Source organism: Plodia interpunctella, chromosome 19, assembly GCF_027563975.2.
Source record: "Plodia interpunctella isolate USDA-ARS_2022_Savannah chromosome 19, ilPloInte3.2, whole genome shotgun sequence".
Lineage (NCBI taxonomy): Eukaryota > Metazoa > Arthropoda > Insecta > Lepidoptera > Pyralidae > Plodia > Plodia interpunctella.
In genome coordinates this window covers 7,946,324-8,090,502 of record NC_071312.1, presented here as the reverse complement: position 1 = coordinate 8,090,502, position 144,179 = coordinate 7,946,324, and the positions used below count along the sequence as shown (strand labels likewise).

The 144,179-nt window shown below is 33.0% G+C and overlaps 1 protein-coding gene across 1 annotated transcript; it reads left to right on the top strand.

Annotated features, from left to right (window-relative positions):
- Positions 1-25,107: 25,107 nt before the first annotated feature.
- Positions 25,108-139,889, top strand: LOC128678147 (uncharacterized). The gene is made up of 3 exons (XM_053759491.2): positions 25,108-26,005; positions 111,541-111,869; positions 137,304-139,889. The coding sequence occupies exons 1-3, from the start codon at positions 25,855-25,857 to the stop codon at positions 137,439-137,441; spliced, it is 618 nt and encodes a 205-aa protein (XP_053615466.1). The 5' UTR covers positions 25,108-25,854; the 3' UTR covers positions 137,442-139,889.
- The last annotated feature ends 4,290 nt before the right edge of the window (positions 139,890-144,179 follow it).

Below are 144,179 nucleotides of genomic sequence, written 5' to 3'. Positions count from 1 at the left end.
AAAGCATGAAAAAAAATATGTATATGTTAAAAAAAATATATGTATATCTAAAAAAGTGATAAAATATGATGTTACAAGTCAATCTTGCATAATAGTCATAATATTTGATTTTATTGTTATAAAATGTTGATTATAATGTCATTGTTAAACCCCAAAGTACAGCTACACGAACCGTACCTCAGTATCGTGGAATACGATTTGAGGTTATGTTTATGTTTGGTTATTTGTTTAAAAAGTAATAATTATTTTAAAAATCGAAATTTTTAAAATAATTATTACTTTTTAAACAAAGCAGGCTTGAAAAAACTTGTTAATCAGTTTTCTTTTTTCTACAAAATTTAAATATGAAAATATGTTATTAAATCTCTATCTCTCTATGTTATTAATCAGATTACAACTTGGACCAAATAATTCCAGGATTATCAAAGATTTACAAGGTATGATTGAAAATATTGTTATTGAGTCAGTTTTATGAGTATCCTTTGTTGAATATTGCCGAGTGGTCAGTCACCTTTATAGTGTAAACATATAACGATGAATCTCATAAACACTATAAAACAAATTTAGTGCTTTTAACATTTTCAGCTAAGAAAATAAAGTTTACAAGGATTACGTCTTGTATCGTTAATCAGAAAGTTAGCTTGAAATATACTGTTATAATTAATACTAGCTGCCCGTCCCGATGTCGCTCGTGAAACATAATAAATTATACCCCTAAACCTTTCTCAGGAATCACTCTATCTATTGGTGAACACCGCATGAAAAAACGTGCAGTAGTTTTTGAGTTTATATACTAAATAACAGGTATTAAGCGCGCACATAGCTTTTCTATTTCCCAGGCGTCTCGGAGCTTGTTGCAAAGGTCCGTGGTCATTGGTCACACGACTGACAACAGTTTGAAAAGTACTCTAAAAGTAAAAGTAATGCTATCAGGAAGGGAATAGTGGTCAAAGCGATTTCATGTAAATATCAACATTAAATTAAGATAACTATATAATATATTAGCATTATGTATATACGCTAATAATTAATACACAAACGTTCTTTATTACCACCTAAAGTGTTATTCCTTACCCAATGTTTAGAAAGAAAACACAAGACAGGACAAACCAAGCAAAATAAACACAGCATGTGTACACAGGACAGAAACACATGACCTCTCTCTGCGACGTTGGTTAATTGTCAATTTGAAGATGTTATTGTCCAATAGTTGTGGCGATTTGAAATAGCAGTGGCCATGTTTGGGATGTGATGGTGTATAAGCGGAAACAAAAATGTTTACGGGTTCCAATATATCCTCAAAAATTCACTCAATATATTTCTTTAATTATACCACGTGTCTATGTAGTAATTATTTAGAGTGAAATAAAAACAAATACGTATATTACTTATGTATATTATCTCAGCCAAAAAAAGTTCATGAAGATATGCCTCGTCCAAAAAACAGGAGAAAACATGATCTATTAGTGTTTGGGCGAGGTTTGTACCATGTAGTTCATATTTTTTGTAATTTTGTTGCAATAAGGTTTAATGTTCTGCATGAACTGTTTAAAAGTATGTAATATACATATTACATAATCAAGTCACACAAATTGTGAGCCTATCACTACTAATATACAAAAGAAGTAATTAAATTCATTAAAAAAAAAAACCACTGATCTAGTTCGATCTCTAAAAATACATCTAAATCGAAATGCAAATGAAACCTGTAATATTCAGAAAATGTGGTCTTCGGTTGCCCTACTGAAGTCACCTTACCAAATATTTTACACTTCTTAAACATCACCCACTTACACCGAAAACAATTAAGTAACACTTTTGTTCGTGACAGTCCCATCGCTCCGCTAAATCAATAGTAAAAACACCCCACTTTGCATATGCAAACATTTTGCCCGTGGCGTGACGTGTCACTTGAAATAATTAACCTTTAATTTTCCACCGAAATTAAACTAGTGCTTGTTCGTGGATAAAGTTGAAATTAAAATTATAAAAGCTTGTAATAAATTATTACAAGCTGTCAATTAGTCTTACATGTATGTTTGTCTATAATCACGTCTTGCAAGTTAAATTTCACGTCGCTTTAATTTCCGTGACAATGCATAATTATGATAAGCAGCAACCTGAAAGTGCACTCAAGATCTGCTCCTAACAAGGAAACACTTTAATGGTTTATTACACGGACATTTTTTTATCACGTGTTGAATGCAATACGATCTCTTTGACGACAAAATTTTATTTTTATAAAAAAAATCTAATAAGAACATATTATAATTAATGCAGTTTAAAAAAGTATTTATCTGATAAAATACTACTCATTACTAAATAATTAACTTAGAGGATAACTTAACTGGATATATTGAGTTAAGATTATTAAATATTTTTAATTAAAATATAAACGCACTTGAAAGGAGCTGAATTTTATATTTTGAACAGGTTTTTGTAGAATTATGGACCAAGCCTCTTATGAATTTGTGATCTAATTAAAATAACATGGCTCTGAAAAATGTGGAGCTGTATAATTAATATTTTAAATACAAAAAATAAAATTATGTAGTAAAAGTATTTTTGTTTTGTTATCCTTCTTGAATTTTGGATTAGTTTCTTAACACAATTTTTAAAGGTTTTTTATTATTGCTTATTCACGATCCATTGCATAATATGTAAGCTCATTGAATTATTAATTTACAATATAACAATATTAATTAAAACATATAAAAATTACTGCATATTTGATATAAACATAAATATATGAAATGGGCGACTCCATTCTTTTATCTGTTCTGAATCTACAAAGACGTCTGTTTTAGTTTGCGAAACTAATTGGCTATGCTAAACGAGTGGCCATCCAAGTCTCCTACAGGCGATGTACCGCCCGGAATAATTGGGATACCACTTTTGTTCACGAGTGTACTTTGTGAATTCATGTCATCTTAATATATATTTTACTTTATAATACTGATCTCGTATTATATAGGAAAATATATAAGTTTCTAGATATTGGTCTAATTAACGTGTTTCAAAATAGTAACAGTTAACATTCAAGTGTAAACCGCGTAAAAATATTACTATATGATAAAATAATGCCAGAATTTGTTTGTTTTTTTTTTCTAAAACAAAAAATTAAATTTAATTATTATAAGTTTTTCCGAAAAAGGTGCATTCATAGAAATGTGAATAATTCAAAACACTTCGGAATCACCGCATTTTATACAGCACAATAAAATAAAAATCACGGCCATCATAATGCTCGGGTCACCATGCGAAATTAAAAAAAATATAGCCGTCACATTTGAATTTAGAACGTCACGAGACATCAATTCTGGCCATCACTGTCCATTTTTACTTTTTTGTTAAAAAACCCATAGAGATATAAAAATAAATGAGGCTTCGCCAACATTGGGGTGGTGACAATAGTTCGGTCATTATATTCGGTCATTTGGATCTATGGTTTCGAAGGGGGATAAATAACCTGAGCATGAGGGTTGACTGGTAAAAATGATAAGGTTTACGGATATGACAATATATTTGTTGAAGTCATAGATATATTTGATGCGAGCCGTATTCCATTATACATAAATATAATTTACCATATTCTTTTTTCATCTGGCTGTGTGATATTATATAGTAGCTTCGCTTACGTTAACATGTATTTGACCTTGAGTCATTTTATATCTGTTCCAAATTTTATGAAATTCGGCCCAGTGGCTTAGCTATGAAATCGCTACAGAAAAGACTTTTAAATCGCATTTATAAAATTAGTACATATTTGATATAAAACTCATAAAAATTAATATATTATATCCGATAGTATTCAAATTGAATTTCACAAGTGTCGGATAGGACTAACTGGCAAATAACTTCAGACAGATTTTGCTAGCAGTCACTTTAATTATCAGATAATAATATTACACGAGCTGTGAATAAATTAATAAAAAGTGATGTTTGTCCATAGGAGATTGTGCAATTGACTTTAGATTGGTGAATGTACAAATAGATAAATGTAAAGTTGTAATAATTGTTGACAAACTTAATAAAAAAAAGAAAAAAAAAGGACATGAAAAATATAAGAAAGAAATATACTTACTTGATCCAAGGAATAACTCTCCGCCCCCTCGAAAAAATATATGACGTAGATATAAAAAACCCTACGTTTGAAATATCGGATAAGTCTAATAACCGTTAAATACATCAAAACATTCGACTTATTAAAAAAAACTCGCGGCCGCGTATCATAACATTAATTTTAACGAGAAAACCAAAATGGGGGTTGGAATGTGACGCTTTCGCAATGAAATTGTATGAAAAATTCTTTTTGACAATTGCAATGTTCATTTGAATTGTAATTTCGGTAATTTGATGTCGAAATGGGCTTGTTGGGGGCTTCTGTGAAATATGTTTCGATTTATTTTAGCATTTTCTAAATACAAATTAAATTAGGTACGTACTATAGGTACAGTCAACAGCACATCAAGTTACCCAGCATGAACCTCTATGGCGCGGCAATAGCGGCGAGTTTGCAATGGTTGATGTGCCGTTGACTGTACCTTAACAAAAATAGGGTATGTTGAAAGAATACAATAAGGGGGTATACAAACGTATGTCTAATTTTAATTTACGTATAATTTATTGAAGACAACATAAATAAGTATGTAAAAACTTTATTCCACCAACCAATACTTAGACAAAAACAAAGAGACTAAAATATACAAAATTAGTATAATAAGCGGCCTTATCGCTAGTGCAATCTCTTCTAGGTTACCTTAGTACATAACATATGGTTTTTAGTTAGATAAATTATAATTAATAGTAAAATTTCTTTTGTATATAATTTATAGTTTTTTTTTCTATACCTACTGTCTTTAAAATAAATAAATATATTGTGACAAATCACACAGATTGAGCTAGCCCCAAAGTAAGTTCAAGACTTGTGCTAGGATACTAACTCCAACTAATAGATAAACATCCAAGACCCGGCCAATCAGAAAAAGATCATTTTCGATCATGACCCGACCGGGGATCGAGTCCGGGACCTCTCGGTTCAGAGGCAAGCACTTTACCATTGCGCCACGGAGGTCGTCTTTTATTAATCAGGTTTAATTAGCGTGAATCACAAGTAATTTTTCAGTAATATCTCGGTATTAGGTATCTTTTTATGAACATTGTATAAAAGATATAGAGCGTTTAAGAAAGCAATTTGATGTTTCTAATTTCAGAATGGCGGTAAGTAATTCAGAAAATGTCCTGTTGAATGAAAATCGTGGGAAAAATAACTGTGTAAGTTGAGCAAAAAAATGCTTATTGTTTGCGGCTTATTGTACGTTGGTTTATTGGGCCGACGTAATAAGTATATAAGTACAGATTTTCAAAATAACACAAGGCAAAAAAAAATTACAATTATTTTAAATAACAAAATCGAATGAAACATATATAATATTGTCTGTTTCCCTAAAATTTTTCTCAAACAACGAATTTTTATTGGTTTATATTTGAGGTGTAACAAGATTGGAAATGCATATAATTATTATATTAATCAAACTTTATTTAAACTTTTTAGTTTTGTAAGAAGTATAGGATTACATACCTCCACTTCAATTTAAATATGTGAGTTTACGAAGTCTATATTTTTCTCATTTAAACGGCGTTGGTCCTTATAATGCCAGAAAGTCTTACTATTTTGTACGTATAATTTTTTCACTGTTTAGGCCGGCAATACTCCTGTGTTGTCCCTGTTATGACAGAACTTACCATCAGGGAACTGCTTGCTGCTCGTTTTTCACCATATTCCATATATATAAAAAAATATATTTAATGCTTTACTTTATAGCATTATCTAACAAAATTTAAAATTATACTTATATAATTTTTCATCGAAGAAGTCGTCGCGTGCGCATGATTATACCGTCACCTTAACACATAAGTTGCTTCTCTAGTATACAATTAAAATGAAACCATATAACAGAGATGTTAAGTATTAATTTTCTTTGGTTAATAGTCCGTGACCGGTTACAATAGATTTTTTTTTAATTTACCGTTGCTAGGTCAAGTTGAGACTTGTTGTATTCGCATTTCATATGGTGTTGTAGCGTAACGTAATTAATTGTTTTATCGAATTATGATGATCGCATGTACGTACATACATACAGAGGAAACCGCACAGTTTAACTTTGTTAAAATTTATTAGTAGACGCAAAAAAAACCATACTTTCTGTGGTTATTTTTATCATTGGTGACAAAAAAATTTAACATAATTACAATTTATATTGTATTAACGGGACTTCCACACGAATCTTTTTAACCGACTTCCAAAAAAAGAGGAGGTTATATGTTCAATTGCCATTTTGTCTAAATGTCAGCGACGCGCCGGTTAAAAAATCAACGTCAACTTTGACGGTACAACTTACCCTTAACGTAAACGTGATCAACAAATATATCAAACCAACTCATAACTAGTAATTACAACCAGCCATTGTGCGAACTAGCTAATCGTTAGTCAAAGTAAGTTTATTAGGGCTATTATCAATTGTCAATGATCTCTGGTATATCGGTCAAGGGAATTGAACTATATTGATATGGGAAAACAGTTCTTATTGTTTAAAAATATGTGTATTAAAAATTAAACTTATCTAAATACCTAACTTAAAAATTTAGCAGTGACTAGGCCCGGGTGATTTTACCTCTCTCTAAAACCACTCTGTGGTTTTAGAGAGAGGTAAAATCACCCGGTCTATCTATTTAAAAAATCGCATCAATATCCGTTGCGTACTTTTTAAGCATATATACGGACTGACGGACAGCAGGAAGCGACTTGTTTTTATAATATGTATCTTATAAAAGAAAACCTGAAAACCAAAACAGACAGAATTTCCAACAGAAAGTCGATAAATGGAGGCTTTTGCCCAACAGTGGGAGAGCCTGGACAAAAAAAAACTGAGTACAATATACTAAATCCTACAAATATTATAAATGCGAAAGTTTGTGAGGATGTACTGTGCGTGTTTCTTACTCTTTCACACATTATGAAATTTTGTACATGGATAGAATATAACCTGGAATAACACATAGGGTACTTTTTATCCCGAAATTCCCACGGGAGCGAAGCTCCGGAGCGCAGCTAGTTTTAGCTACATATACTAGTATCTATTAATACCTATCTAATTAATAAACAATGTCGTCTGAAAGACAAATGACAATTGTGTTTACAGAACCCCACTTCATAAACAAACAGCCAAACACATATTTACTATAGTCACTTCAATATCGTAAAATTCTTCACAACACCCATGGCTTAGTGGCTAGAACCGTAAATATTCGAGGTCTTAAAATCAATCACTACGACGAACATAAAGGCCGAGACATATTATTGCCCCTTTAAATTTTAATGGGCTACTGGAAAAGTGTTTAGTGGAATAAATAAACAGACGGATAGACAAACATAACAGCTCATTTGGCTTTACATTGTAATTTAATTTGTCAAAGTCATGAATTTATGAAGAAAATCGACACTTTTTCACGGTAAATAATAAATTAAATAGGTAGTGCAAGCTGCGCCCCGGGGCTGCGCTCCCGCGGGAATTTCGAGTAAAAGTACATCCTCACAAACATTCGCATTTTTAATATTAGTAATATTTCTCAAAAAGCTATAAACTACTGGCATTTCGGAACGACCAGTGCTGAAAAGAAATGCTGATAGAATTATAGTTTTAAAAATATTTTTTTAATCTACCAACTTTGCTCCAAAAGTACATAGGTACATTGATTGTAGAATACGAAACTAACATACATGTAATAATAATATTTCGACTAGTTATTATATAATTTTAACAAAGAATATACCAATTTTGTTTGACCCTACAAATCTGTAATGGAAAAAAAAATTCGACATAAAGTAAGTATTGATCTTTAAAAAACTACTATTATATTATTGTTTGGAAAACTAATAAATAAAATATCTCTAATTAAGTTGTAATAGCAATAGATTTAACTAAATCAATTGGCCACGTTAAATTTAACAATGATAGTGACAGGAAATATTATCGTGTATTAGATTACCTTATTTATAACGAGTTTCGGCCATTAGGTAAATAGTGAGCAATATCCTGTGTTTTGTTTAGGAATGAATCATAATGCGAAAGGTTGTATTAATTTTGACGTGTTTCAATTGTAACAGAATATTGTTTTACTTAATTGTCTGTAAGAACAAAATACATTATTTTTATTTAAATTAAAACACTAGCACCTGAATCATTTATTAGTAATCAGTAATTAAAAAATATATAAAAATTCCCGTCCAGCATGATACTGTTAATAAGTGTATTTTGTCAACAGTAATTCTGAAAACGTGCCTACCTACTGAGTTTTGAAAAACCACTAATTGAGACATCATTTGTGATTATGACAAAGCTGTTTCTCTCTTTATCTTAACAGTCATAATTATAAATATTTACAGAATTCGAAGTGAAAAGATGTCATTGAAGGTTTAATTTCTGAATAAACTTTTCACTACGTATGTACGGTTTTCGCTTCATTAAAGGTTAGACACCAGTGACAAAAAGTCAATGGATATCGCAAAATCATTTCTGTAATCTATATAATTATATAAAATAAGACACTGAATGACTGACTGACATAACAAACCACTGGGTCTAGAAACTTCAAATTTAGCACGTAGGTTCCTTATGCGATCTAAGGGTACTCTAAGAAAAGATTTTTCAAAATTCATCCTCTAAATGGGATGAAAAGGGGGTTCAAAGTTTGTATGAGGAAACCAGATTAGTTATGGATTTTAAATATTTCACTGAAGGGAAAATTAAGCGTGTAAAGCCGCAGGCGAAAGTTTGTCATATCTATTTGTGTAAATTATAATTCCATCTCTTCCGTGGTCTTGTTATAATCACCCAACCTTATTTTAACAATTGAATCGCATGGGACACTCTATTAGTGGGACATCGTTAATCTAATGGCCCGTGGTACAGGGTTCGATGCCGGATTTTCCCATGCAGGTACCTAATGATATTTTGAATTTTTTTGATTAATATTTGGCAGTCTACACAACTGTGACGAATCGAGACCAACTGCTTTTGTATTACTGTGCGGAGAAAGACATAGCTATTCAATTCAAATTATTTATTGCTTTTTACAATGTACAGTAAGGTAATTCTCTAACTTAGTCACCTCAGTCACTATAATCTAAAATCATTAATTTAATTAAATCTAAAACATGAAAACTTTTGGTTTATTTGCCAAATCTATCAAAAAAAAAAATACTTTCTGATGAAAGAGCTGTAAGCATAGCTCTTTTATCAGGAAGTAACTTTGTAGATTGAACTGTTGATTATGTGGAAAAACATACGGAAGTTACTTACTGATAATATAATTTAGTATTAACATTTCTACACCTCATACTCCAACTGAAAGAGCTAAGTAAAGCCGAGCCGAATCTAACTGAAGTGTAGTGTTCGTGGTCCATTAGATAAGATGGCCCGATTTTGAACGAGAGGTCCCAGGTGCCAATGCTACCGAGTCACGTAATTTTTTTGACGAATCTGAATTTTCATAGACTGATGTTCTATGAAAACTCAGATTGATACAGAAAGACAGATTTCCTCAGAATGTTTTACTTTCTCAGGAAGCAAATGGTAGAAATTAATCAGATTAGAAAGAAGTAAACACTTATTTCTCTTCAAAACGGTTCTAAGGTAAAAAGTCATTGATCTATGCCACCCTAATGATTTCGTCTATTACTGTAATCTCAAGACGGATAATAAACTGACTTTAACTACCAATAAAATGTTTAACACCGAACATCCCTCAGGATCATTGTAGATTTATACTTTGTTTTTTTTAGGTTTTGAAAAACCAAATTCACTTGGCCTCTTAAAGTCGCTTCAAATCATTGAAGTAGAGATTTTGCGCGCGACTAACGTACGCGCGTAAAAATACAATTCTTCCCATTCGTGTGAAATTTTTGGGAAATTATCCTTCTCTTCTACAATTCCCTAGAAACCTATTTACCAACGAAAAAAATATTTTTCAAGTTACAGTAGTTATTTATGGATCTGTGTTGTCCGTCAGCTAGAATATTTTATATATTAAATCGCAATCATGTTCTCGAAATCGGCTTTTTAGAATTTTTGTTTAAAATTAAATTTCATAAATTAAACAAAACTTAACGACCAAAAATATTAATATTCTGGATATGTCAGTAACAATATATGTATAAAAGACAGATTCTTATATTTTTTTATTGTATACAATTGTCTGAAAATCTACTTTGTCTCAATAACATTTTATCCACATAATATAGCTCAACATTTTTTGGTGTCTCCCTCGTTTTACAGTACTATTTTAAATATGGCGTCTTGCACGACGCCTCACACTTTACGATGTCCATAATTTTTGGTCTCCAAGACAATGGTTTAATTATGTTGGTGATAACTGGCTTCTATAAAAGTTTAATGTCAGGGCTATTATTAGGTATTACTGTATTCAAATGACGTAAACGTTTCCCGTGAAATAATGACTTTTCAGTTTATGGCCGAATGTTTTTCAATTGTCATTAAAAATGTTAGGGTGTACTAATTTCAAAAGTCGGAAGTAGAAATGGTTTGAAAAATTTTGTCTCAAATCAGATAATTATGTAATTTTGAATACTAATAATGGACAAATAAAAGAAGTAAATCTTTTCTATGCAACACTCATAACCATAGATTAAATTAATGCTCACAACTCTGTGTCGAAAACGACACAGAGTTTAATTACATTAATTTGTTTTACAGACCGAATCTGAAACCAATGTGGCGACGAAAAAGTAGGAAAGGACACTAGGCTCTAACGCTCTACGGCTGAGAAGGAACAGAGAAGTGATCGCTTGGAAGTTGTGTTAAGACGTATGTATTGGTTAGTATTTTAAAAAGTTAGATCGAGTAGATTTTTGTTTCAAAATTATTCTTGTTTATTTATTTACTTATGTACACAATATAACATAAACTTACAAAACAAAAATACTTATTTATTATGTATTTAATTAGAAGAGTTTGTTTATTTTTTTTTATCCTAGACCAAAATGGCTAAACCGATAACTATAAATCAGTTTAAGGAAGAATTAACTGTGGTTACACATATAGGTTTATATACCTATCAACTAAACCGATGAAGGGTATTTCCCAACAGTACGTGGTTCAGTAAAACGTTATAAAAAACCATTAAACCGATAAAAACTTAAACGCATGGTGATTTTGATTCGTCGATAAATTAGGTTAAATAACCATCAGTTATTTTGGCACTGCATTAGACACGCGATGGGTGTATTAGTGATTGTACAGAGTAGGAACGAACAACGCAAATCCTCTTAATATTATAAATGCGAAAGTTTTTGAGGATGTGTATTTGTTACTCTTTCACGCGAAATCTACTGGACGGATTGTTATGAAATTTGGTACACGGGTAGAATATAAACTGAAATAACACATAGGGTACTTTTTATCCCGAAATTCCCATGGGAGCGAAGCCCCGAGGTACGGCTAGTACGGCATAAATCTAAAATGTATTCTGTTGTTCTTCGCTATGGTTGATCTATGGAACAACTCGTAAACTAAAGTAGAATAGAATAGACCGCGGAAGAAAGTCGTGTGGATCCACCCTCCATAAAGATAGGCCTTGACAGCTGACTTGAACAACCCCATTCCTAAAGAGGGTTGACATTAGGCAGGCGGCCGGTCATAAAATCATAGCAAAATCTTCAAAATATAAAGGTTTATGTTTTAAGCTGATTGCGGGCTTCGGGCATCTCAGCTGTGAATCCAACATTGTGGACAAGGAAACCATAAAATTGCTTATAAATTAGCAGTTTATATGAAAGCGCGGTGTAGTCAATTTGTCATATCTGTAAATTCGTCAAAAAATGGAGTGGATTTATGGAAAATATTAATGAAACAATTTAAGTTACAAATACGTGACAAATTAACATAAAACTAAAATACCTAGTAAACGAAATATGAACATATATCATGCCATGATTGTATATCATTTTGATGGTGCTAAAAGTGATTTTTACAAATTACAAAATGTTTGTCTTCAAACGATAATGATCGTTTTGATTGAATTATTTGTTTGCTCTTTTTTGGGCTGCTGTGTTTAATTTATTAAATGAATTTGGACGATTGTGGACAGGAGTGGACAGAGATAGTGGGTGTTGCTGAACTTTTCTGCTTCGTCAAGATTAAAAGTGTATGCAAAATTGACAGCCAAGCTTCGATAATTAGAGAGGCATCAAAAGAATCCAGAAATAGATTCAAATCATTAAAATAAACTAAACTATTTTTTAATTTACATCAAAAAAAATTTAGGATTTAACATAATGTAGTAAATATAATAATTATATATTAATTGTGTTTACGAATATTGTAGTTTTGTGATAAAATAAACTAGCAAGTTTCGCCCAACTTCGTTTGTTATTTGTTTTATTAGTTTTTTCGAAATTTATCAGTCGCCAGCAGGCAATATAAAATTAAATAAATAATCCATTCCAAAAATGCTTATTTTATAAAAACAGATTTTAACTAAGTTAAGTTAACGACAAGTTACTATTGAAATACACCCAATATTAGCTGCAAAAGTGTCCTATTTTATACAATTGAACAGGTAGAATTTCCTGCAAAATTAATCCATTTCAGCAACGACCGAATTACTTTTTTATCTCCGTGGAATACGGTTTAAATAAACTGCATTGTTATGTTTGTACATTTTTTACATCAGTTTGACCTACTATTTTGCGAAAGAGATCTTTTGTATTATATGCACGTGTTGCGTTTAGTTCGTACAGGTCCTATTGTCATTTTTTTTTCCAAAAGACCCGAGCGTATTCATATCCCATCTGGTTAATGCAAAAATTGGCTCTCCAGAACGATCGGTCTACATTCCCGTTTGGTCTATTGGGGAAGTAGGTAAATCGAAAAATCCCTGTTTCAATTCCCTTTTAACATTTGTGTATCCATTTATCGCGTAAGTAAAAAGAAAATATCTCATAAAGATTAAGTACTTATTGGAGGAATATATTTTATTTTATTATTCGTCTAATCGCATGTGGAAAATATAAACTATTAATAGTATAAGTAGTAATAAGTATTCAAGGACAAATCAAACAGATTAAGTTAGCCCCAAAGTGAGTTGTGTTATGGGATACGAACTCAGTTATACTATATTATATCATACATATATAAGTATAGATGAATATCTAAGACCCAGGTCAATTTGAATCTTTTTAAAAAGATTTCCATCTTGACCTGACCGGGGATCGAACTCGGGATCTCCTGTGCAGCGGTCCGGCATGACGACCATTAGACCACGGAGGTCGTTAAAACTTTTTACTGGTGTAATACACATGGAATACGTCCATAAAACAACTATTGGGAAAAATGATAATATATTTTTAAATTTAACATCTCTTATTATTTAATTCTATTGGATTTAACCGCAAAATCTAGTCTTAAAACCGGTTCGTTTCAATACGAGACTACTTCTAAACCGTAGATCACAACCTTAAGACGAATATGCAAATAAAGACACCATTGTGTTGAAAAATGGAGTCGGCTTCGAACCTGACTCCCACGCACGAAACTACATAAAAACGGCTAATCCCATACAGCTGTGTCAATAGTTCCTGCTATATGCGCCAATAAACAGACACGATTCTTGTATGTATTTGTTCCACTCAAATTCACTCGATGAGTGACTGAAGAGATTTAGCTTGTTTTTTAGTTTGCTGTTTCCCGATTTCAAGAACAATTATTCAAATATTAAATTTTTCACACAAGCCTTTATTTGTCAAATAAATCGGGCTTCATTCAACGCGTACAAGTTGCAAGCAAACAGTAGAAAAGTTACCTCAAACGGAGAACTTTTTTTTTTTACTCCACAGCCCACTCCAGTCAGAAAGCTGACGGGGGGAGCGTGCATCACCGACCACTGGTCCTGGAGGGACCAGCAATCGGAGCACATCTTGATTCAACATTGTGTTAGGCAAGTCTTGCTTATGGCAATAATATTGCGATTGGAACTAAAGCCACGTGTGAAATTTGATGACCGTGTCGCTGACGTCACGCGACCCTCCTCAGGAGCCTATTTTGAGTCCACCATCAGCTAATCCGTATCATAATAATGCATTATCATCTAAACTAAAGATGTATACAAAATTTCAGCTCAATCGATTGAAGATATCTGCGTCAAATATTAACTAACAATAACTATTTAAAAAAGGAACAATTATATACACACAAACTATGCTTCGGGGTTTCGCTCGTTGGAATTTCGGGATAAAAAGTACCCTATTTGTTATTCCAGGTTATATTCTACCCGTGTACCAAATATCATAATAATCCGTTCAGTAGATTTTGCGTGAAATAGTAACAAACACACATACATCCTCACAAACTTTCGCATGAATAATATTAGTAGGATATTTAAAGTTTATAAAATTAAATTGATATCTGGACAAATATAACGTTTGACGTTTGTTTATTTCTAAAATGTGTATGCGTCTGACCTAAATGCAGTCCGACCATAACATCGCCTGCATAATACTATATTCAAGGACGTTGCAGTTGCACAGTGCAGCCACTTCTATTTCGCAAGACATAATCGCTCCTCTATCCATCACGACTGATAAACTGGTTGGGGATTTTATGACTTTAGAACTTTGTATAAACATTATTTGGTGGTCAAGTGGTTAAGTGGCCTGTATATCGAAACGTCCCAGGTTCGATTCTCTCTCGTATCATTACTTTGTATGCTAGTAGTTTAAATAGGTCACATGTTTCAGGCGAAGAAAAATATTATAGAGAAATTTATATTTGATGTTTAACACATACGTTGACGTCACATACAATAACTTCCTCGTGTGTAAAATGTATTCTACATAAAGGCCATGATTATACAAAATTTGCTTGATATTTCTTAACATGACAAGTGTACATTTCACGTTTCAGGGAAACTTTTTCAGAAATCAGCCTAATTATATACAATAGTCTTACTTAACTGACATTTTGAAGATTAAGTAGTGATTTTACAAATGCCGCTGGCGTCACATCAACCCTATTTGAGAATATTTCAAATAAATTGCTTCTTCTGTGTAAACAAACTTATTTGTTTATCATAAAATTTTACTATACAACACACGCAATCGAATAGACTCCAATTAATAATATTCAAAGCAGTTGCAATATGCTAATTTGATATTAATTCAGTTATAGATAATAAATCAGTTTAAATACTAACTGATAATTGGGACGTAACATTGTTTTATAGTCACAACCCACACATATTGTCAATATTCAGAACAAAATTAGGGTATAAAATAGCCTATAAATGTTGTAATAGCCAGCTGTGGATGTAAACAGGAGTTAGGACCTTAGGACTGATCGTGGGATAACATGTTAAGGCTAGACTTTAACTGTTATAGTTATTCACAGATGCCCTAGGGCTCCGATGTCACGGTACTTAGTTAAGATAATAAAATTTATTCTCATTAATCTGAAGGCATAGACATTAGTGTTTGTCTATGGAAACGAGGATTATTTATAAACAAGGTTTTAGTCTACTTTAGTTAAATTATGTTTTGTTCGGTCCATGTCAAATGTTGTAATATTAACGGCTCGTCCCGGCATCGCTCGGGTAAAACCGTTATAAAAAGGTAGCCAAGATCTAGACGACATATCACTCGTCTAGATATCTCTGTACCTTTCATAAAAATCGGTCAAGTAGTTTTTGAGGTTATTCAAAAAATCAAAATACATCATCGTACACAATATTTTTTGATGAATTTTCACAAAATTGTGAACATTTAAAAAACGACTTGACTAATTTTGTAGCTCCACGAACTTAAAAATTCTATTGATAGATCCTACATACCTTTTAAATTTCATGAAAATCAGACCAAGAACGGTTCGAAAGTTATCGCGTTACAAACATAAATACATACAAAAAAAATATTTTTGCCCCAAGTTGATTTGAAGACGTCGCTCGCTTCGCTCGCTCTGTCAATTGCTGTGGTCATAATTGGTCATAGTTGACATCCATACTAATGTATGGATGTCAACAATGTGCACACGCCTTGTGTTCGCTCAATCAACCTAAATACAATTTAGCTGCAGATTCCTTTGTCTTCGACCGGTCTGTTATTATAGCAATCGATTCTAGATCCCTTCCAGCAGTAAATCCGAAGCTTATCTGGTTGAGCTATAAGCGAACAAAAGTTTCCCTTTGCATTGAAATATACGCCATTTTGAATATATTTATTGGCTATCTATTTATGCTCTTTTAAAAACAAACAACAATGTAAAGTAGAAATTTTCAATCTAATTTTCAAACACTCGAGCTGAAGTTTGATATATTTTCACATACTAGAATCGTTGAAGATATAGGAGTACCTCCCTAGCTACATATTATCGTTATAAGTATATTTTGAATGGAGAGTGGGCATGACATGTCAAGACATGATATTTATGTAAAATTAAGTGAAATCCCACCAAAAACATCGTGTTTTAAAACTTGCCTAGTCTCAATTAAGCGATTTGTTTCTCTATAAATTTTAATAAAATTATAGAATGAATATACGAATAGTTCCTGGTAGGTATGGCTTTACCCTTTACCGAGCGATGCCAGGATGGGTTACTAGTCATATGACTAGTTGTTCGCCGCGAACTTAGTCGCGAGATCTAAGTAATTTATAACACAATATTTTTTTACAAAATTGTGAATATTTCAAAAACCGACTTCACCGATTTTGTCGCCCGACGAACTTAAAAATTCTATTGACAGCTTCTACATACATTTTAAATTTCATCAAAATCAACATACATACATACTACGTACATAAATACATACAAAAAATGTAGTTTTTCCCCAAGTTGATTTGTAGACCTGGTTCACTTTACTTTTAATTAGCTTAAGAATTACTTTGAACATTCAAAAGTCTAGTGATAAGAGATTGTTTCTAGAAGATACAAAAATCGAAAGAACTTTACAAAAGCCACAATCATCAACAAATTAAGAGTTATCTATTGCAATACAATATCAAACTTTGTAAACACTTGCAATACCTACGTTTTTTTTATCTCTGTTCTAATGGGCAACCCTTATCAGTTAATGGCTTTAAGATAACAGGTTTTTTTTTTCAATTTTTTTCGATAACAGCCACTAGGTAGTATTTTTTTGTGAGATACATCTTTTGCGTAGTGGATTTTGAATATAGGGTATATGTGCCTTTGTATGCACTATCAATTTATGGCTGGTACCTGAAATATTTAACAAAGAGTATTTTATAAGACTTAAAAATATATTTTGTAATAGATTTAACTGATTCAAATTTTTTAAACCAAATTCCATCTTAATAATACTTTAACAAGTTTTAAATCAAGTAAGTTATACAAAATCTTACTAGATAGTTAAACTATTTATCCTACATGATGAATAATGCATAGCATTTTTAATATACGAATTTTTAATTTAAAATTTTATTTTAATAACTTTTTATGTTTCTAGTCTGAACAAAATAGGTAAACATGGAAAATTTATTTGCATTTGGAAAATAAATTAGCTATGTATTTTATCCATACCTACTCAAATGTATTAGGCCAGCAATAGGCACAATTACCCGACTCTCAGTTTATCTTTCTCCCCGAACGTGTCCGAAATTGTGACAAAAAAACAGTTTGTTTATATTTTTTGTCAAGCCCAGCTGTGGGCTGTGGACATCATTTTTTGCTCTTGCAGTAGGTAGTGCTTGCAAGGGTTGGGTTGCAGGTTCGATATTGGCTTTAGAATCGTGTTATAAATCAGTTTACAAAACTGTCGATAGATGTATGGTCTATGGAGTGTGTTTTTGTATATTTTTTGTTTAGAAAATTTGAAACGTCTCTTGGTGATTTGTGAAAGAAACAAGAAGGTACGAACAAACACAAACGATAGAGTACTCCATACACAATGCTACATTTGAACGGCTGAACCAATTTTGATCAAACATATATAACAACTACCGCATAAAAATTTGCTAACAATAAAAAAAAATCGAATCCAAATCACGCGCGTTGATGAGCTACGGTGCCACGTACACAGACAGACAGACACACTTAGCGGTCAAACTTATAACACCCCTCTTTTTGCGTCCGGGGTTAAAATACACTTTAAGAGAAAACGGAATTACTTAATCTTTATATCGACAAGATATAATTTAGTATTTGATAAGTAAAAAAAAAATATTACAAATATTAGGCCAAATATTCATTCTTCTTCTACGGGTGCCTCTCCAATTGTGAAGGTCAGCGATTAGCATGGTGAAGTCCTTCTTGTCCTTGGTACAGCGGAACAGCTCAGCTACGTTCTTCATTGCGTTTTATCAATTACCAAGCTATAATGTATTTTACGACCGGCCGCCTGCCTGACGTAAATTCTCTAAGCGAATGTTATCGTTGCCTATCATCGTATACGACATCCACAGAAAGATATCCACTTCTATTCTAGGTCAGAACGACGCGCCACAATAAGATATCTGGGGGGCTACCACGAAACATAAAACACGTAATTACGTCCACACGTTCTCACTTATTTCTACACGATGCGTACACGATTTGTGAAAAAGAGACAGCATGTGGACGTTAGGAATATACTATGTGTATGTTTCGTGGTACTACTTTTAGTTTTGTTGAATACATGACACACAATTTGAAGTTGTTTTATAGAAATTTGGCCCTGCCTAACCAATGCTTGAGTGAGTCAATTTAACGTTGATCACAATTCTTTTGGAATGTTCACTAAATCCCAAGCATAATTTCATAGAATTTCAAGAAGTGGGCACATGTTGATTTCAACCGACGCGCCGCTGACGTTTAAACAAAATGGTGTAATTTCCGTTTTTCTGCGTAGGTTGAAATTCAAATTTTACTGATCAAAGTTGACTGATGCAAGACATTTAATCAAATTAGTATGCACCAATTTGATTGAAACAATATTGTTTACTGATTTAACTTGATATTGGTATCAATAGATACACGAATCAATGGTATAAGAGATAAATGATATCCCAATGGTGTAATGAGTGTATCATCAGCCTAGTCTGCCATTATGTAGAAAAATGAAGTCATTGAACTACGGATATAAAATGCATATAATTTATATAGGTAATCAGACTCTCGCAGCGTCACAGTACGGTGCGTACGAAAGAGAAAGCATGGGAACAGACTGCAAGAAAAACTAACAATCCTACCAATATTATAAATGCGAAAGTTTGTGAGGATGTGTTTTACTCTGTCACGCAAAATTTACTGGACGGATTGTTATGAAATTTGGTACACGTGTAGAATAAAACCTGGAATATTTTACATATCTTCTGTCTCTTCTTTCATTCACTTTTTATCCCGACATTCCCACGGGAGCGAAGCTCCGGGGCGCAGCTACTAATTTACATTATTTTCGAATATGTTAATGCTAACACTTGAGTCAGATTTTTATTATTTTATTCAAGTCAAAATGTTGATTTTAAATAGTACAGTCATTACAGGTTCTATACCTCAAAAGAAAAATAAAATTCTTCTAGAATCTAGCGTAAAAGCAGAAAAAGGGGATTTTCAAATGCCGTTGTTTTCATGAAATTCATACGTAACACACAAATAAATTTATACTTAAATAAGTATGTACGATTTAGGTGACCACTCAATTATGGAAATCTCGTCCATTGGTCGAGTAAACCATTTTCTAAAAATGGCAGATGCGAGTCATTGGCCACTGGATGTGGATAGGAAGTCGTAAAAGTCATTTCAAATCATTTCACAAAGGTCCAGGGGGCTTCATCAGGGACCATCATCTCTTAACGCGATCCACTTTACCACCTAAACTGAACTGAACGACTTAATTCCGACGACTAAAATGAACTGAGTTGCATTGGAACCGTACTGTAAAAGTTGATGGTAGGCCTGCTGAAATCATAACACTTCTTTTTAGGCCGTCAGTCGTGTAAAACTAAAGGGCCCGTCTAGTTTGACGTAGGTTATATGGGTTTCATTTCAAAATGTAGGAGTAAGCTTAAACACTATTAAAACACAGCCATGGATTAAAATGTTTAAATAGCGGGGGAGGCAATCATGCTTTCAATGTGGGGGTAACTATTTTACCCCCACATTGAAAGCATTTCACGATGGACTAACGGTTATGTACGAGGGTGGACATTTTAATATATAAAATGACAGATTCGAATGAAATGTGTTTTTGTAAAAAAATATATCATTTTTGACACAAGCTTTTATCGTCGTCTAAGAGATCTTATTGCATTCATTACGTGACACGTGACAAAAATTCATGTCCGCGCAGTAAACCGTTGAGACATTCCCTAGTCGGGAGCCGATCCGGGACGCACAATCATTCAATTAAATAATATATGAATGTTAAAGTATTAATATCGAAAACAACATATGGAGTGATTATGAAAAAGGGAATATATTGAAACACATATATGGAGTGTTCGGTGATGAAAATAAGAAAGAAAGAAAGAAAGAAAGAAAACATTTATTTGCCAAAAACATGAGTACAAATAGTCAAAATGAATTAGACCTACACGTTTTACCGAATATAGGTATGCAAATATAATTAAATAAAGAGGAGCATGCTATCCACTACAAATCCAAAACAAAAAAAGAATTATAATGTACTTATACTAGCCCTAAATTCTATCCGAGTCTATCATTAAAGAAATAATTTAAAGTATAATAACATTTATCAGTTAATAAAGACTTGAGGTGCTTTTTAAATAGATTTAAGGTAGTTACAACTGAAAGCTAGTTGACATTAATTATGATAATACTGGCTTTTCATTATCGTTAAAACACAGTAAACTCACATTAATAATTGAAATGCATTTGCATGACTGACGTCAAGGCTTTTATTTCTCTCATCTCTCGCATGTTACCGTATAGCTTAAAATTTCGAAGATTCGGCTGTATTTTATCGGCCTGCCTGACGTCAACCCTCCTTGGGAATAATATTGTTGCCTATCAGCTCCCTAGGCTATGTGACATATGGCAAACTATATTATAAATAGTAATTGCCTCGAACGACATCCATTGGAAAATATGGAGTGGTCCTATTCTAGGGCGGAACCACACGCACGACCAAGAAAAAAAATCCTAAAAGCTTACAAACCAAATATTCCCTCATGTACCGTGTAATCAAGCAGGAGCTACCACGGTGCATTAAAAATACAGTTTTACTGTACTTTGACATTATCCTGTCGAGAAAGTGCATTAGTTCCAACCAAATTGATCAGTGTGCGGGTATTAAATATGTTTGTATGGATATAAATATATTACTTGTCCCTAGTAAACGTTATAAAAGTTCTAAAGCTGGAAGTTATTATCATTAATTTAAATTTTAATAAATGATAAAATAATAATCCTTGAATTTTCTTAATTTTAGTACACTACTAAAATATAAACATAAAATAATATACTTGACGACCTCGTTGGCGCAGTGGTAAAGTGCTTGCCTCTGAACCGAGAGGTCCCGGGTTCGATCCCCGGTCGGGTCATAATGGAAAATGATTTTCTGATCGGCCCGGGTATTGGATGCTTATCTATATATGTATTTGTTATAAAATATAGTATCGTTGAGTTAGTATCCCATAATACAAGTCTAGAACTTACTTTGGGACTAGCTCAATCTGTGTGATTTGTCCTAATATATTTATTTATATTTATATACATAATTTAGATTAAAATTATATTACACAATTATGACTAGTGAAATCTAAATATCAAAAAAGAAATTTAGATTAATGGAAATAATTTACTAAGAAATGTTGTAAGAAAATTATATATTCTGTAATTGTATATATAAAATTTTCTAAATAAAAAAGGAGAATTTAAAAAATTTTGACCGTTTTTAAACATATATTTAGACAAAAAATATTTTTTACAATGTGTATTTTTTGTATTTTTTATATTATATTGTGTATTTTTCTAAATCTTCAGTAGAAGTTGAAAACTCTTACTGTATTTTATTTATTAAAGTACGCAATTAGTGAATTTTAAATATTATGCAATCAAAACGCCAATATTTTTTCTTAAACTTCCATTATTTGACATCTGTTGCAAGGTAAATTTTTAGTAACTGTAATTACCAACATACTAATTATATTGACTTAAAATCGTATTAGCTAATTAAATAAACCAGTATTATAATTCGTTAATTAATTTTTACCAACTCTTTATTCAAAATGTTACGTAAATAATAATGGTTTACAAAATAATTACGTTATAATGATTTTTGAAAAACACACACAGTACGTTCGGTTGTAAGATGATAATCCTGAGAATATAAATGCTAGTAGCGCCACCTATTGGCATATGTCCTCTTTTGTGTTTCGTATTTGACGTAAATATTAAGGCAGATTTTTTTTTACCTATGGTTGGTATGGAGGGTATTTGACATATGGCAAACTACCTACATTAAAAAACTTTTTCGTGTAATAAGTAGGTACTTTCCATGGTACATTTCTCTTTATCGTTTCGTAATCTGGATTCTGGACATCTAATGCTTTTAGGACCCAGGTTCCGGTAGTTATTAAAATTAATAAATAATTTTTCGCACTTATTATATTGCTTTTATTGTAATATATTCTCCTGGTTTCAGAAGCCCGCTCAATCATCAATTAATTTAAGAACTTTGTTCTTGTCGGTGGAGCATTTTCCATCTGATTCTGTCCTCAGCCACCGATTTCACCTCCCCATATGACACGAGCTCCGCCTTCTCTTTTATTTCATCTTGAAATGTCCTTGGCTTCGCTAATGTTTTTTATTAATTTTTTTACATAAGTTAATATTTTTACAAAGCTAAGTACTCGAATTGAGGTCCATTTCACTCTACTCTTGGCATTCAACCGCGAGATCGTACATCGACCTACTTATTAATATAACACAAACTCGATCAGACGTGTTGTGTTGTGTTGATATTTGTGTGTGGTTATAATAATTATTATTCATTAACATCCATCTACCTACACTATAATGTTAAAAATGATAAAATATGTTTGTCCTTCAAAAATGTATAGATGTGATTTTTTGTGTAGATAGTTTTAATACTATAGGCATAATACTATAAATGCAAAAGTCTGTCTGTCTTTCTCATCACTCTTTCACGCGATTCATACCCGTGAAAGATATATAGTTAAATGACCCGACGGCAAATATTGACGATAGCGTACGAGGCTGCGGTCATTATTTAGTGGTAATATATAAATATCACTATAAGCAGATATCATTTGGTGCCGACATTTTTTCCGATAGTTATAGTTCGTCATAACATGATAATATTGTAATCGAATTGTTCTCTGATGTCTTGTGATGTCTCAGAAAATACTCTATTTTTACATAAGGTAATGAATCTGTTTTTACGTAGGTATTTAATGACCCAATCAATGTATTTGTTCAGAATGTAAGTATATTGTCTCGTTAAATTCGACAAATTTTATGTATTTCATGACATGATTTATTGATATGTAATTTTGACTAGCATGCGGATATTTTGTATGGATTTTCTATTGAATAAATAAATAACTATATAATATATTTTATATTATCCGTGCACGGTGTTCAATGATTCATTGTCAATCAAGATTATTTGTCAAATTAGTAAGCAATAAGTACCTATTGCTAAAATCGTCAAATATTTGCTGTAACTCTATAATTTTATTTATTTTATTTGATGGCTCAGGGGAATCCTTGAATTCAAGATTTTGCTCGTTTTTTTTTAGGATATGACTAATACCTACCAACGGTATACTGTAATTTTTTCACTTTTTACAATTGTAATCAAGATACTTGTTCCAAATGGATAACCATAGTGAAGAAATTAGTTTTGTTAAATACATTTTCCATTGCGGAATGATAAAATAAATATAGTGAAATTAAAATATAAAATATTTAATGTTAAGACGGGAAATGTGTAATACTTATCTGATATCATACACTGTGGGTCATTTGCTGAAAAACATGAAAAAATTCAATTTATTATAATATTTTTATTCATAAATGTTTTAAGAATCAAAAGTTTCAAATACAGAGGTATGATTACATTCGTTTATTTGTGATTATTCAATTTTGTGTTAATGTCATTTATGGTGCTCGAAGTAATTTTATTACATTAAGTGATTTTTTATTATATTCATTTTTTTAAAATTCTATTTATAAATTTACAAAATATTACAATATTGTAAAATTGTAGGTAATGTTTTGTTTGAGGTTTCTAGTTTTCACTTTTACGAAAAATAAAACAATACTTATTTTTGAAAATGATAATGAGATGAAAAATTTCTGGAATCGAGCGGGAATTGAACCCGCGCCTCTAAAAAGAAAACAATACTTAGTCACAAATAGAAATTATTTTGCACCATCAAAAAATACTGACTGAGCTGTCATGACACGGATTACAAAACTTTAGTGATTTTATTATACCCTTTTACGTTCGAAACCCAGTTATCAATTTTATTACCCGTATTGAGTACTAAACAAAGGTTTCCACTCGAACTAAATGCCAATAAACCCAAAAACACCTCGATTGCACAAACGGAACGCATGAGACTAAACCACGAACGCAAAGCCGTATATACGACAGTATTGTGATACCGAATCGAATAAAACACACGCACCGTACTGTCACAGTATCGTAAACTCGAGCCTAAGCTCGCGCTAAATACACGCTCGGTTGTGGACAAAGGAATGAAACCAAGAATTACGCGAACGAAATTTAGAAGATCGACGGCAGCACGTCAGAAGCCGATTGAACGCTCAGCGTTTAACAACCCCGAGACCCGAGACCCTCGGCTATTACGTCACCTCACCCCATACGATATAACCTGCCCCATTGGCCAATTCACTTTGGCGCCTTTTCTCGATCCCAAAATAAAATACGCAACAATACTCTCTTCTCTTCACACAAAAGCGTTACGACCGTAAGATGGAACGAGAAAGGATCGGTTTATCAACCGCTGTTGTCACATGATGTAACCAGTTTGAAAAGAAAAGGCGCTATAGCAGGACGAGCGCGAGTAAGTGAGAAGGGAGAGTGCGAAGGGAACGTGCTACTGTGCGTTCTACTATTTGTAATCAAATAGGTTGTGGTTGTGTGCGTGTGTGCTTACATTATGCACCGCACCAGCACACGCGGAGCCGTGTCGAGGCAATGATGTGCACGAAGCATTATCCCTTATTACACGATTTGCTTCCGCGGCGGCTGCACGTACAATAGTTGTCTGTCGACCTCTTTTGTCGATCGGCGTGCGATAGCAAGTTTGTTTACATCGAGTTGGAGCGATGCATAGCGCGTCCTACCGCGAGTGTGCCGGTCGCCGGTCACGCTAAACCACGAGTGAATCGGACAATGCTCGGAGTTTTTGCGTAGAAACTTTTTGTGAACTTTATCCGATCCGACTGGAAATAAGTGATCTCGGTGACGCCAATTTTTTTTATGAACTGTGCTTACAATTTCTACGATTAGAACTCACTGTGCCATTTTTCTACGAACTGTGAAAGTGATTGAAGTTTTCGACTCTACGAATGTTTCAAGATTTTTCGATGATATACACGAAGATTTTGGAGAGATTTTCTACGATTTTGAAAAAATTCGAAGTTGATTAGTGCCACTTGTAAAACTGAAGACTGTACATAAAAAATTAATTTAATAAAAAATTCTTGAGACTGGCAGTGTTAAACTAAGGGCAACCGAGTCCAAAAAAAAGCAGACAGCATTTATGCATAAAAAACAAACAGCGATCTGTCCACGCTTCTTCCGTAGGAAAAGACGCTGCGAGAGACAAAGATGGCTATAGCATTCAACTTGCCGAGCGAGAGAGAGGCAACAGAGGAGAACTTCTCGAGGTTGAACCGGCTCTTAGCCGAGCTGTACGAGGTTCTATGCCACATCCTGGTATCGCGGCAGCCTGGCCAAGAAGCCCAGGAGACCAGGCGAGGTGAGTGCCCTCGAGACATTAACCCACCACCGTACCAATTAAGATGCAATTCGACCTACATCGTGAACTTGGTGATGGTAGTGGCCATTATAAAAGTCTCACTCACTTCATCACTCTTCAACACCATCAGATAAAATGAGGATTCGTACACTTAAGTGATTGTTAAAGGTGATACTGCAAAGCAGATTCGGACTCTTGTTAAGTATGTTTAAGACGAAATTGTCTTTGTGGAATCATTTCCATGTCGAGATGTTGCGTCCAACTGCACTTAAATTACTAATGGTGGTATTACCCCAAAAGAAAACGTTAGGATGCCATATCCTGTCGTTTTTATTGGGTTTATGCAAATCTAACAATTCATGCTTTTTCGAAAATTTTTGCTTTTCTATGAACAATTTGAGTGAAGTTTGACCAAACGCATCGAAGTGTGTAACGCATATTTAAGTTCCAAAAATTATATTTTTTTACGCAAAAATATTCTTAGGTGTTTAGAAATATTTTTGGATGCATTGTTAAAAAAGAATTCATGTCCTAATAATCAAGCTGAAGAAATATATTAAAAACCAATGCTTACAGTTGCAGCAAAAGTAATATTACCAACTTATTAATTTGTGCTGTTAAGTTTTAAAATTTAGTTACATTTCCATTTGATCTCTTATTTTGTTTGTCAATTTTAAAAACAATTTTAATTAGTTTAATTTATTGCAATTATTTTTCGTAATCCACTATGGATTTAAGAATTTAGTTTAAACATTTTAATTATTATTTCATTTATACACATACGTTATGTGGATCTCAAATTATTTAGTTCCAAATAAAGACGATAGTCAAAATAATAGTATAGATTTTTCTAAGTGGTTTATTTGATTTCAATTGAATTAGACGCCAAATATTAGTTAAATATATATAAAATGAAGAAAATAAATAAATTCGTTTAAGACAGTTTAAAATGAATTGTCATTTTATATTTCATTTATTTGTATCTTTATAATTAAGGCCGATTGTAAATATATCTCATAATGACCAAGTAATTAGAATTTTGTTATAGTGCTTAGATTTTGTTTAAAAATGTTCTGTTTAAAAAAAAATGTGTAAAATTAACGAAAAAAAAATGTTTCCAGATTTTTATTAAGAAAAACGGATGTAGATTTATGATTTGAGATATGTAAATATTGCATTTAAAATGTATGTGATTTTTTTCTAATAAGTATTCTCAATTACATTTTTTTTAATTTACGCATACATGACATAAGTACGTGTAATCAACTTACCTATACATAACAATAATATTGTGTTTATTAATTTTATGTCCATTCTGATTAAATGGGAAACTTGTGAAATAAATATTATTTTGTAAAAAATATATTGAATTTTCTATTCCACATCTCTACCCTGGCAGTAGTTGAAATAATTTGATCATATTCAAAAGAATATGAAATTTGAAAATTTTGTCAATCTTTAGAAGTGATTTTTATCAAATATCTGGAGGATATCAAGACATAATGGAATCTCATTTGAAAGTTTAATGGTGAAAATAAAAACTAAAAAAAAATTAATGTAAAAAAAAAATATAGCAACGTTTATATAACACATGCACGGCGACTGTCAAACATCATACAGTGTCAATCTGGCTCGTTAATCAGGACGAAAATAACTTTTGTTTACACTTGACGTTGTCAAGAATCATGATTGGCTTAAAACGAACATGTTTCGACTAGTTCTTGCAAACAATAGACAAATTGTAAAAACTTTTTTTTACACGAAAAGTGTTCTTTGACTTAATGGCAATACAATACAAAATCATTTATTGCATATAACAAAATATAGGTACAGTTATAATCTTGAAACTTAAATTTATTATGCATTACCAATCATAACATTTTAGAAATGCGTACCTATTTGTCATAAAAAGTATAAATTATAACTTTTCATATTATATTGACAATTAAATAAAAAAAAAAAATATGCTGACAAAGAGAGGCTTAAGCTACTGTAGGCTGAATAAATAAAAATGAAATCATGTTTATTCAAATAATTAAAATCTAATACATTTGACATTGCCCCTATAAACGGTGCGAGGTTTTTGTGGTGCGATTTTATAATGTTGTTGAATTTTGTACTGAATAAAGAATTTAAATAAAATAGATACATTAACTAACAATAATGTGAAGTAAAAAAAAAATAATTTGTAACAAAATAAACGATTGTCAACACCGGCCAAACAGGTATGAACAGTAGCAAAATAGCTAAGATTTAAAGATAGCATAGAATGGGATACAATGGTAGAGTGAGGAAACGTGAACTAGTTCGGAGTAGGTTTGAACGACGTAAACTTGGCACGCTCTAGATCGTGGTTGTAGTCACGAAGTCTCCTGCCGCGAGTCAATGAATACTAGATGTTTTGCCATAATGTTAATTGGCATAGAAAAAAGAAGTAAAGTAGTATACTAACATTTTTTTGAACATAAATATGTTTCCATATCAATATGTTTTTCATGACATTAAAAAGAGGGGAAAATAAATTATTTTCAAATATTTTCAAATTTTCAAGAATAATTTAATGTTACTTCCAACGTTTGACCCACACTAATATGCCAACAGAGTAGGGTAAGTTGAATAAAATATTTTAATTACTAAGATAATATTACTTTAAATAAATTACTTTTTAGATTTCATTGGATTCAATAAATTTGTAAGACAAGAATATCTTATTAAAACTCGCAAATAATGTTTTTTTCAATCGGATAAATTAATCTACATAAAATTATTATAATTTCTTTCGAGGCAAAAATATTGTCCTCGATCTAGATGAAGTATTATTACAATTTTGACAAAAAAGTTTCAACATCCAATCGATGAAAATATCTTATGACTTGTACCACAGTAGCATTGGCAATGGACTCAAATCGAGCAATGCTTCGAAAGCGAAAATCGACCACTGCTCGTGTCCGAGAAATCGAAAACGACAATCGTAACCAATCGCAGATCTAGACAGATCTGCGATTTAGCGGGCCTCTAAATTATATAGTTCCAAATTCAATAAATTCATAGATAAATAATTTATTACAACGATCATTTCATAAATTAAAATGATTCTTGATTATTTTTAGCAGTACGTATTTTTTTTACAATTGAACAAAGCTAGATTTTGACAAAACAAATATTACTTATATGTAATTTATTTATTTATTGTACTTTTCACTAATTAAATTTTTAGTCGAAAATGTAAACAAACAAAAATTTATACCTTGTCATGTTGTATGAATAGTATACAAATATATATACAGATAGAATATAAAGTCTATACTTTACGAGTAAAACAAAACCATAGATCTTTTATCTATGGTTTTAAATATATTTTAGGTATCTATGAGTGAAACAGAATCAACATTTGCGAAAATCGAAACCTACATAACTTCAATCGAAATTTCATATTCGGCCTTCAAAAAATAGTGCTGAATTAAGATTAAAAGTAATTTACCTGATCAATTACTTTTACAGGTAAAGAAAAGACACATATTATCTAATAAGAATAGAGTTTTATTTATTTAGGTAAGGAATGGGAATTACTTACACATTTTTTCCAATTGGACAGAAATCAAACTTCACTTAATTTTTTTTTAGAAAAGAGAATAAAATTAATCTGTGTGGTCTATTGCATAAAAACTAGAATTAAGTTACAAAAGTGCAGCAGTATAATGCTACGATGGACGAAAAGACATGGTAAGTAAAAAAAGTAAGTCACGCTTTCAGTATATTCTGATTCTTACTGAACTGGAAAGAGACGGTCGAGCGATTCCAGAGATCTTAATGTTTTTTATCAATGGTCCAGATATATTGTCATTGTGTTGATTGCTTTTACCCATCTTTGTTTCTTTTTTGTCACAAACTATTGTCAGTTGCAACGATTTTCTTATTACGTACTGATATTCTACAAGTATTGATTAAGTTGCATTGAAGAAATACAATTCGGTGTCTTATTAGATGGGGTTAATGAGTTGATTCGCTTGCAATAAGAAAACGCACTATAAATATCCAGAGCTGCCTGGTAAAATATTATGTGAAAATAAAATTATTAATCTTTATTAACTTTGTAAAAATAAAGACAATAATAAAGGCAAAAATTTCTTTCGTAAATACACATGCATTTGTTTTTGTTACAATTTTTTAATCGATTCCCATTAATTCTACTATATTTTGTAATAAATTAGGTAATTTTTAGATACTTAAGTAATTATAGAAAATGACGATCTCGGTGGCGCAGTGGTAAAGTTCTTGCCACTGAACCGAGAGGTCCCCGGTCGGGTCACGATGGAAAATGATCTTTTCTGAGTGGATGTTTATCTATATACCTATGTATTTGATATGATATATTATATATTATCTTTGAGTTAGTATCCCATAACATAAGTCTCGAACTTACTTACTTAGCTCAATCTGTGTGATTTGTCCTAATATATTTATTTATTCTACAAACATTTTAAAAGCATCACTGAATGATTATCTCCTGTGTTTTGATATAGACAAAGATAAATTTATTTGAAAAGACATGGGGAGTTATGAGAAAACTGAATCTTTCATGTTTCACCAGACATCGGAAGGCAAATTTAAATAAAGCACACGCTATAATTCCAGGGCATCCCACAATAAAAAATGTGGTAGGTACTTGACTATCAAATGCACAACGCACCATCACAAAAGCACAGTGGTAAACTTCCTATTAAAAGGTATATTTAACACAACACACACACCAACGTTTACGTACATTGACACGCGCAAATACGTCGTCAGCGGCGTCAATATGACGCCGCGCCCTGGTTTTAATTATATTATATAATTCATTTTCACAGTTAGTACACGATCAACCATCTAATTCGCGTGTTCTCGCTAACCATACCATTTAGCCATTTTATCTTAACTTTACCATAATTTTTACCATTTATTTATTTTTACTAGATTTTAAACTCATAGTTAAATAATCTGTGTTTTGTCTAGTTTTATGTCTATTTGTCTTATACAATAGACACTTAATTAATTACCATTTCAAGACTTTATCTTTATCTACCAAACTACAGTGTGCGCACCAACCCGTACAGGTGATGTGAAATCAAACCAGATTCGCGCCAAAATCCATATTTCAACAAGTGCAACAAGGGCATACGATTTATTTGCATTTTCCGCGCCATAAACCTCACAGAGCAATCTGGACAAGTTAGGTCGGTATGGTAATTCTAGATTTGTGGTCAGAATCAACGACCAACGGATTCTGTGTGAATTGACACAGGGTTGTATTTGAATGATATTTTATTTATTTTTTATTAGCTTGTGCCCGCGGCTTCGCTTGCATGAGTTGTTCTGCGAAAGCGGAACACAAACTTTCATCTAGTCAACATCTTCTATATAGTGAATTGGGGGTTGATTTTAAAAAAATCTACTCTGTGTTTGAACGGGAGCCTTTCACTATATGTATACCAAATTTCATCAAAATCGGTCCAGCGGTTTAGCCGTGAAAGCGGAACAGACAGATAGACTTTCGAATTTATAATATTAGTATGGATAGAAACGTATATCCGTGCTATTAAATACTTGCTAATAGCAATGACGGTTGGTTATCCTAAGAGTGCTGTCAGTTGCTTTAGGCGACTTAAATAAATTCTGATACCTGTGTTAGTAACAATTCACTCGATAATACTGAAAAAAAAAAACAAAACGGAGTTCTAAATTGAGGTGATTTTTGGTGTAGGAGATAGAGTGCTGGAGAGTGACACAGATACTTTTGGAAATAACTAATATCACTTAAAATTTCAGCCTAATTTCTCAAGGCTCACAATTAAAAAAGTTTTATTGGCCTTTTTTTAATTTTCTTCTCATTCATAAAGAACAACGTACTTATATTTAACTAGCTGCGCCCCGGGGCTCGCTCTCGTGGGAATTTCGGAATAAAAAGTACCCTATGTGTTATTCCAGGATATTCTACCCGTGTACCAAATTCCATAACAATCCGTCCAGTAGATTTTGCGTGAAAGAGTAACAAACATACACACACATACATCATCACAAACTTTCGCATTTATAATATTAATAGGCAAGGATTTCTAGTTAAAAACTTACGCACAAATTTGAACTTGCATCATAAAATAAGTAGGGTCCTCGATAGACATCAATATTTTTTTACTATGACCATGATCAAGCTAACCATTAACAATCAGAAATTTTAAAATTCAAAGCTCGTTGCAATAAATTACCATTCGTTCCACGTTGGGCTAAAAAAGTCTAGCCATGGTCAATATTACGAGACTTGTCGTAACTTGTTTAATGTACCTGTTGGTTGGGGTGGCACCGCACTGCACCTGTGGAATACAAAGGGCAAGGTATCTTTAGGTTTTGAGTCTTTTGAAAAAAACTATTTTCAATGTATTATCTGCCGTGCCCCCCACCAAGACGTGTAGCTTGACCGTTATGCTACCGTCACGTAGATTTCTAGTAATGAATGCGTTATTTATTTCTAGAGTAACGAAACGCCCAAGCTGCACGTTTGAACTAGAATATTTGAAGTTAGGTCTGGTGAAGTTATGGCGCATCTTGGCCCTACATGAGATCTGACCACTTTTTCATACATTTTGACTAAAGTGTAGAGTATGTGAAGCAAAGCAGACTCGTCTTGGCAACATTTTTACATGAAAATGTTTTTGGTGGGATTGTGTCGGCTCTGTAAGTAATTCACGGTACTTTGGAGTCTACAATGTAGGGCAACACGGAGATGATGACTTGTGAAACAGACTTTCCGATGTATGATTAATCAAATCAAATTTTATTTCCTTAAATATGGTAGGCAATACAATATCCACATAATAGTTTTGCACAAGCCTATTTAGCTGTTGTCAATAGCATGCAAATGTTAAAACATCATTTAAAAAATTATAAAATAACATATTGTTGTAATAAAAAAAACTCTTTGATTGAGTAAAAAAAAATGACAAAAAGCCATAAAAAAACTCTTTGATTGAGTAAAAAAAAATGACAAAAAGCCATTTATTCATATTAGTATGGATGTATGTACTACACCTAAACTAGTTGCAATCATTCTACCTGCATCTCTATTACACGCTCAACAAAACTAATTAAAATTACAAAAGATTACCCTTTTACAGTGTTAAACTGTAAAGGTGGTCGTCGTTTGAGATGTTAATTAAAAAAAAAAAACATTTCACGGGTCATAAAGATTATTAAAAGGTCACTTATTTACAATGCGGTGACCGAGTGACCGCAATAAGGTAAATTTTATTGCGATTTCAAGGGGTATGCTCATATAAAATTAATTGAACCAGTTTTGAGGATGGGAAATATCAGGTATTGTTGAAATGTATGTAATCTATTTGTACTTCACTCAATTTTGCATTGTACTAGTGTTACTGGGTGCAGTGACCGCATGAATTTTCCTAAATGAACGGGATAAAAAGCCATTTGGACGTATTCCCGATTACTTATCAGCCGTTGAGCGTCAGGGCCCAGGGATCCGTATTCCTATATATAAGTGTTTTAAGAAGATTGATTGAGTAGATTAGTTGTATTATTATTATTTTTTATTCCATTTTATTCTCGGGTTTTAACCCGGTAATTTTAACGATATATACGGGCCGAAGCAAAGTAAAAACCGTGAAATTTTATTAAGAGTTTGATAGTTGAGAGAGAACATGGTTTGTATGAGATGATGGTGATGGAAATGAAGGTGTATGAGTAGCGTCTGTCTGTAGGAACTTTCTGACCAGGCGACACGTGTTTAATATGACTGCTTTTTGCATTAAGGTATGTAGATGTAAGGGGAAAGATTGAGTGTCTTGAGGGATGTATGGAGTTGCTTGGGTATTACTCCTGTACTTGATATTATTATTATTCTAGGAGAGTAGTAGAGAGAAGAGGTAACAAAAAATTTACTTAATTTCTCTATGATAAAAAATATTAGTTAAGTATTTTTTTACTTAGACTAATAAGTAAATTTGTAAACAATTTTTCGTCGATGGTTTTTTTTTCATTCATGTTTCAAAAATTGCTTACTTTTTCTCTTGAATTCTGGAATATTTTAAACATAAACTACTAATTATAACCTGATTAATTTCCTAAATTTAACTGACATCAATCGACTAATCGTAGTCCTGAGTTTATTCAATTCTAACTTGCAATAACCTCAACTTAGGCCCACGTGTCAGCAATTATCTAAGACAAAGAACTTAGCCATTGTTATTGTCGTCGGCTGACGTGCGCTTGCGTAGATCTATGAATATTTAGAGGCGGCGTTTTAGAATGTATAATGAAGTGCAGACTTGAAAATATGAAATGCAATAATTTAGTTTCTAATGCTGTCGTTTAATGCACAACATATTTAGGAAATAATATATAAAATATATAACAATAATTATCAATAAAATGTCTAATTATTTAGATGATAAAAAATATATAAAAAAATATATAAATACACATGATTGTTTAGTTCAAACTACAGTTCAGTATATACATAAATCATTATTATTTTCAATGTTAATTAAATGGCAAAAAAATGTTTGTTTCATTGTAATAACTTTATTTGTAGGAAAATTAAAATGAAAGACACATATACGTTAGACGACCTCGGTGGCGCAGTGGTAAAGTGCTTGCCTCTGAACCGAGAGGTCCCGGGTTCGATCCCTGGTCGGGTCATGATTGAAAATGATCTTTTTCTGATTGGCCCGGGTCTTGGATGTTTATTTATATATATATATTTGTTATAAAATATAGTATCGTTGAGATAGTATCCCATAACACAAGTCTCTAACTTACTTTGGGGCTAGCTCAATCTGTGTGATTTGTCCTGTTATATTTATTTATTATTATTATTATTATTTGTATCTCCTTTTGGGATTCACGGCACTAAGTCCGGTCCTTTGAGAGGCTTGCGTGGGGATATGGATCCAACACGTAGAGGCCCTTTGGAGAATTTTGATGTTGTGATGGTCTCCCGCCAAGACCCGCTCCCGGATATACCAATGAAATGATATGCCCATGAGCAGGTCTCGGCGGGAGTGTGAACTATTGCAGAATAATGGATAGAAGTACTGGTCTATAGAATGAAATTTGGATGGACTGAGAATGGGCTATTGCAAAGAGTTCGGTCACCTGCCATAATCATGATAACTGACTATTCAGTGGCAGGTGGTGACTCGCCGCTCACTGGATGGGCCCCTCAAATCAGTCGCCGCGATTGGCGCCAAAGGGGCAACATTGGCGTGAGCGGCTAAGGGTGTAGAGAGGTGAGTCTGCGGGGCGCGAAATCGTGGTGATCCAGTCAGACGCCCCCGGCGTTATGACATTTTACACTTCCACCCTTCGAGCATATAGCTCTCGCGACTCCACTCTGGGCGGCCGGTGAAGGCAAGCCAGAGGTAGGGGTCCTGTTACCTCTCGGTTTCCACTCCGACCTTGGGGAAGGAAGGCGGAGGTGAGGAACAGGGGCCTCCCCTGGGAGCACTCAGGTCCGTGGGGTCGCTACTCCCCAACAGCTCGCCACAAGCTGCCCTGCGGGCTTATTATTATTATTATTATGTAGATCCAACGGTGGACTTTTTTATTCGCTTCTCCAGCAACATAACTCTATACGACAATTTTATTATGTAAATCCGTGCATTTATGAAGACAATAACGTTAGAACGTAATTACTTTCTTAATATGACAATAATGCATTTTTGTAACTGGCTGCTTTTACTCGTGGGAATAACATGGTTGATTGCATGAGAAACACAAAATTGCTTTGTATGTACTATGCTTTGAAAATGTAATAACTTATTTAAAGAAATTATTATAACCAACACCTTCAAAAATGTTGACAATTTTCAATTTAAAAATTTAAATTTTCATTTTAAGTTAAAGTACGATTTTTTGTCTTATCGGTGGTGGCACGCTTGTTAAAGTTAACGTCAAAGTTGTCGGTGCAACCCACTCAGCTCAGACGATAACTTAATTCGTTTTCCCATACATATAATACTATGGAATGTCAAAATTCGTTCATATTTCATTGATTATTTCTTTTCTTTTGACGACCTCGGTGGCGCAGTGGTAAAGTTCTTGCCACTGAACCGAGAGGTCCCGGGTTCGATCCCCGGTCGGGTCATGATGGAAAATGATCTTTTTCTGATTGGCCCGGGTCTTGGATGTTTATCTATATATGTATATGTTATAAAAATATAGTATCGTTGAGTTAGTATCCCATAACACAAGTCTCGAACTTACTTTGGGGCTAACTCAATCTGTGTGATTTGTCCTAATATATTTATTTATATTATTATTTATTATTATTCTTTTGAAAGTTATTGCATTCCATATACTAAGTATATATTGTAGAAATTGCACTGCATTGCATGTAGTGAACAAAAATTACGTAAGTTAAGTCAAAGAATATCACAAAAAAAAAAATATAAATTAAGTTTGACATAATAATGGAACTAGCAGCTGTATTATAATTGTCATAAACGACGTTTATAAAACTGATTTAATCTCAAGTTCAAGACAACAGATTAACGTGCAGTTAACCTACAAACAGTAAAACATTGTTAATTCTTGTTAACTCACAATAAAAAAATTCTATTACAACTCTCCTAGTATAATATTGAAGTATTTTATCTCTTAAGAGGTAATTTAAAGAATTTTTCTCATTCAAATGAGCATTTTTCCCAAGCTACGGGTTTTGTGGAAGAATCGTGACTAGTCCCAAAATTATGTTTAGGATGGGTCCAAATCACTGGGATGGTTTATTAACTTTTTGGGCAATCACAAACCAGTTTTAAACCCTACCTGTGCAACATAAGCGCTATTATTTTATTTCAATGTGTGAATGATTATTTTCGGTATCTACATACGTAATCTAGATTTAGATTGTGATTAATTACTTTTGTGCAATTCTATCTCATCTTCGCGTGTTTATAGTTTCATTCTTGGCTGTGACACCCAAAGTCCAAGGTCAAGGTTCCAGTATAAAATAAATCTTAAAATTTTGAAGTTGTATCTGGAACCAAACCAAACTGTCTGACGTCAAACTTCTTTCGAATGATGTTGTTGTCCAGTAGCTGACAAGACTATTCTTAATCTATAGCCCCCTCGTTTGAGTGGCCCTATTTTAGGTCGGAAACCTAAGTCCATTTTTTGCAACTTGCCGGGCCATGCCAGTATTCCTGTGTATAGAAAATTACATTTCGAGATGATCTTATTTTTAAAGTAATTTTAAAGTACCTACTTTGTAAAGAGACTGCAAATTAAGTGATACACCTTGATATCATAGTATACACATTCCATCACATCAGTCCCAACAATGACCTCTACGTTGTGGTAATAGTGTCGATTTTGCAATGAAGCTGTACAGGTTGATAGATAGGGCTGTAGAAATCGCATAATTATTTCCCAGAACTTCTATAATATTTACAAGAAGATCGACGAGGAAAAGGCATTGTGTTTTTTCTCAGAACCTATCTAAATCTTCATTCGGCCTATGTTTAGTACTGTCGATTCTAAAAAAGAAAATTTCAATTCGAAATCAAAATTTCTCAGAAGACTGTTCAGAATGAACTCAATTTGTACCAATGTAAGTAGTGTTTATTAGTATCTATCAAGCAATATCTTTTACAAATATAGTTGAAGAAGTGTCATCACAAAATTTACTATTATCTTTTCTTGTTTTTTCTTCATTTTTAGTTAAATTATTAATTTAGTTGTTTTCTGTTTCAGGTAAGTTAATATTGTCTTTGTATTTGGTCATCGCAGTAATCAAGACATTTCTAATCTTATGTAAGTACAATTAAATTATTTTTATCATTAGTAAAATATATTTAGAATAGGTGAGAAAACTGATTTTTATTATGTATTATATTCTTGTTCCTAATATTTATACGGACAAAATTAGGTCAACATACTGAGTAACTTTAAAGCGTGATTAAAAAAACCATATCATTCACTGAAGCATAAAGTTCAATCACTTTTCAATCCTAATCTACTTACTTACTGTAACCTCAACAAAAACTGTGACACCAACCAAATAAATTACCAACTTATACTTGCTGTTAGAAATAAGAATCCAATCGATAATAAACTCTAATCATTACTAGATTAAGATTCAAAATTAGTCGTAATTTGTTTGATAGATGATAAATATAAAGTTGTAAAAGCAGCGATGATCGATCATACAAAGTTTATTAAACGTCAGATTAACTTTCGATTTGAAGGTGGACGTAATATGACACGACCAAAAGAAATGGCTTGATTTAATAAAAGAAAATATGTATATAGAAGTTTTTAAAATATATTAGTAAATTATTTTATGTACAAAACATATTTCAATTATAACCACTTATATTAATTACAGTAAGAGAAAAAGAAGAAGAAGAAAACAGCACAGACTAGTGAGCTTAATATTTAATAATAGTATCTTACCGCCTTATTAATTCACTGATTAGGCTTAGTAGTAAATCTTTGTTTTGTCCCTCTCTCTCTTTTCAGCATTTGACATTGAAAGAACGAGACAATACAAAGAATAACTATTCCGAGGCTAATCAGAGAATAAGGTTTTTATTAATAAGGGGATAATAGTTTAGACTGTGTAACATTAAATTTTGCCAGTAGTCGTATAGTCATGTCAATTCTAAATGTGCGTGTGATCTGGGGCCCACTTCTTGAAATATAAGTATTAACAATATAACACCCAATAATAAAGCAAGATTATCACACATTAACGTTACGATATCACTAATTATGATAAGGATTAAGTTTTTTAAATTCTATGACATGATTACCACTCTTTTGTACGAATCTAAGTATGAATCTAAGTACGTCCAGACGTACTTAGATTTTTCTCAACAGCAGTTGAAAAATTCCACAACGTATTATATAGCTTTTGATAAATATCCACGCTTATAAAGAAATACCATTAGCAAAGTGTAAGTGCGAGTCTTGTAGGAAATGAAGTTACTCCAGAAAGGCTACATACGACCGGAACGAAACCATAAATCATTTGCAAGCAACACTGACTCTAACTTCAATAGACAATATCTGATCTTTAACCATTATATCTACATGCTCATTTTCAACTCCAACGTCTTTATTATCAAGGAATAGAGCTCAAAATTCAACAGATTTGGGCTTTTCTGGACCAGTGAGATGTGATAGACTAACAAAATAAGTTGAAACAAGAAAATATATAAAGGGTTATGGGCGTTCCGCTTCATTTAGCAGAAGTATATCGAATTCATCTTCTGTAACGTCTGTTACTTGTGTGTTTTTATTAAAAATTGTCCAGGACGTAATGGTTCCAAGGATACCATTTCGTTGATAAGTCTTGGTACTTATAATAAATTGTGTTTTATTTTTGTTACATTATGAGTAGTTTTTTATAATGTCCCTGTATTGGTTCTGTAAGGAAAGGTTTAGTAAAAAGCAAACTGGAAAATGAACTTAAATATCAAATCGAAGTAGATAAGGATTATGATGTTTATGTTTATAATATACTTTTGAATTCAAAAGAATTCTATATCGACTAACCATTAGTGAAATTAATTAGCTGGCTACTGTTTTTTCCTTTTTATTTCCTGTGACAATCTATGAAATTCCTTTAAGGTTCGCTATTGTGCATCTATTTTTTTATTATTAAATTATAATATATTTAATTTTCGAACTGTACTGAATAATGTACAAACAAATATTTTCCTAGTAAGTTACGTGTGCGATTATAATACTATTTACTATCACCGCTATTGGAGCATATAAAATCACTATAACAAGCTTCAAAGCATGTTCTACAAAAATACAAACATAATAATTATCTTCAATAATATTAATGTCACAAGATTCGTGATCGTTTGCAGATGGTCGGTCCATTACGAAGTAGGTATGTCAGACAAACTACTACCACAGATAATATCAAATTGTTATATGTCATGATACTAGTCATAGAGTACGGCGCGATTGACTAATGAATTTATGAAGGAAAACTAAAACAGGGCGCTGGCGATTTGTTTTCGTTTAACAATACTTTTAAATACACGTATTCTAATGCTTAATGATGCATTTCCCTGAGGTACTACTAGTAGTACCAACAGCTGTGCAAAAAGTCATGGAATAGCCTTTTTGGAATTTTACAATTTTCGTAACATGTTTTCTTTATATTTGTCTGCGCCAAAATAAATTATAAAAATTGTTTTACTAAGCTAATAAAAATTGTTTTACCATTATTATGTAAAAATGTTACGTAAATTTTTCGTGTAGATTAATTTTTCACTATTTTTTGCCCTGAACATGCGAAGAAGGCAGAGGAGAGAGAGACTCAGCGGAATTTCGACATTGTCAAGGGAGTTCCACCTCGCCCCGCAATCACTTGGCCAATGCTAGTGGATCTTTCAAAAAACTCACGTCGGGTTACGCGCGTAACCCGACGTGAGTTCTTTGACGTTTTTCTTACAGAATGCAAATTTGCATGTCATCTCATACATATTTGTCAAAATTCCGGAGTAAGTTTAGTTCAACTCGCCGACGCAACCGCAAGTGTAGCGCTAGTGCTCGAGTGAGTTTTACAGAATGTAAATTAGCCATATCCGCGCGGAATCCGTCGTGAGTTTTTTAACGTCTCTTACAGAATCGAACTGCTTATATCTAGACTAGAAATACGAGTTTGTTTTGCATTGTTTAAAAACTAAGGTGCTTCTACATTATATAAAAATCAAATATATACTCATCACATCACCTTAAAAGCACTTCCAGATAAAATTCTCAGCACTTAGCTAAAAGTAGTTGACATTTGTAATGAACGATATTCATTCGTGTGCGATGAGCGCAAATCATATACCTGTCATAAATCTACTGATAAAGGTACCTTTACATGCACATTAGCCTACCCAACCCACTTTCATTACATCTATACATGACAGTTTATACTTGATTTGATATACTAGTTGACTGTTTGGAACCAGTTTTTTTTTTTCTTATTGTTGATTGATGGTTTTTAATGTCAATATGCCAGAAATTGGTGGAGAAAAAGATTCAAAATTTTTAAAAGATTTAATCTTTTGAATTTGAATTTTAAATCTTCTTTTCCTTCATGCTTATAGACAACAAATGTGAAGGTGATAGCTAACCTCTTTTGAAACAGTTTTATAATTTCTAAACAATACATTAATGTGAAACATTCATTTGAATTTAAATTAACGAACATTTTGAAATCTACCTTTTTTATTTATTTCCTTATAATTTAATTCTATTTTTACAGTTTCAATCAATGCGACATGGATGTCTACCCTTCAATATATAAAGCTGTTCTTATGAATTCGCCCAGAAGACATATTTTGATTATTTTAGCTTTTAATAATATATTTTTTAATATAACCACAAAATAACGGTACAGACACGAGTATGACACATAGTTATTACACCACTCGAGCTGGGTAAGCACCACACGCGTGGCCAACGTCTGGACAGTGTCAAAAGGCAATAATGTGTAAAATAAAAATCATTTTTGTACGCAGTTAATGGATCATGAGACACACTGTCGAATTAGGTTGACAGCGAAATTAATACCGGTGACCTAGTTCATTCTATGGAATTAAAATTTTATGCAGCCTAAAATTTAATTCAGTACTTAAATAGTGTTAGTTGTATTTATCTTACGTCAAGCTGCTGTAATTATTTGTCATTAACAATATTAGAGTTGAGAGTTGGAGTGTCTTAAATTGTGACATCACTAGCCTCCACGCGGCCCGGTTGCGTTAAAATTACGTTTTAATAGAAAATAGGCATTTTTGCTTCTTTTGCTGATGAAATGAATTAAAAATATTTAGATACAAATTCTTTTCACGCTTCAAAAAGAAAAAGTAATGTGTTAGTATTTATTGTCATACAATAATTGTAAAACAACTGTTTGTAGTAATGGTAAAAGCGTAAAGAACCAGTTATTTGAAAATTATTTCAATAAATGCTAAACATAAGATGACTAAACACATCGACAGTGTGTCACAAATTCAAGTAGACATTATTAAGTGCGTGATCTACGCAGCACTGCGTCTGCGCAGTCAATGATTCGTGGTAATCCTCCGGTGATGACGGTTAATGGCGTTTTCAGTATGCTTGCTACTTATTATATAAATAAACATGATTGCAGCTATCTAATATGTTTAAATAAGCCTTGGCCCTATCACCATCTGTGTCTCTTATCTGAGATTTTTTCCAGTTCTTCCACTGCCATAGTGAAGTCGGAACCCAGGATCCACTTTTCTGCTTTTTCTTCTCCATTTCGCATGGTCTTCGGCATCCTCAGTTGTCAGACCATATTGGCACGCATATCGTCCTTGGCAACATTAAACCATCGCTTCCTGAGTTTGCCTCTTCTTAGCTAATAGTTGTTTATTTATATATAGTCTTTGCTCTTCCGCCTCCTAATCTTTTGGAACTTTTGACAAAAATTCTTATATTTTATATTTATTTTCCCATGATGGACAATTAATTTGATACCGACGACATCTCTTAAAGATTTAATCATCACATTATTTCCATTATTCACATCTGAGTATTATCTCGGCCAGTTAATGTTGAAGCCCTAGATCTTCAAATTGAACTCCTATTAGATAGTTAAAATGTCTCCAGTATATTGCGACGTATTTTAGCTTGTCATAAATCCACCAGAGCGGTATCTAATAGAGAATCCCCACCAAAATTTCCAAGAACCAATTTTGACCACTAGCCGCCCACTGGTACCTACAAAACCACACAAAGTTAATCACAATATCATTAGTCATTTCGAAACACAGGCTATACTCAGTATTAGTAAATCATACAACAAGCCAATTAAAAAGCTTCTAACAGACGATAATGGGCAGTAAACGGTAATAGCACTTTGCACTTTACGTTTTGAAGACGGATTCTTTGTCATAATTTATTACCAAGAAACGTAGCTACGGAAATGAAATAACCATTTTCCTTACTTTTATGTTGGTTTTCAGAAAATACTCCCTTCTTATTCTAATTAGCGTATCGGTTGATAAATTTGTTAGAATCAATACGACGCCACTCTCTCGTGTTCTGTTGAGCTGTGACACTCCGAAGACCAGGGTTCGCGAAAAAAATCAACCATTAAATTTTAAACATTTGGCTAACGTCAACTCACTGGGGATGCTATTGCTGCCCATTAATTATTAAGGCTTTCTCCTCCCACCTCTTAGTCGCTTCTTATACATCCACTATCACTATACCACACAGCAATATCACTTTACCACTATGAATAATTTACTAAAAGATATATCCCTAAGATTGACTGAAAGGGATCGCTTTAACAATAAATCCGCGTTGTGCAATAAATGTTTTTATTGTTGTAGATTACTCTCTTTTTGAAATAAATAACATTTTGTATTATCTATATTTCTAACTAATTTTTGACCAATCAACTATTTTATTTTCTTAATACGATCTATAAACACCTTCTCTGTTCTGTTCCTGTCTTTGTTTTCCTTCCCTCTTTTAATTTCTTATTTACTAATTTAAGAAGAATAGAAAGTTAAGAAAGGCATCTAAGTTATTTTCCTGTCTTTTGTTTAATTATGAAAAAGATCTGTAAGTGACCTTCAATTCACCGCTATTTAAAAAAGATATTAAAAATGAGATAATCTAACGGCTCAGACAAAAACGTCAGTCAATCACGACATCTTTAATTGCATCACGATTCAAATGGACAAAGAAGTGTTAAAGTCTTGTCAAGATACGCATTAGTTCCGTCTATTATGTACAGTTAGCTGCACATCAATGGGTACAGAAAAGCGAGTAAAATGGAGAAGAAATCATAGTAAAACTGAATTTGTAAATCTGAATTTGTTTGTGAAATCGTACGTTCTCATACGATAAAGCCTATCAGCTTCTAGGTTATATAACATTATATAACCTAGAAGCTCATAGGCAGGCGGCCGGTCATAAAATAAGAGCCAAATCTTTAAAAATTTTCTGTTTATTTTCTTTACTCACATCCTTGGCTTCGTGCGTGCCTTCCAAGGCGTGAGAATGCCACAGAGACAGAAGATAAATAGAGAAAGTTTTTTTAGACGATAGAGAACTGATGTACATCAAATTTTACCCTAAATTCATAGCAATTTGACACTTCATATAGATTCATCTAGAGGTTTGACCTGTTGACTGTACATCTAAAGACATCAGGGGTTACCGTTACGCAGATATGCGTTATAAATCAACGCTAAACGCTGGTTGTATATGCGGGCACTTAGTGGCTTGGTATCACACTGAAGTGTAATCTGAAATGATTGCATTCATTACATTTTCTTTATTTTTGTATTCTTCTTCTTTGCGTGTCGATGGTAAATCAACATGGTGCTATATATATATATATATATATATATATATATATATATATATATATATATATATATATATATATATATATATATATATATATATATATAGCACAAGAATATATCGGCTTCATCGGAAGCTGCCATCAAGTCAGTCAGTAAATTTTTGTATTATTAATTTTTTTATAATGTTACGCTCTACTGATTATTTATTTTAAAGATTTTTCGTATTATATTGTAAATTATTCTTAGTTTTATTTGTTTATAAAAAAAGAATTGAATTTATGAGTGGAAAAAGTAATTTAGAGAAGTATATAAACTTTATGTATTTTTTTTTTAATATTCTAGTAACTTTATTATATTGAAAAATGTTATTAAGTTCGAGCAAAAATACAGAATAATGATCATTTAAGTATATAGGTCAAGCATGTAACATTACTATTAATGAAACATCAGATTTTCTTATAATTACAATGATTTTAAATTTGGTTTTGTTAGTTTAGTGCACCATGGCAACTATATGGAACCTTTACACACAACACCACACACACAATACCATCATCGCACTATACCCCTAATTGCCATGACCGACCACTTCATTTAAACATCGTTTGAAATACAGCCACAGTAACGACACTATTACGCCATAGCAAATTAATTTAATTCGCTGAACATAATACTTGATCAAGCAGCCAGTAACAATAATGTTATTACATCAATTACAGGCAGTAACAACAAATTACAGTTCTGTGTAAGTGGCGGTCATAAGCATCTTTGAGCTAGCCTGCTACCGTTCCACAGACCTGGTCTTAAGGTACTTAGCTCGGGTTTTGCCTAGTAATTTTAGTCGCTTAGTTGTGTCCTTGTCTAACTTTAGAATTCTTGTGATTTACTTGCACAGTCCTTTTGAGTTCACGCAGATGTTTATTGTAGTTGTAAATTTTGTTGCAAGGACTTATAAATGGGTTTTGGATTATGAGTTATGATGTTGCTTTATTATGTGCTACACAGACTCCGAGAGACGAAATTTGGCAGATGAATAGTTAATAATTCACTTCTTGTTAGGTAAATCATACGACGCATCTTGATCATAAATAATGATTTATCCTTGACTAGATGCAACCACAATTTCATCCACGTTACAGTTCGCAATAGGTAAATTTTCTTTAACAAATATTTTTTTTCTGAATTTTTTGAACGTGCAATATATACCTAGTTTGTGCAGATAGATAAGTTTTAGACTCCTTTTGATTTCTTGTGGTTTCTCAGAACGTTGTTTCTCTGTAGTTTATTTATTTAATCTTAGGAAGACTTACAGCTTGACAATAATTGATAGAATATAGAAATAAGAAACACAAAGCCAATTAACAGTCTCCACAGGTAGAACAAAAAAGTACAAAATCGAAAAATCTAAGCAAACAAACTGTCACTAGCAACAGAGGTCATGTACAATAAATAATATAATTTGGATAGTGACGATGTTAAAAAATCAAAAAAGTAGTTGAAATAAGTAGACTGTTTCCTGCATACATTATTTTTATATTTTTTTAATCGCGTAATTTTCGGATACCATTTATAAATACAGCCGGTCGTTACTGAACCATTTAAATGCCACAATTCAAACCCGTCGTGGTTTGGCTGAAAAAAATCTACATATTAAGGACTCAGGCTCACGTGACAAGAAATGGTAATGTGATATAGATACTTATTTATTATTTCTCGTTTAAATAATAGAATATATCTTTAAAATATATCTTTAAAATCTATATATATCTTTAAAAGCAGCATCGTCTTCAATCAACTCAACATTGCAATCATCCACTCTAAACTGTCAAGCCCACGTCTAATTTACTTGCAAAAGTTCAAGCTACTCAAGATTTCTAGGACAAATTGACGCGTAGTACAACTCCGCCTGTCTCGCTCGCACCATCTCCTCAACTCCTCATAAGTCAGCAATCATGCAATAAATATAGTATTACAACTGGTCGTACTTAAGGCGCGTGCTGCTATCGAAACATCGGGTTAATGTATCTTCGTAGGGATGCCTATTAAGTTTCGATGTTTTAAATAGTATCGATGTTTTATCCCGATTCTGATAGATTCTTGTTTTACGTTTAAAAACCATTTTTCATTAAAATTAGTCTAATATATCTCAAAACGTGGTATTTGAGCTCTCTGGTATTTATCTTGCTCTGTTGGTAGAAAGAGCCAACTTATACTTATATACTTATAACTTTTATGAAATTTTGGCAGATTTTTATCGTGAAAAGTTGCTGTTATTATTACTTTTCTCAGAACTAAATGCAATTGTATTTCGGAATTTATAGAAATTCAATCTGAGAGCTTAGTTTCGAAATTACCTGCGAACTTATACTGTTGTTCTTCTTATCGAGTGTTTTATATTTTCCATAATCAAAAACAAGTAGTGATGAATGGCCTATCAATATACTTATACATAAGTCAGAAAAGTAGACAAATTAATTCGGCTCAACTAATATTTAAATCTTGGGTCTTTTAGTTCACAAGCGAGCGTTTTAGTCTATGAACCACCACTGCTTCATAAAATAACCATATAGGTACAAATTCATCGATCGAATCAAAGTTTATCGATAACTCAACCCCATCACTAAGCCCACGAGTCTGTCGTACCAAACGGTCTTGCGGTAAGAAAATACAATATTATGCGGTCCGCACATCGGTCTGTCCGTAACCGGACTCTCACTAATCTAATATTGAAATAGAATTACCTTTTGTCTTATTCGTAATTTCATGGAATTATACAGTAGCCCATACCTTTGTAAATCGACCGCAGTTTTCGGATTGGATATTCGATTGTGGTTATGATGTTTTAGGTATTATTTTTACTCAAATTAGTTTTCTTGAGAAGTTAACTATAGCCCAGTAGTGATTCGTTATCATACACGACTGTGAAGTGAATCTGAATTGTCATCACGTAATTCATCACTTGCTAGTATAGAAACGTTAAAAACCTTTTTTAAATTTAGAATCCTTTATTCAATATTACTTATTGTCATCAAAAAAATACTTAAAACCGCCGAATTCCATAGCGCAGATAGAGAAGTTAGTTTTGACTTAGTAGTCGTAGTAGAGATGATTGCATATTATTGCAATATTTTGAGAATATTGCAACACTAGTTAATATTATAATTATACCACTCAAGACACTAATAAAATTGTCGCAGCTAGACACACAATCAGATATCATTCATCTGATCAATACTCTCATTTGAATAATTTTAAATGAAAACAAAACGATTATTCTAGACAATCTGGAACACTCAATAGACAATAAGCGATGCTGTTTTACGAATACATCTATTTTGCAAGTATAAGTATAATGTTTATTTATATTTAGAGTATTCATCAAGGACAAGATATAGTACATGCAATCCCCTGTGTTTGCCTGCTTTCATGCATGTGAAGCCTGATTCTCCATATCGAAAAAAGTTCACGTTCGAATTAGTTTCCCAATTCTTTCTCGAAAGTTAAAAAAAATTGATTTTTAAAGAATATGAAATGACGATGATTCAAATGTAAAAACTGGACGATTCGATTGACCAGTTACCGTCCAATCGATTTCAGAGAGTCCCATCACTATTCCCATTGCTTCTTTTAATGTATTTTAAAGAGTTTGTGAACAATTTAATCTTTCGCAATAAAATCAGTGCACACCGCGCATATCGCAATGTAGACATAGCAATAAAGTTTATTATCAATTCAATATTATAACTATTTTATCGGGAGGGCCTTAGCGGCTTCCTCCGATAACTTTAAATTTACATTTTGTATTTCATTTTCATTTAAAGCTCAGCCTATAGTATTATACGTCTGTATGTCTGTCCGTAGCATCGTAGTAGGCTGAACCGATTTTGATCTAGTTTTTTTTTCTATTTGAAAGGGAATTTAATCGAGCGCGTTTAATTCGTCTGCTTCTTTTTAGCAGATGAGATAAGGCCAACTTTGGAGAGGATTTCTTAAATCTTTAATCTAAGTTTTATGTTATTTCTAAGAAATGTAAAGCGCATCGTATAGACCTTGATGTGTGTCTTAGTTCATGTGATTACACAATAAAGACCATATATCAAAAGTACGATGAAAAGCAAGCATCTACGTATACTAATACTTGGCAAAAAAATATCAACGAACTTTTGGAAAGTGAGTTTCTTGCGATATTTTTCTCAACAGTCAATTGGTCGCTCCAAAATTTCAGCTGTCTATCTTTTTGAGAATAAAAAAGAACTATTAACCCACGACGCAAAAAGAGGGCTGTTATAAGTTTGACCGCTAAGTGTGTCTGTCTGTCTGTGTATCTGGCACCGTAGCTCATCAACGGGTGAACCGATTTGGATGCGATTTTTTTTATTTGATAGCTAATTTTTATGCGGTGGTTCTTAGACATGTTTGATCAAAATCGGCTCAGCCTTTCAAAAGTTGTAGCGAGATAAATATTGAAAGTCGGGGTTTTTTAAAATTTGTCTAACAAATAAACTTGTTATATACAATTTTATAATAATTTACGCTCTATTATTGTATGAGTCATTGAATTAAAACATTATAAGGAACAATTCAATAACATTATGTAGTATATTGCAGATAACGTTAAGTACTCCCAACGTAGGATGTACCTACTATGCTATCAGTAGTGTCTGGCTGTCAACATGAACTTTTAGAGTGGGTTGCACCAGTCAACTTTGATGTTAACTTTAAACCTGTGCAAAAAAAGCGTGAAAAGCGCCATTTTTTCCTCAAGATGACTGACAAGTCAACGTCAATTTTCCTCAAGATGACTGACAAGTCAACGTCAAAGGAGTTGCAACTCACCTTACCACCTAGGTTTCACCAGTCAAAATTAACGTTAACTTAAACTTAGTTTTTTAGATAAAATTGCGCACGTCAAAGTTACCGTCATAGTTGACTGGTGCAAGGCACCCTAAGTCTTTGTCTTGTAATAATAATTGTGATGCATAAGTATATGTACAGTCAACAGCACATCAACCTGCCCAAATTCATTGCAAATTCGCCGTTATTACCACGCCATAGAAGTTCGTGCAGGATAACTTGATGTGATGTTCACTGTACATGAGCAAGTTACGACGTTAGAACGAAGTTGCGTAACTTAATTCATTGTAATTGTATTATTCATTAGATTCAATTTATTGTTGATTTAACACATAAACAACATTTATTTATTACCTATGATTATTTGTAAAAAATCTCTTTTTACGTGTGACAAAAAAGCATGTCCCGGCAGCAATAATATAATTATAATATAATAATTTCTGAATAAAAGATTCGATTTGATTGGATTTGCAAGCCGTTGAGGTGTACCCTTGTTGGGAGCCGATCCAGAATGCACCATCAGGTCATGCTTACAATATTGAACAGAAGGTGAAGCGAAACATGGAAAATCTCAACTCTATGGTGTATACAGAAGCAGGTAAAATTTTACTTACAAGATTTGATTACAGAAAACATTGGGACATTGAAGCTATAATAAAAAATAATCTAAGGTCCCAGGTTCGAATCCTACTCGTGTACATGTTTGTATATAAATCTGACTCATGTGTGGTAGTTTTCATCTACCACCAATTGCTTTCGCTGATGGAAAACATCGTGAGGAAACCTGCACACTGGTTGATTATTATACTTGTGTGTGAAATTAAGAAGGCAATGGCAAACCATTAGATTAATAGTGCCAAGAAAGTTATCTTGTGTTTCATTGGGTAATGACCACGACCCAAAGCCGTGAGGAATACGATTATGAAGAAAAACGAAGAAAATAATTAAAGTTTGTAATAATTGAGGCTTCCCCTTAACTCCGTTTCAATATAACGCAATACTACGCTTATCTCTCTCGTATAATGCATTTGTAAAATTATGTCACATGTACATACCTACTGTGCACTAATAATATACACTACTAATCTGTGTGATTTGTCCTAATATATTATATTATATTATATTATTATATTATATTAATAATATTAGTTTGTTACAGTATGAACGCTGACCGACGCGACGATATCTGAATGTCAATGGATATTACTTATTTTTGTATTACTTTAAACCAATGCTCGCAATACAATTTAAGCAATGTATAGTATTTTATTGCAATGTTTACGTAACGTATAATCATAGTATAATAAAAAGTACATGTTGTATTGTATAAATCATTTGTTTTAACGTCGTGTGGTGGCTTATCGTGTAATTATTACGTATTTTATGAGCATTACAAGGAAAGTGTGTCATACACACATACAGATTTCGTATACAAAATTCTCTCGTGATCTCAGTACGATTTGAACTTGGAACCTTCCAGTACACAGTCTTACCAGTTAATTTTGACGTTAAATTTAACACGCGCCGCAAAGTTAACGTTAAAGATGACTGATGCAACTCACCCCAAGAACGGATTGCATCAGTCAACATTGACGTTAATTTACACCTGCACTCCGCCGCGCCGCTGCCGTTGTTTAGATAAAATAACGTGCTTTACGTTTTTCTGCACAGGTTAAAGTTGACGTCAAAGTTGAATGGTACAACGCGCCCCGACCACTGTTTCGACTTAGGTAAAGTGATAAATACTAGATTTGCTTACATGCTCCATTAAAGAATCACATATATTAGACTTTCGTACTTATAAAGTTGAGATTATGCTATTTCTTCACATATAAAGTCGTTAGAGGACGAATATCATTTCATAATTATAATAAATGCTTGTAGATAGTCATTTAAAGTCTGTATTAAAATTTAATGACAGCTGGAGTTCATTGCGTTGAGTGTCTGTAATTCTGTATATTATATTCTTTTAGTGAAGTCTTTCGTAATTTTATTAGCTTTGCGGCTATATAACCTGCAGTATTGTGGCAAGTGGAAATCTAGTCTCTGCCTACCCTCATGGCAAATAGGCATCACGCTACATTTATCGTATCATTTGTCTTGTTCTCCAATAGATTCGAATCTGCAGAGTTTTGTTAAAATATCCATAATTGTACTAATTAATATCCCAATACCCTTTGTAAAAAATTACCTAGTTATCTGTTACCCACGACTTCGTCCAGCGGTTTAACCATGAAAGCGAAACATACAGATAGACTTTCGCATTTATAATATTAGTAGAGTCTGAAACGGTTCTATATTAGGTTAAGTTATATATTCACGTCAAAATTTACCCCAATCTAAAGCTCCGTTTAAATGTAAATTACTAGCAATAGCTAGTCATATTTTCGAAAAATACATATTATATTTGTTGAGTCCCTTGTTGTGGAGGTGTGCTATGAAAAAATAAACAAAGCTATTTCAGTGTTATAAGGGTTTTGAAAACTATTAAAAAAACAGTTTAAATATATCTTCATCGTATTCCTCATGGCTGAGGGTCGTGGTTGTTACGTGGAATGAAACACACACAACCACTTTCTTGGCATTATTAATGGAGTGGTTTGCCATTGCCTTCTCCATTTCACACACAAGTTAATAATAATCAACCAGTGTGCAGGTTTCCTCACGATGTTTTCCTTCACCGGAAGGAAGTGGTGGACGAATGAAAACTACTATACGTGAGTCAAATTGGTATACAAACTCATGTGGCACGAGTAGGATTTGAACCTGGGACCTTTCGATCCACAGGGCGTCTTAACTATTACACCACCACCTACCACCACATTATTATTAGTTTTAATATAATCTACTTCAAAATTGATATCTTTATAACAGTTGATGTTTCCCACCCTACAAACTCTTGTTTGAAACTTATCAGCCAGATAAACTTTTGCAAATATTGTGAAGTCAATTTATCAACACACTTGATGCAAAATGTTTGCGTTGATGTCAATGTGCACTGGTTGACTGCAATAAAGTGCATTTATAAGTTTAAAGCACCTGATATTGGAGTTTTTTTAGCCTATTTTGAGGCTCACTGCTGGGCAAAGGGCTCCCCTTTCTGCTTCTGAAAAGGGTTGGATATTGTTGCGCCAACTAGTTCTCGTTTCGAAACGAGGTTTCCACAACGTGGTTTTGTCCTGATCCGACGTCATTCTGCCCATTATATTATGTGGCGTTCCAAGCGTTTAGGTACCACTTGGTTGGTATTGAGTTAAGACTGTATTTAGATCAATATGGAATAAAAAAAGAATTAACTTTTTTCTCATGTTGTGTACACGATTTAGAGATGTTTATTGTATGAAAACCTAGCCCTTTGCATGTTGTATTCCTCTTCACAGTCGTATTCCTCATGGCTGAGGGTCGTGGTTATTACGTGGAATGAAACACACATACTATCTTGGCATTATTAATGGAGTGGTTTGCCATTGCCTTCTCCATTTCACACACAAGTTAATAAGAATCAACCAGTGTGCAGGTTTCCTCACGATGTTTTCCTTCACTGGAAGCAAGTGGTGGACGATGAAAACTACTATACATGAGTCACATTGGTATACAATGTCGTGTGGCACGAGTAGGATTCGAACCTTTTTTTCACAAAATACGAAATATCTCGGAAACTAGAATCTGCCCAGTGGTACTCATTTGCTTGGAACCCCAAATATTAGTTATACATTTCTACCCTGCAGATATTTTGTCTAACGATTATAAAACACATATAAACACGACACGCAAGTTGAAGTGACGAAAACTATTTCTTGAAATAGTATTCTGGTAATCACACTCTAGTGTTTTTATCAAATGGTTTTCATATACATATAGGGTGAGGCACCAGTCAACTTTGACGTTGACTTTAACCTGGGCGCTGCTGACGTTTAGACAAAATGGCGTACTTTGCGTTTTCTGCGCAGGTTTAAAGTTAACATCGAAGTTGACGGTGCAACCAACTCATATTTTTTTTAAAGAATAATCTAATTATACTCTAAGAAAATCCACTAATGAGGAATATAAGATGTAGTTTAAAACAGTTTTTTTTTGTTTTTTTTTTGACGACTTCGGTGGCTCGGTGGTAAAGTGCTTGCCTCTGAACCGAGAGGTCCCGGGGTCGATCCCCGGTCGGGTCATGATGAAAAATGATCTTTTTCTGATTGGCCCGGGTTTTGGATGTTTATCTATATATGTATTTGTTATAAAATATAGTATCGTTGAATTAGTATCCCATAACACAAGTCTGACTTTGGGACTTGCTTAATCTGTGTTATTTGTCCCAATATATTTATTTATGTAGTTTTATCAGTGTGCCAAATTACATCTTTCTAGTATTAATAGATTACGAGCTAAACCATGTACAGACGTGGGGAAAGTTTTATGGTTTTTTATTTACTTCATAACCCTAAGAAATGGATAACCATTTCTTAGGGTTATGAAGTAAATAACTTAAATACTTTGCCTTATATTAAACGTAAACGGTTGGAACATTGGAGAATCATTTACCCATTAACTAAAGGTAATTACATCTGCTGCATTCAAATCAGGTATAATATTAGGTGATTTAGAAAAAGACAACAAGAATCTCACTCGAGAAGAAAGTATACAGTTAAAAGATTTATACATTTGTTACCTCAGCATCAACTTTACGGTTAACCGTAAGTCAAAGGCTGTCGTTAAAAACCTTAAACTACATTTAAGTATATTGTAGTTGACCATACTCGTATGAACTTTGCAGGCAGAAGCAGTCAGACCGGTTTTTAGAATACTGCACACTGACTCTAAGAACAGAGGAATGGAGCTGGCTTTTTACTTTTAATTATACTAGAAAATATCAATCTTCTCCCTCTTTATTTTAAAGTGTTCTCCGGTGCATGCGAGGTTATGCCGCTCTAAAAGTTTTAATAAATCGACTTCGACTTACATCAGCCGTCTTCCTGACGTCAAACTCCCAAGGGAAGACGACTATCGGCTTTCAAGCTTTAGTCGCCCCGTACGACATCCACGTGCAGATCCTTATCTGCACGTGGGTCTTATTCTGTGGCGAAACCACAGGCCACGAAAAGAATAAATATTCTTTTATAAGTTAAAAGAATGATCTTAGAGACTTTTTTCGGTCATTGCGATAAACCTTGATTATATAACTGCAAAACAATAGACAAAATGGCATAATATTAAACCTTGTTCAACATTTTTCGTACATCAATATCTCAAACAGCCTCTCCACAGCTTTCCCTGTTCCAACAGCTAGATTTTGCTACGAGGCGTCTTTATTACCTCCCGTCCGCGATTCTATCTCCGAACACACGTACAATCACTTAGCTGTGTTTCCTGGTGTGTCCCTGGGTTTATCGGCGAGAACCTACGAATTATTAAACAACATTTTCCTGAACAAATATATACAATTTCGTTGTAACTATAACTAAGGTGGTCTAGTGGTTATAACGCCAGTTTATGTCACTGAACATGCGTTCTAGTTTTTATAAGCGACAAACTACACAGATTGACGCTAAGTCAATCTGAGATCAATCTGATCCGAAGTACCTACGCTCGACACTTGTGTCTTGAGATACTAACTCAACGATACTATACTCTACAACATATACATAACGGTATATAGATAAAAATGCTATTACCCTGGACAATCTTAAAAATAAATAATCTTAATAATATTAATATGACATAAAGGATTGGACCGGACTTAGATACAACCAACTGAAAATAGCGGCCCAAAGCCGCGAGGGTTTCCGTATGCTGACCTCCAAACTTCAATTCAAAGATGGCGCCCCATGATGATGATGAATCTTAAAAATATCATTTTCCATCCTGACCTGACCGGGGTTCGAATCTGAGACCTCCAGTTTAGCAGCCTAGCATGATCATCATTAGCCACGGATATAGAGACATACTTCTGGTTCCGTTTTCGTATGGAAACCTGCGCCTGCGAAGAATTTGGATCGATATTTGTATTTATTTGGAAAAAACATATTAAAAAAACCGACTCACTCAAAAATAAGCATTTTACCGCTAACATGTATTAATGGTAAATGTACAAATCAACTTGGGGCTTTTATGGTATGTATGTTTATTACGCGATAACTTTCGAACCGTTGGTCCGATTTTGATGAAATTTAAAAGGTATGTAGGATGTATTTTTAAGTACGTGGAGCAACGAAATCGGTCAAGTAGTTTTGGAAATATTTACAATTTTGTAAAAACTCATCAAAAATGTATTATGTTCGCGAGGTCTGAGTTCGCGGCGAACAATTAGTTTAATAGTAACATAAAATTTTGGATTTTAGCACGAAGTCCAATTCCAATTACTGAACAGTTGTTCAAATCCACTCGGTGTATATAAAATTCCTGTATATTGAGACCTAAACCAATTCAGTACCTAACTAGTTTTTGACACAGTAAACATTATAATTTTAATCTGAACATAAATTATACACAGCAGTTAAATATCAATACTAGTTGATGTAACTGCGTAAATCTATTCTGTTAAAGTTAACTTTGCACCAGTTTCAATGCTTATTCTGTTCGTGTTAAAGATCAATTTGTATCGATCGAGTTGCAATTGTGCAAGCAAAATATTATATTCAGTGATCAGAGCATAAACTTTATTTCAAATAAAATATAGAGATTATGTTGTAGACAATTTTATATACATATACATATATATATACATGATATTACGATTATAATATGGTCACGTACATTTTGTACATTCGGCTTTTAGTAATATATTTTTTGACAATTTTCAATAATTTTATTGAAAATGCAAATAAATTCTTTTATTAAATATAATTTTCGACATTTTAAACAATAATGTAAATTCATCCACTTAGTTTTTATATACAATATTATATTTATAACACCTACATTTGTTAATTTTAACGTCATTGGAGGAAAAGGCCGGTGAAGTTTTGTTGCGCCGCTTCTTCTTCACCTGCGCTTTGGAAGTCGGCGGTAGACTTTATAAGTAATTTTTTGATCAATAAATGATGTATATCATCCTAAATTAAATAAAGGATTTTGAATTTGAACTTGAGTATTTGTGGTGTTAAACTAACTAATATAGATTCGTATTTAAATGAACATAGTAGTTCAATAAATAAAGGTATTGATTTGTAAACAGATGTCCAAACATTTCATTTGCCCGAACGTATTGACAGTGTGTCAAGTAACGAATACAGAGGAGATATGATTAGAGACCAAGTCTTATAACTCCAATATTGATATTAACTTGTGTCGCATGTTATTGCTTCGTCGTCCCCCGCTTATAAAGGAAATTGTTAAGTTGCAATGTTAAGAGATTTTAAAGAGAAATTGATTTTTTATACCTTGTATATTACTGTTTATTTTATATTATAAGCGGTTACTCAATATTAGTTTTGACTAAGATAATGGTACTTGCTTATTGGTTGTTTTTTTTTTCACTTCAACGCAATTATGTCTACTTAGATTTCTGTGTTAATACAGTTTAAATAAAATCTGTTAAATACCCCTTCTTCATAGCCATATTCCTCATGGCTGAGTGTCGTTGTCATTGCGTGGAATGAAACACACAACAACTTTCTTAGCATTAGTAATGATAATGGCAGTAGAATGAATGACAAATTAAATACCTGCTAAATCTGAATACCTACATATTTGACATACATAACCTATTAGTTTGTTCGTTGTTTAATAACAGTATTCTGTGCGCGTTGGTAGATCACTGGGACTCGCCGATGTTGGTTCGCTGGATAAGGCTGCATGCACGTATTTCGTAAACTGTTTGCAGCTGCTCCAGCTGGCTGGCATTTAATTTAATTTTTATTTTATTATATATTTTACTAAAACTAGATTATAAGGATATTTTTGTTACTAACACATAGGATCTATGGTCTGAAATAAACTTTTATTATTATTATTATGTATCTCCTTTTATAAATTCACGGCACATAGTCCGGTCCTTTGAGAGGCTTGCGTGGGGATATGGATCCAACACGTAGAGGCCCTTTGGAGAGTTTTGATGTTGTGTAGGTCTCCCGCCAAAACCCGCTCGCGAATATACCAATAAAATGATATGCCCATGAGCAGGTCTCGGCGGGAGTGCGAACTATTGCAGAATAATGGATAGAAGTACTGGTCTATAGAATGAAATTTGGATGGATTGAGAATGGGCTATTGCAAAGAGTTCGGTCACCTGCCATAATCATGATAACTGACTATTCAGTGGCAGGTGGTGACTCGCCGCTCACTGGATGGGCCCCTCAAATCAGTCGCCGCGATTGGCGACAAAGGGGCAACATTGGCGTGGGCGGCTAAGGGTGTAGAGAGGTGAGTCTGCGGGGCGCGAAATCATGGTGATCCAGTCAGACGCCCCCGGCGTTATGACATTTTACACTTCCACCCTTCGAGCATATAGCTCTCGCGACTCCACTCTGGCCGGCCGGTGAAGGCAAGCCAGAGGTAGGGGTCCTGTTACCTCTCGGTTTCCACTCCGACCTTGGGAAAGGAAGGCGGAGGTGAGGAACAGGGGCCTCCCCTGGGAGCACTCAGGTCCGTGGGGTCGCTACTCCCCAACAGCTCGCCACAAGCTGCCCTGCGGGCTTATTATTATTATTATTATTATTAAAAAGTAGATCTTAAAAAAGATTTGTCTTTATACCTACTCTGTGCTCGTAGGCAGGTGCCAAGTTGCGCAAAAGCAATCTGCGTAGGAAATGTACTATTTACTGTTATAATAATTAGGTAATAAATTACCACAAGCACGGGTTTCGTAAGCTATCACTATTATTACTAAAACTTTGTATGCTCATTTTATTACGTGTTTTAATCTCAGCGCCTATAAAGTTTTCTATTGGACACAGTTATCTCAATTTAATAAACCATATTCTTATAAAATCCTTTACTTACTGTAGCATAATTTGTTAAAATTATTTTTTTATTTTCGCTTATAAATTCACCATTTTGGTGAACGGCCAATGTCGGGATAAAAAGCACCCTTTGTGTTATATTCCACTTTATATTCTACCCGTGTACACAATTTCATAACAATCGGTCCAGTATATTTTGCGTCAAAGAATAACAAACATACACACTAACATCCTCACAACAATATTTGTGGGAAAATAATTAATTTGGAAACCAGTACAACCAAATGTAAATTAATGCTTAAGAACTGTATATTAACTGAGTAAATTTGTAATGAGTCTTACCACGTATAAACCTATATAGGTTTTTGTTGGTAGTGCTTGTATTTTTCATATAAAATATTGTAACATAAATAAAGAAATAATAATAATAAAAAAAACAAACTTTCGCATTTATGATATTAATAGGATTAGAAAAATCTAAAATACTTGACTTCAATTGGCTATCCGACTGGGTAAAATATATAAAGGTATGTAAATAATAAAGCAAGATAATTTAATGTCACTTTAATTAATCTGTTTTCTTAATTACGATATTTACTATTTATTTCAGTCTCATTAAAATATAGGAATGCTTGATTTCTTCAAAATCTGTGACGTTACAATATATCACTGTCATACAGATTCCATACAAAATTATGTTTTTGATAATACAAAAAATTATCTGATTAGACTAATTAGAGAAATAGCTAACGCAATAATCTTAAAGTTAGTTAATACTAAGTTATGCTAGAATATGTACACGACATACTCCAAACACAGGACACTACATAGTTTATATCAACAGGCTACACGACGTGGGCGGACTCGTCGCAAAATTGATACTTGCAAGCTGCTTGCAGGTTGCAGATTCGACTTCGAGCAGGTTTTGTTATGACCTATAAAGTTCGCCTGTCTGTCTGTTGCTTTGTTTGTGACAAAACATATATATTTTAAAGAACTAGAGAGTAGAAAATTTATTTTAATGCAACTGAAACTTTCGATATTAGCCAAGGAAAAATAGACTTGCTCTGTATGGAGAAAATAAAAATTCCATATTAGCGATTTTCTGATTTTCTTTGTGTATCACTTAGATAATTTAGTTCCTAATATATTACGATAAAATATAAAATAAAAATTGACACGGGTCTGTTCAAAAAAAAAATTTAATATTTAAAAGAAATCATAAAATTTAAACTTTCTATATCTATTTCTATCGAATATAGACTTTCTTATCCTGTTAAAAAAATAAGCCACTATTTTGTTATTACGGAACGTATTGTTTTTTATGAAAATGTTATAGATTTTCTGTAAAAAAATACATTGTAAACATAGACACAAAGATTTTAGTCATAATATCATCTATAATAGACTCAGAAAAACATGTAAGTTTAACATTGAATACAAAATGTTTTGCAATAACGTGAATCACAAATCAGCCGATCGCTCTTGACCCACTAACACATAGTATTCGCCTTCCGTATCGGAATCACGCATGAGCGATGGATTTTTTTTTATCTAGCTCGCCTACCTATGTTTTATATGAAACTAGTTGCACGTAAGCGGCAATACCCGTTTAATTATTTTTTTTAAATACGTTTTTATGTGTAGTAGCGCCACTTTATAGAGCACCATTAACTGTCAGACTTTTTGACCAAATCTTACGGGAATTGTATATATCGGGTTTAAAATGTACTCGATGTGTTAATCCAACGAAATATCGACTTTAATACTAAATTTCTTAACAATTGGCCTAGCCATTTAAGCGTGAGCGTGTTTAGAAATATTCGTGGGAAATGGGATGAAGGCTTAATTTTTATTAAAATACAAATATCGTCTTGGTACCGATTCCCGTCTATCTCATTACGAAAAATGGCGTGGCATTTTTGGTTGCAATGAGACACGCGATGTTTGCTATGTACGATATCCAAGGGAGGCTTACCATCATCTCTTAACGCGATCCACTTTACGACCTAAACTGAACTGCATCGCGAATTCTTACCATCAACTTAATTTTCAGTATGAATGCGATTTTAGGTTTCTAAATTGAACTGAGTTACGTTGGAATCATCCTGTAAAAGTTAATGGTAGGCCTACAGGACACTGTGCACTTTGAAACTATTTGTCAGTAATTCCCAAGATGTCACCATTGACGTAGTAACCTAGTATGTTGCGGTTTAATACTAGAGCAAGACCCGTGATTTGCTAATATCCTCACAACATTGTATGTCTGTGTGTGTAACGTCCATCACATAACCCGTTAAAATATTCCGATCGCCAATCAAACATGGCAGCATCGTCACGATAGTAACGGATCTAGTAATTATTCACGCTTCTGGACCTAACACCTGCCTACGTGCCTAGGATACCTACATTAGACCCTATGGTGCCTCGATCACATTAGACGAGTTTACTAACTCCTTGACAGCGAGTTAAAAATGTGTCGGCGAGAATTACATCGGTAATAACATTGACACAACTATTCTTCTTGAAATATTGGGCTTTTTATGGAACTAAGGAATATAGTTTTCTACTAGTGAGAGAATTTCGGAAATCGTATGAGTAGTTCCGAAGCCTATCTGTTAAAGCGACTTAAAATCAATAGTTGTTATGTATATGATAATATAATAAATACCTTTAAAGTATTACTTTAGAACGTGAGGAATTAAAACATGTACTAGTTATGTGTTTACAAAATATTACATCTAAATTTTATATATCAAGTCGTGTAAAAAAAATTATCCATCCAAAAACAGAATTTTTGTTTAGTGCGTGTACAGTCAACGACATAATTAATAAAAATCTTGACGTGCGTGCACATTGTACTGACCGTATAATGAAACACAAAAATGTTTTAGAAGCACTGGACTTGCAATAGTTGTAGTTAATTAACTCGCACGATGTAATCTAGGATTTAGAGAGACACGTTTGGTTATAAAGTTTAGTAAACGCTGGTAATACTAATGAGATCGGACAGTGTGATAGTTTTGACCTAGATGTTAAATTAGACATTGAACTAAATGCCTGTTTTTATTCTAATTGGAAACATAAACTTTAATAATAATCGGGGGTTTGAACATAAAGATTTGTCTATGTAATTATATTAAAACATAAAAATATTTCAAGATCAGATAAACTTAAATTGATGGGGTTATTTCGTAATATGATATATTATATAGTTAATGTTTCTATCATATTATAAGACTACTATAATTGCATTTTTTTTCTGACACACTTTGTAAAATACACAAATACCTACCATTTATTTCGTAAAATTATAAAAAAATATATTAGGATCATAATTTTTTTTAAACCAAAAATGTAGTATTGTTAAAAAAACACTAATAATAATTTAGTATACAAAATAATTTACAAAATACATCAAAAACCAGTTCGAAATACTGCATTAAATATCTATTTTTATTTTTTAATCAAATAAGATAAAAGAAAAATATATTAAGGATTGAACCAATTGGACTAAGGTTAAAATTTTGCATAGCAATCCCATATTTTTCTCAATTAGGAAAATAATAAAAAATAATGTTTCTTATTACACTATCAAATACATAATCTACAATTTATGTGATTATTTAATTCCCAATCATACATACATTTTGTTGATTGAAGTCATTAAGTTCAGACGGGCAGTGCAATCGGCGTCATTACAACAAATTGATAAATAATTGTAATGCACTATGTACAGTTGGCCACAGAAATAACAATATAAACCGTATTTAGAAAAATATGAATAAAATCTTGCAAAAATTTACATTATTATTTACATTTAAATACTTTCTTTATTTTATAATTTATTATTATAATTGTAGTAATTTGAAATATCCGCCACATGCTTCGTCAAATATTTTATTAATCTAACAGGCCACCCCGCATCACACCTGGCTCAAAAGTTCCCATTATACTGGCTGCATTGCCACGCTGTATGCCGATGGAGATTTTTTGAGACGGATACGATACAGAACGCCTAATACTTTCTTGCAATCAACTGACAAAATATGTCATAACATTTATTTAAAAAATATATAAATTAAACAATATAAGAGTAACTATACAGATTAATAAAAAAAAGTGTTCAAAAATTCTTCAAAAATCCATAGTACGGCGTTGAAAAATAATATTAGAATGTTATTAATATAATATTTTATTGATTGTAGATATTTTAAAACAATTAAGGTGGGTTACACCGTCAACTTTAACGTGTGCAGAGAAACGCAAAGTATGTAACTTTGTCTAAAAGTCAGCGGCGGCGCACCTGTTAAATTTAAAGTCAAATTTGACGGTGCAATTACTCACCCTATAAGATCAATAAAAGTGCGTCATTATTCTTAAATCGTAAACACAATTTTGATTTCAATTGAATATTGACCCGTTTACAGTTTATTTCAATAAATATACCAATTGACACTATTGTCTCGTGTGAATAGTTCAATATAGTAATCAAATGTAATTCATACAAATCGTTTAAATTGTAGTCTGGCCTACATTCTATATATCTCTTTCAATATGGAGTTTGAAACTAGTTTTACGTAACGATTTTAACACAAAAACTGTGAATAAAAATCGTCATGTTCTTTTTCTGTTTTGTTGTTATATGATTGAAACATATTTTCTTTTGTTTGAAATTGAAAAAAGCAATAAAAACTAATTTCTCAACTGAAGTAGATATTTCTCCCGATATATTATGAAGATTTTTTGGCATACCTACATTATTGTTGATTATTGATTTTACATATATTAATTTATCCAAATCACTAAAACAACTTTTTTTTTTGTTTAAGTTGCTTATTAAGTAAATCTTTTATAATATCTGTACACTAAGACCAATTAAAGAAAAAAATAAACTAAATAAAAATAACCAACTACTTAAAAACTAAAAAAAACGTATGAATTATATACATAATAGCGTGCTCAGAAGGCTGACAGCATTGCCACGTTGAATGCTTATTCTTTTGGCGAGATAATATATGCTAGCCTTTTTATCAACTGTCACCTCAACGACAACTCAAATCTCTATTTTGCAACCATCGACAGCTAGAAGAAAAGTAATTTTCAAAATATAAAAAATACCAATTCAGTGACCAATAGATCTCTAAGGTTAATTTAGTTTTTCTTGACCCCGTTTCATAATAATCTCAGAAGATAAAGTGAACAATAACCGGCCAGCGGTTTAGGTGTGGGTAGTTTGTAAAAAAACTGACAGTTTGTGATTAGATAATGACGCCTTTGTCATTAGATATCCGAGGCAAAAAGTCTCGACGGCTAGGGCTGTCATTATAAGTGTCTACAAAAATCTACATTAACCCGTCGATCGCGCAGAATCGAAACACCACAGATGAACGATTTTCAATGTCAAATTTTCGTTGTCAAAGACAAAGATCATTTATTTGCAAAAACATGAGTTTATATTGTAGTCTGAGGAAGAACCAAGCTTCGCACTTGGATGAGAGCAGATGAAAGAGAGCGTATTGTTTATCTTAGCGTGTGGTTCCGTCCTAGAAATAGGAACTTCGTTTCCTCGCGTGGATATCGTACGAGGTGACTTAAGTACAAGGAATTTTTACGTCAGACAAGCCACATACTATATATATCAAAGCAGAATCTTATGGAATTTTATGGTTCGTTTTTATTTTGACTATGAATTTAGTGATATTACACACCAGATGTAACAGCAAAAATAACAGAGAAAAAGATTATTAAATAATAGCTTTTGTCCGCGGCTTCGCCCGCATTTATTTTCCGGGATGAAAGGTACCCTATATCCTTCTCCATTCTTTCAACTATATGTATGCAAAATTTCAAGAAGATTGGTTGAGTATACAGAGCGTGAAGAGGTAACAAACTTACTTTCGCCTTTATAATATCAGTTAGGAAGTTAGGATATTCGGTATCGGCTAGCAGTATACACTATTTTTCCCACAAAATAATTAAAATTTAATTTTTAAAAAATAATTCAAATTTCACCCTTATTATGTGGATGAATTATTTGACAAATATATAAAAAGTGGCAGCCCTAGTCACCGGTAGCACGGGAGCAGCCGTCGGGTTCAAAAGCCAGTCACGATCCGTCGACCGATCGCAGATTGTGTACCACTGTAGGTACATACTATTATATAAATTGGTATTATCCATTTAATATCCTCGATGGGTGAAATAATTTATATTGTTATAATTTATTTACAAAGATATATAATATGCTAATGAAGACCCTGCGCAGTAGAGAAAAAATAATAATTCATTTATTTTTATTACAAACACATACAAAATACAGGTATACAGGTAATACAGGTACATAGTACAATTTTTAGCAATTTTTATTTGTAAAGCTGGGCAAAAGCCTCCCCTAACTTTCTCCACGCATTCCATCTATCCTTCGTGTTCTCTTGCCATTCTTTGTCGAACTTTTTGATGTCGTCCGACCATCTCGTCCTAGGCCTTCCAAGAGGAAGGCCGGAAGACGAATACAGGAAAAGATTCCTGTATCCGTCAGTTGGAATCCATGAGGTCAATCTGTATGTCCACCTCTCCGGATGCATGCGGCAGACGTGACCCGCCCAGTCCCGCTTCAGTGTGGCTGCTTTAGTTGCCACATCAACAATGTTTGTTCGAGTATTCCTCACTCTATATATTACTACTCTTTTATATATTATTAGAAAAAAAAAACATTGTAAGAAACAATAATGGTAAGCCGATCTGTCATGATAGGGACCAACACTCTTCAAATGAGTTTCTTTCGGCATTTCTTCTCAGCAGTGGTCGTACCGAAATGCCAGTAGTTTGTAGCTTGTAAGAAATAACTATAAATATAAAGATTGACGAGAAAAAGTGCCTGTGAAGGTCTAATTTCTGATTAAATGATTTGATTTGATTTGACTCGGTCACATACATACATATTAAAAAAAATGTAAACTCTGCTTTAAATCATCACCGCGTAACCGCGAAAGATACCATTAAAACGCTCAGATGAGAGAGAGAGACAAAGATATACTATTTATATATACTTTTATTATAAACATCCAATATCCAGGTCAATCTGAATACGGTCATACTTCATCTTGATCGAACCCGTGACCTCGACGACCGATGTTCGTCAAAAAATGTTGTTAAAATAAAACCCTTTTAAAACAAAGAAATTTCCGCACGCGTGGTCGATGTCTCCGGGGACCCAAGGGCTGGTGACTATTTTGGCCAACGTTTGAGTTTGGCCATACATAGAGGAAATGTCGCCAGCCTTCTGGGAACTTTACCGCACGACGACTGGGATTTACTATCATTTTTTTATTTAAGTTAATTTAATATTTATTATTTAGTTTTAATTTTTTATTTTTACGTATAGTATTTTAAGTTGTAAATAAAGAATAAACATTATTTTAGTCCATACATTAGATTAAGTTCAATTCTTATGTAATAAATACATTTCAAATAAAATAATAATATTAACACTTATTGCCCTTTCAGTATCGAAAATCGTTAAATTGTATTCTAAAAATAGCTCAAGTAGCTTACAGTTTCAATTAGAACCATACTTTCACTGAGTATCATGTTACAAGATAACATCAAACAGTGCGCATGCGCACAGTGACGTTTCTTTAGCATTTAATTACCGACAAATTGAACGTTTACAGTCGATGCTTTAGTTTGTGTGGTATAATTTGTAAGCGAGTGGCGTTTTCACGAATTTCATCATTGGTAGACTTATCTACTCTAAAACATACATTTATGAACAATATATTTCAAATGGGCACTTTCATTAGTCAGTTTTTTTTTAAATTCATTTAGGTGACTTTAGAGATGGACAAAATTGGCTTTTTAAAAATTTTGACAGCTAAGAAATTGGTATCCCAATCCCGACTAATCTTATAAATGCGAAAGTAGGTTTGTTTGTTACCTCTTCACGCTCTATCTACACAACTAATCTTCTTGAAATTTTGTATAACATGTAGTTTGAAGTGAAGAGAGGTAACAAACAAATTTACTTTCTCATTTATAATTATTAGTTAGGAAGTTAGGATTAATTTTATTGAATTTTATTTTATTTGACGACTTCGGTGGCGCAGCGGTAAAGTTCTTGCCACTGAACCGAGAGGTCCCGGGTTCGATCACCGGTCGGGTCATGATGGAAAATGATCTTTTTCTGATTGTCCCGGGTCTTGGATGTTTAACCATATATGTATTTGTTATAAAATATAGTATCGTTGAGTTAGTATCCCATAACACAAGTCTCGAACTTACTTTGGGGCTAGCTCAATCTGTGTGATTTGTCCTAAATATATTTATTTATTATTTATTGCTACTGCGACTCCAAGACTTGGACCACCAAGGTGTGTAAAACAGACGGTGCCTTGACTTGCAACTCGACACCGGAGTGAGACCCTGCCCGATGTTAGATAACACGAGGCTGAAACAGTAAATAAAGTTGAATATAACTAATAATTTTGCTGCAATCATAATGACGACCTCGGTGGCGCAGTGGTTAAAGTGCTTACCTCTGAACCGAGAGGTCCCGGGTTCGATCCCCGGTCAGGTCATGATGGAAAATTATCTTTTTCTGATTGGCCCGGGTCTTGAATGATATATAATGTATGTATTTGTTATAAAATATAGTATCGTTGAGTTAGTATCCCATAACACAAGTCTCGAACTTACTTTGGGACTAGCTCAATCTGTGTGATTTGTCCCAATATATTTGTTTATTTATATTTATTTATTTATAATTTAATTTCAATAGTGTCACAACTAAGGAAGCCGACAAATTACACAGATTGAGCTAAGTCCCAAAGTAAGTTCGAGACTTGTGTATGGGATACTAACTCGATGAACGCATCTTTAATTATGACCAAATGGTTGGCTGTTAGATAATGATTTTAGCATTAAGTCCACTTTTTGCAGTTTTACTGTTTTATATTTTGTGCATTAAAGTATAAATGAATAAATAGTTGTAATATTGGTAAATACAGGGCTGTTGATCGAACTTAAGCATTTAAATAATTGTCAATAATATTCGAAGCTTGGCAATTTGAAACAGATTGCTGCGCACGCGAGTTCATTATGTTATTATGATGCTGTTATGTTGTTTACGTCATTGGCGTATGTGTGTCTCGTGGTGTTGTGAAATATAGATTTGATTCTTACAGTTAAACTTAAAAAAAACTTAGATTTAAAATGTATTATTATTTTTTTGTCTATGGTTTCACAGGCCGTAGCCTTTAAGGTCCTTTGAGGCTTGCATAGGGACATGGGTTTATTATTATGGGCTTTTAAGGTCTCCCTCCATTATTTCCAATTGGTCTTGGTCTATTTATCCAAATTGTCTCGTCATCTGATTTTTGGTTTTGCAGGTTTCCGCTTATTTGTATATGTGTCTTTCACGCAAAATCTACTAGACAGATTGTTATGAAATTTGGCACACGTGTAGAATATAACCTGGAATGACACGTAGGGTACTTTTTATCCCCAAATTCCTAAGAGAGCGAAGCCCCGGGGCGCAGCTAGTGAAATTATAAAATAACTCCAATATTCATATTGCATTATATTTTAGGAAAAAAATTAAAAAAAAAAAACATTATTCTTGTATTATATTTTAGGAAAAAAAATTAAAACCCTTTCAGTGATCGCAAATTATTTAGACGCCGTTTTTCAGACTTCCAAACTGAGAGAACTCTCCCAGCTCCCAGTTGTTTGCTGAGCCGTTAAGCGTCGTAGCCCATGCTACTATTTATTCTGGATTTTTCAGGAACCTTTTCATCTTTAGTTGTTAGACCATTTCACACATATCCATCCACCGCGGCGACACCGGAAAGACAAACATTAATTCATTATCATCATGGGGTGCCATCTTCGAATTGAAGTTTGGAGGTCAGCATACGGAAACTCTCGCGAAAAGATTGATTCTTGAAGGCAAAATCCCTGGCAAAAGACCTCCTGGCCGCCCTCGACGAAAGTGGTTTGATGACATAAAGGATTGGACCGGACTTAGATACAACCAACTGAAAATAGCGGCCCAAAACCTTAATTACTTAATTTTTATTCAGTTCCAGAATCTTATTGCTTGGATGAGGACCAATAAGTTATAAAATATAGTAATGTTAGGTTTGTATACATTAGCACAAATCTCGAATTTTTTGAATATTTAATACTAAATTATTCTGTGTAATTTATCCATATATATATATATATATATATATATATATATATATATATATATATATATATATATATTTATATTTATTTATTTAAAACCGTGTCAATCACGTCCAGTACATCCATGACAAAATGAAATAATTAGTTTACGAGAACGAGTGACCAAACCAGCACAGTCGGCCACAGGTGTACGTTATTAAGCTAAACGTGCCAAGGTTAAGCTAAGCTCTAGCTTAGAGCTTCGTGCATGCTAAATTGAATCTTGAAGGTGGGTTTTTGCGTCGTTGTGTTTGGTACGACAGTATTTAGGTATTTGTTTATCAAGAAATATCTGACGGCCTCAGTGGCGCAGTGGTAAAGTGCTTGCCTCTGAACCGAGAGGTCACGGGTTCTATCCCCGGTCGGGTCATGATGGAAAATGATATTTTTCTAATTGGCCCGGGTCTTGGATGTTTATCTATATATGCATTTGTTATAAAAAGTAGTATCGTTGAGTTAGTATCCCAAAATACAAGTCTCGAACTCACTTTGGGGCTAGCTTAATCTGTGTGATTTGTCGTAATATACTTATATATCAGTTTTAAATTAATACAGAACATGTCATTATATCTTACAGAGGTAATATTTGAAGGCTTTGATGACTTGTCAAGGTATACGTCCCTTAGTCGCCTTTTGCGATATTCACGGTAGGATATGGAGTAGAGGTATTCAAGGGCGTAAATACACTCTTTAGCCAGCGAAGTGGAACATATATTTTAATGTCTGAAAGCAGATTAGCAATACAAAATGTTTTTCAAACAACGAAAGCTCCAAGTTAAAGCTTACTGTTGTGAAAGCTTTGGCATATCACGCCTCATCGGGGAGGTATGGTGACATCGCTGGTTTGACATTTGTATTGTTCGATTTCGGGATGTGCAAACATGATACTTTACGCTTTAGGGTAACTTTACAATGGTAAGAATGTATCTCTAGCTGTATAATATAGTCCACCATTATTTCTGCCCTTTTCTGCCCTCTGCTGAGTAATGCAGTGCAAAAATGGGGACTTAAAGCCCAGGGCCTTTCCTTTGAGTCAATCGACAGAGTGATGTCGAGAAATTAGTGGCAAGTTATTAATTCAGTCTATGGACATGAATTTAATTTGTCAATTTTCGAAATTATAATAGCATTTGCATTCGTCACTGATACATTGTTGAGAACTATTTAACTATATTTATTAGTAGCAGAATATTGAGAACAATACTAAAAGACACTTAAAACTGATCTCAAAGACAAAATACATAACAATGTATTCGTTTTTCCGTCGAAATATTCAGTCTTATCCCATTTAAACCGGTATGCTTTCTTATAAATAAAAAAAGTGTAATTACAATATACTAGTTTACGTCAGATTAAAAAGTTTACGATCCGATTTTAATGCCATCTTAAAGACGAAATTGTCACAAACACCCATAAAATATTTATATGACAGTTTATTTTTTTTATCACTGTATTCCTAACTTATTTAAAGCCCGGGGCACACCAGATGCGCCCAAATTCCGTATATTTTATGACACGTTTGACCACGTGCCTCTAACGCGCGTTATATTTTCAACGTAAATAAATATGGCATTTATGTTAGTCTGAGCCGGTGCAGTGTAAACACACCCTTAGCTTAGGATTTTTAGGGTACTGCAACTATCTAACCATCACAAATTTTACTATTTTATTTATTTAGGAGAATTTTAATGTAATAAAAATAATATTCAAGTAAAGATAACAGAGTTTAAAAACTATCCATATACATCGTAAAAATTTAATAAATTGTGTTCAAAATTAAATTACGCTCAAATTTCTTGAACTTTATTTTTTGGCCATTTTTGTTGGACGATACTCAACGGCCCACACTAAGAAATATCCTAGACACAAACACAGAAATGGGCACATCACATCCAGAACCGCAGATAAATATTATTGATCACAGGTAACGGGCGGGCATGGTGACACATAGATCAACTTAAAGAAAATGCCAATACGCCACGGAGGTCGTCAAAAGCAATCGGTTCATCATCATCAGCCTATAGCAGTCCACTGCTGGACATAGGCATCTCCCAAGATACGCCACTGTTATCGTTTTTAAAAACTAATTTTACACATCAAGTCGTAGGTCGTCGTTTCGCAGGTCATCGCGCCATTTATTCATTGAGTGTCCAACACTTTACTTCAAGTCAGATACTCGTAAAACAAAATTTATGTCTCTTGAAAAACTTGGTTTTGAGCAACGAAGGACTAATTTTATTTATTTTTATAGGAAAATAAATAAGTGATTATTTTTATTTATATACGGAACCCTAGAAACAATACAGTAATCGCCTCAACGTTTTTTCAACCGCCTCAATGTGGGGCGCACTTTGATGTTGGTTTGTTTGTGTGTTCTGAACACATCACCCGAAACTCTCAGCTGTGCGATCACAAGTAGCCTTTGCCCTTTGTTCACTAAGGTTCACTACTCAGGAGGTCCTAACCGACTTCGTAAAGGAGAGTTACTAATTTTACTAGCGTAGAAATTACTCTAATATATAGGAGTCTCTAGGAGTCCGCGTGAAAAAGTACCCTATGTCAGAGTAAGAAAGTTCAAAGTAAGAAAGAATGAAAGAACGAAAGAAAACATTTATTTGCCAATAACATGAGTACAAATATTATATATTGACGACCTCGGTGGCGAAGTGGTAAAGTGCTTCCCTCTGAACCGAGAGGTTCCGAACCGATAGTAAGATCCCCGGTCGGGTCATGATGGAAAATGATCTTTTTCTGATTGGCCCGGGTCTTGGATATTTATCTATATATGTATTTGTTATAAAATATAGTATCGTTGAGTTAGTATCCCGCGTAACACAAGTCTCGAACTTACTTTGGGGCTAGCTCAATCTGTGTGATTTGTCCTAATATATTTATTTATTATTTATAAATAGACAAATTGATGTCAAAATGAATTAGACCTACACATTTTACCGAATATAGGTATGCAAATATAAATAAATAAAGAGGAGCATGCATCCACTACAAATCCAAAACAAAAAAAGAATTATAATATATGCCCTAAATTCTATCCGAGTCTATCATTAAAGAAATCATTTAAAGTAATAACATTTATCAATTAATAAAGACTTGAGGTGCTTTTTAAATAGATTTAAATTTAAGCTTTTATATTGATTTGGAATTTTGTTGTAAATTTTCGGTGCCATACATACTATGCTATTACCGAAGTACTACCTAATATATGCAAAATTTCAAGAAGAATACTGTATTAAAGATGGTTGAGTAAATAGAGCGTGTAAATAGAGGTAACAAACAAACAAACTTCTTTGGCATTTATAATATTAGTAAGGATTAGGATAGATACGACAGACAGAGAAAAAATTCAACATATTTTTCATTTTTATATACACACAAATTCAAGATTTTATTACATAAAATATAGTTAATTATTTTCTTGCGATTATCTAATCGCCACTGATAAAAAAAGATATACGAAAATCACATGTGTATGTATGTATGTATGTGTGTAATAATACTTTATCGTATCATAGTAATAAATCTGGGTATTGAAATGAATTCATAGCAATATTCATGGCAAGAATTTATTTTATCATTTATCCCCAATATAGCAATAACGTTTCATATTATTATGTTACACGTAATTAATTGTGCCAGTATTTAATGCGCAATTAAGTTTTATTGTTCGTAAATAGGTTTATCATTTTACAAAACTGTAAGTAATTGGTTTTATTTAGGAATTATATAGACGTGCAAACGCCGGTGATGTGAAAAACAATTAGTTTGTTATGATAAAATTATTTAACTTTGTCGTTAACTTTAAACGGCGCGCCGCCATGTTTACGAAAAAGGACTATTGTACTTTGCTTTTTTTTCGCAGGTCAAAGTTGACTTGTGTAACGTGCACTAAAACAGTAGCGCTATTATATAGTAAACATTATATAGTAAAACAGTGTAATTAAAAAGGTTAAATATAAAGTTGGTTCATGAGACTTTATGTCCGGAAAAGAACGTCGAATGCACTCATATGAAAGAGACAAAATTAGCCTTGTCTTGGGGCGGATCCAGTCCTCAGAAACTGAAGGTCAAGGACAGGGTCATGGATACACCACTCGGACGGCAGACATCTAAAGGTTTTAACTATTAATTATTTGGAATTTACCAAGAAACAACGCAATATATAAAGGTCGTCCGACTAATGATGTCTGTCCGCAAATTGTCGGTAAATCTTGTATCGTACGATATTTGCAAGTAAATTGTGTATTTTCAATTAAACAGCTGGCGTCAGGCCAACGACTAGTGCTGAAGAAATAACACGCAATTATTTTAACATTTTATAGTAAATTAGTAAGGAAATAACATCGTTTATATCACAGTGTACTTTTAGCGTTTTCTAAATATTTTTTCTTTATCTTACTGTTTCTCTTATCTGAGTGTTTTGGGTTGCACTCTCAGCCAAAGCTTCGGAGTTCCTTTGTCCACTTCACGTTTCTTTGTTATTATCATTCGTAGGAGATGGGATATGGCCAGATAAGAATTTAGGTTGACGACAAATGTCGCGGTACTGAAAAATGAGCAAAATTCTGAATCAGTTGATAGTTCTCTAGATCAAAAAGTACTTATTTAATGAAATATGAATACTAGTCGATATAAGGTAATCACGAACACGTAGTAATCCCCGATGCGCCTGCGCTGCTACTGTCAAATGCTAATGACCAATCCCTGCATCGACGACTGTTGCGATAGTGACGGGCAACGATATCGATGAATATTTTTATAAACAAAAAACAAAACTTTCACATGTAATTATTTACGTGATAATCTTAGTGATTCTGAAACTATTAGGATTCAATTAAATTTAATATTTATTTATTTATTATTTATTGATTATTCTGATATATGATTTAGGATTATTTTCCTATTTTTAAAGGCAAAAAATGTATGAACTTTAGTGGATAACTCACGTCTCTAAAACCTGTAGACAACGCACGCAATCCTTCATTTGAAATAGAAAAGTCATCGATAAACATATAGTAAAACACGAGACCACACCAATTACCGTGATGAGAGTCAGAAAATTATTACCTTCGTTGGCCTACCTATAGCTATCTCATTCCAACACCACTGAATATCACAGAAGAGTGAGAGAAAGCGAATCAAATGACAGGTTCACTTGTAATTGAGCGTATTCTTTTTGTTTCAAGTTGACGCCTGCAGACTCCTGCTTTCCTGGTACTTAAGGAAAGTGCTCGTACTGTTATTTTATACTCAGTTAGTAATGATATCTTCTTACGATAAAAGATAACGTTTAGTGAACTATGGATGATTAAAATTATTGGATTTAGAAAGTGGGGCTCTTTATTATTGATATATATATAATAATAATCGATCAATGAGTTAAATCAACAAGACTATGCGCTACTTTGGCGATATCCGTAAAACATGGTGGGCCAAAACTTCAAATTTTCGAAATTGTTTGTTAGCAAATGCTACAAAACATTTCAGTCTACAATAAAAATTATAATAATACTCTTATATTTCATCGCGTTTAACTTACGAGATCTTTAAATACCGTCCCAGAGGACACAGAATATGGATCTGTTGAAATAAAAACAAATAAAATAAATCAAACTCAAACAATTACAACGGCGTCACTATTAATTAGTCACTCTCAAAACTAACGTATCGCGAACAATATTTCAAACATACTCGAGAAAACAAGGCATTATGACAAATGAATTCCATAAGTCACCACCGAAATAGTACAATAGAAGCTCCAACATAATCGTAGTCAAATCTTAAATGAATATAAATGAGGTGGGGACAAAAAGCACCCTAATTTTAAGTAACTAAAATCAAATAAGTTACAAGACAAAACGCTACTTAAAATAAATTTAAAAAAATTCGACGCGTCGACTTTAGATTGATGTTGAAACTTTTTTGACAAAAGATCCCCTTTGGAAAATAAATTTGGGTGTAATTATAGTTTGGGTACCGTTGAAAGTTGAGTTAAGACAGGATCATGTAAATTTATTGGTCAAATAGTAATAAATTTGGGACTGTTTTGTAGAGATAAAGATTTCTCATTTGCTCTTGTAGATTAGTTTTTAACAAAAACAAAAAGGGCTGTTAAAGATCGTAAAGATGTAAAAGGATTAATAGAATATTCATTTACAATAATTTAAATTTTAAACAGCAAAAACTTTAGTAAAGGCATAATTAATACATATAATAAAATTTAAGAAAGGTCAAATTTGTACATTGGATATTTTTTTTAAATTCTTCATGGAATATACTTAGTTACTGATATAGATGACGAAAATATAGTTTTGGAAATTTTTGTCTGTTTGTCTGTCTGTCTGAACGCGCATCACTAGAAATCTCCACCGATTTGCTTGAAATTTGGTATGTAGGTACCTTATATACCGGTTTAACATCTTAGATACAATTCATTCCGGTAAATAGTCAGGTTCCCGTAGGATAATTGAAAAACTAATTATGAATCAAAAATGCCTCAGAATCCCGGGTTAACATCTTATAGACATTTTATCCCGGAAAATGAGAGGGGTCCTGTAGGAAAATTAAAATAACAATCCACGGAGCCGATTTACTTTAAAATTTTGTAGAAAGGTGTAAACAGAATATAAACATATTGTTTTTATCGATTAAAGTCTGGTATAGATATAATGGGCGCAGTATGTATCAATATATCAGTATAAAACTCTTTCGTTACTGAGTGACTGACTGACTGACAGACAACGTACACCCGAAACTTCTGGGCGGGAAGCTGAAATTTGGCATGTAGGTGAGCACTAAGAGAGGATTTTTGGAAATTCTACTCCGAAGGGGGTGAAATCTGTAAATATGAAAGTTCTACACCGTTGAAGTTAGTGACTTGAAAATTTGGAATTTGGTTGTTTACAACAAAGTAATGAATACGTGTTTCCGATTTTTCTGAAAATTAACCCTCAACCCCTTCATAAGGGGGGTGGAAGATTGTATTGGACTTAATACAATTTTCAAGATAAAAAGCTGAAAATTGGCACACTTACTTTTTGTAGCAAATAACAGTAATAGTAAATACAAAAAATGTAGTAAATAAAAAATCGGGACGTAAAACGTCATGGAAAATGGGACGGCACGCGTTGCAGAAAGCGGTGCGGGAAATGGAACGGGACGGTATACATTGCAAAAAACATGATGGCACAATATGTAGGAAACGATACGGGATATTTACTTTACATTACATAGCAGGAAGCGGGATTGGACAAGTTTGCGGGACGAGACACGCAGCAGGAATTACTGAGATTTTGCTATGAAATACACGCGGGCGAAGCCGCGGGCAAAAGCTAGTTGATAATAAATTTATGATTATAAAGAATCGAGCATTGATTAATATCTTATAACATTAATCTTGGGTTCCCGTTTTAGCAGATTGTGTGCTAACTACTCTCTTTCTATCACTCCCTCTCATATCCGCATGTCCCAAGTTTCGTACGGAGATGTGACGCCACAAAGCCCGGGGTCAACATAAAAATAACTTTAAAATCTTGAAGATTCATAATTTTACAACCAGCTAACAACCTGACATCAACTCTACTTGTTGCATTCAGCTGCCTAGACTGTGTGTTTCTAAATTGCCTCGTTCGACATTCGCCAGATGATAATTATACAGTGATATTCTAAGACGGAACCTCACGCTACAGACTGTGCTCAAACGACTAAATAATTTATTTTTCGAAGTTTACAATTCAAGTTTTGCATCTAAATCAATATCTCATTCATTTCTGCAGCCATACAGCAGTGCTTGTATTGTTATGTTCGGTTAGAAGGCTGAAAGAGTTAGTGTAATTACAGGGCACTGTGGTAAAAGACGCTAGTCCGCAAAATAGACAACTCGCGTGTAGACAACACCCTCGATTTTGCAGGCTTTGACAGGCTGTAGTGACCACTTAACATCAGGTAGGCTCCATGCCTGCTTCATAGTATAAATAGTCAATAAAATATAACATAATATGTTGTAACTACCACATCAATATTCCATCTTCGTACAAATTGATGCCCGAAACTTCACTGTCATACATCCTATATCAGGAAAGTAGCTCATCAGAATGCAGCTTAGGTCGATAAGAGTTCATTTTAAAGTCAATAACGACTGGGATTCAAATCGCTTTTCGACTATTACAAACTATTTTAATATTGGATAGGTAATTTTCGGGAATATGAGTTGAAACAGTTTGAAGTCTGTCCTATTTTTTAGACAAAGTATGTAATATCACGTAATAACATTTCGTTAAATAAAAAAGTAAATGCTCAATTAAAATCATATGTTCATATTTGAAACTTGAATAAATTTTAAAAAATATATCAATGAGTAGATTATAATTATAAGAGAACATAATAAAATGATCTCCTTATTATTTTGTGTGTTCATTCAACTTTTATAATAGACAGGTTACTGTCTATTATAAAACTAACTATCAATATTATTACAATTTCAATAAAAAATCAAAATCACATCTCTGTCGTTTAAATTTTGGACTCGTAGTCTTAAAAATTAATGTCCAATAAAAGGAACTTTTAAGTCTTTCGATAGTCCAGGTTATCTAGAGTTGGTTTTGCGTCAATTTCCTCCCAACGACTGGTGGTCCATAAAAAATAATGGTGCAGTCAAGCTTAGTGCAGCCGTTGAGGTTCAAATCTTCGGTGATTGTGGAGATTGAGGTAATGCTAACTTTAAGGGTGGTACGTGGCTAGAATTTTTTTCAAATTAAACTAACTGGATGTAGTTTAAAAGATATTTTTTTCAATACTTATCAAGATGTTTTAAGATTCGAAAATATCAAATATATTGATCGACATAAATACATCTATGTCCTTTGGCATCATCGACTTTATCTGTGCGTGAACTATTAAAAGCAGACCCTGATATCTGAATCTTCACAGCTAAGAAGTCAACCTAAACACGCTCAGATGACAGCTCGATTTAATTGTCTTACATTTTAAGAATCACAAATTTGGAACCTAATGAACTTGCGGAAAGAACACAGCAAAACCTTTTTTCCAACCAAAGAGGTTTTTGAGAGACGTTGTTTGACAATTTCGAAAATGCTCTCCGATTTTGTGTCGCGTCGCCGCAAGCTCATAATCTTCAAAGAAAGTTTCGCTCGAAATACAACAACAAGTGCCCATTGTTCTACTCGAGACTCCAGTGATACGTTAACTTAAGTCATAATGCTACTTTGTATCTTTTATGCGATAGTTAGAGGCAATGGTCTGCTAGCTTAGTTTATTTATGTCTTCAGTGTAAACTCTCTCAAGAGTATGAACTCGTTTTGCTCAATCATATGAATGAAAAATTGAAGTACAATCACCATATTTGTTTAAAATTTTATTGCAAAAATTTACTTGTAAAACATTTTTAATAAAATTAAATTGCAATAAAATTTGATCATCATTGATATTATTTATATCAGTAGTTATTTACTTCACAATTAATATTAGATTCTAATATTGATTTAATTTTGCTGAATTTAGATTAAAGTTAATTAACTTTAGTTTATTTTCAATATAACTTTTGTCCGAAATAATCGTTGTAATGCTATCTTATCATACTACTACGTTGTCATCTTTCAACTTTGTCAGTTGAAGCATTTTTAAAACTATAAAATATTTTTCACGTCCATAAATAGCAAATTCAGTTCTTAAATAAAACAACAGCAGATCTACGTCCAAGAAATCTCATTTACCTACCTCAGTCCCAACTCATAGACGTCATGTCGCATTCCCCAAATTCCTTATTAAACTAAAAGCAATGTAGTTTCCGAAATACTTTAAGGGGACGTCATTTAACCTGAAATTAAAATGTCGAAAATCAATGTTGGTGTCACCCTGTCGAGATAGGAGAACGTTTGTCATGTTGTTGGGACGAATTTTTTAACTTTTGGGGTGAAACCTCGGTGTCTGGAAATAGATCCTTAAAATTGACTGGCTAATTGGCTTCTAATTTTGTTTTGTTTGTAATTGTATATGCTGTTTTGTCCATGAAATTTTATTTTGTATTAATCTGGATGATGTGTTTTGTTTGATGAGACGAGATAACTTTACTAAGACCTCTGCCGCGTTGGACAATGAACCTGGATCGATAAATAAGAAAAATTTAACTGTCGTTGACATTCCTTTTTCAAGACAATTTCGAAATATAAAAATTTATAATTACAAAAATAGAAAGGAATATAAATAGGTATCAAAAGAGTTCGCAACAAATATCATATACGTAATTATGATAAGATGACTCTGAATTTTGACCAATATTTTAGATTAAATCAGTCGACAAACCGTTTCACAGTTTTGTAGATCATGTAAATCTTCAGTGTATTGATTTGTTCCCGAAAAAAGTTGAAAAAATCTCTCACAGTTACAATGTTGCATTACAGTCTTTGAATGTTAGTAATATAATGTTGGTATGTACTTCAATAAAGTACAAACTTTCCCACAGTATAAAAATGATTCAATAACAATATTAATAAACATTTATCAATAATAAGTCTACAAGTGTTCGAACAAGACGTCAGAGTACTTAATACCTCGAGTGGCTAGTTCAGTAGTTCCCATGTTGCCCAAAATAGATGTAACAAAAGTTAATGGAAAACAAAGTGAACTGGACAATAAAGAACTATTTCATATCGCTCCTAATGTAGATAAAATCATTAGGTTAATATAACAACAGAAATCAAATTTACAATTAAGTTTCGTTAAGAAATGTTACTCACAAATGGAAAGTAATTATGACTAGAGTCGATATTAATTTACATATTTTTATTTATTCTTCAAACTCCATATTGATTAAATAAACTCATTTCGAAGCTTAAAATTAATAGAGTTTTCTCGGTAAGTTACAAAAACATTATTTAATAAGTAAATTTTGTATTCATTATCAATTTTGTATTCGTAAATAATTATTTACGAATAAAAATGTCTGTTTAAATTTTGTATTCATTATCAATTTTGTATTACAATAATAAATACAAATAATGAATACAAAATTTAAACAGACTTTTTTATTAAGTAAATAATGTTTTTGTAACTTGCGAGAAAACTCTATTAATTTTAAGTTTAAAAAGTCTAAAGCCTAGTCCCTGGCAGTTACATTTCTAATTATTATAACAATTAGAAATGTAACTGCACGGCGAAGTAATATAGTAAAAATATTGTTGTTACATTCTTTTGTAGCAAAAATAACTGTTTTAGTTACTACTTTTTATCCCAGCTTTAAATTTCCAAAATAGCCTTGTACCATCGTTCACCACACACCATTAGAGGCTCAAAAGACTTAAGTTTTGTAATAGTAAAGCATAATAATAGCAGTTTAACATCACCAGCGAGTGCGGTGATATATTTTTATTTGATCTCGTAAAAAACATCTGAGCAGTAGATTAGTGGGGATAAACAAGGGCCAAGTCATTGTTTTATGTTTATTATTGGGAGGATTAGAACATTTTTTTATTTAAATTATTATTTCCTCGTCACTGCTTCTAAACTTTTGATAGGCACCTACGGTTTAAATATTTTAAATACCAAGATATGAATACTTACATGTGTCCATACTTATTATGAATTATTAGTACATACACGATCAGATTTTACTTGAAAATGGCCAACGAGTAGGTATCATAAAGAACACTCATAAATTTGGAATTAATTTTACTATTTCGCGTCTGAGCATTTTTCTTGTTTTTCCGCAGCCATAGATTATCGGATTGGTCCAAGGTGGGTCCGCTGATCATACAACTCAAAATATAAATAAGATGATCACGAGTATTCTATATACTTTTTTAAATATCTGTTTTACTGGCTAGAAAAATTAAATTCGTAACAAAAGTTTAGAAAAAAAAAACTATTTATTTCTCAAAACATTATATCGTTATATATAATACATTGAGATTTTCTTTTAAGCTAAAATATGCTTGCGTAGAAGCTAATATAAAATCAATAAATTGTTCAGAGAAAATAAGTGAGTATGTAAGTTTTTATAATGTAATTAGTATAATAATAAAATATAAAGATGGAATGTCTGAAAAAGTAATTAATATCCAATATCGTATTAAAACGAATAAAATCTCTTGTTAGTGGCTTAACATAAAAGAAAATTATAGACTGGACCTTTTACGATCGTAATTAAATAAAAACAGATCATAAACGAACATACATGGCAATTATCAAACGTCACCCACACAATAAAAACATTATTATATTACGAAGCACCATTTCAGTCGCCAGTTAGTCTGCCCAGTTAGGTTTAGTTATTTCTGAGTAGTGACACACACACAGCTGGCAATGATCTGTTGCGAAGGTATTCGCTAATGCTACCGTTTCTAGATCTGCATCCTTGAATGCCACATCGTCATTCCATTCCAGACCTTATTCTACAAGTTCCAAGGACGCTAATTCTAGCCCAACACGAAATCCTATTTCTATTTCGTTTTTGGGATCCCTTTTTGGGATTTCATTTGAATTTGAATCTTCACGTCCATATTTTAAAGTCAAAATTCCTTTAGTTTCTATTTCTAGTAATGTTGTTTTATCAACACCTAAATTTGTATCCTTGGGGGGTACTATTGCTAATTTAGCAACAGCTAAGGTTACTTTCGTATGTTGTGTTTGTAGAATATTCTGGATTTCTGTTGGAAAATTTGTTTCGCTGCTTAAACTTAAAGTTTGTTATTTTAACATTTGATTTATCAATGCTAAGTTTTTTATTTGGCAAATGCTTCATTTTCAACTTATGCGAAAATCACAAATATTTATTGCACTAAGAATAGAAATATAATACTTTCTGAAACGGGCAAATAGAATGATGTCTATTTGGCAAATATTGCCAAAATGGATCGGCAATATTTTTCAAATTAAACAATATATGCCTTTTTTATTTGTTTTTAATATTATTTTAAAGTCAAAGAAGAAAGAGTACACATGTAAAATATACTTGAAATGAAATCTCCGTAACTGTGACAACAAGTCGAACACCATGCCATATTTGCGAAGGCTGGACGTGCGCTTGCGCCGAACAAAGAACGCGCCCCGCAGTCTACACGTGTTTCAATATTTTGTGTTAATAAAACAATGTGATTTATGTTGTTAGTCACAGTAATCCATGAGGTAAACAAGCAAATAGAAATATGTCTATTTATGCAATACTTCTACTTCAGTGGTGAAATAATAATTGCAAGTTTGACACAAGATAATATTATGCTTATATCCGGTAGACAGAATAAATTGCAATTAGAATGTAATGTCTCAAGCAATAAATATAAATATATTAGTACGAATCACACAGATTGAGCTCAATCTGTGTTATTCGTCCTAGCCCCAAAATAAGTACGAGACTTGTGTTGGATGGGATACTAACTCAACGATACTATATTTTATAACAAATACATATATAGATAAACATCCAAGACCCGGGCTAATCAGAAAAACATCATTTTCCATCATGACCGGGGATCAAACACGGGACCTCTCGGTTCAGTGGCAAGAACTTTACCACTCCGCCACCGAGGTCGTCAAACGTTCAACGAGGTCGAGAATGTTCTATTTCATTCAAAATAAAATTTGTTTGCTTGAGACATTACATTTTAACATTACTTTAAATTAGTAAATATATAAAGACACAAACTGGGTTCTTTCAACGTCTTCGAAACAATATTGTCTCAAAAATTTATTATGAGTGAATTGATGCAACGACCCTCTCTTATCTGAGCGTGTTTTCGGTTTCTTCCTCAGCCGTTAACCTTCAAAGTCCAGGGTCTGCTATTATGAACTGAATCGACTATATACCCTAAATATACCGACATCTTCATCGTATTTATTCCTGGCTAAATGGTCATTACGTAAAATGAAACACATACAACGACTTTCTTGGCACTATTCATGGAGTGGTTTGCCACTGCCTTCTTTGTAAGTGGGACTTTTCGGTTCACAGGCGGGCGTCTTAACCCAATGGCCACTACAGCTTCCCTCTACATACACTTTACAGTTACCTGAATGATAAACCTCAATATCGGCTTGCAAACAAAAAATAATACAGATTGATTAATGAAAACACTTTCAATGTTGACAATCATGCATACATCATACACATCTGTCAAGAAACTGTGAGAAATATTGCTACTTGTGAAAACACGTATTCACATGACGTCAATAATAATTTACTACGTTTGTATAAAGCTTGTAATGCCAAGGACACACATTGCACTAAGCGATTTCCAAGTTTCCATTTTCAGTACAACATGTACATTAACAAACATATCAACGTCATTGAAAATGCCGTTGTTATAACCAGATATAGGTTCATGAAGGTAAGCTTCAAATGCAGTCGATTGTACAATGCATGAACCTGTTTACAATATTGTACGATATTTTATAACATTATCTACATCATTCGAATTGAAGTTTTATTTCTTTCTAATTAAAGTTGCTATTCAAACATCAACAGCCGCATTTACGTCTTTGCTATTATATTCATCATGTGCTATAGTAATCAAGGTCTTCAACTCTTGCAAGTTGAATGTCAACGTTTGTTTATATTATAATGCAGGCCTAATAGATTATTTCTGACTGCACGTGTGCATTTATAAGGCCCTTGATTATTACATGAATATTGTTGATTTTCTTGTCCATTTGTTGAAAATGTTTATCATTTAGCGTCGTAGTTTATATAAACTAATCAGGGCACTACAGTTTGGTTAAAATGATATAATAAGCAGAAAGCTCAGTTAAAGTAAATATTTTTGATTTTTTTTGATTTTTTTGATTTTTTTTGAAAGTTGTTGCGTGGGGTTCCGCCGTAGAATAGGACCACTTTATATACCTACTCATGTGAATGTCATACGAGGTGACTAAGGGACATACAGCCTAGACAGCTGATAGGCAACAATGGTATTCCTAAGGAGGGACGTCAGGAAGGCGGCCGTTTGTAAAATCTCAGCCAAGAGTTCAATATTTTTAGGTTTTTTTTTACGCTGACCCAGGCTTCGCGACTTCACAACCCCGAACTTAACCGGGAACATGCAGAGATGATACAATAAGCAGTTAATCTTTAATAGAACAATAAACGTCTACAGATATTATAACAATTAAACTTCCTTTGTGGCTCATTTAGTGTAGGTTATGGTTAAAATGAAAATAAAATCAAATGTTCCTAAATTACATGTCATTGTGCAATGTGTTAGTAGTGCAATTTGTTTGTGTACTTTTTAAGATAAATCTTGAGTTTTGACTAATAATTTAAAAGTTAATATCGTAAATATTAAATACATTTTCCTTGCTTAGGAAAAAATAAATATTTAATAAAAGTTGCATGAAAGCATTGTACTAAAATGTAAGACAAGAATCATTACAATGACGTAACAATTTTTAGTTTGACACCATGACTTAGACAACATAGCATTGACAATCGTGAAGCTAAAACTTGAAAAGCTAAAAATAAACAAGTAAAAGTAATTGAAAGGAAACATAAAACCAAAGCAAAACATGGGATAAGTTAAAATGATAAGAGTTCACTACGCTATCGAGGCACCCAGGAAGATGCAACTAAAAATATACTGTGAAGGAAACGTCAAGTCCGCAAACCAGCTCAGACCGGTTCGGTAAGGGATAGCAAATCTTCCATCGAAGTTGCGCCTGCTCAAGTTATAAAAGGATATTCTACACTCAAATTGAAACTTTCATTTCTATTTGGGCAGGTATAAGGGAACGTTTATTCACGTAGACTAGCTGTTGCTCGCAGCTTCGCCTGCCTATGTTTTATTTCAGGTCAATAACTTATAATAGCTATTCAAAATTATATAGGAGTTAGCGATACGGTTTAATCGTGCAAGCGTCACCGTTTACAATTATAAATTTGATATAGATCTGTTTATTGGTAGATATATATTGGTAGATATAATTTCATGACGACCGGTGTAAAAACTTACTTTTACTTAATATACTTCTCTAAACTTTAAAGGAAAAGATAGCTACAAGTTTATATATGTATTAAAATTATCGTTGTTACTTGTTTGTCCTTCACGCTAAATTTAATTACTATTTTTTTACCCCAGACGACAGGAGGAAGGGCAGTTACAAGTTGAACGTGTTAATCAATTTGATCTATTAATAGATTTTGATCCATTTTTTCAAAGATAATGTAATCGCCACTGTTCTTAGCTATATTTGAACAATGTGCATTCAGCCGTATGGAAACCGTCAGCTTTCTTCTAGCAGATGATACTAGCAACTTCGGAAACGGGGGTTTTTTTTACATTTTTATTTTCCAACACATCTCACGCTTTACGAGGGTTTAAAATATTTATAAAGTTTTTTAAAGATCATTTTTTCAAGCGTTGGTTTTTCTTAATTGTTTATATTTATTGGTTTACTCGATGTTCGTATATACCCTGCGTGCGAGTCCCGTTATTTCTTGCAGTGTTACGCCTCAAACAAATTCAGGTGTTGCCCATACTCAGCTCCCATCGACAGTTAGCGTACGTACGTGTCGATGTCTTTCTGATTTTCAATTTCGATGGCATGACTGTATGGTTTGTTAATTTTCGTAAAAATTCTGTTAGCGTATGATGGTAATATTTTTTTATTTTTCATTTATTTCTTCAAAGTACTTACCTACTCTGTTAGAGCTTCATTTGTGGCATCGTCGTTCTGTGAAACTACTTAATTATTGAAGCTCGAAGACCCATGATGAAATTAATTGAAAATAGCCAAATAATATATAGTTTCTCAATTTTTCTTTTATTTTCCGCCTGAAATGTCGTTTGCCACTACCGAGGTAGGTACATTTGCAAGCAAAATTTAGTCATTTTCAAAACTCGTCACTAGTTATTTGTTAAAACTTAATATATTGCTGCTAATACTGGCATTACTGCAAAAATTCTATGCACTTTATTACACAACTTTGTAGCATAACAGTCACTGGGAGTCGTAACTTCTTTGGATCAATTCAGTAGCCGCACGCAATATCATTCTGCGAAGAAGATAATTGGTGTTTCGATCAAAACAAACTACACTCATAGAAATGCATGGACACGTAGCCTCGTAGTGGGGCGAATGACCGATTGTGTCAATACGTGCTTCAAATATTTAAATCTGTGAGAAATTATTAGTTTTAAGGCGCTAAAGGGACGGACAATTTGTGCTGTGTATTGAAATTCAATGTTCTAATTAGTTTTGATGTAAATTAGTATAGGAGAAACAACATATACCTAAGGAAGGGAAGTATAATAATAACAAATATACATTATATACCTAATATAATAAAAAGAAATAAGGTTTAATTACCAAAGCATGCCCGCAAAACCTTATAACTTATACTGATATCCGTATTCCTCATGGCTGAGGGTCGCGATCATTACGTGGAGCGTAACACATACAACAGCTTACTTACAATTAGTAGTCATTCAAGAATAAATAAATAAATCTATTATAAATAAATCTATTAGGACAAATCACACCGATTGAGCTAGCCCCAAAGTAAGTTCGAGACTTGTGTTACGGGATACTAACTCAACGATACTATATTTTATAACAAATACATATATAGATAAACATCCAAGACCCGGGCCAATCAGAAAAAGATCATTTTCCATCATGACCCGACCGGGGATCGAACCCGGGACCTCTCGGTTCAGAGGCAAGCACTTTACCACTTCGCCACCGAGGTCGTCAAAACTACTGTTACTAAAATTAAAACCGTCTGCAGACGTTGGACAGACGTACGCACAGATGTTCGTGACCTACGTCAACGTGGGGCCATTTCTCATAAACCAATCGGGTAAACAATTCTGTTAGGGCTGTTAAACATTCTATTTCGGTATACCTTTTAATTCCTTTACAAAAAGTTCCTTTACAAAACATTTCCTTCTTAAAAAGGGCAAAATTTTACATTTTCTATTTTTGGATCTTTGTCCCGTTAAATCAATTTAAAATGAGCCTTCTTCTAATTCTTCAAAAATGATTTTTTATATTGGAGTAATAATTAGTTAAACACTACCACTACTGGAGTTAAATGTCTCCACTATAGATTTGCGCTTAGACCAGATGAATGTGTCCAAATGAAAAAGGTTTACAATTTTATTTATTGCTTTTAGCAGTAACGTTCTAAAGTGGAATTTTTATAAAATTAAGATTCGGCTGCGAATTCACAACCGCTTTTGCCTGGTCTCAAATATTTGCTCATCTCCCAATATTATTAATAGTTAAATTTATTCACCCCGTGGCAGCCCTATTTATGAAACTGGAAATAACTGAAATAGTAAACAAATTAACTATTCAACGTTATTGTTAGTTCTTGTTTACGCTCGCTCTTTGCTCTTTGACTTACCGGCGATATTGCTTTTTCTTAGAGGTGAAATTATAACTGTTGGCAGAAAAAACAGAAGTCGAGAAAATAAAACAATATTGTTTGTGTGTTGGAAACGTTTAGCTATAACGACAGCTTAAGAAGCAATGTGGTGCAGTGATGTACTACTAGTATGATTTCTATAGATCTCTCTCTCTCTCTCTTTCTCTCTCTCTCAATTTTTTTTTTAAATAAAAAGCATTTATTGGCAGTTTCTTGGCACATTAGAAAAAACATAAAACCAAAGAGCACCGCGTTGCGCGGACCATCCATCAGCTAACTCGCCATCGAGCTCGGCGTGAGCCTGTGTCTCGAATGGAAACAGCATCGTGGATGTCCCTGCAGTGCGGAGATGAAACATGCACAGAAACTTAAAATAAGACATTTGAAAAAGGGTACAATAGTTCCCAAGCTAGAGTAATCTGTGCTTTGGGAAACCGCGCAATAGCATTAAACAATATAAAAATGAGATAAGTAATAGGTATATAATAAAAAGTAGCACTATGTAGTCATAAATTCGACGACCTCGGTGGCGCAGTGGTAAAGTGTTTGGCTCTGAACCGAGAGGTCCCGGGTTCGATCCCCGGTCGGGTCATGATGGAAAATAATCTTTTTCTGATTGGCCCGGGTCTTGGATGTTTATCTATATATGTATTTGTTATAAAATATAGTACCGTTGAGTTAGTATCCCATAACACAAGTCTAGAACTTACTTTGGGTCTAGCTCAATCTGTGTAATTTGTCATAATATATATTTATTTATAAATGCTCCCAGCCGCCAGTTCACGTTTTTTTTTTCCATTTAGATGAAAACGCTCAAGAGTTTTCTTGGTTGCAACAGCTGTTAAGCGACGAATCCCCGGACCGCTTTCGTAATTCTTCTCCACTTTGCAAGATCTTCTGCATCTCCAGTTAGATCGTTAACATGCATAATATCCTGCTCTGTTATATTTCCACACATTATTTCCCTCGATATAATCATCTGTGCGATTTGTCCTAATATATAATATATATATTATATATATATAATCATCTGCGTCGCAGCACGACTAGTTTTCTGCGACTATCTGCTGAATCTGGACCTTTTTACATCATTTGTATTTACACGTTCAATATCAAGTACTATATCGCTACAGCACATTGCTCATCGTATTTTTATTTACCATACTATTCATTTACTAAAGTATTTCTGAAAGTTCCATATACAAATTGATAGTGAACAAAAGATAACTTATATATAAATTTATCTCGTGAACAATGTCAATAACTTTATAGGTATTTATTATAAGCATCTGTTTGCACTTGCAGTTGAAATGAAAATGGAATAGTTATATGTACAACTAATTATAACATTCTGAACCCATTATGGTTACCAATAAGCACCCTTGTGGGACCATTTGTGTGTCGGCTTTTAGCCATTTGTTGAGTCCACACGAGTTAAATGGTCAGTCAGGAGTTGGCACATTTTGAATTCCTACGTTATGACTTCTCTGGCAGTTGTTTTGTTTGCCCGCGGCTCCATCCACGGTAACAAGTATACTGTGCATTTTTCATTGCATTTTTAGAGGTTGATTACAAAAATAGTGGTTAAAGCCTGTGAAATATTCCATCGACGCACCCAAGAAATGTTCTAACGACGTGAAATGTATCCTTAGCATAAATATTTTCATATCATGAGCACAAATTGCATAATTGTTTTTATATAAGTACTAAAATCTTTTACAACTGTTATTTACATTCATGAGAATCAAATCACTAAATCTAAAAGTCACCCAAGATTTTTCAACCAGAATTTTCAATCATGCTCCATCATATTTTTAGAAATCAGATTATTTTATAGTGGACTTACTGCGAATCAATTAAATATTGTTACAGTCTGATTCGTGATTTTCTTAGGAAGTATTACAGTCCACTTCAAATCATGCTGCTCTACATGGACCTATATGTAATGAATATAACAGCGAAATTGCTTTGTATTTGGGTGTGTTGATGTGCTGTAGACTGTGCTTAAATAAATCAACTTTTGCTTACTTTACGATCTGCCCACTCTTTCTTGAAACTAGAACCACCTACGTGATGTAATGGTTTATAGTCAGAATTTAAATACAGTCCACAGTGATTGTTTTTACTTGAGAGAACTGATTATATTTATGTTGAAATACATTATACAAATCTCAAAACAACAGCTATAAAATATTTTATAATAAGTTAGTCTCGTGACCTTGCTTTAAAAAATTATAATGTTTCTATATATATATATATATATCCTAAATTTACCCCTACTATATTTGTAACAAAACCTACAACGAAAATAAATATAATTTAGGAATGTAATTTCCACTGTAAAACCAAAAAAAATCCATGCAACTCACGATATACCTATGTTTGAAAAAAAGTGCTTTGATTTTGAAAATTGATTGTAATAAAGTCTGGCTAACTAGATTTCGTACTAAAAGTATATATCTTGACTTCATTGATAAATTATATTAGCAAAAGCAAATCATTCAAAAATACTAGAAATATATGTAAATAAATTACATTACCGCCATTTCAATCATCTTCTAGTAATTATAATCGTAATCAAACTACACTGAGCCTATCTGAATTTAAAGGGTTTTAACCATATAATAAATAGTATATAATGATATATTTATTAAACACTAAACTGAAGTTATTAATTATAAGTAAAATAGCGACAAATCACGCAGATTGAGTTAGTCTCAAAGTAAGTTCGAAGCTTGTGTTATGGGATACTTAAGTTATATATATTCTCATACACATAGATAAACAAACATCCAAGACCCAGGTCAATCTGAAAAAGATCATTATCCATTTTAACCACACTGGTGATCGAACTCGGAACCTCTAGTCTAGAGCAATGTGACATGATGACCATTAAGCTCCGGAGGTCGTCGATGAAAAGAAAAGTTCCCAAAATTGCATCAGCAATGAAATCTTTAGCCATATTGAAGCCAAATGTACGTTTTGAGACAAGTCCGGTCCATGTGGCCTGGCCAGCCCATTCGTGGACCGCTTGAGGTCAATAACTTACGGTAGCTACATTTAATACAATATAAATAATGTTTGGTATCGCTCGTAACATCACGCTGGAGAAATTGATGGAGCGGGTTTTAGTACCGACCTCTTTTTTGTTTTGGAAATTTGACTAAACACTTTTGTGATGTGGCGTTTGGCTTGTGTGGATCTTGGGTTTGATGTTTATAATTTGAGAAGTTTAAAGTACTTTAGGAGACTGCTTTAAGGAAAATTAAGAATTATAATGAAAAGACACATACTACCAGGTACTTTGAGTAACTTTTTTAGCGTAAACTTTTTAATGTATCTTCTTTCGTTATAATCTTTTCGACCAAATAAATTATAGTATAACAAAGAGCTATGTTAATTTAAGGCCAAATTATGAATTAGAAGGAAGTATCAATTTTATTAAGTTCATGTTACACGTTCAAAGTGACAAAAGTGAGTTTTTTTTTTTTTTGAAGCAATTACACATCACACAACTTTAAAAGTGTCAAGTTCGTTTTATAATTTAAAAAGTTTCGAAATAAAAAGAATACCCCTCATTTTGATATCGACTCTATTCATATTTAAATTAACTAATGATATGGGAGAAAAGTCTAATATCGTTTTAAAATAATCAATATGACTTAACACTTGGGTGTCAGCATATACGATTTTGAATCATTTATCATTCATACATATCAAATAGATATTTATAATGTATTCACGAGGAAATAAACGGTAGTCATTTTTTTTTATCTTTATAAAAAATATAGACGTTTTATTTTTACGTATTTTAAAATGTGTTACAGGTATTATCTGATCTCGACTTTTATTTTTTTTTTTTTTTTGTTTTAGGTAAGCGATGTGCTTTATGGAATTTGGAGTGTTTAAGGTATTGTAGTATATTAACCAAAGTACAAACTTTATGTTTCATCACAACTGTGATCTGCAATGGTTCTTGCTTAAACAGAAGACAAACAAATTAATATCGGTCTGTGCTTTTGAAATTATCTAAAATCAACGCGTGCGCAGTGACACAGACACTCAAAGTGACAATAAATCAATTTCAGCGCACTGTCACAAAGTGAGACGCATTAGCAAGGCGTATCAGTCAGCGACTAATATATTGTTTTCTTTTTCTTCCTCACGTGGCTAAATATTTCATCACAGTTGTGGTTATGTGGTATTCTGCTTCTATTTATGATGAAAAAACTTTCATTACTTTGGCAAAGTATATTCGTTATGTTTTTATAATAGTTACACATTTTTTTTTATAATAACAACAAAGCTACCATCTGTCGTTGTTACAGCCCCATAGCAAAAATCGTATCCCAATTTACCTCACTTTTAAAGATTTCAACAATGGGATTAGTAGTGAACAGGTGTTCCAATATTATTATTACAATACATTAGTTTACGCATTAAACAAAAAAAAAAGGAAAAAAAACTAAGCTTTCGAGCTCGCTACGAATCAAATCGGTATACGACAATCATTGCTTTACTTCGAAAAATAACACATCTATAATTACATCGCTATTATTTGAAAATCGACCGTAATGAGACGGGCAAAGGTATAAAATTGAAAAAAACATTTCACAGACTTGCGTCGTTTTCACTTGCGATGCGCAAGAGGTCGTTGGTACTCAGGGGAAACTAAAGCACAGGTGTCCAGCGTTCGGTCCGTTAGAAAGAGAGGCACATATCAAATTGTACGTAGCGGGAAAGAGACGCAACGAAAATAAACGTTGAACTTGTATTTTTTTTCTCTTGCTCTCCCTCGCCTATGTTCGTGACGGATCTTTGTATTTTTTATTTCGTTTTGTTCCTCAAGCAGCGCCTTTTTGGCTTATTTTGTTGCTTTTAGCTATATTTTAGTCTAAGTTGACCAATTAAAGTCATTTTATTTTTAGGTTTGAACTAAACTGAGCTTATCCGTCCAGTTTTTTGTAACTTTTTAAGGATATTTTGATCTTCAGAATAGGTCATTGGGTAAAACTGGTTTTAGCAAGTCAACTTCAAGTTATTTTATTTAAATGTATTGACCGCCTGCAACTATATTTATTAATAAGTTTATATTGATAACAATTTATAATAATGATACTTTATTATCATTTTCTATTTATTATACAATATTTTATGATTTTATGTCAACTGAAAATGCTCATTAGTCTGAGCCACTATTGCAATAGTCAGTTTCTTAGTTGCACATAAGATATTCCAAAACTCCGATTATGTATTTTTTTTATTACAAAAAATTTCATGGTAACGGTGAAACGCTCAAACCTACACAAGTTTAGCTTTATTATTTCTTTTTTTCTTAATTTAACTCCAAATAAATTGCAGAATTATAATGAAATATCTAGATTTTTAGATTGTTGTCTCTCCAGTTCTTTAATATAGTAAAAATATAATACATTACAATATATTATTACGTTTACATATTTACCCCCTCGCTCAGTCTGGTGTAAAACTAATCAACATAGTATTACAGCTTATTATGTGAGGATAAAAAAGTATTACGTCACCCTAATGATTTCTTTGTGGAATATCGTGTTATTTCGGATTTGTCGTGTTAGTGACATCGTGGTAAATTGGTATTACATGCGTAAATAAATTCATTTAGATTGTGGACTGTAATCAATGTATCAAACAACGACTACATATTTTATTTGTTTTTATTTTTTACGTTTGGTTAAGTTGCGCAATGCGCAACGCGCATATAAATTGTTTTTGACATTGAATAAATAATCTATTAAGGTTAATTTTTTTATTGTTTAATTTATATTTAACCAAACTTTAATATTTTATTCTTTAGTTCCTATCGGTGGATAAATATTATTTCAATACAATTATAAAAATTAGACATAAAAGTGAGTGTTTTTCACTTTGACGTTTCAGTAGCTTGTTAAAATTACTAAAATTATATCCATAAAAAATATATAAGCAATTCAATTATAGCGCATAATTTGGAAATCCTGCGCAACTGTTGGAAATATATTAACAATATCTATTGAATAAATAATAGCATAATCTCATAGTTTCTTAACAGCTAAAACTGGTTTAAATTTAAATTGCTTTAATTATGTTTATAGGCGGATTTTATGTTAATTTTCAATACTTCATTAGATGCAGAGACTGCCAAACTTAATATTTGTTATATAAAATACTTTTAATACCTATTTGCATCTGTTTTGTTGTCTTTATTGTTAACGTAAAAGTCTTTATTTTTTTAATAAAAAAGAATATTTAGCTCCTTATCCTAAATTACATGTTCAATACGCGTACTTAAAACAAGAACTCACATTTAAATAAATGCCATAAAAATACAAAACGAAGTACCATATCTGTCACGACGCGTAATTTTCATGTGGCAATGTGTACCGTTAGCAAAAACAAAAGACTACCATCTTTATATTACACTCACATTTAAATTTCTCATGCCATTTTCAATCTTAATCCTTAACAAATAAGACCGTATATTCATTTTGGGGTGCTTACTTCTCCTGCATTGCTGACAAACTCGAGACAAATAAACATTAGGTTCCGTCAAACCAATTTATATCTTATCGCGTTGTCAATAAGGTGTACAATGGCTTGTAGGGAATGAAAAAAAATTGTTTTCATAGTGCAAGTATAGTGATACAAAAATAATAATACAAAGATATAATCCGAGATACGATTATCTCGCTTATTACTGTACCACTTCGTTGTTTGTGCTGTGGGTGATTGTTTCTAAATTGCGTGTAGTTTTCTAGGGGAGTGAAGGATATTAAGCATTATTCTTTAATTTTTGAAACATAATAAAGTAAAATAATTATATGGACGTGTGCCTTAAAAAACCACGATAAATTATCTCAAACTTTTGGAAACATAAAAAAAGCAAAATAATTCATGACAAGATATTCATGACAAGATATTCATGACAAGATATTCATGACAACATACAAGATAGACAAGAAGAAACATGGACAAGACGTATGCTTTATAAAACCACTAAATAGTGTGTCTTAAATAATATTTTTGTTCATTTTTTTTTTGATGATCGTAAATATTTTTAAATTAAATGTCTGCAATACGCTTCTTTATTTTATAACAGTGTCATTAATAGAAGTATTCACATAGGTCCCCGTCTTAAAGCTACCTTGAACATTAGTTTCAAAAGTAGAAAAATAAATAATTATATTAGGACAAATCACACATATTGAGCTAGCCCCAAAGTAAATTCGAGACTTGTGTTATGATCCTAATGTCATTTATATTATCTATTTAAATATGCGTGTGTTTCTAAGAAATATTCGACATAAATTACAAATCGAATTATAAGATACAGATTATAAACCATGCCCCTTTTAACTATACAAATGATATATCTCCACCAACATAGTATTAATTAAACCATAGCAAATTAGTTTTCTATCCAGCCTACCTGACTTAAAAAGTAAACTTATCGCAATTCATTGCAAAATCGTCTCTATCGCCCTCACACAGAGTTTAAAACGTAATAACTTGACATACGGTTCTCCCGGGCTAAGGCGAAGCCAGTTTTGTACGTAAACACTATACACACACACAAATAAATGTACACACACAGGTACAATGCGTAAACCCAGTAGTAAGCCAGTTTATATGTAACTCAACAGTAATAACCGAAGTAGGGACAGCAACTCAATTTATAATCACTTCAAATTTGTAAGTAAAGTAACGCATTATAAAAAGTATTTTATTTGATTTTATATATATGAGATTTTTTGCCATGAATGGTGATGGTTCCTTGCAAAAATTATTATTTTTAATTTTCACAAATGTCCATTTTGGTTTTACTCTCAACCTGAAATAGTTCTTAAGTTGTTTTTATTTCTTAATTACTGTATGTGTACTAATTAACAGACAACCGAATGAAAACATATATAATCATATTAAATCATAATTTAAATCTACATTAATCAGGTTATTATTTAATTAATTGCTATATGTTCTTTTCTCATTTCAAATCACTTTCATATTTCATCATAACTTTTTTGTAGACCGTACCCAAGCCTCCAAGTACATGGAACACGTGGTTCGATAAAAAGAGAAAATAATAAACCCTTTAATTTATGCCACGATAGTACTTGTATCTCGAAAATAAAATATATCTTTTTTTTTTGTTTCCGAAGCCTTTTTTGGGTCACTGGCCTTTTGAGATGGCCCTTGCGATATGTCTATGTTTTAACGGTTTTTTGGTACTAAATCAACGTTTTTGTTTATCGAGCTATGAGATTCTGATGAGTATTGAATACTAGTTACAGTATGTTGAGTTACCCTGCATAAATATATATCTATGCGGTGTTGTTAGATTTGATGTGCTGTCGACTGTACTTGTTTTCTAAAACTTTCATCTATGCTAATATTATAAAAAGTAAGATTTGTATTTTTGTTTGCAATTAATAAATACCGATTTTGATGAAATTTTCCACAGAGACAGATGAGACATTCAGTAGTCACATAGCCTACTTATTTTTTATGGTTTTATTCGAGCTGGGCCGGGCCACTAAAGCTAGTATAAAATACAAAATGCTGATTGTAAAAGGCAATTAAAGGTAAAGACTATAAACTAGATTTTATTTCATAGATTATTCGAGATAGCAATCCATCACCACTTCAACAGATAAGCCAATACGCAATTAAACGTAGATGCTTGTACCTCACTTTTTTAAAAACTCTGTATGGTGATACAGATTGGTTGGCTGAATAAATTATCTATCTATCTATCATATAGTAGCCTGTGAGTTTCACAACCCTTATCCTGTAAGGGATAAAGACTATTAAGTCTTCGCTACTTCGGTCGTGTAACACGCTGTGAGAATGCCATGGAGGACCTGGTGCTGCGGGGCAGAATGGATGGAGTCAGATCTCATGAGAAATCCCCTCTGCGTTGGATCGACCAAATAAAATCTCTCAATGAAAACGTACACCAAGCATTTGTTTAAGAAAAAAAATAAGAACTACAGTCCTATTCAAACAACATTGCCAAGAGCACACGAAAACGAAAAAAAAAACGTCTCTATATAATATAGAACTATTAATTCAAAATTAGTCCGTAATAAGTATAATAACGAACGGTAGCTACCAACACCTACATAAGACGCGTAACAAATCGTGTTGTAGAATCTGATATCATTTATAACGGTTGCGACGCTGTGCCCAACACATATCGATAAAATCAGTCTCGAATGTTATAAATTAATGTATTTGGATGTTGATAAATTTGCTGTTTTGAAGCCTATTAAATGAGAGTCTCTAAGAATATTTATTTGTGAGACATAGGTAAGTACATTGTAATCTCTGTACTCTGTACTCTGCGCGTGTAATATATACTTGATATTTAGTTATGTCATAGAAATTGAAAATGGATTCGGTTGTATTGATTGCAAAAATGTTACAGATAACCGTTTGATAAATAAAAATCATTAGCTTTAGTTGTTATTTATTCCTGTTATTTTTATATTTGTGTACTTGTACAAACATACGTACATTACAGAGAATTAAACGCACACAACTTGTGTGTACACACACTCGCACAACTATAAGTAACTAATTTAGTGATAGAACTGTGTAAATTGATGTTTAAAAGACTGCTCTTGACGATGCAATCAAGACCGCGTGCAAGAACTGTGATATTTTTTAACGTAGGTATAAATTTTAGTCATCTTAACATGACATGGCCACTTAACTCGAAAACTTCAAAATTTTCATTACAAATCAAAACCGCAGCTACCTGTGTTGCATACGGGTAGAAAACCATAAAATTTGGGCTAAAATGTTTTGAATTGGTTTTGGTTGCCGCGAATAAATTCCGAAATACGGGCCCGTTTTGAGACGTTTACGATATTTTTATTGACCTCTTTAATCCTTATGGCGCGCATATCAGAAACTTGATTATACTTAATTTTCTTTTTAGTTCGATTTCATAAGCAAGGGATGAATGTTTGACGATTTTACATAATGCCATTTAACAGAAAATATCGTCAACAACAGACTTTTTTATTTTAATGGCTTAAAAATGACTTTTTTTTTTCTTTTTTTTTTTAAAGTTTGTAGCGTCGCTGCTGTTGAACGTTAACAAGAAAATGACATTTCAAAATTCATTTGTAGGTACTTATTTTATACCTGCCAAATGAAATCAATTTCATTTATTCAGAAATTCGACTTTCACATGCACTTCTCCACATCATATTCTAAATTAATAATATTTACCAAAGCTACAAACTACTAGCATTTTAGGACGACCACTGCTGAGAAGAAACTTTTAGGTAACCATAATTTTGTATCCATATTTTTTTTAAGTACATACATAGCTTAAATTGATTTTTTTGAAATTTTTTAAATCGTACATCCTTGCTGTGGATAGAAACTTATTCTACAAAACTGTTTACTTTTACATAATAACATGATAGTTAAATCTGCATATAGGTACTTATAGTAGGTCGTTTAGTCAAAGTTAGTCAATCATAATCCATCCACGTTGAGTTTGACTAAAACTGACTAAAGCCCTCAATTAATTACTGCATTTGACATGTTAATTCCTTCGAACCGTGAAAAAAATTAAACAAACAACTGCCAAACAGTTTTAAGCTTCTATAATTAAGGGCGAGATGACAAAGACAAGTCATCATTAACTTTTAAAGTTGGACTCAACATAGGAGACAATGCTTGTGGGGAATTAACATTTGAAAGGGTGCGTAGACCAGTAGCCACTTTTAGCTGTTTCGGTGAAAACAATATACAGTCGGGCGACTTTTTTATCTGTGACGACTTATTTACTAAAAGATTAGTCGTGATGGCGTGTGCGTGGGTGATGTCATTCCAGGCGACTAAAGGACGCATGCCATAACAGCCGAGTGGCAACAATAGCATCGCCAAAGAGGATTGACGTCAGGCAGGCAACCGAATGTAAAAGTATAAACAAATATTTTTTTTTTAATTGTAGATTTTTTACGCGAAATCTGGGATTTGGGGCGTTACAACTCCGAATGTAACTGAAAATACGTGGGGATGAAAGAGAGACGATTATTCGTTAAGGTTTCGGATTTTGATCTGGATCTGTTTAATGAGAAATCATAGAAATCGTAGTAAAGGAAAATATTTCTCTGCCAAATTATAATTGTAGCTCCAACAGTCTCCGAGCTAAGCCGATGACGGACGGACAGACATGAGAAATGTATACGAATTCCTTGTTTACTTCGGAACCCTCCTCTTTCATCATATCTATATATCGTTGCATATCAACAGCTTAGAATCCCTTAGTAACTTTGTACGATATCCACGGGAGGATATGGTCCTTAGAGCGTCCTTAGATGGGGCGTTTAAAAATCGCTCGTCTGCCTTTCCTGACTGCATCTAGAAAACTATTTATTATTCATGGCTGTATGCAGGCGCAATAATTAATAAGTTTGAGGTTTGTGGGATTTGCATACAATGCCACTACGTCTCGCTCACGGAATATATCATTTAGATAGTGATGTTCCTATATGTGACAGTTTTGTTATGTTTTTGCGAGGTTTTCTGTAAATAGAGACGTTTGGATGAATTTTCGAGCGTTTTGACTGCCGTCTTTATCGTCCTTCAAATAAAATTCATCCATTCTAAAATCTTAAAAATCAAATGTTATTTAAATTTTACACTACTCCCAATGCAATGTAAAAGTAGTCTTTGTTGAAATTTGAAGAAGGGTGGGTAATGATCGCGGTAAAAACACTCGAAAATTCACCCGTTTACAGTATAGCTTCCATTAGACAGTTAAGGATGAAAATGTCCAATTTCTTACAATGTCTAATGTGTTAAGAGTCCAGTGTCCTATAACGTCCAGTCTCACAATATCTTAAAAAGTCCAATGTCAAAAGGTTCATTTCCTAAAATGTTCAGTGCTTCAGAATATCTTGTCCTAAAATGATCAGTATCAAAAAGTCAAAATGATAAGTATTTTATATATTATCCTTATCCCAAAATGACTAGCGATTGGAACAAATACTAGTACTAGACTATTTTTATCGATTGGAAAATCGTGACACGCTGGTGATACGATTCGATGATGAAAATTTATACATGTAACATATTCTACTATAGAAACTAGTTGTTCGCAGCGAACTTAAGCCTTGTTATGTTTAGTAAATGAAGCGTTTTCAATAACTCTCTTCTGAGTTATACGGTCATCTTCTCAACAATTTTCTAAGCTGTGTGATTACGCTGCACTATATTTAACGGCTGCTACTGTATTTAATCGTAACCTACCAATGCAACGGTACTCGTATCAACTGCAAGTACATTATCAATTTACGTGAAAAACAAATATTGACAAGAACCACAGAAATAAAAAACATATTTCAGAAACTTCGTTATATATACATATATTATATTATTCACTATATTATTCTCCTTTAATCTGTTATAATATTTATTCATTGTTCTATAACAACAACATTTTATCTCTCCTATTTTTTTTTAAATATTTTTTTTATCTATAGTATTAATTTAATACTGTTAAGTTTAGTGCACCCTCTTAGTTTATTTGTTCCTCTTTCCAGCCAAAGGTTGGCTGGTAGAAATTGCAAATTCAAATTCAAATCATTTATTCAGAAATTAAGACCTTCACAGGCACTTTTTCTCGTCAATTTTGTATATTTATAGTTATTTCTCACAAGCTACAAACTACTGGCATTTCGGAACGACCACTGCTGAGAAGAAATGCCGAAAGAAACTAATTTGAACAGTGTTGGTCCCTATCATGCCAGATCGGCTTACCATTATTGTTTCATTAGCGATAAGTCCGCCTTTGCGCTCATTTCATCTATCAACCTTAAATCACCGATAAAATAATCTCTGTTCATCTTGCAATACAAACAAACAAAACAACTGACACACTAACTATAATCGAAAGAACAAACAAACGCCACCGCCGCCGGAAGGATGGAAATGTTGGTTAGGAATTCAAAATGTCAAAACATACCCTCTACCTACTTTATGCTTAGGCCGTCTCTAAACTTTGTGGCGTCAAGGTTTAACTTTCACATCGAGTGTCTGATTAGTTTACTTCTTCCTTGATTGATTTTAATTACTCCGAACTTACGCCTTGGAGAAAAGTTACTCTTTCTTTCTATGTTTATTAATAAGACAGATTATGTTTGAATATCTTGTTGTAATTTTGAAGTCCTTTGTTAATGGCGCAATAAAGAGTTTATCTATCTATCTAAATACATAATAAAAATGTCTGTCTGTTTGTTCACGTATCACGCAAAAACTACTGGATGGAATTGGATGCTGATTTCACAGTTGTATATATCGGATAGAGTAACATATAATCTGGTATAGGTTTCATTGCGATACGTTGCTTAGAAGCCGAGATATTGTCAATAATAAGTGATGAGCAGACGCACGAAACGTCTGCCGAATCCGCGGGCAGCAGCTACTTTAATATAAATTACGTTTTCACAATAAAATATTAATTTTAATAAATGCATTTTTCTCAAGAAAAAGTCAAATTCAAATTCATTTAATTTATTCAGAAATTAGACCTTCACAGGCACTTTTTCACGTCAATTTTTTTTTAATAGTAATTTCTCACAAGCTACAAATTACTGGCTTTCTGATCATTTAAATCATTGCTAATACGGTACAGAAGAAAAATATGCCAACTCTCTCTTTCATTTCAGCGTTTTACCCTTTCCTTCTATGTCAAAGAGCGTCGGAGTCGCTTTTCTACTTTTTCTACTTATTATCACATCGTCTTGCAGCTTTTTAGTTGTATGCAGTACGCATATTGACATCCACACACCTTTGACGACATCAAGCCAAAATTTGTCTGGTTTGTCCCTTCTGTCAGGACTGGACAATAAAATATTATATATTTTTTAAACCCCGACGCAAAAAAGAGGGGTTATAAGTTTGACCGTTAAGTGTGTCTCTTTGTGTACGTGGCACCGTAGCTCATCAACGGGTGAACCGATTTGAATGCGATTTTTTCTATTTGATAGCCAATTTTTATGCGGTGGTTCTTAGATATGTTTAAACAAAATCGGTTCAGCCGTTCAAAAGTTGTAGCGAAATGAATATTGAAAGTCGGGGGTTTTTTGATTTGTCTAACAAATAAACTTGTTCGACTATTATTAGTACGTGTATCTCTTTTGATGATAATTTTTCCCGCCAAGTTCGAAACCAAAAGAAATAAAACGTCAAATGATCGCTCACCAAAAAGTCATTAAATAAAGCATCGATGTTACTCTATGGATGATGGTTAGATCGCGTTTAATGATGCGTTGTCTATGATATAGTAATAGCAGCCACGTCGAAAAATCACTACATTTTTTTTTTTAAACCAGCCTTATGTCTTTTAAAATAAGAGCTATTCATATTTTCTTTAGACATTTAGACGTAATGGTACAACAATTAAGTATAATAATAGGTAATAGTAGAAAAGGCTTACGGTTGGCTACATTGCCTCTGGTAATTTAGGATACGTTTTTCTGATTGACGCTAATCAATTAAATGTATTTTGAATTGTTCCAAACGTCCGTGATTTAATAAATGTATAAATATAAAGCCCTATTATTATAGAAATTCTTAAATTTTTCAAAGGTATAAATGATAATTAGAGGGTAAATTAATCTGTCATGTTTTTTGGTCAGATTTGGCTATTATCTATCATTGATCATTAAATTATAAAATTTTATGCACTGTCAAAATTCTATAATTGTTACATTTTTATGAAGATCATTTAGCTGTAAGAAATTTTATTATTAATAGAAAACATTATTATTATTAATTAATAAGGAAAACATGAGAATTCGTATTTTGAATGTAATATTGACGTTTTATCTCGTTTTATTGTTTTCATCGCCTCAAGATTATTAAAAAAAAAACATTGTAAGAAACAATAATGGTAAGCCGATCTGGCATGATAGGGACCAACACTGTTCAAATGTGTTTCTTTCGGAATTTCTTCTCAGCAGTGGTCGTTCCGAATGCCAGCAGTTTGTATCTTGTGAGAAATAACTATAAATATAAAAATTGACGAGATAAATGCCTGTGAAGGTCTAATTTCTGAATAAATGATTTGAATTTGAATTTAAAAAAGGAATGACTTTGTACGAATATTGAATGTGCCTATTTACACTAAATATAAATGAAAAATTAAAAATGTTTTATTTAAAGACAAAATTTTAAAAAGTTATTATTATTTTTTTATTTAACTTGGGACGTCATTCATACGTCATTCGTTGACGTTATTAAAGACATCAATCTTTACTAGTAAGTAAATATAATATATTAAACTCAAGTCGAGTAAAGAGGGGGGTTGTCTATTCTCTTTCACCTCTGCTTGTTCCCGATTGCTTTCGGGGTTGTGAAGCCACGAAGCCCAGGGTACACAATAAAGTAGGTATACTGCCGAATTCTTAAGCATAGATGAAGGAGTACAATACTTTTCAAGTAAATATAGAAGTTTTATTGTTAATATTTTTTTAGATGACCAAATATCCATATATATCTATTTTAACAAAATGATATTGTTTTTCAAGACAAGTGTATTTGTTAGACAATCATAAAAAAAAAATACTTTCATTATTCATTTCGCTATAAATTTTGAATGGCTAAACCTCACCTGATTTTGATCAAACATATCTAAGCATAACCGCATAAAAATTAGCTATCAAATAAAGGAATCCGCATTCAAATTAGCTACGGTGCCACGTACACATACAGCTGATAGACTGACAGACCGAAAGACAGACACACTTAGCGGTCAAACTTATAACACCCCTCTTTTTGCGTCGAGGATTAAAAATGCTGTGTAATCACCAGTCTAGTCTATTATTCGTTTAATAGTTAAAGACTTAATCCCGTTATGTAATAGTTAACTATAACGGGTTTGTCACTAAACGAGTTCGCTTACGAAATGTGCTGCTGAATCACGGGTTTACTGGGTAGACAGAGCCTCAGGCCGAACTGTGAGATCTAATCTATTAATAAGACCTATAATACAGATTAAGAATTATTGTAGAAAAATATTTAGAACAATTTTTGATTTTGTTTTATTAATGAAAATCTATACTGAATATTAACAAAATGGAAAAATTTGTATAAAGTAAATATGTACTAAATAACGTATGTACTACTTAATACTTGCCATTTTTTTTGCCAAATTGAAAAAAAACAAGTACTTGTCAATTTTTTGCAATAAAAAAATAATTTTGCTCTTTAAAAAATATGGACTATATTGTAATCTTATGAAATAAATTGGGTGATATTATACTTGAAATATACATTTGCATTAATTTTCTTAGCCAGCAGGCATTGTCCGTCCTACCTACGGTAAAAAGTAGCATATATCACTCTCCAACTATCTCTTAACTAAATCACCTAAATGTGAATATCAAATGTTTTAACGTAAAAGGACAAACAAACACACTGTTATATATTATAACATTGTAGTAAGGTTTACTGTGTAAAATAGTTTTTTGAAAGTCATTTTGTGTATTATCTCCGATACTTTACCATAATGTCATGCTATGTGTGATTATACATTTTGTACTTATGTATACTATGGAATTAATTTGTGCAATAAAGATTTTTTGTATTGTATTGAAAAAAAGATTGTATTAAAGATTTTTTGTTTTATTGCTATTATTGTTGTAAAATAAAAAGCAAATCGTTTATTCAGAAAATTCAGTGACATTACTGAATTTTCTGAATAAACGATTTGCTTTTTTACATTATTATACATGTTATTTATTAATATTATACGATTTATACATATAAACAATAAAAGCTATACCTGAAACAGATTAATAAGATTGTAATCGAGTGCTGATGGAAAAAAATACACAAAAATATATTTTCAGACATATTCCAGATATCAACATCACAGACTTAAAGTCCGCGTTTGTTATCACACGCTCCTTTTTCTTCACCAACAGAGATATTATTGGTTACTCATTATTTAGACAGCCAAATAATACATTTCTCAACCAACTATGACGAATACCAAATAATTCTCATAGAACAAGTTTTTACTGACCACTGTCAACACTCGAATAATTTGTCACAAAACGATTAAAATCCTTTAATCGAGATATCAGTTCAGTGACTGCGCACAAAAATCTATTAGGAATGATTAATCGATTTATTTATTTCTTAGGATTATGGAGATGAATCGAGTGTGTTTTGGTCGATCATCGCTTATCATTGTAAACGGTCAAACGGTTGTAAAAAAACCGTTCATGTGTGAGTCGGACTGAGGCTTGCATATCAAACTTGTAGTTGTAAATGTAAAAATTGACAAACTGAAATTTGCGGTTTGATGCAGTTATTTCGTATGAAGTTGAACTACATAATATAAGTTTGCCAAAAAATGTAAGACTTAATTTTGTAAAGATTTGATTATATAATTTTCAAAAATTGTTATTTATTGCATGTTTAGATGTCACAATACCCAAATGACGACCTCGGTGGCGCAGTGGTAAAGTTCTTGCCACTGAACCGAGAGGTCCCGGGTTCGATCCCCGGTCGGGTCATGATGGAAAATGATTTTTTTCTGATTGGCCCGGGTCTTGGATGTTTATCTATATATGTATATGTTATAAAATATAGTATCGTTGAGTTAGTATCCCATAACACAAGTCTCGAACTTACTTTGGGGCTAGTTCAATCTGTGTGATTTGTCCTAATATATTTATTTATTTATTTATATATTTAAATATAGACATACATTTTCATTCGCATAATTCTTAATTCAATAAAATGATGTATTTTTTAACTACGCCATATTATGCAATATATTTAAAGAATCTATACGGCAAAGTATTATCTATAACTACATAATTATAATAAAATTGTAAGTGGGTTATGTCTGTACATATGAGATATTCAAGAAAAACAATGAAACAATGCATGGAATTTGACGTGGTTTTACAGTCGTATAGCAGATGAACTTAAAATCTGGTCTAGGTTTCATCAAGATACGATGAGTCGAACCCTAGTTATTAATAATAATAATTTATGGGTACAATAAAATAAACGCAGACGAAGCCGCGGTCAAAAGCTTGTATTGTATAAAAGTTGATTGCCGCATGCAACGATATACAAGCAATGTGATATTGTTTATTTACAAATATGGTATATAACCATATAGGCCAGTTATAGCACACCTGTGCAATAGGTAAACAGACATAGGTAGGTAGGTACCTCTGTTGCATATGTAAAATTGCACCATATTTTAATGATGTTATTATCAATTTCTACATTATATTTTAAAATAGCATCGGTTTTATTTTCCATTACAATCACCTCAGGCCTTTTCTGCACACTGCCGAGCATAGTTTCTTCTTTTACGCCAATCTTTATCCTGTAAACTAGTATTATCGCTCGATAGTCAACTATCGATTGCCTTTCGATGGACTATCGATAGTTTGAGGAAAAGCAATGCATATCTAATATCGAATTGCTTTTATTTCTATAGTCTTTTTCGATTTAATCTATCGATTGTAAAACTATCGATAGTTCGGCAACACTACTGTGAACCGGTGAATGTCCGTGTCGAAAACCGTTGAGGAGTTCCCTCTCTGGGAGCCGATCCTGGGTGGCATAGTCATGCCATGCTTATCATAATAATGCATTGTCGTGGAAACTGAAGCGACGTGGGAAATTTCAACTATGTAGGAGTACAGTACGGGAAGTAGGAGAAATCTAACTTGAAAGATTTGGTTACAGACAAACAAGCAAACATCGGAACAGGTGAAACTTAATAAAAGCTTGTTATATAAATATAAATTCATATAAATATATTAGGACCAATCACACAGATTGAGCTAGCCCCAAGTAAGTTCGAGACTTGTGTTATGAGATATTAACTCAATGATACTATATTTTATAACAAATACATATATAGATAAACATCCAAGACCCGGGCCAATCAGAAAAAGATCATTTTCCATCATGACCCGACCGGGGATCGAACCCGGGACCTCTCGGTTCAGTCGCAAGAACTTTACCACTGCGCCACCGAGGTCGTCAAGTTATATACCTATTCACTCTTGCCTTGAAGATCCCCAAATTGTAGTAGCATTAGAAAAATAAAGTCGAAACATTCTGTCGACGAAATGTTCGTAGACAAAGCAATTGTCGGAGAACCGTTTCAGACTCAAATATTTATATGACATTGTGATAATATAGACTAAACCTAAATACACAGAAAATCATTACTTTCTAAGCAAGTATTTAAACTTTAAACTGGATTTTAACCGTTTGGCCTCTTAAGGAACGGTTGCATTCGATCGACTTTGTCGTTTGATGATCGAAATCGTCGATACTTGATTTACGATCTTCATAAACTGACCGTTTTATTGGTCAAAGTGTTTGATGTGTTTCTTCCACCTCATGTTTACTTAAACAAAGTAAGTTAGTTCTGGAGGTTTTGTTTTATCGACCATTAAGTTTCACTCCCAACTTGGAATGTCATTATTGATGTGAGATTATTGTGTAATAGTAGATTTATATATAAAATTAAATAAACATATTGTAATAAAGTTACCTCTCCTCTTAAAATTTATCTCCGATTTAAAATGTTAACATTTTAAATTTCAGCACATTTGTACTTACTTTCCTATCTACTGTCTGTCTCTTTCTTGTATCTCTGTAAATAAACTGTCAAATAAATAATTAAATACATAATTAAACCACAATTTGGTCACAATATTCAAATTCAAATTCAAATCATTTATTCAGAAATTAGATCTTCACAGGCACTTTTTCTCGTCAATTTTTATATTTATAGTTATTTCTCACAAGCTACAAACTACTGGCATTCCGGAACGACCACTGCTGAGAAGAAATGCCGAAAGAAACTCATTTGAACAGTGTTGGTCCCTATCATGCCAGATCGGCTTACCATTATTGTTTATCGGTGTGTTCTCACTAGTTCTATCGGAAAATAGTTCCATGGAACTAGTGAAATTTTTTTTTCTCAGTAATTCCATTGACGCTTCAAAGTCAATGTCTTTACCTTTTTCAAACACAATTCATCAATTCATTATTATTCAGTGTGTTTTATTCCACATGACTTAAGCAATGAGGCCACGGCTATAAGAGGCACGCTCCCAGTTAACTCCGCAAAATAATAGTCGCAAAACGCAATAATTAACCGGTTGCAAACTAGTCGCCTCCAACCCGACATTACTTGATTCTAGAAACTCAGTTACACATCATTAGGACTAGAATTACGTACGAATTAGCAAATCATGGTACCGTAAGATGGCAATGATGAAATCAGGTTGTAGTAAATACTGATTTGAAGATACCGAACGCATTTTATGTGGGGTAAAGCATGTGTGTTTAGATTTCTGGTGCAGTATAGAGGATAAGATTGCAACTGCGTTTAGAGCACAGAAGTAGAACGATATTTTTAAGATGAGATTCTTACGTTGGTCAGTCATAGTCTGAAAAAATATGCGTTAAAAATCGTATAAAAACCTTTATGCTTATAAAAACAATCTTAAATTAAAAAAATATTTCAGAAAATAATGCGTGAAAAAATTTATACAACACAAAATATTTTGGTCAGTTTTCTCTCTTCGCTAAGTGAAAAGCAACTCAAACCGTAACAAATGTTCTATATATTTGTAAGTCTTAGTTTATCGCGTTATTATCCCTTACGGGGTAAATAGAGTCTCGAGTCGCAAAATTCTAGGTCTATGTTAAACTAAACAGTGAGCTTATTGGTGGAATTAAGATAAAACAGTGATAAATTGCTAGACTATCGCTTAGGAAAATAAACTTCGTTTAATAACTGTTGCCCTTGATTGACTTTCACAATATGCGGGGCAGAAAACAAAATATGCTTTCAGACGATGCATGAAAGCTTGACATAATTAATACTAATAATATGACATAGAGAGGTATCTAAGATAATTTTCAATTCATAGAATTTTGTCTTCGGAGTATTTTCTATTCGTCTGGTTCTTTCGAATGGGTAACGTGTGCCTTATGTGTAACATCAAATAGTACTGCTTTTCTCTATCTTTAAAAAAATGTATGACCAGCGCTTTTGTAAGTTAGGAAGGTAGTCGCTAAACCATTTGACAATATTCGGCGAATAATTCGATTCGGCGGATAATTTATTTCAATTATCAACGTCTTTGTTTCCTTTCCTATTACAAGATACCTAACACATTTGTGTAACTTTGGTTCCATTGTCGTAAACATTAATATTCCCGATTAGGAATCGTGAACAATCGCTGGGATATAATTTATATACCTATTTATTACCTTGTCAGTCTGTCTGTCGCTTATCTAGGTGTCTAGTTGGTTAAGTAATTAAACCTGAAATTATCCGAGGTGGAAGTTTCCTTTTGAATATTAATTTAGGTGTTTAAATATTTTATCAGACCATTTTACTAACATTTATTCGTTTTAATGAACGTAGTTCTTGTTGATAAAGTGTTTTCCATATCTCCTATATTAAGCTATCATTATGACCTCCGTGTAACACCATTCTAGCCTTCTCCTTAATTTGGTACATTAAATACTTGGTTGATTAGAATAAATCCCTTTCTGGTATAAGGCTTTGTAAGCGTCTCTTCTTTTTTACTGCAGGTTGTAGGTATATGTTTTCTTTGTGCAACAAAGAGTTTATAAACAAACAAACATACAAGATGTTCTTGGCTTTCCTCTTCTTCTTTTAACTTATATTATTTAGATGAAAATACTTAACCAGCGCTTAAAATGACAGAATTATTGAGAATTGAAAAGACGACAATATTTTTTTAATTCCGTGATTGTACTAAAAGAGGAGTATATGAAATAAAAAATTTGATGCAAAATGGAAAAAAAACTTAATAAAGTTTTATCAATCAACGTCATTTTGATCACGACGAATCAAACAATACTTTTTGACAAAATAACTGCAACTCCCAAACATTTTAGGACTTTGGGGACTTTTGGAAACATTATAGTGGATACTTTAAAAATTAAACATGTCTCAAATGGTAAAGCTAGAAAAACCTTAAATGACATGACCACGACGAATCACAGAATACGTTAAAATAAACAATTATAGTAATTGTGAATGCAACCTGGACACCTGTGTTACGCATCCAGCTTGCTATACAGTATAACAAGGAGAAAGAATATCGTGGATACGAATGCAGAAAATAGCAGGTCGTGGTCCTCTGGCATGATAGGGACCAACACTGTTCTTGAGTTTCGGCATTTCTTCTCAGCAGTGGCCGTTCTGAAATACTTGGTAGTGGTTAGCTTTGGTAAATATTAATAAAATTGTAATATGACGTGAAAAGTGCCTGTGAATGTATAATTTCTGAATAAATGATCTGATTTTAAATTGATGTGATGTAATAGCTTTTTCTCATTTGAACGTTGGAGTTGGAATCCGACCGAAGTCGCGTTTCTACTTTGTCGTCTCCATTTTACACGGTTGTAAGCAACCCAATATGGTTTGATGGAATAGCGCGATGACCATTAAATCTGTGGTCAGAACGCGTATTGGATGAATAATAGAACAACTCATTTTAAATTGTGTTTTGAAACTTATGCCTTTGAAACAAAGTGATGTGATGAGGGACAAAAGATATCAGCGCTCTGTCATTCCATTTTCATTTCGCTTATTCAAGAAAGAGTACGCACAACGCACATCTCTTTCTTTTATGAGCGATGGAAGATATGATGAGGTCTATAGATTTTTCTGTTCTTTCTAAAGTCCATACTATCCTAACGTTGTTGCACTTTAGAGCGAGATAGATAGTTTTCTCTCGCTCGCACGGTCGCTGCACGTGTGTCGTAGAACGGGTTTCGCTTGAACGTGGACGGCGCAAGATTTTATTAATTTGTATTTTTCAAAGCCTCATTTACACAGCTTTTTCCAATAAAGTCTGAAATAAAAATAATAATTTTGTACGTTATTATGTTTGATTGACAATCTTCATGAAACTTCACGATACTTACGTAAATTTTATTTGAGGCTGATCTAATAGGTAAATTAAATTTCGGGGCTAAACCTCGAAGTGTGGCTATACATCCGTTTAGCCAACTACAGCTAGTATAGATGCAGATTTTACATTGAACCACAGATATAAGAACGAATTACATAAACAAATGGCATAGAACAATAGCTTTTAATGTTAAATAATGATACACGGTAAAGATACCGTGTATCATTAAGAACCGAATAAGAATTCGGTGTCATGATACCTGTCCTAATAATTACCATTTCTCCTTTATCAAAATCATCAATTGATATTGAAAATGAAGATAATTTTACTCTTTTTGGATTTACCAAATATTCTCTTTTCACTTTATGGTGTAAATGTCGCTCAAATGAGTCTTTGTACATTTTGTAACTCCTCGAGTCTTCTGCGAGCCTGGTACCTCCATCGATTCTGTTGATAACAAATTGCTTTTCTTTGTTCTGTCAGCCACTATAGTCGTTTTTGTTTTGAACATATTTGTCAATGCACAATAGGGCCCTTATTTGCCTTCTGTTGCAGTTGTTGCATGGTTTTGTGCGCAGTATCTTGGAGCTAGGTGATATTATTAATCAGTGTTAATCGTTGTCAATGTTATCTGTGTTAAATTAATTAACTTCGTGAATTCATAACGAGTGAAATCCATATCCCTTCATATTATAAATAGAAGTCCCGCTTTCGCGTCTGTCTGTATCAACTCGACAAACGCAAAACGGACGGATTTTTGTGCGGTTTCCACGACAGATGAGAATATTATAAAACATATGAATCTATAAAAACATTTTAATAATATAGCAAAAGGATATGAGATCGCTGGTCTAAAACAAGTTAAAAATGAATAATTTGTATTTGTTACCAAGTAAGATTCTAATCGAAATTGTAAATTATTCTGACTGCATATTACTTGCATTTGGTGATGACTTAACCAAAAAATACTGCTTGATGTCATCAAGGATGATATGTGTGCCAATGGTCTGACAAACAGGGATGCCGACGAATATGCCAAGTGGAGACAAAAAATTAGGACAGCGGACCTTTGACGTTTAGATGAGAAAGAGACGATTATTTATACTATACATTCACTTAAAATAGATATGGCAGTGGAATAATATGATTCTATATTATGACAACTAAATTCAGCAAATGACGGCAAACGTAATAAAATTATAAACATTTTGCATGATGTAATGTACCTACTCCAAGACAGTAACGATAGAAGAAAAAGATTACTGTCACAGACTAAGTGAAAAGCAACTTACACCACCTTAATGTTCTCAAATGTAAGAAGTAGTGACTGGGTCATTAAAATCAGATAGTGAATCTGTGTAGTAAATCAAAGTTTAGTGGTCGTTTCGCCTACATGTCCACGTTCACGCGTGGGTAGGGTCAAGGATTGGAGATTTTACTTTTGTTTTGAAGCAAATTCGTGTATTTTTTACGATTTATTTAGACAAGACATTGCTATCAATTTATTTTAAAGAAACGTAGATGAGTTGGATGAACATTCTGATAAAATCACATAATCCAACCAGCTAGCTCCTCAGAATAAGGCTAGCTCTATTCATAATTATTTTCTTTTCAGTGTTTGTATATGTCTGAATGACGTTACTCAATCGCAAAAATTTCCAGAGCATACAGTCTCGATTTCGATGAAATTTGTTACAAAAATAACAAGAAATCTGAAATAATAGCTCACTAATTCACCCAAAATTTCTGCAGAAGTACCAGAATACAACTCAATGTATTGGTTGCGTTTAATTACATTATTTTAATTTTTCTTTCACAGACCGCCCCTTCTCGGAATCGGACCTCGACCGGCACAATCCCCCTCCACCGCAGAACAGACGCTCAGCTTCGTCACCCCCTCTCACCCTGACCTTCGACTCAGACCTCGAAGACGACGTATTCGTCTGTCCTCGAACAGACAATGGAAACGACCCATTCTCGACTACAAACTTGGAGATTTTCGGCTATGGAAGCCCTAGGACTCCTGCTGGCGTATTGCTGAGTCCTCGTAGGGATAGAAAGTTCACGTTTTCGGTGTCCAGTGAGAAGCATTGGAGGGATAAGGGTGGAACGGATGTGGCTGATGGAGTTACAGCTGACGCTGATGTGGTAAGTGGATTATTAGCTTTTATTTTATTACTTGAACGATGGTGGCCAAGTGGTTAAGACCGTATTTGAGATCGAAAGGTCTCATATTCGAATCCTACTTATGCTACATTAGCATGTACCACATCTGACGTACGTATAGCTCCCCCCTCTCACCCTGACATTCATAGACCACCACTTGCTTCCGGCGAAGGAAAACATCGTCAGGAAACCTGCAAACTGTCCACCAATGTGACAGTTTAATTCAATATTGTGTGTGTAGTATAGATGCTTTTATGTGACATGAATAAAATCTAACAATATTATCTCTAAATAAAAGAAGATTTTAATGTTAATAATATTGTGATGTTATGATTTGAACGCTTTGGTCCATAACAAACCGAGGTATGAGATATCTAGTACGTATTTCATTTATTTACAAATGTGAATCATTTCAAGGTTCGTTGAATTGTTAATTAAAATGAATTACGGAACAATTAAACAAAATTTAATAGCAGTTACCTCAGTATCTGCGGTTAGTGTTATCATTACCGCAGTATTATTGTGCGACATATATTTTTGTTCATCATTCTGTGAACATGTATCATTTTCTGTATTTATTTTTACAACTTGAATGATCTTTTTCAGAACAGTGATAGATGTATAGAAAATAACAATGTTTTTATGTTCGACGGTAACCATTGTTAGACCTAAGATTCTGATTTATTATTTTATGCCGTTCGCTAATGTTGTTACTATCTTTATTATACATATACATAAGCTTCTTCATTATACATATACTCCATTATACATATACATACAAGCATACATAGAATGAATTATTCATGATATTTTTCATCGTAATTATTCTTTAGATCATTAATATTAGCTCTCCGTGACTCAATTTTGGGTATATAGTTCTTTCTTCTTTTCTAATTCCTGTGATGGTTGCACCTTCTGTGGGCTATCGTTCCTCCTATTGTCCCTATTCCTTTACGTTACATTCAGGTATAGAAGTACTTTAACTTTTAAATACATCTGCATCGAATAGATTGATTAGATAGCAGCTACAGAGGTAGCCATTTTGTTGGTTCAATATCGCCAAATTATATTTTCTTTTTGTTGATCTATGGCAAAATATGACATGCCTTGAAACTTCCAGTTTCTCATTTCAAGTGGACCAATATTTTACGGGCGTTGAGTAAATTAACATTCACACAACGCTCAATATGATGAACGCTTAGTTACATATTTCTGAACTCTAACCTTTGCTTAAATTGTCCCATCATTTGGTTCCTGTCCTTCCCATTTCCACTTAAGGTTCACGACCAGACATAATCCATCAAAAATTACTGACTTTGTGCGCGAAACTGCTATAAACTAGAGGTAAATGAAACGTGATGAACAGTGCTCAAGTCATCGACATATGACTCACTGGCAACAAAGGTTCCATGTTGAAACAAATTGCGTTTTTAGTGGACGTGTGTTTATCTTTCTTTTATAGGTGGTACCTATTTAAGTTGTACCTTTTAATGGTAGGTATTTTAAAATATCATTGCGTAATTTTCGTATTGCCATATGAAATCATAGCTACTAATCAAATAAAATATACTCACAACTCTGGTAGTTCTAATACTCAGATATCTACGTGCCTTTATTGAGAATTACCAGGTATTTAAATTATAATTCCCTTATGTTAATTTTATTTACGAAGATATTACTATTAAAATTAGTCACCGATTAGGTATATTCTGTCCATATTATTTGGTCTACTTGCTGATGTAAAAGTCAAGCAATATGAGCAGCGTTAATCATTGCTCTTTCATTTTAAAAGGCGTTATGTAAAGTAACTTTGGCATCAAATAGCACCCACCTTTTAACCATAATGTAAGTGTATAATGTAAGTCCTTGCTGTGAAATAAGAAATTTTATTCACGTTTTTGAAATCCTCATTTCCGAAGCTCATTTTCATAAAGTGTAATTGTCCATTGTATTTTTATCGTCAGCTGAGGCTACTGAAATAAATATCACATCCAATCACATCGTCAACACTGTTAATAGTGTAATAAAATGAAAAGTGCTGACTAAAGATAAATTAAATATTTCCTACAGTCATGGTTAATGTTCGTTCAAATAAAATTCGTATGAGAGATAGGTACCTATTACAATTTGTATTCGATTGATGTGGACTTTAAATATAGTAAGCTTTAGTAAAATATCTTGTTTTTTTATGAAGCACTATAAAATTTTAACTTTTATTTAAAGTCAAAGCATTCAGAAAATAGACCTTCACGACACTTTCACGGCAAATTTTAAATTATGTATAGTAGTTGTTTTGTTTAGTACGTAGTTAAGTTTAAATTATGTTTAAATTATGTATCTCAGAAAACTACAAACTACTGGCATTTCGGAACGACCACATACATAAAAGAATGCCGAAAGAAACTAATAAACATTTAAATATTTTCATCGCAAAATACGTTATTTTGGCTCCACTGGTGTGGTGGATTTATTCCCAAATTAAATAATAATTTAAGCAGTTTTCTACAAATGTACGTTTTGATATTTTCAACCTGATTTTAACAACCAAAAATAACAGATTCTCCGCAACTACCAGCCTTTAATAAGTACATACAGTACTTACATTCATTTCATCTCGAAATTCTGGCAGGCTGCCATCTAGCGATTATTCCTGCTTGATTTTAAAGAGCAATGTGACTTGATCCTCGATTAGGGCCTCTACAAACGTAGTCACATAACGTGTTTTACTTAAAATTGAGTGTATTTTGCCATTTTTACGCCGGATTTTTGGAAATAAAGGCCATTACTGGACTTCAACCCATCTATTGTTTATACCTAAGTATAAAGTACCTACCTATAAGTACCAACTTATATAATGATTATGAATATAAGACCAATGGGTATAACAATAGATTTGCTATATTTTGATACCCCATCTACCTAGATGGGGGGGTGGATCCAAATATAACAAAAGATAGAGAATTGTGGAGGAAACAGACATTTTGCGCCGACCCCAAATGATGGGTCAAGGTAAGGCAAATGATGAAGTAGGTAGATTTTTTATATTACTGAGCATGCATGCGGATCACTGATTGGATGTTTAGTACCCTAGTGAATCACCGAAGCCTATTCAGAGAACTGCAAAGTATACTACTACTAAGCCGTGGGCTAGTCCACGGCTTCGCCCATGCAATTTTTCCACAGGAACAGTTATTTTTCTGAGATTAAAAGTACCCTATTTCCTTCTCCATACTTCATACTGCATGTATGTAAAACTTCAAGAAGATTGGTTAGGTAGATAGACCGTGAAGAGTTAACAAACAAACTCACTTTCGCATTTATAATATATGTAATCGGTTATTTATGTAGGTCACTTCTCCGACTCCCGATATCAAAAAGCTTGAAATATTTATTTTAATTAGTAAATAAAACGCGAAATGTATTGACCCGATTATTTAGTAGATACATGGTTATAAAGTCGTTCGTTAGCAATCAACCTAAACCGAGGAAACACAGTAAACAATATACTTACTCACGTGTGTAACAAAATTAATCTCTAAGAAGGATACATTGCGCAATATGGCTATTCGTGTGCTTGTGCGTTTGTTTTTGTTATATTTCAGTTCGACACAAATAGGTCAGCTGTCATTATTGTGTAATATTCAGTGAGATAAATGGTATTCATGGTGGGATGTGATGATATTGTCATTTTGGCGCAAGTATGGCTACCCTAATGGACATAAACTGGATGAGGTAGTGCTCCCGCGAAGACAAAGAAAGGACAGGTACAGTCAACAGCACATCAAGTTACCCCGCATGAACCCTATGGCGGCGAGTTTGCAATGAATTTTGGTAGTTTGATGTGCTGTATCTGTACCTTTATTAGCGCAAACAATATATTTTCAGAACGTTACGTCAAAAGTGTTTAGAATCGACATATATGTGGCTATTCGACTACGTAGGTAATAAAATATATGAAGATATTAAAACAATCTGACACGATAATTAAAATGTCACTTAAATCAGTTTTATTATGTAGTACTCATCAAAGTATTAAAAATAGAAATTATAAATTCCAGCTCAGTAATTAACAACACAACATAAACAGGGCAACAAAAAGTGTGGTATAATATCACATAAGAAGTAAATATTACTATTAATATATTACGACACAGAATTAAAAAAAAATCTAATTATGTTATTTGCAATATTTCTGAAAATAAGTAATTTTTTTTTACTAAAAAAAATTCAATAATCGAGTCAAGTTTACAAATGCTCTAAACCGTCCCAAAAGCAGCGTAGATTACCCCCTGATCTCAAGACACAAGCTTCTCTTCCTCATTTTTATCACCTATCAAACCAATTCATTGTTCGACGCCGTTAACTAATTTTATTGTGCCGATGAGTCACGGGTTCGATTCCCGAGCACATCAAATCCCCAATAAGGCGTAAAGCTTCAACGTAAACCTCCCGAGCTTTTGTGGGCAATTAATTTTGTACTAAATACTAAAATAAGTTTTATTATACGCGTGAAATAAAAGTGGAAATAGGGGATGAAAGTGGTGCAAGTAGTACTCATTTTATTTGCCCTCACTTTCCCTAACTTTTATAGAACAGATATAAATCTCTTGAAGGTAATCCTATTAATACGTAGAAGAGGCATTCCTACATATACAATTTTTGATAATAATGCCAATACTAAAGTTTTTATTGTTCAAATCAATTCTTGACCGTGTATAGCTTTTGCCTGCAACTTCGCCCGCCTTTTACATGCTTATTACTTAATTGCCAATATATCGAGTTCTAAGCAACGTATCGCAATTAAACCTATACCAGATTTTAAGTTAGACCATCCGCTATACAACTATGAAAATGACATCAAATTACGTTTTGCGCGAACAAACACAGCCCACTTACAGTTTCAATAGATATATAGATATAACTAGATAAGTAGATTTTTTTTATCTGTCTCTCTCATTGGTCATCATATTGCAGTAAATTTCTTGGCTATAATGCTACGATTCCGCGAGTTCTGTCTTCTTTACTTTGCGTGGTAATAGGTATATAATTGTCAGACCATTGGTACACATGTGACGTCAAAACTTTTGGTTTTGTCCTTTCTACTAATACCAAACCATCGGATCATCCCGAAATACCTTATTCTTCTTCTTTCAGTGCCATTTTCATTGAGGGTCGGCAATTATCATCGCGATTTGTATCTTTGAAACGGCTGCACGGAACAAAGATCACGTACTATTGTTGTAGGTACCATTGACGTAGATTTCTCAGCCACGAAAATCTTCTTCATCATTTCTTAAACGTACACTTTCTTTAACTTATAATTTTCGGGGAAAACTTTGAGCTAAAGTTTCAAAATATAACTTTTATAGTTGACAGTATTTCTATTTAAATCCGTTGACCCCATCGTAAAAGGTATAACAACAGCTGACCTTGCACGGCTCTGTTAGTCCAGCAATAAACCAACTGAAACAACATCATTTGCTTATTATGATGTCTATATTGTACTTGCCTAACATTGGTTCTTGTGAATTTTACTTGCTTTTACATATTCAGTCGATCCAGATGGTTGAATCAATGATCTGCAATATTTGTATGAGATTCTAGCTGTATGTTTCGCAACAACTGTAATCGGTGGTTTGGGATTGCGAATATAATTATTATTAAGCCTTGTTCATCAAAATAGTTTTCATAAACCAAAAAAGAAAACACTCAAGGCTTTCCCAAAAATTGCGTGCTCCAACTTTTTGGCATTATTATTTTATATTAATATAGATGAAGATATTCCGATAAGCTGTATTAAAGCTTTAAAAATGCAAATAAACTATAATTAAAATTTCGTTGAATATATTACGTCAAACTGTAGTTAAATATATCGAATATCTTTCGTTCAGAAACTTAAACTTGTCGTTGTAAAAATACAATACCAAGCTGTTAGGGATTGGTACAGCTGGACAAGAAAGAAATTTAATGATATTTATTATAATGCGTGGAATTGGAAAATAAGTGGTGAAATATGATCATGTGAGTTTAATCGCTATTACAGCTGAGAAGACACAGGGAAATCGTTCAGTTCAGAATTGAATATTGAATGTAATGTAGCTATACTGTACAAGCCAGCCAATGCTCAACAGTAGCACTATACATCGCAAACAAACATTATTGTAACAGCACTATTCTCGTATAATCTGATTCACAGCGGGAGAGGCGTACGTGTAAAACGTACTTAATACGCAGTAACGTGATGAACCCTTGTCTAATTAACTAATAATGCACATGAACTGAGTAGACGCGCTACTTTTTGGCTCCTCAGTTCTTACTATGTTGGATAGAAAGTGTATAAAAATATTTTGTTATGCTGCTTTTGACTGTAGGTTTTCAAAATCTGCTTTTCATTATGTACTACGGACTAGCTTCGCCCCGGGGCTTCGCTCCCGTGGGAATTTCGAGATAAAAAGTACCTTATGTATTATACCAGGTTATATTCTACCCGTGTACCAAATTTCATAACAATCTGTCCAGTAGATTTTTCAGAGTAACAAACACACACGCGACACACACATACATTCTCACACACTTTTGCATTTAGAATATTAGTAGGATAGAGACACTTTTTACGTCAAATTTTAAAATATATTCTTTATCATGATATTCAAAGCTAAAAACTACGAGCAACATAAATATGAGGACCCAACAGCAAATGCTTTGTAAACCCCGTATTCCAAACATGAGGAAACTCTTTGGTCACCCATCCAAAGACCGACCATTGAGTCTTGACTGCCATAACAACAGTCAGATCGCAAACACGACTATCACTACTTGTAATCACCTAACCTGTAGATATATTAACAGTATTAAAACATTATGTCATCCAATTCTATCCATAATGATCAAACTTCAAGCGTATACTAGTATTCATGTGCATTTAAATCGTATGTCTGTTTAACACTCGAGTTATCATGAATAGTTACTGCGATATGGTTCCAGAGCTTTTATTAGCCATTTCGAAATTGAACCGGAGACAATTATTGTTTGAAATACGATATCTCACGTTGATGTTAGCTGTGGTGGGTATATGTTTGCCGTATACTCTGTTACTTGCACAGGATACTCTGATTTGCATTTGTTATATTACCTTTTGTTGATTTTATTTGAGTTTGAAATTCATGAATACGTGTACGCCGATATTTTTGGGTTTATTTTCAACGTGGATCACTTATATTCGCTATTTAAAAGTAGGTTTATTTTTCGCCGGAAGTATTATTGTCATTTTGTCTTCTTTATAATTTTCGAGTCCTCTACCGCGTCTGTCTGTTTGTTCGCGATAACATTAAAAACTGCTACACGGATTTTCATTCGGCTTTCACCAATAGAGAGTGATTACTGGGGAAGGTTTATCGGTATAACTTATTGTTTTTGCCCTAGCAAAGCCGGGACGGGCCGCTGGTGTAATAATAAGACTCAAATTATGATTAATCTTCGAAGAGTAAAATCAACAATCATATTTATTAAATTAAAATAATTGTCTCAAGTCAAATGTCAATTTTTCGAGTCAATACGTCCATTTAAAAAAAAAAAAAAATTTCACAAAACCAACCTTCATATTCAATCACGTGATGGAGCGGAAATATTCAAAAAATAAATCCGACGAAACGAAAATCCTATCCATTTCGGATCACAGCAATTTGGTTATGAATATTAAAAAGAAAATAAGACGAATGAAAAGACATTCGAAGCATTGAGGACACTTCGGGGCCCCATCCTCGAAGGAAATACATTTTGACGGATGACAAAACACAAAGGATTAGAAAGAAATGCGTTTCGTTTCACGCACATTTAATATTTGAGAGTGTTTGCTTGTGATGGAGATACTGATTCTTATACTGGGGTATTTTGCGAGGGATTACTTTTTTATTTGTTTTGATGAACGCCTTGATCTTCTTGTCGTATAAATCATATATAATAATTTCTTTTTCGTAGATCATATATTTATTATTACTAAGTCTAAGGCTTAGCTTTTGAAGAGATTTCAAGATTAGTAGTTCCTAATATATGTATGCATTATACATTCGTAGTTGACCTTGCGAAAGTAGACCTTACGTATAGATTTACTTGTGTATCGTCATATATTAATTATATCACAAAACGTTGGTATGGCGATCATTATAATGATAGTGAAGCTGATCCATTTCGCTCGAATGAATTGCCATCAAAATATTTATATAAATGTACATGAACAAGATAGAAACGACGCAAATTTTCCGCTCATAAATAAGTATCCAGCCAAGACACCTGACTCATTTAAATATGCCCTTCTAAGAACCCTCGTCTTGGGAAGTGGGGGGGGAAAGATAAGGGATTAAAAAGAAAATGCTATCCATTGTACACAGGCCCTTGTGTAGAGCAATCAACTGACAGAGAGGAAAGGTATTATAGAAAAGGTAAAACAAGTTAAAGACGTCCTTTGCAGAAAAGATGGGATGGCGATTTTGTGTAATTACTGTTGAATATGAAATGTGGCAGACTGAGGTTGGAACGCTGCGGTGTCTTGGGTAGACGAGTCTTCAAACAGAAAACATTTTGCAACATGTATTTTGTATCCTGTACATTCAGTAAAATTACATAATACATACAATTTACAATAAGTAAGATTTGTAAATTGTGTGGTGTCCGATTGAAAAATTAATGTTACCCTCAGATTTATTCAGAGAATCATCGTATATAACCAATGGAACATAGCAATAGGACATAAAATATCTGGTGACGTGGACACATAAGTTACCCAATTAAAATTTGCCTTTAATGTGTGTATGTATAAGATTGACATGCAGATATCCGATTGGTTCTTCAAATTTTATCACAACACTTAGTGTGTTCATTGTCAAACAGATGGTTACATCAGAATCCATTATGTGTAAATAAAATATGACTCCAAGAGTAAATATATCATACACGATAGAAAATCATTTTTTTTATTAAACGACGATTTACGAACTTCGACTTTTTTTAAATGTCCATTTACACCTTCCTGCAAAAGGTGAACATTAAAATGCACCCAAAAGAATTTTCCTCAAACATTAAGTGCTTGGACGCGACGTTCCATAAAGCCTTGAGAAATTCTGAGACATGAAAAAAAAGCCATGTTCTAAACCATGAAGTGTTCGAGGAAACTGCGCCAGACGTTTCGAAAATCCTTCGGGCAGGATCGGAGAATAAAAAAATCGAGACATCTACAGCAGTCTCAAGCCTTGAAGCTTGCTTTTTTGGAGGCTGTATGTTACACCGCACCGTATTCCTTGTAACTGACAAAATGAACATTTTTATCCAATTTAAGATACAATTGTTAAAATTAGGTGAAAATGAGACGCCAATAAACTTCACTGCAACCTTTTGTTATATATAAGATGCATATTACTTTACTTTCATATTTGTTTCATTAAATATCAAAAAAATTCATGTCATTTCATAAGATATACAAATTAAATTACTAATTGAATTGATACTTGTAAAAGCATCTTCACTTCTTCAAAACACTACTCTCATGTGTGACAGAAGTTAGATGATTTTCGTAAATATATATCTTAAATAGATGTAGGTAGTTTATATTCACGAGACTCATGTAACTACTGTCTACTATAGAAACTTTATTAATAACATCCCTTTTTAATTTTACATTTTCAATACATAGATTATACTTAGATATTATACATAGATTAGACTTCGGGAATTCTCTACAATTATATAAATTCGTCGTCCCGTGTTACATTACGGTGTAAATGCCGCCCGATCCTTTGTTTCCCGCTACTCACCGTGCCATATCATTAACTCGGAGTGGATGCTTTTTTTACTTTTTAACGCTAATCCTTTTTTATTTATGAAAAAAGCGAGTGTCGTCACGATCTCTGAGTTCGGTGGCAATTCTTTTCACTGATATTATGCGGTGTTCGTTAGCGGGATGTGTTCGTAATTTCGTACTTTTCAGTAGATGAGAAATATCTCTTTATCTCTCTCTCTCTCATCGGAGCGTTTTCTTCCTTAACCGTTGAGCGTCGGTGCCCAGTGTCTGCTCTTTTACTTTTTCGCCTCCACTTTCCTCGTTATCCCCAGTTGTCAGGCCAATGACATGCATATCATCCTTGACGACATCAAACCAGCACTTCTCGAATTAGGGCATTTGCTCAGTACATTTTGCCGTAGATTAAATTAGAAATATATAATATGTATTTAATTACCTGCAAACCTGACCATATTTGTTCAGTACATTTTGCCGTAGATTAGGTTAGAAATATATAATAAGTATTTAATGACCTGCAGACCATGTTAGAACGACAGTGATTTATACAGAAATAATTTTTAAATAAATTATTTTTACTTATATCAACCAACAATTTGCATGATATAAATTCAGTTTAAAGTAATATGTAAAACGTATCTGTTTACTTAACAAAAATTATTATTGGAACATATAATTAAATACAATATATTTTCCAGCCCCTCCGCTTATCAGATAGAAAAGAGAAATAAGTAATAAAAGCTCAAAAGCACAGGGGAAATCTGTGCTTTTTATCTTTATACTTTTTATTATGACGTCTCACTCTCTCCGTGTCCTGATTTGGATATTTTCAAAAGACTCCAAGGTGTTTTGTTAAGGAGAAGCATTGTGTTTTTTGGTTCTTTTCTTAAAGGGCGCGTACCTTTGCAAGATGTCAAAGTTTTTTTTTTTTACGAAATATGCAGGTATCCTTACATATTACAAAATAAAGTTCTCTGCCGCGTCGATCTGTATGTCTGTTCGCGATAAACTCAAAAAATCCGAGCAGCCAGTGCTCGGATTTTCATGCGATTTCTTGTGTAATTTAATATTTTTACCAGAGCAAAGCCGCCCGGCTTGTATAATAACAAATTAACAGAAAGTAATTGTGCATCATATTTCAAGCTAGTATAGTATAAGTAATTCTGAAAATTTACTTGATGAATCTCTGAATAAAATAAATAGGTGAAACAAAAAAATACAAACTATACAAGTAACAATTTTTTGCACCCCATTATAACTTCAACTTTTTTTAATTTGTTTTTCTCTAAAAAAAGGGCAATGCCTTGAGTTGAGTTTTGACGTACGTGGACGCTCGCAGCACGTTAATATCTAAGCCTATGGGAGACAACGGAGCGCTGTGTGTCACATAACAGGTGAAATAAAAAAAAAAATACAAACTATACAAAACACAATGTCGCCTTTTTAACATTTTCTAAGCACATTTCAAAGAAGTTTTATTTTTCTCGCAAATAATTTTCTCTCCTCTCAGACTTCGCCTTAACTGCGCTTCCCGATTTCATTACGATACGTATAAAGAGCGCTCTGATTTATTTGCTTGTTTCCTTGTGATCTTTTGTCGCGCGGTATTAGGTGATATTAGATTATATCAATATCATTATAATTTGCATATATTTCGCTCATTGGGCACGATTTCTTTTGTTGGAAAGGAATGCTTTGAGAGTCTTTTATTTTCTTTCGCGTGGAAGAAAAAAATATTGCTTCTTGATAAATATTGGTAATAAGTCGTATTTTCATTGCTATTTCTCGTCTTTGAACTGTAATTTTGACAACCTCGGTGGCGCAGTGGTAAGATTCTTGCCACTGAACCGAGAGGTCCCGGGTTCGATCCCCGGTCGGGTCATGATGGAAAATGATCTTTTTCTGATTGGCCCGGGTCTTGAATGTTTATTTATATATGTATTTATTATAAAATATAGTATCGTTGAGTTAGTATCCCATAACACAAGTCTCGAACTTACTTTGGGACTAGCTCAATCTGTGTGATTTGTCCCAATATATTTATTTATTTTATTTATGTAATATTTGAACTTTATATTTTTTTTTCACATTATTTACCTATTTAAAATTTGAAATTGTAAATAAATAATGTGTAATAAAAACCCTATATGAATCATGGGATGAAAAAGATTTTGTAATTTAGAAATAAAATTGTATTGCCCAGCAAATTATCCAAAAGCCGGCATTATAAAAACAGTTTGTTTTTTAATTTCTCTGATGTATCTGATTTTAGAAACTCAGAATAAAATTAATATGCGCTAAAAAAGGAAATGTATCCTTTTTCCACAGATATTTTCATAATAATAATAACTTTATTCACCAAAAAAAAGTACCTACAATAGTTTGACAGAATCATTTTAGAAGGTAGATTTATAATTTATAAGTTAGTTTGACTGTGGACTTTGTACTAAGAGATAAAAAAAAATATTGACAAGGTAGGTACTTACATACATAGCTACTTAACATGTAATAGTAGAATTATGGGTCTTAAGTGAGAGAAGGAATCGGGATTCCTATCGGACTGTCAACAAAGAATCCGAACTAGGTGACTCCTGTATCTTGGGGACGCTGTCCGTCCGACAGACTCCAACCACCTACCTACAGAGAAGTTATATTTAAGTACCTTAAAACGCTTAGTTTTAAGGTACCTTATTCCCAATAAACAGTTTGAAACTAGTTTGGGAAGTCCCAAACTAGTTTAAAACTGTTTATTGGGAATAAGGTAGATAGGTAATTAAGATTACAAATGGATTAAAAGATCCATGTAACGCAGCGTCCAGTATTTATGCATATCCACTTTTTATAAATAGCATTACAAATTAAATATATCCTTACACAATCATTACGAGTAACGGATAGTGGTTGAAAACAATACCATTGGGTCTTCTTACCCTTTGTGCTTAGTCGTTCCCATGACAGGTGGAGAAAGGGTTGTCACGGGTTCGATTCCGGGTTAATTAATTTTGTATGACTTATGAATGTGTTGACTTGATAATTTTGTGTGTCTAATTTTATGGGAAGAAGGGTTGACGTGGGGTTGACCATTCATTAATTCACTTCTTACTTAAGAACAATAGTTAAACTATCAATAAATTTATTTTGTACTTTTCGGACTGGCGTTTATTTTGTATGAAATTTTACATGTGTAAGTAAATTAATAGAAAAACAAAAGAAAAAAATTGTAATTATATAAGTAAATATAATATGTTATAATGACATAGTTCATTTGTATGTATGGTTTATTATGTTTATATTGTATGATTTGAGTGACTTTTATGAAACATATTATCACTTAATTATAATTTCAGCCGAGAAAAATATGTTGTCTTCATGCAAATCGCACTCTATTGCAACCCCATTATAAAGCCTTTTTCAAGATTTTGTATATTTAAAAAAAAAGGACAATGCCTTGAGTTGAGTTTTGACGTACGTCGACGCTCGCAGATCTATGGAAAAAACCGAGCGGTATGCAACGCAACAAATGGACCGGGCCAAGAGTTTGCCAAAAATAATAATTTTCTCAATCATAATAAATAAATACATAGTATAGAATTTCTTTCATCACAGATGAAAATAATAAAAAATTAAGAACGTACATTTTTAAAAGTTCTTGTTTAACTTACATGTGTGTGTGTGTGTGTGTGTATGTTCTTGTTTAACTTACATGTGTGTGTGTGTGTGTATGTATATATGTATAGATAGACAGATATCTTTTCAAATATAGAAAAACAAATTGATAACGCACAGTCCACATAAAAATGCATCATATTTACTTTTTTACTGCCAACTTAATAAAAACGAATAAGCACACATTGTATTTTACTCGTGATAGATTCGATATGAGAAGCCGTGTGCGATTTATTGTTAATAACAGTTTATTGTATAAGCGTCTCGTTTTACGCAGTTGCCAGCTTTAAAACGGTTTATAAGGGAATATGTTATGCGATAATGTAATTTTATAGCATGTTGGTATGTTTGTTGCATAATGGATCAGTTGTATTGTAGGCAGTAGTGTTTCCAGTACCTAGTATAGTGTACGCAGGTCAGAAAATAACTCATTGAAATAGGTGTCTGAATATTTAGAGACACCGTTACGAAAAAAATTTTCGATCTGTGGAGCTATCAATAATAGATTGGCCATGTTGTTGCTGTCAGCGACTTCAGAGCCTGAAATCGTTTGTGTTGGTCAAATTTGGCAAGCTAAATGCGACCCAAATCCAAATCATTTATTTAGAAATTAAACTTTCACAGGCACTTTTTCTCGTCAATTTTTATATTTATAGTTATTTCTCACAAGTGGTCGTTCCGAAATGCACTGGCATTTCGGAACGACCACTGTTGAGAAGAAATGCCGATAGAAACTCATTTGAACAGTGTTGGTCCCTATCATGCCAGAAGGGCTCACCATTATTGTTTCTTACAATGTTTTTTTTCTAATAATATATAAAAGTACATAATGTACATAGTCAAAAGATATATCAAAACAGGTTATGTTCGTGCCAATGGTCTAACAGCTCCTGACTATGCAAAATAAGGTCAAATATAGCAATGCGGACCCCGGGCTCCAACGTTTACCGCAGCTGAAGAAGGAGCATCCGCGATAATGAGGTCCTACAGAGTATACATCTTCTACATGTAATTTTCATGACAATGCGGTCCAATGCGAAAACTCTTCATACACGGACATATTTTTTTTGTTGTGCGGTGAATGAAACAAGATTTTGTTGACTACAAAAATAAAATGTATGTAAAAATAACATTTTAAAATCTTCAGACGGTGTTAATGGATGAAAATATTAATAGGACTGTAATACATAGGGCTGTTGTCCGGAGGTGATGAAATGCGTGTATTCGTCCAGAATGAGAAGGGCAGAGAGAGCGAGAGAGGGAGAGCATAAAGAAGAGAAATATATCCAAAGACAATGTCATAGACAATGCTAAAATGTTGCTATTTCCAACAGATGGACACTTTTATAATAAGTGTATGGGTAATATACTGCGTAATAGAGGTACCTATATAAGATTCCTTTGTGCAGTCCTGAGTATTATATAAATTATTACAAATTGCCTGTGGGCTGTATGATGCAATCGGCTTATTGTCCTAATACAACATCCAGTTTTCTTCAATTATTCTATCATATCAGCATGTGAAATGGCTTATATCGTACTATCTCTTTTTACTTTAAATTCTAGGGTATAAGTTCAAAATTCAAGTATTTCAAATCGGCTGTTATTGTTACTAACACTGGTGTCAGATTTTATTTTATGCCGGCTCCATAATGTCGTCGAACAGTTTGCCAAACTTTGGTAGATTCGGTATACATTGCTGGTTTTTTATTGCGATAAATAAAAGCACTCATACTAACTACGCAATGTTAACGCATTTGAGTCTGAATGTGTCCGAGTTGCGCAACAGTGTAGAATTGGTATTATGAACAGTTTAGGACGAGGAAATTTCCTCACAATGTTTTTTCTTAACTGCAAACTGCAAGCAAGTATGGTCTATGAAAACTACTATATAGCAGATTAATATACAAACTTACGCGACATGTGTGTGTAGTATTTAAAAACTAGGGACTTTTATTCTTTGAGAATGATTTATTAATCTAAATACAAGTATCTATTAGCTAGATTCATGGTCACTTTAGATAGATTCTTGATGTTTATCAAACCCCCTTTTTCGATGGGGGTTAATATCTGAAATCACATTCAATACAAATCCCACTCACCCTCGCGTTATTGTAATCTGCACAATAAAAACGACGTTAAATTTAAGATCTTTTACTTTTTTTATAACTGATGGCAAAACGCGCATTTCATATCCGTATAAAGTGAACGATAGGTTTAGCTTTACTGATACGACACGATGGCTGTAAAGTTTTAAAGATGTATATTTTTATTATTTGCAAGCTTTTGCCCGCGGTTACGCCCGCGTGAATATTTCATGTGTTTTCTTCGAAAATAATGTTTCATACAAACTTTCAACCTCTATTTTACCCCCTTAAGCGATGAAAACTGCAAAAATCCTTTCTTAGTGTACGACTCCTAATTATATATGATTATTATTGATTTTGTGGTTTTCTTGATTCCGAAGAGAGATTGTTTTTCACTTAATCATATACAGATTAATGCAACCCCGTCCTAAATAAGGACCACTTCATCTCTCGTGGAGTACGAGACCTCTAAGAGGCACCAGCTGATAGGCAACCACATCATCAACAAATAAAATAAAATATACAAATGCATTAAAATAATGAAACACGATAATCAAACGTCACTTTAATTGATCAATTTTATTTATAGTAACATTTAGTAATGTTTTGCTCTCATTATACAATTAAAACAATTTTTTACTCCGACGTTTGTGACGTCACTTATGGGTATACTGTCATACTAGCCTCATGTATATTTTTGTGTTTTGGCACACGGAATGATTTAATACCCTTAAAAGTATCAATTAAAAAAAAAACATTCGTGGAACCAAAACCAATATGGATATTTATACCAGAGTATTAGAGGTCAATTTCCATTGAACTTATGTAGCTTGATATACTATTAACTGTAATACAATCCATTGTATAGGTAAAAATAACTGAAAAGTAGAATAAACTAAAAACAATAAAAATTACCTAAACAGTTGGATTAATGTAATCTCATCACCAACCAAACTGTTCCCCTAAAGCCTATTTGTATTATTCCTACTCGAATGTTAACAATTTTTATGTCTCCGTTTTATTCGCCGTATCTCCTTTACAATCCCGACATAAACCATGGAATAAAACATTTGTTATAAAAATTAAACTCTTAAGAAAACCCCCTTTTATCAAAATGTAATTTTTATTGTTGTTCTAAAAAAAGATACCAGCAGCCATCTTTGTTTTAGCGTTTGAATTTTAAAAAGTTGAAATAAAATGTGCGTAAAATGTTTTTTGTTAGTCTTTTTTTTATAGGCGAAATGAAATTGTGTTATTGTGATTTTTTTATTAAAAGAGATTAGATTTCATAAAATATTATATTTTTTATGTAGATGTAAGAATTAAACCTAATAAGTGTAGAAGTAATAATGTTTGGCCGAAAAAGTTTATGAAAGGTATACAACACGCTCAGGTGAATGAGATTAATAGTGCCTAAAGTACCCATGGGTCAAATTTTATATTTAAGTTTTAAGATACAACTAACGAATATTACATGCAGTTGAAAATCTCTACTGCACCATCAAAATGAACGCCAATAAATTCCCGATTTCATAAGTTATTAATGCATTAACTGCCAATAAAACTGATTTAACGAGGCGAAACAAATTAAAGGAAAATGGACAATGTCTGGGCATCCAGGGTTTTACGACGGAGTCGCGTGCGCACACAAGTTATGGGGATTTTTGTTACTCTGGTCTCTGGTACTCGAACACCGAAACGTTATTCGTATACATGAGAATCGAATACATTACGGCACCCTCAAAATATAATGATTTTTAATTAATTTTGTTATAAAAAAAATATCTAAAATTTTATTTTTTTTAAATTATTTTGTTCTTCACTTCAATATATCCATGCAGATACACGATTGATTTTTTTATAACACAAGTGTAACCTTCTAAAACTGAGACAAGGAAACTAGATCGATTCCAGTATTTTACAAATAATGTCAAGCTTATATTGACGTCAGAGAGATCTTGTATCATTTAACGCCTGATAAAAAACCCGTATACGTGCGTTGAAGAGTTGAGAGCCGATCCTGGTTGCACCATCAGGTCATGCTTATCATAATTATGCATTGACTATATAGGCACTAAAGCGACGTGGGAAATTTCAACACTGTAGGACAACTGAAAGTCTAAAGTAAAACACGTTTGGTTATCCAGTGCAGGTCACAGGCAGAGGCAGGTTTGTTTCAAAAGTACACAGTGTTACTACTACAAAAAAATAATAATACAATGGCATACAAATCTATAGGATCTATAGGAAGTAGGAGAAATCTAACTTGCAAGATTTGTTTACAGACAGACAAGCAAACACCGGGACAGGTGAAACTAAATAAAAGCTTGTAATAAATAGTTACGCTTGAGTATTAAAAAAATAGTTCTTGTAGAGTAGTGAGGTAATTTTTTAAGTACCGTAGTTGAAAGAATTTAGCTTTCATATAACCGATGGTTTAAATGAGATGGTATATAATGTAGTATTATCGTTCTAATCCTAATTAATATTACAAATGCGAAAATAAGTTTATTTGTTTGTTACCTCTTCACGCCCTTTCTATTCAACCAATCTTTTTGAGATTTTGAATCCATATATGCAACTACGTGGAGAAGGACATAGCGTACCTTTCATCCCGGAAAAACAACTGTTCCCGCGGGAAATTTACGCGGGCGAAGCCGCGGGCATCAGCTAGTTCTTCATAATTACACTAGCAGAAATTTTTATCACCCCCCCCTTTTAAAGGGTTCCGTCTTTTTATCCCGTATTTAATATTAATTGCATTTATTGTGATGCAAAATATATACGACAGTTTTCATAGGTCGAAAATGAGCGTTGTTAATTTTATGTGCTGTCTGTATGTGATTGGAATCTTCATATTTGCTGGCACTTTGTATGTGATGTTAAAACGAACTGATGAACTTTGTAAAAAAATATAGTTTAAACGTCGTATAGTTTTTCGATAACAAAGTAAATTCATACTATGAATGTCAGGAAAGTATAATGCAATTAGACCAAGTGAGCTATTTTGTAGCTCATACATAATAAAATTATGTATGTTGCAATATTAGTTTTAGTTTTTAATTTTATTTAATAATAGAAATTGATTTAATTTAAGGCTAATTTAGTTGTTCTTCATTTATATATAATATGTATATTTTTAATTAGTTTAAGTGTAGTTATATACGATCTATATATTTACTTAATTAATATGGTTCCAATATTATCGTTAGAGAGAAATTCGTTGAGATTTTTCATTGCTCTGTTGCGATCTGTCGTCCTCCGTTTCGTTGACGTCGCCACGGAGAACAAAGTAGATAATATGTAGTTTTGACTAATGTCAACGTATGTCACTGTTAACACCTATAGAAAACAACACAGCCGCAACGGAACACGACTGAGCAATGGGGCATGGCACTTACCCTGAAAATTATGGATACCTTCATGTGCAGATAGAAATCAACATACTGTATTAGTGTTACTTATACTAACTTTATGTCAAGAGAGATTAGCCAAAATCGTTACGACTTGACCATAAATAATATATAAAAATACTGAGCGAAAAAATAATAATTCAACTTTTTTATTTGACGCGTTTATGTTTTTGGGGATCAGTGGTTTAGTGTAGGGTCCATTTATAGTTATTTTTTATTTATTCCACATAAATAGAGAGGACATAGATTTATATAGGAAACGATGAACTGTTGTAGTCAAAAATGGTTCCAGTGCATTTACGTTGTCCGGTGTATACCGAGGGTCACTATTTTGAGATAAATGTCATAGAATCTGACAACTTGAAGAAAAGAAGAGCATCTAAAGTTGTCGGTCACAGATTGACCAAGAAATATCGAGATTGACAGATAAATTGTATTTCACTTCAGGATATAATTATAACAATTCGGCAAATTTCCATTGTCATGGCAAAAACTTTTTTACAAAACCAATATAGAAAAGCAAAACCATTAAAAAATATAGGTAATAGTGTCCTATTAATAAGAAAATAGTTGGCGTGATCACGTGGACAGGCTCTGCAAAACCGGAACTATAACCCAGGACCGGACTAACTGGAACGAACAGATGGAGGTCTATGCCCAGTAGTGGGACATCTGATGGCTCTAAATAAATTAATCAATAATTAAATACGGAACCCAAAAACTAAAATCGACTTCACAAATCCGTGATTTTCGTTTTATAGTGATGCGACACGTGTCCGTTGCTCATCGATATTATACATTTTTTATGATCGTGTTTAATTTATTTGTGTCATCGTAAATGTCGAAGCTCGTATCGTTGTGAGTTTTGAGATTATTATTACTGATGCGGTTTTTAACGACCCACTTATATGATTGTGCGACATTTCTTCTGGTATATCTGTCTGTCATTTGTCAGCAACATTATGAAATGAAAAAATAGTTTGTTCGTTGGTTTGGACAAGCAAATTTAGCGAATATTTAGTTATTTGTTACATAAAAAAACATCCACAGTTTCTGAACTACATTTTTTGTCTTTAATAAATAAATCAAAAAGTTTAAGACCAAAATACCCGATATTTTGGTCTTAAACTTTTTGATTTATTTAATATAGAATATTTAATGTTTTTACTTGAAATATATACAAGTAGAAAAATAAAATGTTAATAAAAGTAAAACTATTCGACAACTTTGTCAATAACACATGATCTTAAAACGGACAATATTTTTCGAACGATCGAGCTGTTTAAAGTATATTGCATTCATAGTCCCGCAATAAAGCATTTCAATGATATAGATAAAATCTAGAAAGACTTGGCACTTCGCTTTATGGACGATTTCAAACGTCAATGTATTAAGTTAGACTTTGTTGATCTTGGCATTTGAAATTTCCTTCTATATGAATCATATCGACCTAAGAACTTATTTAGTGGGAAAGGACAAAATATGAATTCAAAATTTATACTCTATTCAACATGTATAGATACAAAAGGTAAACAGATAAAAAAGGAACGAGAAATAATCAAACCAGAAAAATTTAAGTAAACGACACGACTTCAAGGTCTGTTTACTTTTTGTCTCAGTCCAAGATAAATAGGGTATAGATTCTTGTCGGTGAAGAATTTTAAATTTTACTCCCTTACCCTGTCATCGATTTAACCTCCCTTTACGACACGACTTTTACCATGTCTTTTATTTTGTACTTGAATTCCCTTCTTGGCTTTCCTTTCTTTGTATGTTTGTACGTTGCCTCTTCACACTCTTTATCTACTCAACCAATCTTCTTGAAATTTTACATACATGTGGTATAGAGATTAGTATAAAATGGAACGCAGCGGATGTAAGAAAGGGAGCCATGAGAGCGAGCGAGAAAGAAGAGTAATGGCGATTTTGTTCTTTTACGGTGAACGTGGTGTTGGTCAGAAAATAAAACTTTCACAAAGATATCATTGTTTATTTTGCCAAACAATCCCACATACATATAGTTTAAAGTGTGGAGAATGACATAGCGTACCTTTTATCTAAATATCCTATTAACTAAAATAATAATACATACATTATGCTATTTCTCAACGTCTACAAAACGATGTGCAACTTTTATTATTCAAAGTTTACGGAATGTGACTGTAAATAATTTCATTTCTATATCGATATCGATAAAATATTATTGCACTGGCAATATCACCTTACATTGTCATTATTCGAAAATTGGGAAGTTAATTTGAATTTTCACAAAACTTGCGCTTAGACAAATCAATTGAGAGATTACATTGTGAAGATGATTAAAATTATACTTTTCAAATCTTCATCATTTAAATAAATAAACTAAATACTGCTCTTCACGGTTCATAGTATTTTATTCTCATAAAAGAATCAAGAAAATTCTCTTATGAAATAAGAACGGTAAATTTACACACAATTATCGGTGATACACGATAAATTATAGTGGATCCGTGCTGGCTTGTTTTATTTTATTTTTTTATTTGAGACGTACAGTCAACAGCACATCGACCTACCCAAATTCATTGCTAACTCGTCGCTATTACTACGCCATGGGGGTTCAAGCAGAGTAACTAAGTTTTTGACGACCTCGATGGCGCAGTAGTAAAGTGCTTGCCTCTGAACCGAGTGGTCCCGGGTTCGATCCCCGGTCGGGTCATGATGGAAAATGATCTTTTTCTGATTGGCCCGGGTCTTGGATGTTTATCTATATATGTATTTGTTATAAAATATAATATCGTTGAGTTAGTATCCCATAACACAAGTCTCGAACTTACTTTGGGGCTAGCTCAATCTGTGTGATTTGTCCGTATATATTTATTTATATTTAACTTGACGTGCTGTTAACTGTACGACGTCTTTATGTACAGTTACGTTTTCTACAACCGATTGCAACCGAGAAACGAACCTTAAAAAATAACTCTCTATTTTTAACCATCATCAATTAATCCATAAATTCATGAAAGAAATTCCTACCAGCCAGATTAATATAAAATTAATATACTTCCGAAAAATAATGAAAACGTATAAAATTTAATACACCCTTTCTGATCTCGAGAACATCAGATCCCTTCAGAATGATCCCTCTATGAACAAACAAAATTGGTATTAATAAAACTCATTTTGCGAGCCTTTTCATTCGGTTTCAAGGCAACGTATGCCTAATACTAGTAATATACTTTTCAATTTGTCCGGTTTGTTTGATGACAAAATATGAATTTTTGTCGGAACTCATTGTGACATCCGAAAAATACATAAACAGCTTGTTACATTTTATTAATTTACAGAATGAGATGGATCTGCGTCAGAGCGAAAATATTTTTGTCCTGTCATAACCCATCTATGGATACAGATACATTGACGTCAACCCTCTTAGGGAAATGCTATTGTATATATAGCCTATCAGCTGTAAAGACTCTCTAATCCCTTAGTCGCCTCGTACGACATCCATGGGATCGGTGTGTCCCTATAACAGGTCAGGCAAGAACCATACGCCAAATTTTTTTTAAAGAGACTTTTTGACGAAATCCTACGGGAGTCACAAACTTTCGAGACAAAAGTACTCTATGTGTCAATCCAAGGTATCAACTACTTCAATACCAAATTTCATAAAAATTGGCCTAGCCCATTGAGCGTGAAGTTGTAACAAACATACAATCTTTCGCCTTTATTGTATTAGTGGGATGGGATTATTCTTTGATAAAAAAATCCCTATCACGAATAATACCTGTTCAAAAATGGTTTAATCATTGACATGTTACTAAGTAGATTACAAACAAGTACAAAAGAACTTGAAAGACACCCCTCGAACACAATTTTAACCCTCAAATAAACCACATAATACTTACCTAGCGAAATCTGTATAATTTTATTATACCCTAATTTTATTCTACAAATTGAATTCGCTACCGACAAATTGCTTCTCTTATTAACAAAGAAAGAGATAAATATACACAAATAGGTACATATAAGATAGGAAGGGACAGAAAATTCACCTGACTAAAAGCATCAATTGCAAGGAATCATTTACATACATTTTAAGAAGTAAATAAAAAAATAAATTAGTTTTCTACCAATTTTCTTGAAGGGGATTTCGTGTCATGGTAATTTAATCTTTGATTGGACGTCGTAAGATGCAAATTTAAATGAGAGCGTATTTATCTAGATTTGGGGTTTTGTTTCGAAAGAGATATGGAATTGACTTCTCAAGCGTTGTTTATTACTCGGAGAAAAAAATCAGGCAATCCTAATGATCTTCTTCTTTTCGAGTATCTCTTAGTGGTATCAGATAGTAATCAAATCACTTAAAGGTATTTGGCATGACTTTATAGAACCTGTACCTACCGCCATTTAATTATTCTAATGTGCCGACGATCTGATTTAATAATGTAAAGATTACCGGCCGCTTTACGACCTCCTTAGGAATGCTAATGCTGTTGCCTATCAAATAATAATGGTAGATGGCAATGCTGTGTCCCTTAGTCGCCTCATACGACAACCTATATGTTCCTGGTTGTATTCTGGGACATGACGCGCCGACGGCCCGGTCCACGTAAAGTTAATTTTACGTTTGGTTTTGTCACGACCAGTCGCCTGTGTGACGTCAGCCTTAATACGGAATTATGCCAAAATATTACTACACAAGGAAATTAGCACAATAGTATTCAGTGTTCAAAAGCTCGCAATAAAAGCTCTCTGCGCTTATCTTATATTTCCTCATCCGGCACGACTTTTAACTTAAACAATAAACAAAACAGAACTAAGTCATAAGAACTGTAAACTTTGCACGTCCATTAAGACGATAATACTAGGGCTATATGAAGATTCTAACTTGAGTACTTGGAAGCACTTTTTATAGATATTAATAAAACAATGCCCTCGTAAAGTTTAGTGTGGACTTGAGTGCTTTTATACGATACGATTGTGATACGACTTTGAACAGAATGGAATAAACTGAGGCATGGATTTGGATATGTGAGAATACTAATATTACTAAAAAAAATACTATATTATGAATTATATAATGTTTTACCTACTCGTATTATTGCAGGTTTTCAATTTATATTTTAACTAACTGCGTCCCGGGACTTAGCTTCCGTGGGAATTTCGAGATAAAAATAGCCAACACATAGGCTTTTTCATTCCAGGTTATATTCTACCCGTGTACTAAATTTCATAATAATATTTTAATGTGATTATTAGAATAAAGTTAAAAATACCTAAAATCAATGCAATTCAACCATTCTTAACTTTTTTTTGTGTAATTTATAACAGGTAACATTTTGTTATTTTTATAGTTGATAATAAATATTCACTTTTTAATTCATTGACCCATTAATTTTATACAAATGAGTGTATTAATAAAAATGCATAATTAAAATACATTAAAATTTATATATATAATTTAACTGATAGGTTTTTTAAACCTATCAGTTAAATTATTTAAAGCTTAATAATCATATTGTTTAACATCCTCACCTCATTCCTACAATTTTAAGATAAAAATATAACTTAAAATATTTTGCAAAGATATTTATTTGTCAATTTATTTGTTAAGTCCTTAGACTTAAGGAAATATAATTTAGTATATAGTAAAAAAAAAAAAAAAACAATAATTTATAACGTAGATGCTTATCAAACGATTCAATCTAATAAAATAATCGTATCGTTATATATAAAACGGAACTGTTGGCAATTCAAGTGAGTGATACACTTGCTCATTTTATAGTATGGATAATTTGAATGGCATTTTTATAGTGGGGTGCAAGCATGGAAGTGTTATGACCACGTTAAACCGCTTCGATTCCCGGTCAATACAGTTTTAGTACAATGCTATTGGTGAAGCTACCATTATTGTATTGTTTTATTGTATCTTTGATCTAAGCGTTTGACGATAACTTGGTGGAATGTATGCCGTATGCCAGTTTTGCAACTATTTTTCACAACTACTATGAAAATAGTTTTTTTTTTCTTGTGGGCCAAAAAACAATTAACTTTATTTAACAAAGATTTCTTTTGAAATGTTCACTAAATCCCAAGCATAAATTCATAGAATTTCAAGAAGTGGGCCCTCAGACCACACGTAATAAGTGATTTTTTTTGTACCTGTTTTTCATTTCTTTAAAAGATAGTATTTTTTAATTGAAATAGAAACATTGTTTCGTTTTATAAATTATATTTGACTACAAACTAATTTATTTGTAGATTTCATAAATTTTTCCGGAATTTTCCCAATTGTAAATTTTACAAATACTTTTGAAAATAATCTAACTTTAAGGTTGTCTGTGAAATTAAGAAAAAAAAATGTGTATGAAATATTTTCAATTTTTAATTTTCCTGACCTTTTTGTTCCATACTAGATTTTTTTCGTTTACCAGAAATGTTTTTCTTTTTTATATTTATCTATTTTTTTTTCTTTTTCCAGACCGACGCCGCAACTGATTCTTCGAGTTCAAAAAAATCTGGATCCATCTCTTCCCTAATTAAAGACAAATTACCGGGGTCTATCTGCACCGTGGTCCTCTTCATGTTAGGGTGGAAACTCCTGTCCAACAAACGATGAATTAGCGAGAGTGTGTATACGTCGTGAAGTAAACGAGCAATGTAACGCGTGCGACGAGTAATTTTCATATTATTCTGTATGCTACGTGTATTATAGTGAATGAACAAGTGTGTTATTGATTACAATAAAATATTTTTTTATTTAATCCAATGTTAATGTACATTTTAGTCGTGACTTCATTGTAATCGCGGTGCATAAAATATTAAGTGATACATAAAATCAACTTACGTATAAACTGTAATTATCCTCTGTCAAATTTAGTTTTTTGAAATTTTAATCAAATAAAAACTTTTCAAAATGTTTGTCATAAAATTTATAATCCTTTTTTATTAAATGTATTTTTTTTATATTATATGGAGACAGCTAATATAAAAAAAATATTGTCTTTTAAATAGAATTATTTTTTTGGATTGGAGTAAAATATCTATACACTTTTTCATTCACTATAACCAATTGTACATTTTGTATAATCATTTGTATAAGACGTTAACAGTCGCCGCTTTTCAGTAAGCGTGATTGTGGTTTTTCGTCTTCGAACGCACATTGTAGATACATATATTATGTAATTTAGTTATATTACAAATATAAAACACGGCTTGGCGAAAAATATTACAAAATTATGAGAATATGTTGAATAAAGAATAGTAATTACATTTTGTCAAAATATTGCTTAAATTATTATATTAATCTATAAATGAATTCTATTAAATAATACTATAAATTACATTAGATAACGCACAACTATTTTGCCAGGCCGTCATTCGATATTGATTTATGAAGAATTTTATTGCGTTTTAATATAAATTAAACCAAAAAAGTTTCAAAAACCAAAACAACGTAAGAAAACTACGAAAATTTGATTCGGTTTTTTTATAACAAAATATTAATATCACTAAATATGTACCATGTAATTAAGAAAAGTATTCGTTTTAAATATTTACAATAATTTAATCACCATTTTGAGTCGACAATTGTATAAAATAAATTTTCATGGACACACTACACTTGAAAATGGTGATTCTGGTTATACTTGCTTAATAATAACCATAAACTATTTTGTAATATTCAAAATATATCAATTTTACATTCCGCTTTTGATGTTGAAATTTATCCATAGTTATATATATTTGAAATGCATTCATTATAATGCTATTTTGTAGTAAAAAAAATATTAATTAAATATTTTAACAAAAATGACCAGTCTTGAAATTGTATAGACATGAAAAAATAGATTTTATTTGACGCGAATAAAGTCCATTTTCCCGCGAATTGTTCCAAAGAGAGCAGCCTAAAATTATCATCGATTGATCTCATTTTTATTTTTTTGTAATGAAAATGTTTATTTTAGAAATATTGTAACGTATTTATGAGTAGCTGGTTTGGATAGATTCGTGCCAAGTTGTTTAGTGGAGATTTTATCAGAGAGGGTATATTTTAATATTATCATTAAATGTAAATAATTTAATTAAGAATGATTAGTGGCTTATCAATTCTATCATACAATTTTCATTTATTTATTAGATAAACTTTTTATTTAGAAATTTATTTAATTTACTTTTTCATTTGTAATTATAGAATGTTTACACTTTTCGTTTCTTGATTTTCAAAATGTTTTTCTTTTCCTAAGTCCCGCCTTCAGACTTTAAGACAATAGATTGCCCGTAGAATTTAATAACAATTTACTTTTATTTTTCCATCTCGTAAAATTGTAATGTAGAGTTGATTAATGCATGATATAAGATTGCCACGAATGTGTCGCCAAGACATAGGGGAACAGTTTATACGATATTATGGTGAAGTTACAATGTAATTACAATACTTTATAGTTCCAATCTATATGGTAACTCCTTTAATAAGTCCTGACCTGAGGCTTCAAATATTTTAAGACAGGTTCAACAGCTGCATGAGAAAAATATAATATTTTTGAAAGTCAATTATAGTTATTTGTAAAGGTTAATTCAGCTTTCAGTTCCATTAGAATCCATATTTCGTGTTTTGAAGTTATAAAACATATTTTAGTCGTGATAATTGATTAGAAGAAATGATTTTTTTTGTCTTTTCATTCTTTACTGCGTTAAATAGCAGCGTTTTACCTACCAATAAAACGCTTATTAATTTACTTACCTTATTCGAAGCTTATTTAATTTGAGATAGGCATTTCCCTTCCCGCCTTATATTTCTATTTCTTTCTACCCCATATTGCCCCCTATTTCCACCCCCACCACCTGGCAGTGGGGATTGTCCGTTGTTGGACAGTTCCCCATTTCAATAGTCATTGAGTCGAAAATATACCAGGCAGAGTTTCATCATAAGCTTCGAATAAGGTAAGTAAATTAATAAGCGTTTTATTGGTAGGTAAAACGCTGCTATTAATTTGACTTGACCGTTATTCGAAGCTTATTTAATTTGAGACTTGTTTGTTATCGCCTGGTGGTGGTGAATAATAAAAGACGCCTAATGTGATTATGTATGTAAATGAGTATTCATTTCAAGTGAGGCTAAAATAAAACGTTCTGATGTAATGATACATGGGTATTTATATTATGAAAAAATAAATAATAATTTCATAACTAACTTGAAATTATATTAAGCAAATAGCCATCTATAACAATAAATCAAATAACAATATATCCATTGCTTATGAATATACCCACATTAAATACATTTTCTAATCAGCTACACTAAAAAGTGCAGTTACAGAAGGGGTGACTGATGCAGGCATAACTTCTCGTCTATAAAATTTACAAAAAGTGTTACTTGATCGCCAATTTCCTCTTGACAATACATCTTGTAACGGGTAATTGTCCAACCAATTTTTCGAAGCTACAGCTGATCGTATGCTTCCTGGAGTAGCTGTTATGCCTGAATCTTTCATTATGGTTTTAACCCAACCCCCTATGATAGTTCGAGAAGCTGGTTTTGGCTTGCCTTTAGTATTTACAAACAATGTATTACATTTGCTGGACTTTCTAATGTCGTTCAGTAAATCAATTGTATGTTTTATCCAAAATACAGGATCCAGGTTACGACTTCCTGGATTTGTACTTAACCTCCAGCCTGATTGCCTATAATCTACGGAATCTGTCTTAGATCCGAATATTGGCCAAAAAACAACTGAATCTTCAAAGAGGTTACAATGATTTGGATCTACGCTAAGTAAGGTTAAATCATGAACCCTTCTGCCTGAACATAACAACAAAAGGACAGCGGTATGACGTTGGGTCTGAAAAATGTTAGTTACATCTATGTTATAATTTTCTATATAAGAGGCTAAAACATCTATGTTCCCAATTGGTGGTTTTTGATGGCACGGTTTTTGTAATGATATAGATTTCAAAACTTGTTTAACCACAGGATGTGAACTCAAAGTCCCTGAACATTCTACATTGCATAGAGTGGAAATTGCAGATTTATGTACTAAAATAGTGTTGTATGATAATTTATGTTGCAAATGTAACTCAGCTAAGTATTTAGCAAGGTCATTGCCATTAGGGCTATACGGGTCAATTCCCTGGTCTCTGGCCCACACTAACCATTTTTTCCAGGCGCAATCATATATTTTTCGAGTTGATGGTCTCCAAGATTTTTGGAGAAGACTGATTTGTTCATTACTCCAATCTTTTAAATTATTTACCCACCCCCACATTTCCACACTTCCAGTGTCATATGGTGCACATTCGGAGGTGGGAGGCCTGTCGTTACGTCTATTAGGGCTTCTTCTAGATTCAGAAGTGTAAACGGAGGGGCTAAAGCTCGTGCTTTCACATCTGCTCTCCAGAAAACTCGTTCCCATCGGGGAACCACTAGTAGGTAAATCCCCTGGCACTGGTTCAAATGACTTAATACCCTGGGAATGAGAAAAGGTGGGGGGAATACCCACGCCAGAGGATAATTCCAAAGCTGTGAGAATGCGTCGTGAAACAATGCTTGACGATCGTTCATGTCTAGGGAGACATAATTGATTACTACATGTGCGCGACTGGACGCAAATAGATCGATTAGGGGAATTCCCCATTTCTTGAATATTTTCTGAGTACTGTTGGGAAGGAGATGCCATTCTGGAGTTTGTCTCAACCTCGACAGATGATCGGCATGTCCATTGTACATCCCTGGGATGTGATGTATTTTTAGGTGTATTTGATATTCTTTGAGAATCTGATATATCCGGTAAGTCAGATTTAACAGAGGAGTCGATCTGGTACCTCCTTCGTGACGGAGATATGCTATTACGGTTCTGTTGTCGCACTGCACTAAAAGAGTGCTGTGACTCAGGCGTTGACAATGATCTTGTAAAACTTTTAAGATTGCGAGCATTTCTTTTTGATTGCAATGAAGGTTTTGTTCGAAATGTGTCCAAAACCCCGATAGCGCTAGGTTGTCTAATCGAGCTCCCCATGCCAAATCCGATGCATCCGTGGTAAGGTAGTGTGAGGGTGGAGACACATGAATGAGCGATGGGCGCCTGCAGTTCAGCAACCACCACCTCAGATTCTCTCTGGCGTCCAGAGGGATCTTGTGTTGATACTTGGGATTTCTTTTCACTAAAATATTGAGAAGATTCAATAGAGCGCGATAATTCAGGCGACCCAGTGGTACAGTGAAGCTGGCAAAATTCAGGAGGCCCACTAGACTTTGCAAGTCCGCGAGATTTGTGCTGCCTCTTTCTAGCATCGATGTCAGTTTGGACGTCAATGAAGGGAGCTTTTCCTCGGGTAGTTGTTTCTGATTGATCCATGGGTCCCAATTGATGCCCAAGTATGTTAGTGATTTTGACGGCACTAGGATCGACTTGTTGTAATTTATAATCCATCCTAATGTCTCTAAAGTTTGTATTGCCAATCGAACGTGATGTTGAAGTGTGGTCCTGTCTTGATGAGCGAGCAAAAAATCGTCCAAGAACACCACTATCCGGACATCCTGCTGCCTGAGTACTTGGGCAATCCAGTTGGTTAAACTGGCGAAAGTTTTGGGTGCCGTACTCAGGCCAAAGGGTAAACAAGTCATCTCCAATAACTGGCCTTGATATATTAGCCGAAGGAACCTCCTGTGGCTGCGGGCGACAGGAAGATGGAAGTAGGCCTGTGATAGATCTACTTTGCAGAGCCAATCTCTCGGTTGCAAAAAGTCTGGAATTCGGGACATGTTGAGCAGCCGGAATTTTTCTGTCATTATAAATGCATTTAGTGCCTTTAAATTGAATATCGGGCGAGATGTCCCGTCGCTCTTGGGAACAAGAAAAATTGAGGATAGAAAGCTCGGTCCTGGCACTGCTTTTGCTAGGACTTTTTGGTCTATCATTTGGTCTATTATTGCAGACATTTCGTTTGATGGTGGCACACTTGGATGGTTCCTCAAAGCATCTATGTGAACCAAAGGTGGCTTGCGACAAAAGGGTATGCGATACCCTTTTAGAATCTTTAATACATAATTTGGAGCATTTAATTGTTCCCATTCGCGAATGAATTCTTTCAGACGGCCCGCTCGAAACTGCTTCGAGTCAGAATTTTTTTCGCTTATTATCATTGTTATTTTCTGACTGCGATGCTGACCTTTTTTGACCAGATTTGTTTTGACTTTGACCTCTTGTATTGGTACGAGAGGAATGGTTTCGAAAGGAATTTCGATTGTTCGGTGCTGTCGAACGATGATTATATCCTTGCGAAGGATAATGGGTATTGCAACCACCTTGCGGAGTTGGGTTATGGCAATGTGTGGCATGCGAGTAGTGCATGTTACTGCATGACCCATTGAAACAACCTTGCGTAGGTTTTTTGCGCGCAGCCCCCTGCGAGGAGGTGCTAGGTTTAGGCTCAGCCTGCGAGGTAGAGCTATTATTCTTTTTAACTGGCCAAAAACACTTACGGACTCCACCGGCCTTTTCAATCGCATTTGAGAATTTCTCAGGATTGAACAAATATGTAGCTGTCGGTGGTATCTTTTTTAAATGTGTTTTAACTAATGGGTCCTTAACTTGCTTTGTAACACAATCTCTACGCATCTGAAAAATTTCAGCTCTGTGGCCACAAATGATCTGCAATAAATCTGTAGATGTTTTAAGAAACTCTCCTGTGGAAAAAAGCTCATTAATTTTCCCGTGTAGGGAATCATAAGAAAGGTTATCAGAGTCCTTAGCCCAGCATAACAACTCCTGCAAGACTGTTTGCAATGAATCCCTCTGCTTGACAGCACACATTGTCAGGGCAGCGAATGCTCGGTCAGCATGTATCAAATGACGGGGGGCGTCATATTGTTTTACTTCCTCATTTAATTCAATATCTGTATAACCAGGAGTATGGTTATATAATTTTTGAGTTTCTAAATATCTTATTGCATTCCATTCAGAATTATCTAAATGTTGAAAATGATTAAGCAAGTTCAAATGCTCAGAAGAGGTTTTCGGCATGATTGGCTCCTTAAGTTTAGTTTCAATATTAAACGAAAATGGTTTTTCATTATCTTTAACATTATCGGGAGGCAATTCTGTAAAATCATTATACAAATTTTGGCTAACGCCAGACAGAATAGAAATAGCATCATTATCGGAATAATTATTAAGTGGCAAACTCACGGTTTGTTCATCTCTTCTCATTAATTGCTTGCGAAGGTTTCGTATTTCTTTTGAGAGTTTATGCACTTTACGATGAGATTTCCTTCTGCGCCCTCCTCTTTTTTTGAGGCGCTTACGGTCACATTCCGATGAACTCGTTGATGAAGAGGATGAGCTGCTACTAGATGAAG

Bases quoted from the DNA above. Each gene is read 5' to 3' on its own strand.
- LOC128678147 (XM_053759491.2), top strand. From the start codon at position 25,855: ATGGCTATAGCATTCAACTTGCCGAGCGAGAGAGAGGCAACAGAGGAG. The intron at 26,006-111,540 runs GTGAGTGCCCTC...TTTCTTTCACAG, and splicing joins AGCCCAGGAGACCAGGCGAG to ACCGCCCCTTCTCGGAATCG. The intron at 111,870-137,303 runs GTAAGTGGATTA...TTCTTTTTCCAG, and splicing joins TTACAGCTGACGCTGATGTG to ACCGACGCCGCAACTGATTC.